The sequence below is a fragment of the Rhinoderma darwinii genome, chromosome 9, assembly GCF_050947455.1.
Source record: "Rhinoderma darwinii isolate aRhiDar2 chromosome 9, aRhiDar2.hap1, whole genome shotgun sequence".
Classification (NCBI taxonomy): Eukaryota; Metazoa; Chordata; class Amphibia; order Anura; family Rhinodermatidae; genus Rhinoderma; species Rhinoderma darwinii.
Window position 1 is genome coordinate 83,625,736 of NC_134695.1, and position 144,179 is coordinate 83,769,914.

The following is a 144,179-nucleotide window of genomic DNA, read 5'->3' on the forward strand; positions in this document are numbered from 1 at the left end:
TTTAACAGCCTCTGATTTTCAGTCCTTTTTGTAGCCGAAAATGTTTTTTTGAGGCTTTTTTCGAGCTGTTTTTCCGTTGACAATGAAAAACAGCTCAAGAAACGGCTCAAGAAGTGACTCAACTTTTTACGCGCCGTCTTTTAAAATAGCGGCGTAAAAAAAACACCACGTCTGAAGTAACCGCCGTTTTCCCATTGAATTCATCAATGGGCAGATTTTTGGAGGCGTTTAGCTATCGTTTTTTCCAGGTGTATTTCAAGGTGTTTATGTCCCGAATTACGCCTGAAAACTCTGCGTGTGAACATACCCTTAGCTGTGAGAGGCTTCCACCCCCTGGATGTAAATATGAGAGTATCCCCATTCGCTAAAAGCAAGCACAGATCTTGAAAACGGTGAGGATTGAAACGCAAAAGTTGCAGAACTATCTTTTGGTGACTTTGCAGGACATCGGCCTCCATCCTCATCATACATATACATAATAAGGTGCATTTCCGCCCGTATCATGACCGCAAATCCCTGCAGGTGTAAGGACTTGATCTAACAGCATCGTAGGTCCCTAGGATGACGTAAACTTGGGTTATCAGACCTGCGGCTGGGCTGGGACTCGCGGATGTAATAAGGGCGCAGAAACGTAGAACGCTGGTGTGAAACTGGCAAAGAACTAAACCCCAGGTGTGGAGCGCGCCGGAGAGTAATAAGAGGATAATGTATTTACAGTAAGGAGCCTCTGACTGAACGGTTACTCAGATATACCAGCAAGTACATGAGTCACAGCGACCTCTTATTACATACACTCAGACATTCCACACTTTCCTTCCCTCCCAGACATTAACATAACAAAACGTCCACGACACGCGCGACCAAACAGGATCTACAGACAACCTCCTGCTGCAAAGCCCCGGGGCGGAACAATCGCCATCGGATCATAGACCAGAACATCCTTCTACAGTCCGCTGCGCTATTCTTTCCCATATAAAAAAAAAAAAACACGGAAATCTGACAGACTCCTAAGTCAATGGGATCCGTCAAGTTTACAATGGATCCGTCAGTTGTCGGGGCTCTGTCAATAATGGAAGCCAAAAAAGGGGCAGACACTACAAAAAACAACATTTAGGCCCGTTCTGTGTCTTTTCAGTAGGCAGTGCTCCGGTCTTACAGTCAGTCCCACTTATCGCTCCGGTCTTACAGTCAGTCCCACTTATCGCTCCGGTCTTACAGTCAGTCCCACTTATCGCTCCGGTCTTACAGTCAGTCCCACTTATCGCTCCGGTCTTACAGTCAGTCCCACTTATCGCTCCGGTCTTACAGTCAGTCCCACTTATCGCTCCGGTCTTACAGTCAGTCCCACTTATCGCTCCGGTCTTACAGTCAGTCCCACTTATCGCTCCGGTCTTACAGTCAGTCCCACTTATCGCTCCGGTCTTACAGTCAGTCCCACTTATCGCTGCGGTCTTACAGTCAGTCCCACTTATCGCTGCGGTCTTACAGTCAGTCCCACTTATCGCTGCGGTCTTACAGTCAGTCCCACTTATCGCTGCGGTCTTACAGTCAGTCCCACTTATCGCTCCAGTCTTAGTCAGTCCCACTTATCGCTCCAGTCTTAGTCAGTCCCACTTATCGCTCCAGTCTTAGTCAGTCCCACTTATCGCTCCAGTCTTAGTCAGTCCCACTTATCGCTCCAGTCTTAGTCAGTCCCACTTATCGCTCCAGTCTTAGTCAGTCCCACTTATCGCTCCAGTCTTAGTCAGTCCCACTTATCGCTCCAGTCTTCGTCAGTCCCACTTATCGCTCCAGTCTTCGTCAGTCCCACTTATCGCTCCAGTCTTAGTCAGTCCCACTTATCGCTCCAGTCTTAGTCAGTCCCACTTATCGCTCCAGTCTTAGTCAGTCCCACTTATCGCTCCAGTCTTAGTCAGTCCCACTTATCGCTCCAGTCTTAGTCAGTCCCACTTATCGCTCCAGTCTTAGTCAGTCCCACTTATCGCTCCAGTCTTAGTCAGTCCCACTTATCGCTCCAGTCTTAGTCAGTCCCACTTATCGCTCCAGTCTTAGTCAGTCCCACTTATCGCTCCAGTCTTAGTCAGTCCCACTTATCGCTCCAGTCTTAGTCAGTCCCACTTATCGCTCCAGTCTTAGTCAGTCCCACTTATCGCTCCAGTCTTAGTCAGTCCCACTTATCGCTCCAGTCTTAGTCAGTCCCACTTATCGCTCCAGTCTTAGTCAGTCCCACTTATCGCTCCAGTCTTAGTCAGTCCCACTTATCGCTCCAGTCTTAGTCAGTCCCACTTATCGCTCCAGTCTTCGTCAGTCACGCTTTGGGTTGCCAAGCAATAGATATTTTATAGCCTTAATATTTGTAGGCGTTTATCGATACCACGGTTTTCTATATACTGCATGTTATACGGTCTTGTGCATTTATCTAATCTCTTGCCTGTTCTTCCTTTATGATCATGTTTTTGTGCCATTTATTATTCCTGGTTGGAGCGCGGACAGAACTTTACAGCTACGGGAATGTGCAATATTATTATAGAATAGTTTCCATCTCTGTATATTTATTAGAACATTGCGATACATTTTGATAAACTTTGGGCGATTTATTTATATATTAGACGTTTTGTGCTTTCAGTCTTGTTATAGGTTGTGTTAGGTCAAAAACGCATGCTTTATGCTTCCTATTGACACCAATGGGAAAACACATCGTAGTGCATACGCTTTTTTTTTTACGCGCGCGTTTAAAACATGTGTCGTGCATAGAAAGAAGCACCAGGTCAATTCCTGGTGCGGAAAACGCGCCTAATTCCCAGAGTCAATGGGAGTTCGAATTACGTGCCCATAAAACGCGCCAAAAACACCTGTACTTTAAAAAGCGCTTTGCTAGCGTTTTTGACAAGTTTACAAGTCGGTTTTTTTTTGGAGCGCCGCGTGAACAAGAGTTTTCCCATGAGAGACATTTCTGACATTTCCACAGGATAGGTCATAAATGTCAGATAGATGCGGGTCCCACCTCCGTGACCCGCACCCATCTCTGGAACTCAGCCCCCTAAACCCTGTTCTGCCGCTGTGTGTTGCGAATGAATGAGGTGAATTCCGACCATGAAAAAGGTTATAAGGTCGCGAGTTACGTAAACAGCGTAGCTCGCTGAGCTACGCCATTTCCGTTATTCCCGTAGTAGTGAGTGGCAGTTACGGAAGCAGCGTAGCATGCTCACGACCACGGCGATCAATTCAGTTATCTTTTTCGTGCAAATACACGCATTTCTTGCCATTCCGTAAATGGTTCGGTTTTCTTTCCGCTAAGTTTGCCCCCTTAGGGATTTTTCGGGGGTTTTTACGGTTTTAATAATGTTATAATGAAAACTGCTGCAGCTTTCTAAATACTGTGTGTTGCAATTTCTCAACATTTTTTTTAAATATCGGCTTGCTGTCAGTGAATGGGGACATTCTCGTTTCCATCACGAGGCTGGAGAGACCTAATTCTTCTCACAGTTGAGTGTTTGTTACAGTTGTATCTAGCCTTGCCAATCCTCTGTGAACACATCAGCAGCACAAATCTCTTGCCTGGCTTGTTATAGTTGTTACAATGTATCAGTGCAGGTGAAATGTATCGGTCAGGAGTCCAGGTGGGTTATTTCACAGGGGATTGTCTAGACTGGATAAGATTTTAGCAAATACTGTAAGAAGTATTAGATTGTATTAGTCTCTGGATGTAAACAGGTATGTTTCTAAGCACTGATAGCAAGCAGAGATCTTGAAAATGGTGAAAAATTCAAATGCAAAGTATATTAGAAAGTTGTAGAACTTTTTATTATACGATGATTAAGCTGGACTTACACAAGACCGGACGACCCCTCGGGGGCAAGTTTCAGAAGCTCTGCAGCCATGTGCATGCCGTCATGATGGGTTGTAGAGAACAATGCCAGTCACTAAGGTGCCCGCCACTATACACACACAGGTGTGCAATACAAGGCTGGGGTCTCTACCAGGGTCTGGTCTCTTACGTAGACGAACGCTATTTAGGAGCCAGGAGAAATCAATGGGGTCACGGAGAGAGTATGCTCCACGGAGCCAGCAGACTGCGCCATGCCTGCCAACAGTTACTTCAGCTAAATTTGGGATAGACACATATATGGAAGGCGGGCGTGATCACATTTTCCCAGACACAAGGCTTAACCCTTTCACCTGGCAGGAGCCTGCTCTGCCATGCTGCCCGCATCCTCGGGATTAGCTGTGGAACGGATTAGAGTGAATATTCAAATAGGAGAAAGACGGAGACACAGCACCACAAAAACCAGCAAGACCACGCGGGTCTCAGTGCCAGCACAGAGGGACAGTACCCCACCATGCCCTCAATGTGCCCCCTCTATTTAACCCTGCACAGGACGATGCCTCCAGGGCTGGACAGACAGTCGGCCTGCGGATCACTGTCACAAGAGGCTTTCACGGCCAGCAGAGGATTATTACAGGGATTGAGGTGGGAGGGTCACCGAGGGGCATCGCTGGAAAACATTACAGCCTGAAGAAGTGACTCGTAGAGCCATAAATAACCTGCGGGAGCTGGCAACACAACCAGCGCCGGGCACTGGAAACGATGCCAAGGATTGAGCCATAGGACGTGGGGGGGTATTGAGGTGTCCCCACGATCAGCGCCTCATTGATTTGCAGCCCCCAGTTTAGATCAGATTGTTTGGCAAGGCGACAATTTTTGTGTCACGTCAAACACCATATAAAATAGATGCGGAGATTGCGTCACGTAACACGGACGACAACGCATCCAGAAAATATCGCAGCCGCTGCGAAGCTTCAGAGCAATCTGACGATCGTTCTAGAGAGAGATCAGCGGACGTCGTGTGCGACACCGGTCATGTGACCTCTCCATCCACTTCTGCGGTTGTGAAAAGAAAAGCTTCATATTCAACACACGAAAGTGGCATCACGTGACCCCAAAACCAGCGGCAAAACTGCAGTGACCCACAGAGCTTACACTCACCCTGTCCCCCAATACTGCAGTGACCCACAGAGCTTACACTCACCCTGTCCCCCAATACTGCAGTAACCCACAGAGCTTACTCATCACATCCCCCAATACTGCAGTGACCCACAGAGCTTACACTCATCACATCCCCCAATACTGCAGCGTTACTCTCATCCCCCAATACTGCAGTGACCCACAGAGCTTACTCACCCTGTCCCCCAATACTGCAGTGACCCACAGAGCTTACACTCACCCTGTCCCCCAATACTGCAGTGACCCACAGAGCTTACACTCACCCTGTCCCCCAATACTGCAGTGACCCACAGAGCTTACACTCACCCTGTCCCCCAATACTGCAGTGACCCACAGAGCTTACACTCACCCTGTCCCCCAATACTGCAGTGACCCACAGAGCTTACACTCACCCTGTCCCCCAATACTGCAGTGACCCACACTCATCTCGCCCTCAGCACTGCAGGGACCTTCACATCAGTCCCTCCGGTCACTCCAGTACCTTGAGCGGGGCCTCCAGCAGTTTGTGCAGTGCCGGCAGCTGCTCGATCAGCGGGGCGGTCTCCGGGAAGTTATACACCGGGGGTCTCCGCGGCTCCGGGAAGTTGGTGCAAATAAAAGGATCCATGTCATCCAAGTACTGCACCCGGCACGGGATGAAGGCCATAGCGGCGGCTGCGACCGATCACTGCCCGGGCTCCCCGGTCACTGCTCACACGTACAGCCCGCAGACGAGGTCCGCCGCTCACCGGGAGCCGGGGCGGGGCCGTGACGTCATCCGAGGGCGGGAACTACTGCAGAGTATGAAGAAGCAGAAAATACGACAGAGAGAGACCGAGAGACTGACCGAGGAGAGAGAGAGAGAGAGACTGAGGAGACGGAGAGACTGAGGAGAGACAGATCGGAGAGACTGAGGAGAGAGAGAGAGACTGAGGAGAGAGGGAGAGAGAGAGACTGAGGAGACAGGGAGAGACTGAGGAGAAAGAGAGAGACTGAGGGGAGAGAGAGAGACTGAGGAGACAGGGAGAGACTGAGGAGACAGGGAGAGACTGAGGAGAGACTGAGGAGAAAGAGAGAGACTGAGGAGAAAGAGAGAGAGACTGAGGGGAGAGAGAGAGAGACTGAGGAGAGAGAGAGAGAGAGAGAGACTGAGGAGACAGGGAGAGACTGAGGAGACAGGGAGAGACTGAGGAGAGTGAGGAGAAAGAGAGAGACTGAGGAGAAAGAGAGAGACTGACAGAGGAGAGAGAGAGAGACAGACCGGGGGGGAGACTGAGGAGACGAGGAGAGACAGACCGGAGAGACTGAGGAGAAAGAGAGAGACTGAGGAGAGAGGGAGAGACAGACCGGAGAGACTGAGGAGAGAGAGAGAGAGACTGAGGAGAGAGAGAGAGAGACTGAGGAGAAAGAGAGAGAGACTGAGGAGAGAGAGAGACTGAGGAGAAAGAGAGAGAGACTGAGGAGAAAGAGAGAGAGACTGAGGAGAAAGAGAGAGACTGAGGAGAAAGAGAGAGAGACTGAGGAGAGAGAGAGACTGAGGAGAGAGAGAGAGAGACTGAGAGAGAGACTGAGGAGAAAGAGAGAGAGACTAAGGAGAGAGAGAGACTGAGGAGAGAGAGAGACTGAGGAGAGAGAGACAGAGACAGACCGGGGGGAGACTGAGGAGAGAGAGAGAGACTGAGGAGAAAGAGAGAGAGACTGAGGAGAAAGAGAGAGAGACTGAGGAGAAAGAGAGAGACTGAGGAGAGAGAGAGAGACACAAAAATGGACAAGGAGGCAGCACTTCCAAAAATATAACAGCCTTTAATCACCCAAGCAACGTTTCAGTCCACCAGGAGAAAGGTCCTGGTGGACTGAAACGTTGCTTGGGTGATTAAAGGCTGTTATATTTTTGGAAGTGCTGCCTCCTTGTCCATTTTTGTTTGCCTGATATTGAGGACCGTGAACCAGGTTCTGTGGAGGCGTGCACCCCTCTGGTGGTCCAGTGCTGTGGTAACTCACTACTTGAGGATAGAGGGAGGCGGAGGAGAGAGGGAGGCGGAGGAGAGAGGGAGGCGGAGGAGAGAGGGAGGCGGAGGAGAGAGGGAGGCGGAGGAGAGAGGGAGGCGGAGGAGAGAGGGAGGCGGAGGATAGAGGGAGGCGGAGGAGAGAGGGAGGCTGAGGAGAGAGGGAGGCGGAGGAGAGAGGGAGGCGGAGGAGAGAGGGAGGCGGAGGAGAGCGGGAGGCGGAGGATAGCGGGAGGCGGAGGAGAGCGGGAGGCGGAGGAGAGCGGGAGGCGGAGGAGAGAGGGAGGCGGAGGAGAGAGGGAGACTGTTAGGCCGGGTTCACACGTAGCGTAAATACTGTGGAAAATCTACAGCAGCAGCAAACTGGATGAGATTTGAACAATTCTCATTACAAGCAGCATAAAATATTCGCCGAAAAAACGTTCATTGACCTGCGAAACATTTTTTTTTTAAATCTGCAGCATGTCAGTTTATGCTGCGGCATGTAGGGTTTTCTGTTGTGGGGTTTCCCTATTGAAGTCAATGGGGAGGTAAATCCCTCAACCAAGAAAAGTTGCCATTTTTTCGTCAGAAAAGCTGCGATTTCGCCGCAAAAGTCGCAACTCAGGAAAAAAAAAAGTCTATACTTACCAAGATCTCTCTGCTCCTGCGTCCAGCGATGTTTCATCCTATGTGATTTCTGCAGCCAATCACAGGCTGCAGTGGTCACATGGGATGAAACGCGATCCCAGGAGGTCAGGCTGCAGGACCTCAGAGGAACGCATCGCCATGGCTACTGGTAAGTTTGGACTTTGTTTTTTTAAGTGAGGTTTTCCGCAGTGGACTTTCTGGCCGGAATTCCCTTGTCGGAATTCCCTTTTACACAGCATATCCGCCCTGTGTGAACGTAGCCTAACTTTGACTGTTCTGACTGATGTATTGCACCATTGGGTGCTTCTGTGTTGATGGTATCTGGGCCCACAGTCCACCCAGCGAGATACAAAGGTAACTACACAGTAATGATAAGTCACTGTACACAGGATATAATGCCACAATGTATATACATTCTATACATAGACCGTGATTACGGCCGGCCGCGGACAATCGTCCACATTTGCGGACCGTGTTCCCATTGTAATGTGTGGTAGCACGGTCCGTAAAATGAAAAAATAGGACACGTCCTATTTTTCACGGAAGCTTTCTACGGACCGGACACCGTAATTACGGATGAAATCTACAGTCGTGTGCATGGGGCCTTAGGCTTTCTGTATACGGAGCAGCTGTAACTTGCGCTGAGATCTGAATTTGTCAGGTCAGTGGCACTGACGGGCTTCGAGCTGTTACTGATCACATCTAAGTTCAGAACTTAGATGTGATCGATAACAGGTGGCTCATGCGTGCCCGCTGACACGGAACCCATCAGTCCCGCTGACCTGACCGATACAGGTCTCCGCACAAGATAGCTGCTCTATATAGAGAATACAAAGCAGCTGTATCTCAAAAAGTAAAAATAATTTTTAATAAAAAGTAATTACAAAGTTGAACCAATCACACTGATAGACATTTTTATTTTACAAAAAAAAATGTTTCCAATGGTGTACATAGCCTTTAAGCGGAAATCTACCTTTCGTTTTCTTCTGAAATGTCTTAAAGGGGTTTTCCCACTATTAAAAGTGATGCAATATAGCTAGGATATACCATGTATTGCTGGTCAGTGGGGATCTGACTGCTGGGACCCCCACTTATTACTGTAACACTACTCAAGTTTTGCCACTTCACAGTTTTTCCCATCCCATCCTCCCGCTGTGCATTCATTTCAATAGGGCTGTGTGGCAGTTCCCTGCGCAGCGAGTAGATGGGACCCATGCTGGGCAGAGAAAATGCAGAAGGGGCTTCTACGGGGGTCAGTCCCTAGCATTATGCCATCACGTTAAAGGGGTTTTCCGAGTTAGTTAAAAAATTGGCCAATGCAGGAGGGATGCAAAAAAAATAAAAATCCATCACTTGCCTCAAAGAACATCGTCGTTCCAGCGCCGGCGCTCCGTTCCACCCACCGCTGCTGTGTATTGATATAGCTGCAGCGATGACGTGCCCATAAACCTGCGTGATCGCTGCAGCCAATCACTGGTCTCAGTGGGCATACGGCACAGGATCACTGAGGCCATTACTTGGCTGCAGCGATCAGGTGGGGATACGGGCACTACATAACGGCCGCGCTGGAACAACGAGGATCTGTGAGGTAAGTAATGGCTTTTTTTTTTTTTTTTTTTTTTAATCCCTCCTGCCTTGGCCAATTTTTTAATTAACTTGGAAATCCCCTTTAAGGTGAGAATACCCCTTTAAACATAGTCATTGGCTGAATGATCAGTTGACTTTGGCGCTGCTTATCTCATGGAAAACAAAGGGACCTGATGGGTTGAAACATAACCTGTCCATTCCCATTGGGGGACAATCAGGCTCTCCCCACTGACATTGGAAGGTTGTCAGAATCACGGCTGATTTTCAAAAGTCCCTGGTGTCTGTGTGACATTTTTACCCCTAAAACGTAAAATTGCAGGAAACTCCTAGTAACATTTCCCACAACGGTTCCTTTAAAAGTGAGAGGGTCCATGATCTTATGTTTGCAGCAGAGTCATGGGGCGGTTGTGGCAAAGTATTAATTATACATGACCTTCATATTGAATGTTCCCTTCTTCATAAACTTTTGTTTCCATGCACACCTGTCTTCCAGCCATTCGTATTTGCCTCTATCGCACCCCCATAACTCTCGCTCTAGGAGACGTCACTGCGTATTTTCGGTTTCAATTATCACATGTCTGCTGATGTCAAGCAAATCCACATCTTAACCTTCAGACCCCTGTGCTGCAGTTCAGCGTAACATAATATCCAACAGAGACTGTAGCATGGAGGTGACTCTGTCATGTGTCAAAGATGAAAAAACCTCCCCCCTTCTTCAGGCCTAATGCACACGACTGTAGAGGTTTTGCGCTCCGCAAATGCATGGACCTGTTGATGTAAATTTGACCGCGAAAAACGTTTGTTGTGCATCTGCGTGTCATCAGGATTCACGGATCCACACAAAAAAAAAAAAAAGATTAAACCAGTTTAGTGGAGCTGCAAATCCGGACCGTAAAAAAGAATTGTCCTGACTTTTTGCGGCCCCGTAAAAACCAAGGTCACGTGCATGGCGCCATAGAAATGAATTAGTCCGCAATTCATCCGCAAAAATGCAGGTAAACTGCGGACACAAATGCACGGTCGTGTGCATGAGGCCTTAAAGGGTAACTAGATGTTCAACAAACTTCTGACATGTCATAGTGACATGTCAGGAGTTTTAAATAGTGGGGGTCCGGGCACGGAGACCCCCACCGATCGCTGAAACTAAGCTGCAGAAGCACTTGTGTGAGCGCCGAGCCGCTTCGTTTTTGTTTGGCTTTTTCCAGAGAGTCGATGTAGCGGTGTACGGGCTCATAGACTTTCTATTGAGCCCGTACACCGCTACATCGATTTCCGGAAAAAGCCGTACAGAAACGAAGCGGCTCAGCGCTCACACAAGTGCTTCTGCAGCTTAGTTTCAGCGATCGGTGGGGGTCTCCGTGCTTAAACCCGCACCAATCAAAACTTGACATGTCACTATGACGGATACGCCAGGACGGATACTCTGTCTACTGCCCCGCAGCGTATCCGCCCTGTGTCAACATACCTTTAAAGTTGCAACAACAATTTTCTTCATGGTTTGGGCACAACTTTTTTTTTTCTCCAATAATCCAAAATATCTGATAATCCGGCACCCATGAAGTCCCATATATTAAAGGCATTTTACTCGCTGTATTTGTTCCCAATTTTAAAGCCCGAATCCGGAGAAGATGAATCACTTTCTCTTGTTTTCTGTGTTTTCCTTTCACCTTGTTCTTGCTGATTGACAGGAAAACCTCCCTAATTTTCGACCCTTTAAGTTTCTCTCTCCTGAAATCAGAGCTGGAACCTGAGACGCCAAAAGAATCTGTGATGAAAGAGAAGCGCTCACCACAAAATTTGCGTCTCCACATCCACCTCGATGGTTATACATTCTTCAGGACCCTTTAACTGTGACCCTTGGTCTTGTTACCAATTTTACAATTACTAAATGGCTCCCATCTGTGTGGGGGGGGGGGGGGGGGGGGTGTGTGAAGTAATCAAGGACAGATCAAGGCTGCAAATCATCTTGTTTTAGTGTCTCTACGCAGTAGCTTTTGTCACTTCCTCAGGGCAAAAATCTGCATTTTATAATGTTTTATTATTTCATCAGCTTCTCTCGCATACATGAGGAAAACAGGAAAACAAAACAATCCAAAAGAATGCAGCTCCTGTCACAACAATCTCACCTTGGCGACCAGCAATGTAAGGCTAAGAAAGTGCAATGTCAAGCCTATCATTAGCATGTCCGTGCAGCAAGCCGTAAAGTCAGGTCTCCCCACCCTCCTCGGGAATGTCCCCTGGAGGGGTCAGAAGAAGCGTTTGCCTTATCTCGGGCCCCATGAAGGTATGTTCACACGGCCTATTTACGGACATAATTCGGGCGTTTTTGCCCCGAATTACGTCCGAAAATAGCGCCTCAATAGCGCTGACAAACATCTGCCCATTGAAAGCAATGGGCAGACGTTTGTCTGTTCACACGAGGCGTATATTTACGCGCCGCTGTCAAATGACGGTGCGTAAATAGACGCCCGCGTCAAAGAAGTGACCTGTCACTTCTTTGGCCGTAATTGGAGCCGTTATTCATTGACTCCAATGAATAGCAGCGCCAATTACGCCCGTAATTGACGCGGCGTTCAAGCGCCTGCACATGCCGTTACGGCTGAAATTACGGGGATGTTTTCAGGCTGAAACATCCCCGTAACGGACGCCCTCGTGTGAACATACCCTTACACTGCCAATTATTGCCATAAGTAAAGTCATAAAAGATATCGTCAGCTATCTTGATGGATACGATATCTTATGCCCCCATCTGCTTATATACACCTATCCTGCAGAAATTGAGAACATTTAGATATTTTGAAATGGAAAACGAAGTTCTCCATCTCTTGCGCACACCGCGGCCAATTTTATATGACTCCAATTAAAAGGGTTTTCCTATCTGAGACATTTATGACATATCCACAGGATATGCCATAAATGTCTGCTAGATGCGGGTCCCACCTCTGGGACCGGCACCTATCTCTGGAACGGGGCACCCTAAACTCTGTTCTGCCGCTCCGTGATGCGGCTGAAGGTGAATTCCGACCATGACGACAGAAACAGCGTAGCTCGCATGCTACACTGCTTCAGTAACTGCCATTCACTACTATGGGAGTTTTTGTAACTCCCGACCGTATAGTCAGGAAGCGGTCAGGGGGCAGGGGGAGCAGAAAAAGGTAGAACGGAGTTTAGGGGGCCCCGTTCTAGAGATAGGTGCGGGTCCCAGATGTGGGACACGCATCTATCAGACATTTATGACATATCTTGGATATGTCAAAAATGGCTCTGATGGGAAAACCCCTTTAACCTATCAGTATGTTTTTGGAGTGTGAGAAAAAAACAGGGAACTCGGAGGAAACCCACGCCAACACGGGCAGAACATACAAACTCCATGCAGATGTTGTCCTCGTTCAGAGTCCGATTTGAATCCAGGACCCCAGACCTACAAGGCAATAGTGATAACCACTGAACCACCCTGCTGCCCCTAATGTGTAATATTGACTTACTACCACTCACAGCTCAGGTTTTGCTACAATTGTACAATGTCTAGGCAATCAGGTAAGCAGGAATGGGGGTGCCTGGTCACTCTCTATTATTGTGCACATGAATGGAATGGAGAGTACCGTACCCCCATTCATATAACAGAAAGGGACAGTACATAAGACCACCTACATGCCAGAAACCCAACTCCCCTGTTCTTGGGATGCTTTTGGGTCGCTGTGAACAAAATTCACTGGCCAAACCTTTATATCGATATGCCATAAATGTCTTTGATGGGAGAACCCCTTAAATCCCTTTAGAGCCTTTTTGGGCTTTCAGGACTGATCTATTTTTCTTGTTTTTTTCATCAGTGCATTCCAAGAGCCATAACTTTCTGATTTTTCCATCAATGTAACCGCATGATGGCTTGTTTTTGGCGGACCAAATTGTCGCTTTAATTGGTTCTGTTTTGGGGTACATATATTAATTAACTTTTAGGCCTCATGTACACGAACGTGTTTTTGCGTCCTCAATTCACCCGCAAATCTGCGGGTGAATTGCAGACCCATTCATTGCTATGGCACCATGACACGAGCGTGGTTTTCACGGTTCCTTCCAGGACCGCAAATATGAGCTGCAGAAACTCTGGACATGTCTTATTACGGCCCGCAAATTCGCTACGGACTTGCCCATAGAAGTCAATGGGCCCGTGGAAACTGCGGATACACCTCCGTGTGACATCCGTAATTTGCAGGTTTGCGGAAGTGTTGCTAAGCAACGACAGGACGTTTTCCTTGCACTTAATTATATGATCCGCATTTTGCGTATAATACACGGATTCACTACAGATGACATTTCATCCACAAAATACGGACCACGGTCCGGGAATTTGTGGACCACAAAAACACTACAGTTGTGTGCATGAGGCCTTAGGCCCCATGCACACGAACATGCTTTTGGGGCCGCAATTCCCCCGAAAATCCACGGGAGAATTGCGGCCCCATTCATTTCTATGGGGTCATGCACACGACCAGGAGCTCATAGCAAATAATGTACGATTTGCGGGCAGCTCGCGGGTGACACTCTGTGGCCGGCCGACCCAAAAATCACTGCCATGCACATGGCTACAGTCGTGTGCATGAAGCCTTAGGGTATATTCACACTACTTATTTTCAGCCGTAAACCCCCCGAAAAACGGCTAAAAATACGGAGGCTGAACGCCTCCAAACATCTACCCATTGATTTCAATGGGAAAAACGGCGGTCCGTTCCGACGGGGCGTATTTTACGCGGCCCGTAAAAAGAAGTGTATGTCACGTCTTGGGCTGTTTTTGGGTCAATAAAAAACAGCTACAAAAACTGCCGTAAAAAAACAGCTGAAAATCAGAGGCTGTTTTCCCTTGAAAACCACTCCGTATTTTACATCCGTTTTTTGTATAGCGTGTGAACATAGCCTTATTCTTTTTTTAAATGGGGGGAATGGGAGAAACAGTAATTCCATCATTGTTTTTTTGCGAAGGTCTTGGCATAACAATGCAAATTTATATTTCATTCATTGTCTGTGGACAACCGCTATGGGCACTGCTGTAATGGCGATTACATTAGTCAATAGTGGCAGTCACCCAGCATCTGTTGTACCTGGATGTAGCGTACGGGGGAATGTACAAGTCTGTTTAAGCAGGTGTCTCCAACTTGTGGCTCTCCAATTGTTGCAAAATCACAACTCCCAGCATGTTGGGCGTTGTAGTTTTGCAAAAGCTGGGATCCGCAGGTTGGAGATCACTGATCTAATCGCTTACTCAGTTGCAGCAACACCAGCTTCTTGAGCCTCTTCTGAAAAGCGAGAGGGAGGGAGTTTAAAGAAGGGTAAGGATGAGTCAAGAAGATTATATAAATACATGAATTAATCAGCATTTCCACTGAATGTTACCAGAGTCCTAATTACAAGTGGTTAAAATGTCACTGGATGTCGTGAATGGTAAAATTGTAAAGTTTGATATCACATCTACATGTGATGCTCTAATAAAGTCTAATGAGGAATCAGTAGAGTCATCACTCCTGTATATTTATAGTGGCGTTGATGCAGAGCTAATCATGCGCTCTCAGATTAGGTCATGGGGTCAATGAAATCATAAACGATGAAAATGTCCACAATTAAGTACTAAAGCTTGAACACTTTTGTCATTTTATGTTAACAACACTTGAAGGGATTGTCTAGTTTACATCTATATCAATATCTTCATCCTCCACTACCTAACTAGTTGCAGTCAGAGCCGGCCTTAGGGGTGTGCGATCAGTGCCATTGCACAGGGCGCATCACTCCAGCAGGTGGAAGGGGGCCCTGTGCTGGCTCCCTTCCCCTGCTTGTTTCAGAAGTGCCCGGGCCTGGCGACTCAGCAGCCGCCTTTCCGCATAGGCGCTTCTTCACTCGGTGGCGATGCTACCGCTGTAGCAGCTATAACGGCTGCTAGCAGCGACACCGGGCATGAGGGCGCCCGTGGCCGGCTGCGCTGCTAGCAGCCACTGAGGCTGCTACAGCGGTAGCGACGCCACTATAGCAGAGCAGGGATGCTATCTACTGATGGAGCGGAATCCCCGTGTGGCCGGGGATTCCGCTCCTGGACAAAGCGCTTGATGTCTCTGTGCATGTATGGACAGTGACATTAGCGTTGCCGATGCTGTGACCGGGGATTCCACTCCAGGAGAAGCCCCTGTCGTCTGTGTCCATTTATGGACAGTGATGTCATGGGCTTCTCCTGGAGTGGAATCCCCGGTCACAGAATCGGCAACGCTGTGGTCAGGGATTCCGCTTCAGGAGTTGCCCCTGATGTCACTGTCCATATATGGGCAGAAACATCAAGCGGAGCGCTCCAGAAGCAGAGTCCCCGGCCACAGGGGGATTCTGCTCCTTCAGGGAGCTACAGTGGCGCTATCTACAGGAAACGTGGTGGGTGCTATCTACAACAGGGCTGTGTGGCACTACCTACAAGAGGGCTATGTGGCACTACCTACCAGGGAGCTGTGTGGCACTACGTACAAGGGAGCTGTGTGGCATTACCTATAGGGGGCTGTGTGGCACTATCTACAAGGGGGCTGTGTGACACTACCAACAAGGGGGTCTGTGGGGCACTACCTACAGGAGAAATCTGTGAGTGGCGGGCTGATGGTTATTTTACTGTGAGTGGGGGCTGATAATCTTCAAGTGGTTTCCACCTCTGAGCCCTGATTGAAATTAATAGGAGGCATAAAAAACCTGCGGTGCTCGTTTGGTGTTTTTCTACCTGCGTCTTTTGCACTCGCTTCAACGGATTTAAAAAACGTAAAAAAAAAAAAAGGTCAAACGACCCTGTCAATTCCTGAAGGCAGATTTTTTTTTGCCTTACAAAAAACGCTGTGTGAACAGATCCTACGAGTATAGTGCTTGTTTTTAGCCGTTTTTCTGTCTTTCTCTAAACAATTTTTGGTAGGGGGGCCCTGAGGAAATTTTATTTTTCCAGTGGTGCCTCGAGTCCGAAAAGGTTGGAAAACGCTGTTCTACGCAAGGATCCCGTCGTGTAGAGCAGCTCAGTTTGTCGTGGGAACAGGGCCTAGGTGAGTAAAAAAATTTTTTGTTTAATGTGCAAACACTCGTTCATCGGCTAATTGTATCGTTTTAAATGCAGAAATTATTAGGTTATGTTCACACGCCCTATTTACGGACGTAATTCTGGCGTTTTACGCCTCGAATTACGGCCGAAAAAACGTTTCCAAACCGTCTGCAAACATCTGCCCATTGAATTCAATGGGTCTTACGGTGTTCTGTGCAGACAGGCTTTTTTTTTACGCGCCGCTGTCAAAAGATGGCGTAAAAAGACGGCCGCCTCAAAGAAGTGCATGTCACTTCTTGGGATGTAATTGGAGCCGTTTTTCATTGACTCCAATGAAAACCAGCTCCAATTACGTCCGTAAAAGACGCCGCGAAAAACACGTGCACTTGTCAAAACCTCTGAAATTCAGGAGGTGTTTTCGCCTGAAAACAGCTCCGTAATTTCAGACGTAATTGGCGTTGCCGTGTGAACATACCCTTATCGTTATCGGCAGGAGATGTGCTGCCGACATGCTGAGAATGTATGGGGACAAATGATCGGCGTAACGATCGCTCGTCCTTTTGCTAACTCCTTGCAAACGAGCGCCGATCAACGAGCTGTCTCATTGATTGCCGCTCTTATGTACGGCCCACGTCGGGCCGTGTAAAAGTGCCTTAAAAGGGCATTAAGGCCCCATGCACACGACCGTATTTTAGTCCACCCGTAAATACTGGCGGAAATACGGGTCCTTGGTCACACGTATTCGACCCGTATTCCACCCGTATTTACGGACACGTTTTTGGCTGCAAAATTACACTGCAGTATTCGGCAGCCCCTTCTCTCTATCAGTGCAGGATGGAGAGAAGGGACAGCCCTTTCCGTAATAAAAGTAAAAGAATTTCATACTTACCCGGCCGTTGTCTTGGTGACGCGTCCCTCTCTTGACATCCAGCCCGACCTCCCTGGATGACGCGGCAGTCCATGTGACCGCTGCAGCCTGTGATTGGCCTGTGATTGGCTGCAGCGGTCACATGGGCTGTAACGTCATCCCAGGAGGCCGGACTGGAGGAAGGAGCAGGGAGTTCTCGGTAAGTATGAACGTCTTTTTTTTTTTTTTTTTTTACAGCTTTATCTATATTGTGATCGGAAGTCACTGTCCAGGATGCTGAAACAATTACTGCCGATCGCTTAACTCTTTCAGCACGCTGGACAGTGACTATTTACTGACGTCGCCTAGCAACGCTCCCGTAATTATGGCTGCACACACGTAGTCACCCGTAATTACGGGAGCCCCATAGACTTCTATGGGCTGCCCGTGCCGTAATTACGGCCTGAAATAGGACATGTTCTATCTTTTTCAACGGCACGGGCACCTTCCCGTAAGCATACGGGGAGGTACCCGTGGCCAATAGAAGTCTATGGGCCCGTAATTACGGGAGTTTTTACGGTCGTGTGCATGGGGCCTTACCGTGTACCTATTTTCTCCTCCTTCACTGCTGAGAAGATAGAGTCCTGGACAGATAAGATCAGGTGCTGTCCTGTGCTGCGGCCTGACTCCATACACACAATTGATGTAGATTGTTAGGCTGGGTTCACACGAGCACATTAACGTCCGTAATGGACGGACGTATTTCGGCCGGAAGTCCCGGACCGAACTCAGTGCAGGGAGCCGGGCTCCTAGCATCATAGTTATGTACGATGCTAGGAGTCCCTGCCTCTCTGCAGGACAACTGTCCCGTACTGTAATCATGTTTTAGTTCCACGGAGAGGCAGGGACTCCTAGTGTCGTACATAACTATGATGCTAGGAGCCCGGCTCCCTGCACTGAGTTCGGTCCGGGACTTCCGGCCGAAATACGTCCGTCCATTACGGACGTTAATGTGCTCGTGTGAACCCAGCCTCACAATACAAAAATAACTATTCCTGTTGGCTGTCAATGCTGAATAGGAAGACGGATGATAAAAGCTCCTAATTGTCTTGTCAGCCTCCAATGATGGATGTCAGCTAAACTTTCCAAGCACAATATGAAACACAAACACTACAGATTTTTCACAACCAAACAGGCTGCTTTACACCTTCCTTCTGACAACCCTTGGCGCCTTTTCGTGCCTCAGGCTCAGTATATACAGGTTAAGTGACTCTGAGCTCTTCTAATATTTTCATATTTGCAGTAGGGAGTATATCATTCCTTATAATACACGCTTCAGCTGCTGCAGAACCTCTAAGGTCCACCATTGAATGAAGCCTTGCAGAACTGTACACCCCCCCTTAGTGAGGGAACGTGGGCCAAACAGAGTTGTGGTATACGTTTTCCATGGGCCCCATGTCAGGCCCTGTTCACCTCAAATGTCGACCCTACGTTTAACGTGAATGTCAGCCTCGTATACGTCAATATGCTGTTTTTTTTTTGAAGTTTGGAAAATCGGAGTAGACTTTCCATACAACTGGTTCCCGCAAAAGAACATATATCGCGCATTATACGTCTTATTTTTTAACATTGGAGCCTATGGGTGACATGCCACTGTGGCATATGTTACCGGCATTTGTCTTATTTATACGTCATGAACTTTTAAAAAAATGTTTATGACGTATTCGTTAAACGGATGCCATTATAGCCTATGGGTGATGGATTCCTGTGATGGAGGCCTAACACTGGCATCGTCACCCACACACTATAATGGTATCTATTTAACGGATACATCATGAAAAGGGTCATGAGAGTTTATACATTGAACATATACCATTATAGTCTATGGGTGATGGATGCCACTGTTAGGGCATCCGTCACATCCAACATTTAACGTATATATAGGGAGCGTCTCTTGGAGTTTACGCCAAACATAGGCCAAAATACGTGGTGTGAATATAGCCTTAGATAGCTGTCGGCCAAACATCTATTCCTCCCGACTCCCCCTTACTCAGCTATGTTTTGCGAGACCAGCCGACTAATAATAGTCGGTTGGTCTCACCCAAAAAATCGGTGGGTTCGGCTGACTGTCATCTAATGTGTAAGGGCACCTTAAGTGTCGCTTCCAGCGCTGGGTACAGGTTAAAGGGTAACTAAACATGTCAGAAGTTTTGATTGGTGGCGGTCCGAACACGGAGACACCCACCAATCGCTAAAACGAAGCGGCAGAAGAGCTTGTGTGAGCGCTCAGCTGCTTCATTTCTGTTCGGCTTTTTCCGGATATCAATGTATCCGAGCACGGGCTCAATAGAAAGTCTATGAGTCTGTACTCCGATACATCGGCTTTCCGGAAAAAGCCAAACAGAAATGAAGCGGCTGAGCGATCACACGAGCTCTTCTGCTGCTTCGTTTTAGCGATCGGTGGAGGTTTCCGTGCTCGGACCGCCACCAATCAAAACTTCTGACATGTCACTATGACATGTCAGAAGTTTATTGAACGTTTAGTTACCCTTTCATAAATTGCAACCTTTTTGGTGAGGTGAAAGCAGAGCATTCCCCAGACAAGTTGTAACCTGTTATCATCAATATCTGATAAGAAGAAGCATTTCCCTATTGATGAATTGGAAATGACTGTAATTATTAACAGTCTTAATTAGTACATTGTTTATTGTTCGCTGGGGGGCTCATGTGCTGTGGAGGGACATCTCCCAATTCTGCACTTTGCGTGTGGTCAAATAACCAATGAGGGTCTTACAGACACAGGCCATAATCCAACTAAACTGATTCATTTGTTCCATAAATAACTGTATAGCCCTTTCATCCTGAGCCTCCTGGTTCGTGAAGAGAATGTCGGAACTACAGTGAACACTGACACACAGCCAGAGCAGAAGAGGGAAGGACCAGGGGAGGATGTCGATTTAAATGCCATTCAGGTTTTGTGGAAAGCTGGGTGACGACCCCAGGAAAATGACTTCTCACATACAACAACGGCTATAAAAGTCCATAAAGGCCGTGAGTCAAAAAAGTAAAGTCCATGAGACATGATGAGAATTTATCACAAACCAGGCAGACGTTTCACACTTGGTAACATGACCATGTGACATTTTTTTTTAGATCTCGCCCATATTTTACCAAGTGTCAGGGTGAATGATGATGCCATCTGCCCAGAGCTCACATCTATCCTGGGCTCTTTGCAACCATTCACATACGAGCGTCACTATCACTGTCTACCAATGTGTGTATCATTGTGACAACGGGTTTGGTGGGTGGATAAGGCTACATTCACATGAGCGTGACAGATTTACGCACCTAAATCTGTCCGTGTGCGTTGCGTTTTGCACCAATTGACTTCAATGGGCGGCTAGGTACGTGAAAACGCACCAATATCGGACATGCAGTGAGTTTCACGCAACGGACGCCCGCTGCATGAAAACTAACGCATGTGTGAATGACCCCATTGGAATAAATGGGGCCGTGTGTTGTGCGTTGTTTAAACGCACAGCACACAGACGAGATTGACATTAGTGTGAATGGGCCCTAAGGCCTGATTCACACGAGCATTGAATACGTCCATGTGACGGGAGTTAAAACAACGGCCGTCACACGGACCTATGAAATTCAATGGGGCTATTCAGACATTGTGTTTTTCACGCAGCGTGTGCCTGTTGTGTGAAACTCACTGCAGGTCCTATTTTTGTGCGTTTTTGCGCACTACCCAGCCCATTGAAGTCAATGGGCGCGTGAAAACAACAGACAGCACATGGACGTCATCCGTGTGCTGTCAATGTTTTTCACGCACCAGTTGCTAAAGAAATGAGGAAAAAAAAAACACCTCCAGTTCTTCTCGCTGTCACAAAAAACGCATGAAATATGCGCGTAAAAAAACGCAGACGCGCACAGTACACGGATGCCGCACAGAACTGCAATGCAAGCAAAATGGAAACGCCCATGTGAATCTAGCCTTAGGCTGTGTTCACATTACATTAGAGCCCTATATTCGGCGTATGCACCTGGAAAGCTCTTGGGGCACATGTCGAACATATACCTTGGCCCCCGTTTAACCGGCATAGGCCAAAAGTTTGTCATTTTGGCATACGTCGAGCCGGTATACTTTGTTTTTGGCAGTATGTAATGGCGTAGTCGACCACTCTATTCCATACCACGGTATATAGGATTTATTTTATGATGAGGTCCTATGGGCGACGTATTCCACTATATGCCTATATGGTGTGATTCGTTCCGTTGAAGGGCTCTGACGTAATGTGAGCGGAACTTTAATTTATCGCAAGTGTGTACTTGTATTTGTGAAGCATGTGCAACATTTTCTACAAAAACTTGTTGGCTAACCAATGCCAGATCAAACCAGGCATACATTGTAGAAAAGGTTTTCTAAAGGGGATGAGGAATTTCATTTATTTTGTAATGTTTTGTTGTGTGGTCGTATATAAAAATGAAGCTTAATCATTGTATAATGAAAAGTTCTGCAACTTTCTAATATACTTTGTGTTCCAATTGCTCACCATTTTTAGATCATGGCTTGCTGTCAGTGAATGGTAAAATTCTGGTTTACATCCAAAGTCTGAAAACTTGTACAGACATAATACTTCTCACGGCTGAGAGTTTGCTGCAGTTGTCTCCAGTCCAAGCAAGCCCCAACCAGGTTCTGTATCTCTAATTTGCTGTAATAGAGAGTGAGGTTATCTGAACGGGAGACGACACCACAGTTCTTGGGTAGGGGTCCGTATGGTTGTATCAAACATTTATAGCCTATGAAATGTCTTTGATGGGAAAACCAACAAATCCATTCTCAGCAATCCTCTCTCCTTTACTGAGGGTTTGCTACTATGTTTCAGTACAGGTTACAACTATCATTCTGGTGAGGGATTGAAACACATAGTCTATTAGAAATTTTCTGAATTTTCCAATATACTAAAATTAAGTTTTATTAAGACTAGACAACTTCTGTTGTCCGGGACTGAAAAAAAATATATAAAGCAGGAAAATTGATAACAAAAAAACTAAAACAATACTCACCTATCCAATCCCTTGCTGTTCCAGCACCGCCGCTGCTCCAGTGGTCCCCTCCGGTCTTTGTTGACTTGTCCTGCAATGATCATGTGTCATTATGCACGTGAATGCTGTAGCCAATCCAGGGCCTCAGCGGTTTCATGCAGCATCACTGCTGAGGCCAGTGATTGGCTGCAGCGATCATGTGGGTGAACAGCACGCCATCACTGCAGGGAAGTCAACAAAGACTGATGGGGACCTCCAGGGTGGTGGCGGGGGATTTTTTATTTTTTTTGCATCCACTTTCCTGCTCTTAACACATTAGGACGTCACCTTTAATCTGGATTTACGCACAGCGTATTGCTGCGTTTTTGTGCATTTTTCATGGCGTTTTTAATGGTGTTTTAACTGCGTTTTTTATGCTTTTTTTTTGTAGTTCAGCCAGATGTTACACTAAAGTCTATTGTGAAATAAAAAATTCACTAGACACAGCTGCGTTTTTTTTTATGGTCAGTGGCAATTTTTTTAAAAGCTGCTGACCACTGACTGATCACCACTGAACTCAATTGTGGAAATTCTGCAACTAATGCGCAGCGAATTTGCAGCAAAAATTTACATGCTGTGGATTTAGAATCCGCACCACAGGTCAATTTACACATTTTCAGTATGTGATATTTCCGCAGCACGTGGATAAGATTTTTAAAAAATCTCATCCACTTTGATTATACATTAATAGATACAGGTTTTCCGCCCTGCAAATTGGGATGGAAAATCTGCAGCGTATACACTAAGGGCATGGCCAGACTTGGCGGAATTGTTCTGGAAATCCGCAGCGGACCCGTTTCTCCATTGCCTTCCACAGCTTTTTAGTTGTGTTCGTTTACACGTTGCGGACAATTCCACTGCGTAGCATAGGCTGCGGCGCGGAATTTGGTGTCCGCAGCATACAATGGATGTTGCGGACCAGTGGCGGACTGGTTGCGGACTCATTGCGTAATTTCTCCATTGACTTCATTGGAGAGTCAAAATTCCACAATGAAGTCCGCAGCTGTCATGTACATGTTATGTGTGCTGCGGAGCGTATTGTTTTTTTAACATTACATTTCTTCGTTCTGGCTGGACCTATGTATTTCTAGGTCTACAGCCAGACTGAGGAAGTCAATGGGGCTCCCGTAATTACGGGTGACTACGTGTGTGCACCCATAATTACGGGAGCGTTGCTAGGCGACGTCAGTAAATAGTCAGTGTCCATGGTGCTGAAAGAGTTAAGCGATCGGCAGTAACTGTTTCTGCACCCTGGACAGTGACTTCCGATCACAATATACATCAACCTGTAAAAAAATAGAAGTTCATACTTACCGAGAACTCCCTGCTTCTTCCTCCAGTCCGGCCTCCCGGGATGATGTTACAGCCCATGTGACCGCTGCAGCCAATCACAATCACAGGCTGCAGCGGTCACATGGACTGCCGCGTCATCCAGGGAGGTCGGGCTGGATGCCGAAAGAGGGACGCGTCACCAAGACAACGGCCGGGTAAGTATGAAATTCTTTTACTTTCACTAGGGAAAGGGCTGCCCCTTCTCTCCATCCTGCACTGATAGGGAGAAGGGAAGTACATTCACCTCAATACGCAATGGCTAGTCCGCATCAATTTACTGCACATTTTGGGCAGATCCACCACAGAATCTTTGATCCGGAATCAATCTTAATCATTGATGCGGAAAGTAGCGGAAGAAATCCGCCACGTCTGGGCATGCCCTAAGGGTATGTTCACACGCTTAGCAAAAAAACGTCTGAAAATACGGAGCTGCTTTCAAAGGAAAACAGCTCCTGATTTTCAGCCGTTTTTTAAGCCACTCGCGTTTGCGTTTTTTGCGGCCGTTTTTGGAGCTGTTTTTCTATAGAGTCAATGAAAAACAGCTCCAAAAAAGGCTCAAGAAGTGACATGCACTTCTTTTTCGTGGGCGTTTTTTTTACGTGGCCGTTTTTCAAAACGCCCCGTTGGAACAGAACGCTGTTTTTCCCATTGAAATCAATGGGCAGATGTTTGTAGGCGTTCTGCTTCTGATTTTGCGGCTGTTTACGGCCCGAAAAACGGCCGAACATAAGCCGTGTGAACATACCCTGAGTGTGAACCTTTCCTTAAACGCCAGAAAAACTCTGTGTGAACTAGGCCTTAAGGTGAATTGTTCTTGGTGACTTTTTCCTCTAGACTCAGCGAGTTCCGACTTCTCACAGAATAATCCGCTGTAATCTCGGCTTCTTCCTCTGTCTGATATAAATGCACATCTGTTTTTCTCTAATCTGAAATCCTAAAAGATTTATCTGCATCTCACAAACATGGGTTTAGTAGTAAATATTATATTATATAAATGTTATTAGATAAGAGACCTCTAAGGCCTCATGCACCCGACCATAGCCATGTGCACGGCCGTGATTTTCGGGTCGGCCGGCCGGGGAGAGTCACCCGCGAGCCGCCATTATATGCTATGAGCCTGGACCTCAGAACACGGCTGTAATAAGACATGTCCGTTCTTTCTGCGGTGCGGGCTCCCGGGCCATGCACGGACCGTGGAAACCATGGTCGTGTGCATGGCCCCATAGAAATGAATGGGGCCGCAATTCTCCCGTGGATTTTCGGGGGAATTGCGGCCGCCATGCACACGTTCGTGTGCATGGGGCCTAAGATAATTTTCCACTGCTTCCAAAATATTCAGAGATCAGAAGGTAATTTACATTTCATGCTATCTGCCCTTAAAGGGCTTGTCTGGAAATGACAACTAGATATACCATAAAAGTTGGGATACAACCACTGGGATCAGCTCTAGTCCTAAAAACAGCGCTGGTTCTCAAGATATTTTCGTATCTACCTTATATAGTTTAACTAATGGCATAAAAATCTTTGGTGAATTAAAGGGGTTTGGCCATCAGGGACATTTATGATATATCCACAGGATATGGCATAAATGTCAGATGCGGGTCCCACCTATCTCTAGAATGGGTCCCAACTAAACCCCGTTCTACCTTTCTTGGTTCCCGCTGTCTCCCGGGCCACTTCCTGATTACATGGTCGGAAATTACGAAAAAAGCGTATGCTACGCTACTTCCGTAACTGCCATTCACTTCTAAGGGAGTTACGTAAACAGCATAGCTCAGCGAGCTACGCTGTTTTTCTGATTACATGGTCGGAAATTACGAAGTGGCCCGAGAGGCAGCGAGAACCGAAAAAGGTAGAACGGGGTTTAGGGGGCCCCGTTCTAGACATAGGTGCGGGTCCCAGTGGTCGGACCCCCACCTATCTGCAATTTATGGCATATCCTGTAGATATGTCATAAATGTCCCTGATGCCCAAATCACTTTAATACCCATTTACACAGGCCAATAATCGGTCAGACAAGCAATTTTTTTATTGTATTATTGTCTTTGTATGTTGTTTTAATGTTTTTTTGTATTATGTTTTTTATGTGATTACATAATGCTGTAACCCAATAATTTCCGTGTTGGGGATAAATAAAGTCTTAAATCCATCCATCTATCTATCTCATCTCTATCTATCTCATCTATCTACCTATCTCATATCTATCTATCTATCTATCTATCTATCTATCTATCTCATATCTATCTATCTCTCATCTATCTATCTATCTATCTCATATCTATCTATCTCATATCTATCTATCTCATATCTATCTATCTCATATCTATCTATCTCATATCTATCTCATATCTATCTATCTCATATCTATCTATCTATCTCATATCTATCTATCTATCTCATATCTATCTATCTATCTATCTCATATCTATCTATCTATCTATCTATCTATCTATCTATCTATCTATCTATCTATCTATCTATCTATCTATCTATCTATCTCATATCTATCTCATATCTATCTATCTCATATCTATCTATCTATCTATCTATCTATCTATCTATCTATCTATCTATCTATCTATCTATCTATCTATCTATCTATCTATCTATCTATCTATCTATCTATCTATCTATCTCTCATATCTATCTATCTATCTATCTCATATCTATCTATCTCATATCTATCTATCTCATATCTATCTATCTCATATCTATCTATCTCATATCTATCTATCTCATATCTATCTATCTCATATCTATCTATCTATCTATCTATCTATCTATCTATCTATCTATCTATCTATCTATCTATCTATCTATCTATCTATCTATCTCATATCTATCTATCTATCATCTATCTATCTATCTATCTATCTATCTATCTATCTATCTATCTATCTATCTATCTATCTATCTATCTATCTATCTATCATCTATCATCTATCTATCTATCTATCTATCTATCTATCTATCTATCTATCTATCTATCTATCTATCTATCTATCATCTATCTATCTATCTATCTATCAATCTATCTATCTCATATCTATCTATCTATCTATCTATCTATCTATCTATCTATCTATCTATCTATCTATCTATCTATCTATCTATCTATCATCTATCAATCTATCTATCTATCTATCTATCTATCTATCTATCTATCTATCATCTATCTATCTATCTCATATCTATCTCATATCTATCTATCTCATATCTATCTATCTATCTCATATCTATCTCATATCTATCTCATATCTATCTCATATCTATCTATCTATCTCATATCTATCTATCTATCTATCTATCTCATATCTATCTCATATCTATCTCATATCTATCTCATATCTATCTCATATCTATCTCATATCTATCTCATATCTATCTATCTCATATCTATCTATCTCATATCTATCTATCTCATATCTATCTATCTCATATCTATCTATCTCATATCTATCTATCTCATATCTATCTATCTCATATCTATCTATCTCATATCTATCTATCTCATATCTATCTATCTCATATCTCATATCTATCTATCTCATATCTCATATATATCTATCTATCTATCTATCTCATATCTATCTATCTCTATCTATCTATCTATCTATCTATCTATCTATCTATCTATCTATCTATCTATCTATCTATCTATCTATCTATCTATCTATCTATCTATCTCAGCAATCAGCCGACAAAGGAGCAAAAGTTTGTTCGTTGGCTGATCATTTGTGCAGCCTATAACAGGGGATGTGCTGCTGACAATGATACAAGCTGATCGGGACTGAACGATTGTATTAACGATTCGTCCTCATACAGAAATCATCGGCCCATGTAAAAGCGCCTCTTTCGAGCGCCGATAAATTTGTTATATCTAGTGCTCATTATGTGACGAGATCTGCCGTGTAGACCGGCCTTTAGAGGCCTGATGAACTATTCATGAACCAGGAAGCTCAGGATTAACAGCGCGATAGTTTTTCACAGAAAGGAGAAAGTCTGATATTGTGCTGCGGAGCCCGGTATTATGGGAGTACGAATAAAATATGAAATAGAAATATGAATGAGCACTGCTGTCTCTGTGGGGTTACATCTATGCGGCCTCCGGGTAAAATGCACTTTGCACCACTCCAAACATGTAAGACGCACAGGGTTAATGATCTCTCATGTGCACTCATTCCATCCCTAACTCTGCTTCCTGTCAAGATGATAAACAAAGGAAGGAACAGCTGAAAAGATACTTTAATTTGCAATAATAAAGCCAAGGGCATTCTTCTGAGTGATAATTAACAGGAAATGTTTTCCTCAGCTTTGTGCTCGGAGGTAGAGACATGTCAGGAAGTTATAATTAAACTGTACGTGTCTCTATATGAACGCCAAAGAGCCGGCCATCGACATCAATGATTTGATGGAGAATCCTGACAATTTGGATGGGATCTGCCGACAATCACATGTCTATGGTTTAAGCCTGACTGATCCCCGAAATCTGTTATTAGGGGTAACAGTTTGCGGATAGACTTGGTGTTTACTTTCCCCCATCCTTAGTTTACCCAGAGATAAGCTGTGTCGTATGCATCTGGTAGCCGCTTATTACCCATAGAAATAATATGTTCATTTGAAAGGTATATCTTATGGTTATATTCACACACGGCAAATTTGCTGCAGAAATTTCTGTCACTGAATTTTTTTTCCCTCTGAACAAATATCATCCACATGCTGCAGAAATTGACCTGCGGAGCTATTTTTGCATGTCAATTTCTGCTGCAGAAAGTGCATGGATTTGTTGTGGATTTCTCCTTTGAATTCAATGCAGAAGAAGAAATCCGCAAGCAAATCCCATTGCTGTGGATTTTGCTGCTTTTCTGCAGCAATATTTGCATGGTCCAGATAGTTACATATTCACCTCCACTGGTGCAGCTGTGGCAACGCTTCCCTGGTCTCTGTTCACACGGCCACCAGCGATAACGCGTCAAAACGTGACCGGTGCAAAATTTCTTGTTGCTGTCAGTAAATGGAAACCCGACCTAACCTTACTAATTTCCACAGCTGAGGGTTTGGTACAATTGTAGACAGGGGTCAGCAACCTTCGCCACTCCAGCTATTGTGAAATTACAACTTCCAGCATGCCCTGACAGGCACAGGCTGTATAGGTATACTGGGAGTTGTAGTCTCACAACTGCTGCAGTGTCGAGAGTTGCTGACCCCTGGTCTAGACAATCCTCTGTGAGCTAAACAACTTAGAATCCAGGCCGATACATTTTACTTGCACTGATACATTGTAGCAAAAAAATAACTCAATATACTAAATATTATAGCTGTTAATAGCTGTTTCTTTTTCATGCACAGGACTAACCTCTGGGAGAATGCAGGCGGCAGCGCCACCTACAGTTGGGTAGTATCTACTACTATAATATAAGTAAGGCCACGTTCACACATGGAGGAATAGTTGCATATTTGTGGTGCAGATCCACAAAGAAAGTACATTCCAGATATCATAAAACCGATCAAGTGTCATGTAAAAAACTGTAAGGCCTCATGCACAGGGCCATGCTCGTAATCATGCTCGATGGCCAGCGGGCCGCATTATCGGGCCGTGCTCCCATACATGTTCTATCTTTTGTGGCACAGTTCTACGGCACGGACACCTGTCCGTAGCAATACGGAAAGGTGTCCGCAGCCAATAGATCCGAACGGGTCCGTAATTGCGGACCGTAGTACGATCCGCAATCACAGAGCTTTTTACGGTTGTGTGCATGGGGCCTAAGGCTGGATTAACACATGCAGTTTTGATGAAGTTTTTGATGCAATTTTTTAGCCATCATTATGACACTCCGTTTGGATGTTTGTAAACAGAAAAGCACGTTTGACAGCTGTTGCGCGAATCACGCTCGTCCGACGGAAGTGCTTCTGTGTGGTGCGCGTGATTTTCACGCACCCATTGACTTCAATGGGTGCGTAATGTGCGAAATACGCACAAAGAACGGACATGTCGGGAGTTTTTCGCAGCGGACTCACGCTGCGTAAAAATCACGGACATGTCTGTACGGCCCCATAGACTAACATAGGTCCGTGCGACGCGCGTGAAAATCACGCGCGTTGCACGGACGTATATCCCGTTCGTCTGAATAAGCCCTAATAGTTAAATGTAAGGCGTCAAAATTGTCAGATCCAGTCACCAAAATTGCTAAAATATTATTAGAGGGAGATTATTGGGAAAACGGGGCTTTATCTAATTAGATAGTAAATCTTTCCTCTTGTATTATTGCAAAAATATCTCTGCATGTCACAACAATTAAAGGGGTTAACCGTCAGAAAATACGAACATAGGATAAGTGATAAATGTATTATGGGACCTCCACCAATCACTAGAACCGGATATCCCGTACCCCCCGTTCCCCCTCGCTGTGGTTGGTCATGTATGAGCACTGCCTGTACAATTAATGTCTATGGGGCTGACAGAAACAGCAGAGCAATGTTCTCGGCTCTGTTCGCTGGTCCCACAAACATTGAATGGAGCTGTGGGCCGGACATGTGACAGGAAGTCCCTCAAACTCCTCCTCACTGTGGTCGTGCAGTGAGGAGGATTCTAGTGATCAGGGGGGTCCCAGAGGTGGGGCCTTCAGCAATCATACATTTATCACCTAACCTGTGATGATAAATCCCTTTATATACAGAAGATACCCAGGTTATACCAGCATGCTCCATATCACTATATACAAGAAGATGTATAACTTATACCAGCTGTACATATATAATTATATACAGAAGATACCCAGGTTATACCAGCATGATCCATATCGCTATACACAAGAAGATGTGTAACTTATACCAGCTGTACATATATAATTATACACAGAAGATACACAGGTTATACCAGCTGTACATATATAATTATATACAGAATATACCCAGGTTATACCAGCATGCTCCATATCACTATATACAAGAATATGTATAACTTATACCAGCTGTACATATATAATTATATACAGAAGATACCCAGGTTATACCAGCATGCTCCATATCACTATATACAAGAAGATGTATAACTTATACCAGCTGTATATATATAATTATATACAGAAGATACCCAGGTTATACCAGCATGCTCCATATCACTATATACAAGAAGATGTATAACTTATACCAGCAGTACATATATAATTATATACAGAAGATACCCAGGTTATACCAGCATGCTCCATATCACTATATACAAGAAGATGTATAACTTATACCAGCTGTACATATATAATTATATACAGAAGATACCCAGGTTATACCAGCATGCTCCATATCACTATATACAAGAAGATGTATAACTTATACCAGCTGTACATATATAATTATATACAGAAGATACCCAGGTTATACCAGCATGCTCCATATCACTATATACAAGAAGATGTATAACTTATACCAGCTGTACATATATAATTATATACAGAAGATACCCAGGTTATACCAGCATGCTCCATATCACTATATACAAGAAGATGTATAACTTATACCAGCTGTACATATATAATTATATACAGAAGATACCCAGGTTATACCAGCATGCTCCATATCACTATATACAAGAAGATGTATAACTTATACCAGCTGTACATATATAATTATACACCAGGAGATGCCCAGGTTATACCAGCATGCTCCATATCACTATATACAAGTAGATGTATAACTTATACCAGCTGTACATATATAATTATATACAGAAGATACCCAGGTTATACCAGCATGCTCCATATCACTATATACAAGAAGATGTATAACTTATACCAGCTGTACATATATAATTATATACAGAAAATACCCAGGTTATACCAGCATGCTCCATATCACTATATACAAGAAGATGTATAACTTATACCAGCTGTACATATATAATTATATACAGAAGATACCCAGGCTATACCAGCATGCTCCATATCACTATATACAAGAAGATGTATAACTTATACCAGCTGTACATATATAATTATATACAGAAGATACCCAGGTTATACCAGCAATCTCCATATCACTATATACAAGAAGATGTATAACTTATACCAGCTGTACATATATAATTATATACAGAAGATACCCAGGTTATACCAGCATGCTCCATATCACTATATACAAGAAGATGTATAACTTATACCAGCTGTACATATATAATTATATACAGAAAATACCCAGGTTATACCAGCATGTACCATATCACTATATACAAGAAGATGTATAACTTATACCAGCTGTACATATATAATTATATACAGAAGATACCCAGGTTATACCAGCATGCTCCATATCCCTATATAAAAGAAGATGTATAACTTATACCAGCTGTACATATATAATTATATACAGAAGATACCCAGGTTATACCAGCATGCTCCATATCACTATATACAAGAAGATGTATAACTTATACCAGCTGTACATATATAATTATATACAGAAGATACCCAGGTTATACCAGCATGCTCCATATCACTATATACAAGAAGATGTATAACTTATACCAGCTGTACATATATAATTATATACAGAAGATACCCAGGTTATACCAGCATGGTCTATATCACTATATACAAGAAGATGTATAACTTATACTAGCTGTACATATATAATTATATACAGGAGATGCCCAGGTTATACCAGCATGCTCCATATCACTATATACAAGAAGATGTATAACTTATACCAGCTGAACATATATAATTATATACAGAAAATACCCAGGTTATACCAGCATGCTCCATATATCACTATATACAAGAAGATGTATAACTTATACCAGCTGTACATATATAATTATATACAGGAGATACCCAGGTTATACCAGCATGCTCCATATCACTATATACAAGAAGATGTATAACTTATACCAGCTGTACAGATATAATTATATACAGAAGATACCCAGGTTATACCAGCATGCTCCATATCACTATATACAAGAAGATGTATAACTTATACCAGCTGTACATATATAATTATATACAGAAGATACCCAGGTTATACCAGCATGCTCCATATCACTATATACAAGAAGATGTATAACTTATACCAGCTGTACATATATAATTATATACAGAAGATGCCCAGGTTATACCAGCATGCTCCATATCACTATATACAAGAAGATGTATAACTTATACCAGCTGTACATATATAATTATATACAGAAGATACCCAGGTTATACCAGCATTCTCCATATCACTATATACAAGATGTATAACTTATACCTGTATAATTATATACAGAAGATACCCAGGTTATACCAGAATGCTCCATATCACTATATACAAGAAGATGTATAACTTATACCAGCTGTACATATATAATTATATACAGAAGATACCAAGGTTATACCAGCATGCTCCATATCACTATATACAAGAAGATGTATAACTTATACCAGCTGTACATATATAATTATATACAGAAGATACCCAGGTTATACCAGCATTCTCCATATCACTATATACAAGATGTATAACTTATACCTGTATAATTATATACAGAAGATACCCAGGTTATACCAGCATGCTCCATATCACTATATACAAGAAGATGTATAACTTATACCAGCTGTACATATATAATTATATACAGAAGATACCAAGGTTATACCAGCATGCTCCATATCACTATATACAAGAAGATGTATAACTTATACCAGCTGTACATATATAATTATATACAGAAGATACCCAGGTTACACCAGCATGCTCCATATCATTATATACAAGAAGATATATAACTTATACCAGCTGTACATATATAATTATATACAGAAGATACCCAGGTTATACCAGCATGCTCCATATCACTATATACAAGAAGATGTATAACTTGTACCAGCTGTACATATATAATTATATACAGAAGATACCCGGGTTATACCAGCATGCTCCATATCACTATATACAAGAAGATGTATAACTTATACCAGCTGTACATATATAATTATATACAGAAGTTACCCAGGTTATACCAGCATGCTCCATATCACTATATACAAGAAGATGTATAACTTATACCAGCTGTACATATATAATTATATACAGAAGTTAACCAGGTTATACCAGCATGCTCCATATCACTATATACAAGAAGATGTATAACTTATACCAGCTGTACATATATAATTATATACAGAAGTTACTCAGGTTATACCAGCATGCTCCATATCACTATATACAAGAAGATGTATAACTTATACCAGCTGTACATATATAATTATATACAGAAGATACCCAGGTTATACCAGCATGCTCCATATCACTATATACAAGAAGATGTATAACTTATACCAGCTGTACATATATAATTATATACAGAAGATACCCAGGTTATACCCCCATGCTCCATATCACTATATACAAGAAGATGTATAACTTATACCAGCTGTACATATATAATTATATACAGAAGATACCCAGGTTATACCAGCATGCTCCATATCACTATATACAAGAAGATGTATAACTTACACCAGCTGTACATATATAATTATATACAGGAGATACCCAGGTTATACCAGCATGCTCCATATCACTATATACAAGAAGATGTATAACTTATACCTGCTGTACATATATAATTATATACAGAAGATACCCAGGTTATACCAGCATGCTCCATATCACTATATACAAGAAGATGTATAACTTATACTAGCTGTACATATATAATTATATACAGGAGATGCCCAGGTTATACCAGCATGCTCCATATCACTATATACAAGAAGATGTATAACTTATACCAGCTGTACATATATAATTATATACAGAATATACCCAGGTTATACCAGCATGCTCCATATCACTATATACAAGAAGATGTATAACTTATACCAGCTGTACATATATAATTATATACAGAAGATACCCAGGTTATACCAGCATGCTCCATATCACTATATACAGGAAGATGTATAACTTATACCAGCTGTACATATATAATTATATACAGGAGATACCCAGGTTATACCAGCATGCTCCATATCACTATATACAAGATGTATAACTTATGTTATATATTAATGTATGTACAGTTGATATATAAGTTGCCCATCATGAATGCTACTAATAATAATACTATAAGTTACCACTAGAGGGCGGTAACAACTTATCCGCATCATGTTTTCTCCATTCTATGAATTGTTCCCAAGAGGAATAGTATATTTCCAGACTATACACGGTTCATGACTGAGCTGCTCTCACCTCTTATGGAAAAACAGTGTATTCATATTTTATTACTTCACCCCACAAACATGTTATGTAATTTTGGCAAACAAAGACGTGCAAGTTACTTATTCAGATGTACCAGCCCATTCCAAGCGGACCACCCAAGAGACAAAGGGTCTAAGCTGACCTGGCCTGGGCCTTCACCCAGAGTCTCCTAACATCATTGTTTTGCAGCGATTGATGTTAGCAACAAGGCCATTTCCTTCACAGACTTTTCGTTCATTGCCAGGCACAATGCTTTCAGCTTAAAGGGCTTCTCCAGGACTTTGATGGCCTTTCCTCATTGTTTACACAGGCACAGTGGCTCCTCTGCGTGGACAGCTGGGCCTGGTACTGTAGCCTGTCCTATGTGCTGCAGTATAAGGCACAGAAATATGCTTTGGGCTTCAGTTCCACACTAGTTTTAAGATCTCTGCTTTCTGTCAGTGAATAAAAAAAAACTGTGTCTACATCCAGAAGGTGAAAACCCTGTGCATTTCTAATGCTTCTCAAAGACGAGGCTTTACTCCAATTGTATGCCATCTAGGCAACAGTAACAGCCTGAACATTGCAGAAAAACCCCAGGACAGGAAAGAGAGATGTCAAGGGGCACCGTTGTTTGGGTAAGGGTATGTTCACACGGTTAACAAAATACGGCTGAAAATACGGAGCTGTTTTTAAGGGAAAACAGCCTCTGATCTTCAGCCGTTTTTTTAATCAAACTAGTGTTTTTACAGCCGTTATTGGAGCTGTTTTTCTATTGCGTTAATGAAAAACGGCTCCAAAAACAGCTCAAGAAGTGACATGCACTTACGTTTTTTTACGCGCCGGTTTTTTAAAATGAGGCGTAAAAAGACGCCTCGTTGGAACAGAACACCGTATTTCCAATTGAAATCAATGAGCAGATGTTTGGAGGCGTTCTGCATCCGATCTTTCAGCCGTTTTTCGTGACGTTTACGGTTCGAAAAACGGCTGAAAATAGCCCGTGTGAACATACCCTAACAGAGAATTCCCTTACCTGGATAGAAATTGTAGCAAACGCTCAACTGTGAAAAATATTAAAAGGGTTTTCCCATAATCATTATTTATCATCTATCTACAGATAAATATCTGATCGGTAGGGGTCCGACCGCTGGGACCCACACCGATCACGAGAACGGGCTTACCTTGCCGTTCCTGGGAGCCGCATTGAAATGAATGGAGTGGTGGTCGAGCATGCTCACTACTGCTCCATTCCTATGGGGCTCCCTGGAACGACAAGGTAAGCCCGTTCTCGTGATCGGTGGAGGTCCCAGTGGTTGAACCTCCGTCGATCAGAAATGTATCACCTATCTTGTGGATAGGTGATACATTTTGATACTGGGAAACCCCTAATGTTGGGGCTGACATTGTAAAGCACGGATGTGCTGGTTCATGCGATTTTTGCAGCTTTGTAGACAGATTTTCTTAACCAAACCTTTATGTAAGACCGGGCTCTTCTTTTTGGTTCCTGAATAGAATGTACATGAAAGACCGACACCTACACAGGCAGAGCAGTAGGAGAGATGAGAAGGAGGGGCTGAAACTCAAGGGCAATTTGCTTGATTTTGCTGGGAATTGTCTCTAACAGATAATTATATAGCAGGACTAGTAATAGGAACAGATTCATTTTTTATTTTTTTTAAATCATTACTTCCATCCCTTTAATAAATGCGTTAATGCCTCGCTTCTGGATAATCAGCGCTATTCCTTTATAATCTATTCAAACAGATTGCAATTTTAACACAATCTCCTCAAAACCGCTGCGTTTTGCATTAAAAAAAATGTGCACCAAAAAATGCTATTTGACTGCACCATGTGAATTACCCTTAGGGCATGTTCACACGCCTATTTTCAAACGTAATTCGGACGTTGAAAAAACGCCTCAAATACGCCTACAAACATCTGCCCGTTGCTTTCAATGGGAATTACGATGTTCTGTTCCCACGAGCCTTTATTTTACGCGTCGCTGTCAAAATACGGCGCGTAAAATGACGGTTCGCGCAGGTCACTTCTTGGGACGTTTTTGGAGGCGTTTTTCATTGACTCCATTGAAAAACAGCTCCAAAAACGGCCATAAAAGACGAACTAAAAAACGCGAGTTGATAAAAAAACGTCTGAAAATCAGGAGCTGTTTTCGCCTGAAAACAGCTTCGTATTTTCAGACGTTTCTGGTCACTGCGTGTGAACATAGCCTTACACTCCTGAGGTCTGGGGTAATTTTCACCATGTTATGAGCTGCGGACATGAATAGTTCAGGCCATTGAAATATACAAGGATGCGTTCTAAGTGCACATTCAGTCGTGGCGGAATTGCAGTTGAATTCTGCTGCGGACAGTCCGCACTGATATTCTGCAGCAGCCGTTTTTCTACATTTGTTTCTATAAATTTTTAGGAAACTTAGTTCAGATGTTGCGGAAAATAACTGTGTGCAATTTAGGCTGCGGTGCACAATTTTCCCCCTGTAGCAGCTCATTACATTGCGGAGAATCTGCAGAATTTCACTGCGGATTTCAGCATTTGCATTGTAAAGGCTGAAATCTGCAACAAGTCCGCTGTGATATCCGCAATGTCTGAATTACCTGTTGCTGCAAATTCGCAACGAACCTGCAGCAACATTTTCAGTGGAAAAATTCTGCCACGTCTGAACATGGCCTTAAAGGGAAGGTGCCATGAATTATTATTTTTTAATTTTTATTATATTGCTTTTAATAAACTATAAGGCTGGGTTCACACGTGGCGGAATTTCACTTAAATTCCGCTGTGGACACTCCGCAGCGTTAATCCGCAGCGGAGCCGTTTGTCCATTGCGGAGCTGTTGCGGAGCAGTGGCGGACTCATGGCGGAATTTGGAGATTCTATGGAGATTCTAAGTTCCGCAATGAAGTCCGCAGCTGTCATGCACATGTTATGTGTGCTGCGGATGCGTCTTGCTTTTTTAACTTGACATTTCTTCATTCTGGCTGGACCTATGTATTTCTAGGTCTACAGCCAGACTGAGGAAGTCAATGGGGCTCCCGTAATGACGGGAGCGTTGCTAGGAGACGTCAGTAAATAGTCACTGTCCAGGGTGCTGAAAGAGTTAAGCGATCGGCAGTGAGGGTATGTTCACACGGCGGGTGTCCGTAACGGCTGAAATTACGGGGATGTTTCAGCCTGAAAACATCCCCGTAATTTCAGCCGTACCGGCATGTGCAGGCGCTTGAACGCCGCGTCAATTACGGCCGTAATTAGCGCTGCTATTCATTGGAGTCAATGAATAGCGGCTCCAATTACGGCCAAAGAAGTGACAGGTCACTTCTTCTACGCGGGCGTCTATTTACGCGCCGTCATTTGACAGCGGCGCGTAAATATACGCCTCGTGTGAACAGACAAACGTCTGCCCATTACTTTCAATGGGCAGATGTTTGTCAGCGCTATTGAGGCGCTATTTTCAGACGTAATTCGGGGCAAAAACGCCCGAATTACGTCCGTAAATAGGCCGTGTGAACATACCCTAACTGTTTCTGCACCCAGGACAGTGACTACCGATCCCAATATACAGCAACCTGTAAAAAAATATAAGTTCATACTTACCGAGAACTCCCTGCTTCTGTCTCCAGTCCGGCCTCCCAGGATGACGTTTCAGTCTAAGTGACGGCTGCAGCCAATCACAGGCTAATAACAGGCTGCAGAGGTCACATGGACTGCCGCGTCATCCAGGGAGATCAGGCTGGATGCCGAAGGAGGGACGCGTCACCAAGACAACGGGCGGTAAGTATGAATTTCTTTGACTTTCACAAGGGAAAGTGCTGTCCCTTCTCTCTATCCTGCACTGAATAGGGAGAAGGGAAGTACTTTTACCGCAGTCCGCAGCAGCTAGTCCGCATCAATTTACTGCACATTTTGTGCGGCATTGATGCGGACAGTTGCGGAGGAAATCCGCCACGTGTGGTCATGCCCTAAACAAAAATTTTATTTGTTAGTGTTGTGACTTTAAACTTTTTACTGTGTTCTTACTTTTACTTCTCTATGGGGGCTGCCATTTTTTTTTTTCATCCCTGTATGTGTCGATTAACGACACATACAGAGATGAAATACGGCACACACAACCCCATAGAGAATGCGAACGGGATCCGTTCCATTCACTATAGCGTACGCCGTCTGTGTGGGAACGGTGCATGCGCCGCTCACACACTGACCAAGACGAAGCTCGTTTGTATAGCGAAATACGGCGCCATTTTCATGTGGACCGGAAGCCGCTGCCGGACAGTAAGATGACGACTTCCGGCCGCGGCTTCCGGCCAAATGTTCAACTAAGCGAAGGCGCAAGGAGCGTAGACCAGCGGAGGCGGCGGCGGTGACGTGTGTATTATGTTTGTGTATGTGATGTGTGTATGTGATGTGTGTATTATGTTCATGTATTACTGTCTGCTGAGCCCTGTATCTAATCCTCCTACACTGTGCAGTCACTCAGAAAATGGCGGCACACAGTGTAGGAGGTTTGAAGACCTTCAAACCCCTCCTTCTCCAGGCACTAGCCAGAAGAAGGGAGGGGGATTGTGTGAGGACACTAGAGGAGAGTGTCCACCCCAAATTTACAGCATAAATCAATGAGGTTGCTTTACCACATGCCAATGCTGCAATTTTGGGAACTGCTCCCTCTAGTGACCAGCACAGGGAAATGTTATAAATAAGAATCTAATTTATAATATTTCCTGACTTGTGAAAAAATTAAAAAAATTAAACCAATGTGTAATCATTTATATACTAACTGTTTAACTGAAAAAAAGAATTAATAATTTCTAGCGACACATTCCCTTTAAATCTCCTGTGACGCGGCTGACAATCTGACAGTGCCACATTCTCTGCAATAGTTGCAGCTAGAAGAGGCATCCAGAGCTAATGGTGGGTTGTGCCTCCTGCTGGACAAAAGCCGCAGTGTATCCTCAGCCTTACAGCCGCTGCTTTTAGTGCAGTGCATTTTTTCTGACAGATGTGGTATTCTCCCCTAGAAGAAATGCTCCAGTCCTCATGCTCACCATTGTATTACTGATGTTGTACAGAGCTGTAATACGGTGCCCATACAATTCTACAATACATCCGCGTACTTTCAATTTAATGCCAAGGCAAACAGAGGATTTTCACCAGACAAATAATCGTGACGTGTTCCAGCGGCTGCTATATTACACAGTTACTGTTTCTAGGGGAGAATACATTGTAATATGGACCCCTAGCGACCCTATGCACATGGCTTTGTTGTATTAGAAGTCAGGAGACACTCCCCATGCTGCCTCTGCGAGACACTGTATTCTCGCCTAGAAATCTCAGGCCTCATGAACGCAGGCCATGTTAAAGATCCGTGTTGTACAGCGCCTATAGAATTATGTAAGCCAATACTGTGCCTCTGTGTGCTCCCGATAATGTATAAGTATATAATAAATGTATATTATGTATAGTAGATGTGTGTATAAAAGACGTATATTATATGTAGTAGATGTAAGTATATCAGTGTATAGTAGATGTATATTATGTGTAGTAGATGTGAGTATATCAGTGTATAATAGATGTATATTATGTATAGTAGATGTGAGTATATCAGTGTATAGTAGATGTATATTATGTATAGTAGATGTGAGTATATCAGTGTATAATAGATGTATATTATGTGTAGTAGATGTGAGTATATCAGTGTATAATAGATGTATATTATGTATAGTAGATGTGTGTATATCAGGATATAATAGATGTATATTATGTGTAGTAGATGTGAGTATATCAGTGTATAATAGATGTATATTATGTGTAGTAGATGTGAGTATATCAGTGTATAATAGATGTATATTATGTGTAGTAGATGTGAGTATATCAGTGTATAATAGATGTATATTATGTATAGTAGATGTGAGTATATCAGTGTATAATAGATGTATATTATGTATAGTAGATGTGTGTATATCAGTGTATAATAGATGTATATTATGTATAGTAGATGTGAGTATATCAGTGTGTAATAGATGTATATTATGTGTAGTAGATGTGAGTATATCAGTGTATAATAGATGTATATTATGTGTAGTAGATGTGAGTATATCAGTGTATAATAGATGTATATTATGTATAGTAGATGTGTGTATATCAGGATATAATAGATGTATATTATGTGTAGTAGATGTGAGTATATCAGTGTATAATAGATGTATATTATGTGTAGTAGATGTGAGTATATCAGTGTATAATAGATGTATATTATGTGTAGTAGATGTGTGTATATCAGTGTATAATAGATGTATATTATGTATAGTAGATGTGAGTATATCAGTGTATAATAGATGTATATTATGTATAGTAGATGTGTGTATATCAGTGTATAATAGATGTATATTATGTATAGTAGATGTGTGTATATCAGTGTATAATAGATGTATATTATGTGTAGTAGATGTGTGTATATCAGTGTATAATAGATGTATATTATGTGTAGTAGATGTGAGTATATCAGTGTATAATAGATGTATATTATGTATAGTAGATGTATATATATCAGTGTATAATAGATGTATATTATGTATAGTAGATGTGAGTATATCAGTGTATAATAGATGTATATTATGTATAGTAGATGTGTGTATATCAGTGTATAATAGATGTATATTATGTGTAGTAGATGTGTGTATATCAGTGTATAATAGATGTATATTATGTATAGTAGATGTGTGTATATCAGTGTATAATAGATGTATATTATGTGTAGTAGATGTGAGTATATCAGTGTATAATAGATGTATATTATGTATAGTAGATGTGTGTATATCAGTGTATAATAGATGTATATTATGTATAGTAGATGTGTGTATATCAGTGTATAATAGATGTATATTATGTGTAGTAGATGTGAGTATATCAGTGTATAATAGATGTATATTATGTATAGTAGATGTGAGTATATCAGTGTGTAATAGATGTATATTATGTGTAGTAGATGTGAGTATATCAGTGTATAATAGATGTATATTATGTGTAGTAGATGTGAGTATATCAGTGTATAATAGATGTATATTATGTATAGTAGATGTGTGTATATCAGTGTATAATAGATGTATATTATGTGTAGTAGATGTGAGTATATCAGTGTATAATAGATGTATATTATGTATAGTAGATGTGTGTATATCAGGATATAATAGATGTATATTATGTGTAGTAGATGTGAGTATATCAGTGTATAATAGATGTATATTATGTGTAGTAGATGTGAGTATATCAGTGTATAATAGATGTATATTATGTATAGTAGATGTGTGTATATCAGTGTATAATAGATGTATATTATGTATAGTAGATGTGTGTATATCAGTGTATAATAGATGTATATTATGTGTAGTAGATGTGTGTATATCAGTGTATAATAGATGTATATTATGTATAGTAGATGTGTGTATATCAGTGTATAATAGATGTATATTATGTGTAGTAGATGTGAGTATATCAGTGTATAATAGATGTATATTATGTATAGTAGATGTGTGTATATCAGTGTATAATAGATGTATATTATGTATAGTAGATGTGTGTATATCAGTGTATAATAGATGTATATTATGTGTAGTAGATGTGAGTATATCAGTGTATAATAGATGTATATTATGTGTAGTAGATGTGTGTATATCAGTGTATAATAGATGTATATTATGTATAGTAGATGTGTGTATATCAGTGTATAATAGATGTATATTATGTATAGTAGATGTGTGTATATCAGTGTATAATATATGTATATTATGTGTAGTAGATGTGTGTATATCAGTGTATAATAGATGTATATTATGTGTAGTAGATGTGTGTATATCAGTGTATAATAGATGTATATTATGTATAGTAGATGTGTGTATATCAGTGTATAATAGATGTACATTATGTGTAGTAGATGTGTGTATATCAGTGTATAATAGATGTATATTATGTGTAGTAGATGTGAGTATATCAGTGTATAATAGATGTATATTATGTATAGTAGATGTGTGTATATCAGTGTATAATAGATGTATATTATGTGTAGTAGATGTGAGTATATCAGTGTATAATAGATGTATATTATGTATAGTAGATGTGTGTATATCAGTGTATAATAGATGTATATTATGTGTAGTAGATGTGAGTATATCAGTGTATAATAGATGTATATTATGTATAGTAGATGTGTGTATATCAGTGTATAATAGATGTATATTATGTAAAGTAGATGTGTGTATATCAGTGTATAATAGATGTATATTATGTAAAGTAGATGTGTGTATATCAGTGTATAATAGAGGTGTATTATGTGTAGTAGATGTGTGTATATCAGTGTATAATAGATGTATATTATGTGTAGTAGATGTGTGTATATCAGTGTATAATAGATGTATATTATGTGTAGTAGATTTGTGTATATCAGTGTATAATAGATGTATATTATGTATAGTAGATGTGAGTATATCAGTGTATAATAGATGTATATTATGTATAGTAGATGTGTATATATCAGTGTATAATAGATGTATATTATGTGTAGTAGATGTGAGTATATCAGTGTATAATAGATGTATATTATGTGTAGTAGATGTGTGTATATCAGTGTATAATAGATGTATATTATGTATAGTAGATGTGTGTATATCAGTGTATAATAGATGTATATTATGTGTAGTAGATGTATGTATATCAGTGTATAATAGATGTGTATTATGTGTAGTAGATGTGAGTATATCAGTGTATAATAGATGTATATTATGTGTAGTAGATGTGTGTATATCAGTGTATAATAGATGTATATTATGTATAGTAGATGTGTGTATATCAGTGTATAATAGATGTATATTATGTATAGTAGATGTGTGTATATCAGTGTATAATAGATGTATATTATGTATAGTAGATGTGAGTATATCAGTGTATAATAGATGTATATTATGTATAGTAGATGTGTGTATATCAGTGTATAATAGATGTATATTATGTATAGTAGATGTGTGTATATCAGTGTATAATAGATGTATATTATGTATAGTAGATGTGAGTATATCAGTGTATAATAGATGTATATTATGTGTAGTAGATGTGAGTATATCAGTGTATAATAGATGTATATTATGTGTAGTAGATGTGTGTATATCAGTGTATAATAGATGTGTATTATGTGTAGTAGATGTGAGTATATCAGTGTATAATAGATGTATATTATGTATAGTAGATGTGTGTATATCAGTGTGTAATAGATGTATATTATGTGTAGTAGATGTGTGTATATCAGTGTATAATAGATGTATATTATGTGTAGTAGGTGTGAGTATATCAGTGTATAATAGATGTATATTAAAGATCCAAACATAGGAGCAGCACTGTGTCAATAGCCAGAAACGGTTGGTGCTAGCTTCAAAATATCAAGGAGTGACGAGCTCCTCATGCATATATCCAAGAAAAAGAGACTGGAAGCAGCACTCAGCAAAAAAATGTGAATTTATTCACCCAACACAGCAACGTTTCACTTCCTCCATGGAAAATGCTTCCATGGAGGAAGTGAAACGTTGCTGTGTTGGGTGAATAAATTCAAATTTTTTTGCTGAGTGCTGCTTCCAGTCTCTTTTTCTTGGATAGATGTATATTATGTATAGTAGATGTGTGTATATCAGTGTATAATAGATGTATATTATGTGTAGTAGATGTGTGTATATCAGTGTATAATAGATGTATATTATGTATAGTAGATGTGTGTATATCAGTGTATAATAGATGTATATTATGTGTAGTAGATGTGTGTATATCAGTGTATAATAGATGTATATTATGTATAGTAGATGTGAGTATATCAGTGTATAATAGATGTATATTATGTATAGTAGATGTGTGTATATCAGTGTATAATAGATGTATATAATGTATAGTAGATGTGTGTATAAAAGACGTATATTATATGTAGTAGATGTAAGTATATCAGTGTATAGTAGATGTATATTATGTGTAGTAGATGTGAGTATATCAGTGTATAATAGATGTATATTATGTGTAGTAGATGTAAGTATATCAGTGTATAATAGATGTATATTACGTGTAGTAGATGTGTGTATATCAGTGTATAATAGATGTATATTATGTATAGTAGATGTGAGTATATCAGTGTATAATAGATGTATATTATGTGTAGTAGATGTGTGTATATCAGTGTATAATAGATGTATATTATGTATAGTAGATGTGAGTATATCAGTGTATAATAGATGTATATTACGTGTAGTAGATGTGTGTATATCAGTGTATAATAGATGTATATTATGTGTAGTAGATGTGTGTATATCAGTGTGTAATAGATGTATATTATGTGTAGTAGATGTGTGTATATCAGTGTATAATAGATGTATATTATGTATAGTAGATGTGAGTATATCAGTGTATAATAGATGTATATTACGTGTAGTAGATGTGTGTATATCAGTGTATAATAGATGTATATTATGTGTAGTAGATGTGAGTATATCAGTGTATAATAGATGTATATTATGTGTAGTAGATGTGTGTATATCAGTGTATAATAGATGTATATTATGTATAGTAGATGTGAGTATATCAGTGTATAATAGATGTATATTATGTGTAGTAGATGTGTGTATATCAGTGTATAATAGATGTATATTATGTATAGTAGATGTAAGTATATCAGTGTATAATAGATGTATATTACGTGTAGTAGATGTGTGTATATCAGTGTATAATAGATGTATATTATGTATAGTAGATGTGAGTATATCAGTGTATAATAGATGTATATTATGTGTAGTAGATGTGTGTATATCAGTGTATAATAGATGTATATTATGTATAGTAGATGTGAGTATATCAGTGTATAATAGATGTATATTACGTGTAGTAGATGTGTGTATATCAGTGTATAATAGATGTATATTATGTGTAGTAGATGTGTGTATATCAGTGTGTAATAGATGTATATTATGTGTAGTAGATGTGTGTATATCAGTGTATAATAGATGTATATTATGTATAGTAGATGTGAGTATATCAGTGTATAATAGATGTATATTACGTGTAGTAGATGTGTGTATATCAGTGTATAATAGATGTATATTATGTGTAGTAGATGTGAGTATATCAGTGTATAATAGATGTATATTATGTGTAGTAGATGTGTGTATATCAGTGTATAATAGATGTATATTATGTATAGTAGATGTGAGTATATCAGTGTATAATAGATGTATATTATGTGTAGTAGATGTGAGTATATCAGTGTATAATAGATGTATATTATGTGTAGTAGATGTGAGTATATCAGTGTATAATAGATGTATATTATGTATAGTAGATGTGTGTATATCAGTGTATAGTAGATGTATATTATGTGTAGTAGATGTGAGTATATCAGTGTATAATAGATGTATATTATGTGTAGTAGATGTATGTATATCAGTGTATAATAGATGTATATTATGTGTAGTAGATGTGTGTATATCAGTGTATAGTAGATGTATATTATGTGTAGTAGATGTGAGTATATCAGTGTATAATAGATGTATATTATGTGTAGTAGATGTGAGTATATCAGTGTATAGTAGATGTATATTATGTGTAGTAGATGTGAGTATATCAGTGTATAATAGATGTATATTATGTGTAGTAGATGTATGTATATCAGTGTATAATAGATGTATATTATGTGTAGTAGATGTGTGTATATCAGTGTATAATAGATGTATATTATGTGTAGTAGATGTGTGTATATCAGTGTATAATAGATGTGTATTATGTATAGTAGATGTGTGTATATCAGTGTATAATAGATGTATATTATGTGTAGTAGATGTGTGTATATCAGTGTATAATAGATGTATATTATGTATAGTAGATGTGTGTATATCAGTGTATAATAGATGTATATTATGTGTAGTAGATGTGAGTATATCAGTGTATAATAGATGTATATTACGTGTAGTAGATGTGAGTATATCAGTGTATAATAGATGTATATTATGTGTAGTAGATGTGTGTATATCAGTGTATAATAGATGTGTATTATGTGTAGTAGATGTGTGTATATCAGTGTATAATAGATGTATATTATGTATAGTAGATGTGTGTATATCAGTGTATAATAGATGTATATTATGTGTAGTAGATGTGTGTATATCAGTGTATAATAGATGTGTATTATGTGTAGTAGATGTGTGTATATCAGTGTATAATAGATGTATATTATGTATAGTAGATGTGTGTATATCAGTGTATAATAGATGTATATTATGTGTAGTAGATGTGAGTATATCAGTGTATAATAGATGTATATTATGTGTAGTAGATGTGAGTATATCAGTGTATAATAGATGTATATTACGTGTAGTAGATGTGTGTATATCAGTGTATAATAGATGTATATTACGTGTAGTAGATGTGTGTATATCAGTGTATAATAGATGTATATCAGGATATAATAGATGTATATTAGGTATAGTAGATGTATGTGTGTGTTTCTATATCAGCGCTGTGTTATTATATAGATATTATGATGAGGGTGTATATAATAACAGATGCACCAATCACTACCTAGCGGTGCTCGGGCTGCGGAGCACATGGTGGGTGACGTCACTGGACTTACCTGCCTCTCCTCGCCCCGTGATTGGTGGATGCCGTCACCGGTTCCCGGCTTTCAGCATCTTCTCCGTGGTCCTGCAGGAGAGCGGGGACATGGAGCGGCTGCTGCTGGGGCTCCTGCTCCGGGGGCTCCCGGTCCTCTGCTCACATGATTACCGGGAGGAGGCTGAGAGCCCGGGCGGCTTCCAGGTTGTGCGCTGGGAATGGCACATGGTGCAGACTCCCTATCTGGTGGTCGTGTGGATCCTGGTCGCGAGCCTGGCCAAGATCGGTGAGTACTGGGGTAGAGAGTAAAGAATACCCCCTCCCTGTATCACTAATCATCCTACCAGCTGCTCTACAATCAGCACCTAATGCCTCCTGAGAGACTGGTACCGTGTGCTCCTTATCATACCCTGCCCCCCGCCCCCTTACCTTACCCTGCCCTGTGCCCCCTTATACCCTGCCCCCTTATCATACCCTGCCCTGTGCCCCCTTATACCCTGTCCTGTGCCCCCTTATACCCTGTCCTGTGCCCCCTTATACCCTGTCCTGTGCCCCCTTATACCGTGCCCCCTTGTCATACCCTGCCCTGTGCCCTCTTATCATGCCGTGCCCTCTTATCATACCCTGCCCTGTGCCCTCTTATCATACCGTGCCCCCTTATCATACCCTGCCCCGTGCCCCCTTATCATACCCTGCCCATCTAAGTCAACAAAATCTGTGGAGTCCGGGTGCTGCAGTAAATGACCACAGAGGATGGAACACAAAAAAACCTGATTATATGTCAAGTTCCTAAACAAACTTACAAATAATGGCCATTGTAGTGAATGGGATTTTATCAAATCAAGGATTTTTATTTCCTATTAACTTAATTGTGGAAAGTTGCAGCAGTAGAGCCGTGTGCAGTTCTCATTCTGCAGGTGTGTAACATATATCATATATAAGCAGCACTCTAATTCTCTAATATAATATTTCCTCTTATCGGAAATCAATGGGAGGCGGTTTCTGAAATTTTTTGGTGCTGATGCCAAAAAACTCAGTGTGAACTGGGCCTAAGTGATACCTGTGGATGACGGATGGCAAGTGTGCGGAAATAAATGCAGATGACTGAGCGACCAAGTAATGGAGGACAAAACATGGGGGAGACCAAAATAATCACAAGCCTTTTATGTCCTGATGGAGCGGGCCACAAACCAAGTCTGATGTGGGGCCCCGTGGTTACTTGTTACGCCCCTGGTGGGTGATGTATATCTGCGTATAGTACAGAAGTCGATCCCATATCGTATCATGTCACATCCCTTGGAGACTGTGGTCATTTAATCTGTCCATTCATTGTGTATTTGAAGCTCTTTATCCCTCCCCGGCTGAATTTATCCTTTTCTCTCATTGTGATCCATCTGTAACTTTATTTTCTCCTTCATTTGACCTTCCGCTCCTCTGGCTTCCGTAATCTTTATTTGTAGGTTTCAGGCAAAACAAAGTCACTGATATAAAGCAGCTCTATGGTAAAATAATGTATCTTGCACCTGTTTGGAAAGTAAACCCGGTAAAAGGTAGGACAGGTAATCCTCTTGCTGGCGCTTTCTTGCCGAACGGTCTTCTCCGTTCCGGGCCCCTGTTATGTCATGTGACCCTCACTGTCTGCTATGTGGACCAGAAGTCACTTTCACTAGGCATTCCTACGAGATGCAAAATGTCAGTCTAAGCCCTGATTCACACGAGCGTATTTTACATCCGTGTGACGGCCCTTAAAATAACGGCCGTCACACGGACGCATGTATTTCAATGGGGCCATTCAACAGACCGTGTGAAGAGTCCATTGAAAAGTAGAACATGTCCTGTTCTGTTACATTTTCACGGAATCCTCCATCTATGGGGATCCGTAAAAATTGACCGGCACAGGTGCAACTCGTACGTGAAAAAGTCAAATTTTTCAAGTCCGAGTTTCCCCGCGCTCGTGTGAATCAGGCCTTATAGGAATGCATAGTGAAAGTGACTTCCGGTTCACACAGCCAACGCTGTAGGATTTAGATAGTCACAGTGCGGGTCACGTTACACAACCGTAGCCAGGAACGGCGAATATAGTTTAGCGATAATGCGCCCAAACAGGGGCTAAGATCACAATTTTTTTACCAGTCTTCTTATAAACTGTCCTGTTTGTTTGATTTTTGTGTGAAGGGGATATAGTCGCTGTGTTTAGTTCTGGCCCCTGTGGACGGCTTCTCATTAGATTCCCATTACATGGCACCATACTGGCATTTCATCGTATACACTTGAAAACCTGTCCTGAACTAAAACCCTAAGGGCTCGTCCACACCCTGCGGAATTGCCACATTTTTGCTGGACGGAATCACGGATGGAAAAAACGCAGCAGAATACAGGAGCAGCAAAGTGGGTGAGATTGCTGGGTAAAAATTCTGAGCAGAAATGGACCTGCGGTGCGTAATTTTCAGACTGCAGCGTGTCAATTCCTGCTGCGGAAAGTGGCCAGTATTTGCTGCGTTTTTCAGAGGAGATGTCACCCTCCCCCAACATTGTGAAAAACGCAGCAAAAACAACAGGCAATGGTGAATTTTTGCCGCAGCGGAAAGTCTCTGACTTTCAACGGAATTGCTGCAAAAATTTTCTGCAAAAATTCTGTTGTGTGTGGACAAGCCCTAAAAAGGGTTTGTTACAGTTGTATCCAGTCTAGATAATCCCCTGTGAGCAAAACCTTCAGACCAGACTGATACATTGTAATAAATGATCAGGAAATTAGAGCGTTTTATGCTATTAATGTATTTAGCTCGCCTAGGATTGTCTAGACATATAGGTATTGCCCGGACGTTTTAGGTCTGTATAGGTTCTCGGCCTCTGGATGTAAACGAGAAGTTTCTCATTCACTGACAGCATGCAGAGATCTTGAAAATGGGGAGGAATTGAAACACAAAGTATATGAGGAGCTATTCCATTCCTCATTCCTTCTGTACCAGACTTGTTATTATCTAGATCCAGTATTGGGCATAGCTCTGTTACATTTTGTGCTGTATCTTGGGTTTGTTACTTCTGTCATGGATTTCTGAGTGAAGAATCTGTCCTTGTGCAGCGAGTGTTACCATGGTGCACGTTCAGCAAGCTGCACTACTATTTATTGCATTCCTATTAGGTAAATCAGCTGCGTTTACTAAGTGACTTAGCAGAGATTGTGAAGTTGGAGAGGATTCTGAGCAGGAGCTCGTACCGAGCCGTTGGGGGTTTAAATGGATTTAATTACACTGAATGGCAGAGGATGTAGATGTGGGGCCCCGGGGGAGTCATTTTACATAACTTACTGAAATCACACAATGTAGGAAATGTACTGAGATAACATCAGATCCATGGAATGTAATCCACAGACGTGATCAGCCATTTATTTGTGGTGTGTGTCATCCCAAGTGTCCGTGTCCTTATCCTGCCCCACCAAGTGTCCGTGTCCTTATCCTGCCCCACCAAGTGTCCGTGTCCTTATCCTGCCCCACCAAGTGTCAATGTCCTTATCCTGCCCCACCAAGTGTCAGTGTCCTTATCCTGCCCCTAGTGTCAGTGCATCATTATCCTGCCCCAAGTGTCAGTGCGTCATTATCCTGTCCCCTAAGTGTCAATGTGTCATCATCCTGTACCCCAAGTGTCAGTGCGTCATTATCCTGTCCCCTAAGTTTTAATGTGTCATCATCCTGTACCCCAAGTGTCAGCGTGTCATCATCCTGTACCCCAAGTGTCAGCGTGTCATTGTTCTATTACCCCAAATGTAAAGGAAGGAATAAATTCCTGATTATAATAAGTGTAATCCACCGAGGTTCTTTGAATTTCTTCCACTTCCTTTACCTTGGGTATTTTGCACAGGGCTCCTCCTGTCCCCTGTCGTGATATCTCAGCTGATCCTTCATTTCTTGCTCTCTCTGGTTGTGCTTCTTGCCTGTGAGTCTTGCAAACATCATCAGCCCTGGGGAATCCGGCTCCGTGCTCCGCTACTGGGTCATTACATAAATAACATATTGCTGCTGTTATTTCACACCATACGATGCCCTTCTGGATCTAGTTATTGCATAACTGCACGGTATGACAGGCGGCTGCTGTTATAACCAAGTCTAGGAGTCATGCGTTACCATGGATGTAACTACCAGGGTATCAGATGCTCAGAACCTGAGGGAGCCCCCCAGTACTCTTATAGGAGCTTCAAAGGCGATGGCCATGGGAAGCCGTGGATAGTGAAACGCAAAGCGCTGAGAGGTCAAAGTAAGGGAGAAAAACACACAAGGTGCAGAGTGACAACCAGGTCATTACTGAGTCAGGTATTCGTTTTGCTATGGGCCTTGTGTTACTTGTTAGGCCCAGTTCACACTGAGTTTTTGGCGCTGATTTTAATGCGGAAACTGCGTTGGAATCAGTGCCCAAAAACGCCCCAAATCTAGTTTCAATGTAAAGCAGAGGCTTTTATATATTCTGTTTAAGGCATCTGGGATGGAGCTCATGACCCATGATTGGAACTTTCTAGTTCAACTTTGAGAATATTGTACAGATACTTTATAGGGATCCCAACGTGGAGACCAGAAGTGACTAGAGATTTATCTATTAACGTCACAAGTTTAGTGTTGACTTTCGGATATTTCCCTCTCCTGTGTACTGAGGATGTTGTCAGTTCCTACAATTGACACTTCTTATTATAAGGTGCCTGATCTCCTACTGCGAGGCCGTGTTCACACGCTTAACAAAAAACGGCTGAAAATATACGGAGCTGTTATCAATGGAAAACAGCTCCTGGTTTTCAGCCGTTTTTTAAGGAACTAGCGTTTTTTTGCGCGTTTTTTTTTTACGGACATTTTTGGAGCTGTTTTTCTATTGAGTCAATGAAAAACGGCTCCAAAAACGGCTCAAAAAGTGACATGCACTTTTTACGAGGCGTTTTTTTACGCGGCCGTTTTTAAAAATAGCCGCATAAAAAACGCCCCATGGGAACGGAGCGCCGTTTTTCCCATTCAATGGGCAAAAGTTTGTAGGCGTTGAGCCCCCGCATTTTTAGCCGTTTTTCGGGCCGTTTACAGCCCGAAAAACAGCTGAAAATAGTTCCTGTTCACATCAGCGTTCGGGTTCCTAACAACCTTTTCCTTCAGAGGAAGCGATGAACGGGAAGCCGAACTGAAACTATCGCTTCCGTTTTCATTAACATTGATTTCAATAGTAATTCTTCTGTTTCACTTTCTTTCTGTTCCGTAAAGTTTCGGTTACTTTAAACAGAAAACTATAGTGCTGTCGACTGCGCTGTGGTTTCCGTGAAAAAAGCTGAAACTTTTCAAAACGGAAACGCACTGCCACATAAGGAAACGGAAGCATCGCCATTGAAATCATTGGGAATTCAAACAGAAGCGATAGTTTGCGTTCCGCTTCCCGTTCATCGTTTCCTCTGACGGAAAGGTTGAACGGAACTCGAATGCTTATGTGAACAGGCCCTAAGAAGGGGTTTCTCTTTTATTATAAAAGGATTCTGAGTGTTTTTTGTCCTGGAATTTAAATAGTGTCTTCAGTAACTAAGGAAACCGTGTCTTTTTTAGGAGCGTGTAATTAGCGCACTGGCTGTTTGCAGGGAACATGTCAGCCGGGTGATACCACTCCTTGTAATTAATTTTCACGATGGCAAATTAATTTCAGGGGTTGACCAATGCAAGCTTTTTATTGCTTGAGATGAGATTGCTTTTATAATTCGTCCTTATTTAGAGTCGAGTGCGGTCCTTGTTAGTGGCGTTTTCGAGTTCACTTCTTGGAGGGAGCCGTATTATAGAATGAACCCATAGGGCTTGTCCACACGTAGCGGAATTGTGGACGGAAAATACGCTGAATACAGTAGCAGCAAAGTGGGCGAGATTTAACAAATCTCATCCACACGCTGCGTACATTTTCCAACCAGAAATTGACCTGCGGTGCGTATTTTTCGTATTGCAGCCTGTTCATTCCTGCTGTGGAAGGTGGACTGAACGGCTGCGTTTTTCAGAGGACTTGTCACCATCTCCCAACATTGAGAAAAACGCAGCAAAATCCGCACCATTTTCTGCAACAAAAAACACAGAAAATGGTGCGGTTTTTCCGCAGCAGAATTTCTGCAGAAACTTTCCGTTACGCGATTTGTGTCAGTTTTCTTTGTGCAAATGTGTGTGTTTTTTTTCCGGTTTTACGCCGCTTTTGTCACTTTACTTTAAAGTTGGTGGGGCTTAGCGGGAGAGAGGAGAGTCAACCGCGGTCTGACAAATTTACTATAATTTATGACAGAAATTGGCGTCAATTGTAGCCAAAATCTACCCCATCTCATAGCTGCCATAGATTTCAGTGTGTGGCGCACGGACAGCACAAGTTGCCAAATTTATTAGGCGGCACGTGCTTCTTAATAAAAGTAGCGCATCTTACTTCATAAGGCTCCTGATTAGGACACGTGTATGAAACGTTAGTTTCAGGCCTTATTCACACGAACGTGTTCATTTTGCCTGTGTAAAAAACGCAGCGTTTTTCCTGCTTTGCAGTTCCATGTGGCATCCGTGTGCGTCTGCAGGTTTTTACGCGCGTATATGTCACCCATATGCCGTGCGTTTTTTACGTCAGCGAAAAAAACTGAAGGAGGTGTTTTATTTTTTCCTCATCATTTCTTTAGCTTGATGACGTCCATGTGCTGACTTCAATGGGTGCGTGATGCACAAAAAACGCACAAGAAGGCCAGTTCCGTGTGACATCTGTGTACGGTGTGCGTCCCCTTATGTCCTGCGTTTTTTACGTACACAAAAAAACTGAAGGTGTTTTTCTTTTTCTCATCATTTCTTTAGCAACTGGTGCGTGAATCACGGACAGAACACGGATGTGCTTCCGTGTGCTGTCCGTGATTTTCACGCACCCATTGACTTCAATGGGTGCGTGATGCGCAAACAACGCACAAGTACAGGACATGCAGTGAGTTTCACTCAGCGGACACATGCGTGAAAAACACGGAATGTCCCTATTGAATTGCATAGGTCTGTGTTACGTGCATTAAAACAACGGACGTCACACGGACCTATGCAATTCAATGGGGCCACTCTGACATTGTGTTTTTCATGCAGCGTGTGTCCGCTGTGTGAAAATCACTGCATGTCCTATACTTGTGCGTTTTTTACGCATCACGCACCCATTGAAGTCAATGGGTGCGTGAAAATCACGGACAGCACAGGGACGCACATCCGTGTGCTGTCCGGGATTCACGCAACAATTGCTAAAGAAATGAGGAGTAGAGGAAAAACACCTTAGTTTTTTTTTTGCTGACGCAAGAAACTCAGGACATACGAATGTCATACACGCGTAAAAAACGCAGACGCGTACCGTACACGGATGTCACGCTGAACTGCAACGCAGGAAGAACGCTGCATGTTTTACGAGCGCAAAACGGACACGTTCGTGTGAATAAGGCCTTAGTCTTTTACACCCAGCGTCTTTTAGCAACAATCATTATGAGACTCGCCAAATTGACTGAGCTGGGATGCAGGGGCGGCGCACTTGCAGTGGTGCTGCCGGGCCGGATCGATTGGTGGGTTATAAAATAATATTGTGGAAAAACCCTTTTACATCCGGCCAGTAATGAGTCTCTCCTTCCTATCTCCTAAGCAAAGTGTAATGACGGGGGTAGGAAAACGGACAAGTGAGCCCTAATCTACCCTCCACTTTGTCCCTGCCCACTTGCAACGACCCGCCCTAGGCGACGGGGTACAACTGGGCGGCGGTCCCTACGCTCAGTAAGTGCACGAGACAAACAGACAAGGGAACACAAAGCAAAGGGAAATGGGGCAGTTGCCCACGGCAACACCGTGAGCAACAAGAATGGTGAACGAGCCGAGTCAAACCAGGAGTGCACGAGGTACCAAACGCAGAGCAGGAGAGTAGTCAGTAAAGCCAGGGTCAGTATGGAGCAGGATCAAATAGTTCAGAAGCTGCAGCAGGGCCAGGAAACCACACGAGAAGAATCACAAGCAAAGGAGGAACAGGAAAGGCAGGTATAAATAGACAGAAGGCGGGAGCTAGCTCCGTCTGGCCAGGCTGTGATAGGCTCTCCCACTCCTAAGCCTGCCATCCTGAGTGGTGGAAGATGGAGTCCGTCTCAGAGACATAGACTCAGGTGCAGACTGATTACCTATGGGCGTATACACAGAAGTTGTGCCTGGCAGATCCTTTACACAAAGGCCATCTTTCTATTTGGGTCGTATATCAGCTGCATGAGCTGCCTCTATGGTATTTAACCCCTTTAATTAGATTCCTGTCATATCAGCCCTAATGTGTGTCTATAGTAAGGATATTCGATTGTAAGCTCCCCTGGAGATGAATGCATAGATTCTGTATACAGCTCTGCAGAGTAACGGCCCTTTTACATGGGTCAATTATCGGGCAAACGAGCGTTCATCGGCTGATCTGCTTGTTTATGCAGCGCTAAATATTATCGTTGTTGGCGGCACATCATCCAGTGTAAACAGGGAGATGTCCTGCCGACGGGATGGAGATGTAAGGGGACGAACGATCGCTCATCCCCTTACATGACCAAGCATTGCTCCTTGTGAAAGGAGCAAACGAGCGCCCTTCAATTCTTTGATCGGCCCTCTTTTTCACGGCCCACGTCGGCCATTGTAATAGGACCCTTAGTTGTCTTATAGGGGAATGAATAGAAGTCCAGGTCTGTTGTTCTAGAAGGTTCTCATCGATGTGTTTTCTCTACTTTTGTGTTGCAGTGTTCCACCTGTCCAGGAAGGTGACCACCGTAGTCCCCGAGAGCTGCCTGCTGATCATCCTGGGCCTGGCCCTTGGAGGGATTGTCTTGGCCATAGCCCAGAGGGCTGAGTTCCAGTTGGAGCCCAGTATGTTCTTCCTCTTCCTCCTTCCCCCAATAGTCCTGGACTCCGGCTACTTCATGCCCAGTCGCCTCTTTTTCGACAATATCGGTGCCATTCTAATGTACGCAGTGGTGGGCACAGTTTGGAATTCCTTTGCCACTGGAGTAGCCCTATGGGGGGTGAAGCTGTTGGGGCTTATGGGTAAGCGCAAAGATTCATTATCTTAAAAGGATTGTTAAACCTAAGGTCGGCAGCAAATAAAAGTAAAGTTTATATAATAAAAAGCTGCAAATGTTAGGCTTTGGTTTGTTCTACCGTATGTCAATCACTGTGAATAATAAGGGGGTCCTGGTGCCCCGTATCAATGGAGAAGTAGCAATATGCAATTCATCTCTATTGAAATGAATGAGAGTTAATATATTTGGAACAGTTTCCAGCTTTCTATAATTCCCATTCATTTTACCTCTTCTAGATTTAGAGACAGGTCTCCCAATCTAGAAGTAAAGGTGAAAAAAAGCGCGGCGCCATATAGTTCAGATCACCAGGAATAATTGTGCTGACCTCCTAAGGTTGCGCAGACATAAACACAACTGTGTAGTGGGCCATAAAAACCGCTGCAGCCCGGTTCAAAACCGGTATCTAGAGTTAATTGCCACTAGAATTAAATGTGGTAGAGAAAAAATAGTCAACCGTATACGGCGCTGCAGGTATAAAAGTGGAAGGAAATTGGAGATATTGAGATAGCATAAGCTTTATTGCGAGAGGCTACGCGTTTCGACGCTGAACCAGCGTTCTCATCAGGCCAAGTATCAGCTTGATGACGATTCTGGTTCAGTGTCGAAATGCGTAGCCTCTCGCAATAAAGCTTATGCTATCTCAATATCTCCAATTTCCTTCCCCAGCAGCTCCGTATACGGTTCACTATTTATTTTTTTTAATTTTTTTTTCTTTTCTCTCTTCCGTGTGTCCTTTTTGCCCTAATATGGCTAGTGGAAGTTGCATTTATTTTTTTGCCCTCATAGAGGATTGTAGAAATCACATGCAATTGCAGTTGTTGTGTTCGTTGAGGCCCCCCCCCTGCACACGACCGTAGTTTCATCCGTAATTACGGACCCATTCATTTCTTTGGGCACCTTTCCCTACGGGTGTCTGTTTCGTAGAAATGATCCGTAAAATATAGAGCATGTCCTATTGTCCGTAATTACGACACGGACTCCCCATAGAAGTCTATGGGCGCATGCGACGCCAGGTTTTCACATAATTTGTGGTTTTCTTTTTGCGGATCCGTATATACGGATGTATTACGGATGCACCACAGACCGTATTTGCGGATACCGTTTCGTATATGCGGATAAGTTGCGGATGACTATGGATCCGTATGTACGGGCAGTATTTACGGATGGTTGAAAATACGGTCGTGTGCATGGGGCCGGAGCCGCCTAACGCAAATGGCACTTGCTGGAGTTCCAGGCATAGAAGAGGCTCCCCCTACTGGTCATCTTTTTAGTCACACACGATAGGTATTGCTTTTTTCTCATGGTATTGGCTCAAATGCTGCACGCCAGTGGATTCCTCTCTGCCTCGGACTCTTGCAGACATAATTTGCATTGTCTTCGGGCAAGATTTTGGGGGCCCGATTTCTCCTATAAAGTAAAACAACCCCCAGCATTGTCCTGAGGAGCTGTACACCCCTTGTGATTGTTTCATAGGCTAAACCGTGATGACAGATCTGTGTTCATTTTGTAAATTGAGATCTCTCGGAGGTGAGTTAATAATTTATACAGGGATATTGTTGATCTTCGCTGTGTTGGTGTGAAGTGACTTAGCACATACATCAATAATGCAAAACTGACGTTACCCCGACTGTAAATAGACGTCAATGGGACCCACGACTGATCTTAATATCTATCGAAGAAGATTGACCGCGCCAGTCACGTGACACGTTCGTTTTCATTGAAGCGCTATATTTTGATCGTTCTCCCCCAGCAAGACCATTTTTTTTTTCTAGTTATATCTGTTTCTGGTAAAGCGGGGTGACAACTAATAGGATCACGAGTACCATTTTCTAGTTACACAGTGATACATACATTCTACCCTATGTCTGCTCAGGGCTCTAGGAAAGCTGGATGGTTATCACTCAGCTTTCCAAGAAATAGATAAATAGACGCAAATTTTTTTTTCGAATGCTCTTTAATGTCCAGGACAATTCTACGGATATATAGCGATAAATAACAGCGAACCGTGCAGGTCTGAAGATCATTCCCATGTTGCCTGGAGGGGATGAAGAAAGACTGAGGTCAATATGTATTGATCGTTCTCAATTCATTGTGGTCTTGTAATTAATTGCTGTACGTCGGTGGCAGGAGCGTTGCGGCAGGCTCTTAATGGGTCTGGATGAAAATCGCAACACAAGTTTGCAAAAGATGCCACAAAACCTCAACGCACTTGAAGCGCAAGCTCGATTTTAAGGCTCTGTTCACATCTGCATTGACAGAGCAGAGCAACGAAAAACGGCTACACAGGTGTGAACATAGCCTGACAGTCATTTGCTGCACAAAAAGTTTCGTAGCTTTGCAAATACTTTGCTTTACTGGTTTTGTACCAATTTTTCCAATATTTGATGTTCTTTTCTCTATATTTTGAGCAGATTTCAAAATTCTAATATTATTTAATGTTAAAGATGGATTCCCCTTTTAAATTAATAAATAATTGTTTTGTCTGTAGACCCCCAGGTGGAGGCTGGTTTGATGGATTTCCTGCTCTTCGGCAGCCTCATTTCAGCCGTTGACCCCGTTGCTGTGTTGGCCGTATTTGAGGAGGTTCATGTCAATGAGACCCTGTTTATCATCGTATTTGGAGAATCCTTGCTCAACGATGCCGTCACTGTGGTAGGTGTCTTACTAATATTTCCTGGTACATGTGAACCTAGGCTAAGTAAAGAAGTCATTGAAGTTTTCTTTCATTTTTGAATATCTGTCCTACTACATTTATAGAGTCTTTTAGGAGATCTCCTGACCACAAGATAACGGACTGTTTCCAATATCAACCAGCAGAATAGTGATTGCAGCTCTGGAGTATAATACAGGAGGTGTTAACTCTGGATCAGTACAGCATAAGTAATGTAATGTATGTACACAGTGACTCCACCTGCAGAATAGTGAGGGCAGCTCTGGAGTATAATACAGGATATAACTCAGGATCAGTACAGAATAAGTAATGTAATGTATGTACACCGTGACTCCACCAGCAGAATAGTGAGGGCAGCTCTGGAGTATAATACAGGATGTAACTCATGATCAGTACAGGATAAGTAATGTAATGTATGTACACCGTGACTCCACCAGCAGAATAGTGAGGGCAGCTCTGGAGTATAATACAGGATGTAACTCATGATCAGTACAGGATAAGTAATGTATGTACACAGTGACTTCACCAGCAGAATAGAGAGTGCAGCTCTGGAGTATAATACAGGATGTAACTCAGGATCAGTACAGGATAAGTAATGTCATGTATGTACACAGTGACTCCACCAGCAGAATAGTGAGTACAGCTCTGGAGTATAATACAGGATGTAACTCCGGATCAGTACAGGATAAGTAATGTAATGTATGTACACAGTGACTCCACCAGCAGAATAGTGAGTGCAGCTCTGGAGTATAATACAGGATGTAACTCAGGATCAGTACAGGATAAGTAATGTACTGTATGTACACAGTAACTCCACCATCAGAATAGTGAGTGCAGCTCTGGAGTATAATACAGGATATAACTCAGGATCAGTACAGGATAAGTAATGTGATGTATGTACACAGTGACTCCACCAGGAGAATAGTGAGTGCAGCTCTGGAGTATAATACAGGATGTAACTCAGGATCAGTACAGGATAAGTAATGTAATGTATGTACACAGTGACTCCACCAGGAGAATAGTGAGTGCAGCTCTGGAGTATAATACAGGATATAACTCAGGATCAGTACAGGATAAGTAATGTATGTACACAGTGACTCCACCAGCAGAATAGTGAGTCCAGCTCTGGAGTATAATACAGGATGTAATTCAGGATCAGTACAGGATTAGTAATGTAATGTATGTACACAGTGACTCCACCAGCAGAATAGTGAGTGCAGCTCTGGAGTATAATACAGGATGTAATTCAGGATCAGTACAGGATTAGTAATGTAAAGTATGTACACAGTGACTCCACCAGCAGAATAGTGAGTGCAGCTCTGGAGTATAATACAGGATGTAATTCAGGATCAGTACAGGATTAGTAATGTAAAGTATGTACACAGTGACTCCACCAGCAGAATAGTGAGTGCAGCTCTGGAGTATAATACAGGATGTAACTCAGGATCAGTACAGGATAAGTAATGTAATGTATGTATACAGTGACTCCACCAGCAGAATAGTGAGTGCAGCTCTGGAGTATAATACAGGATGTAACTCAGGATCAGTACAAGATTACAACGTCGCAAAAATACTCAATATTTTATATAGACTAATTCTAGAACTGTCCGGCGGCACGCAGCAGCTCCCTAGTTTGGACTATACAGCCTTCATGTGCGGTTTTACAATGCTCCACCGAGTGCTGTATATACGCAGCTGTTCTCCCCTAAATACAGTTCTACAAAATTCTTCCTGCACACGTACAGCAACAGATGGAGTGTACCACAAGTATTTTTCTGTCAGATTCAGACAGAATCCAATAGATAAAAACTTCTCCGAGCCACTGTATGAAATTGGGCACCGCATTATGTGCATGAGGCCTGAGGTAAAGCGCTGACTTGGATGTCGGTATTTTGCGTTAGTATTTAGGAGAGGTACAAATCTTTCCATTAGAACGCCTCTCATGTGTAGGTTCTATTTCTGGCTTTGACTTCCAATTACTGATGCAAAATACAGACCAAAATACCGCCGTGTGAATGAGGCCCCAGTCATCGCGTAGTTAATTTGTCTTTTGAGGCTCCGCAGCAGACACGGAGAGGCACGGCAGGATTGTGACCTCTAGAAGCTGTGAGCAATGTTCCTGACGCTCCATATACCGATGAGTGATCATCACACAGACGATTCTATGGTAACAGCAAATGCGTTCTTCCATTTAGACACGATAATAGAAATTCATATCTCTGACGATCTTCACATCTTTCGTGCTGCTGAATCAATAGTCCGTCTGTTTTTGAACAGAATTATGTTCTTTCTGGGGAATCGATGGTCATAGAAATGTATGATTGTCCATCTCGGAAAGTAAAAATTCCCAGTAAATATTATTTATTAGCCGTTTAGCCCTTTCTCATTTATATCTCGTTTTGGGAAAGCTGGGTGAACATCATAAGGAAAGCCAATACAGCTCCGACCAGGGATTTTCATCCATCTTTCCTAGAGTCCTGAATGGCAGATATGTCTAGTTATGCAGCCATATAGGTGTAAAAGAAGTATCAGTGTTTGAGCTGTTATTTGGTGCCTTTAGGGTACGTTCACACGCTTAACAAAAAACGGCTGTAAATACGGAGCGGTTTTCAAGGGAAAACCGCTCCTTATTTTCAGCCGTTTTTTAAACAACTCGCGTTTTTTACAGACGTTTTTGGAGCTGTTTTTCTATAGAGTCAATAAAAATGGCTCCAAAAACGGCTCAAGAAGCGACATGCACTTCTTTTTTTTAACAAGGCGATTTTTTCGCGCGGAAGTTTTTAAAAACGGCCGCGTAAAAAACGACCGTGGGAACGGAACGCCGTTTTTCCCATTGAAATCAGTGGGCAGATGTTTGGAGGCGTTCAGCCCCCGCATTTTATGCCGTTTTTTGGGGCGTTTACGGCCGTGTGAACATACCCTGAGTTCCATTGTGCGACATGTTGGGAATCTCAAGCATCATGGTAATTTATCATCAACCATTGGGAGAAGGATCAGCGGCCCGTCTGGCCTCCTCACTTATTTAGCAGCTGCGAGTGACACGCAGACCCCTCTCTCTCTCTCTCTCTCTCGCTGCTATGACATCGTCTTGGCTGCTCGGCGAATGGGATCATTAGTAGGATCAGATGGTACCAAAGCTGAAAACCAACTGCTGCCGTTATCAGCATTAATATTGAATGCAGTTCTAATGCGTAACAGATGTTTAGTTCAGTATGATGATGGCACAGTAACTGAGCTGAAGAGCTTGCAATCTAATCAGTCCTAATCACTTGCACCGCTGCAAAGATTGAATCTAGAGAACATTGAACCAGTCTGGGAAATTATCTGCCGCTTGCTATAAAGTAGATCGGACAGAGTCCGAGTTTAATATATTTGATAAAGCATTCACATCAATATCTACATCCTCTCTGTGCTAAATTGTGGCAGCTTTGTGCGTGTATACATTTGGATATTGATGTGGATGGTGATTTAGATGACCGGAGTCGTGATGTCATCAGAATCTCTCAGTAGTGCAGCCTCAGGCTTTGGCGCCTCAATTATATCTCAGCCTCGATATGAGAAGTTAAAAAACTTTTTCTTGTTGGGACCTGCCATGTCGGCTGTTTTCCATGCAGCTCGTTCCCGTGTGTATTACATGTGACCATCTTTCTACAGCGCCATAGTCTATAATGCTTTCTGGGTATTATATAGGGTCTTGGAAAATGGAGTTTACTCCTAAAATGTACATTGAGACTGGAGTGAACTTCGGGTGACCCGTTAGCGGGCGCTGCGTCTAGCTCTGTGCAGGACATGACCGCACGCTGCTCTGTCTTGGAGCTCACGGGTTTGTGTCCACAGATAATGATGTGCGGCCCCCGTAGCCTCTATGCGGGTAATGTAAAATGAATGAGCAATACAAAAACCTGATCGATAACCACACTAACGAGGCGCGAAGCATCGCAGGCCCCTGAGAAATCTTACATAACCCGCGCCCGATCTGCAAACTGCTTGTATTGTGTTTATATAACCTACTTTTAGATGTAAGATTTTAGGTGTTAGAATTTTATCTGGAACAAAGGCTGACCTAATACTTGTCACAAAAAAACGGTATTCGAGTCTGTTGCCCTCCTTCGGCGGCTCTGACCATTGATCTCCAGATACATTACATCCATTTGCCTATATCATCCATCGGCCTGTATGGGATACATACTTGTTATGCAACGACCTTGCCGCAATTACGGACCCATTCGGTTCTATCGGCCGCGGACCCCTTTTCGTATCGCTACGGATGGTTATCCGTGCCGTATAAATGTTTGGAAAATTATGGAACATGTCCGTTCTTTTGCATTTTTCCGGCCGTACTCCCATACTTTTAAAAACGGCGACCAGGCGTGCCTGCAAATGCGGGCTGTGATTACGGTAACGGCCGTGTGCATGGGGTGTCCGTGCCGTAGAAATGATACAACATTTCCTTTTTTTTGTCTGTAATTACGGCACGGACTCCCCATAGAAGTCTATGGGCGCTTCCGTAATTACGGACGGCTATGTGAGTTCATCCGTAGCCGTCCGTAATTACCGGAAGCGTTGCTATGCGACGCCGGGAGATTAGCCAAGATTCCTCCCTGGTTTTTTTAGTGGATCCGTAAATACGGACCGTATTTACAGACGACTTTCCTTATATGCGGATGATTTACAGATGACTACGGATCCGTATTTATGGATGGATAAAAAAACTACGGTCTCGTGCATCAGGCCTGAGGACCCATGCACACAGCCATGCCCGCATTTTCGGGCCGTGCTCCCATACAAAGTATAGGAGCACGGCCCGTAAAACACGAAAAAACAGACATGCTCCATAATCCCCGACACAGTGCCACGGCACCGACACCCATCCGTAGCGATACGGAAATGTGTCCTCAGCCAATAGAACTGAATGGGGCCGTAATTACAGTGGTGTGCATGGGGCCTTGTTCAGGCAGTCAGATATGCCTCCTAAATGACTGCAAGATCAGACTACACAGTGGATACACATAACTCTGCATAGAAGCTGTAGACGCAAAACGGAAGGAGATTTTTGGATGGAGCAATAAAACAAAAGCTAACACATCGTTCTTGATTGGATAAAATGACATTTTGCACAAAATCTAATTTGTGCATTGTTAATTTATGCAAATCTGTAGCCCATCATGATTATTTCTATTCTGTCGGTTACCTTTAAAACTGGCTAGAAAACTCCTATTTTGTTGAGATTTTTTTTTTTTTTTTACCCGCGGATGTCGCTGTTTTTTCTTTATTTGCAGCAGTTTAATCCGTGACTAAAAGAAAAAAATCCCATAGGCTGCAAAACCGCATCAGACGATGAATGTATTCTTACCCAAACGTTGTGCGGTCCCAAATAATGTCTCCCTCGCTGTCGGCTTTAATAAAAAATAATCCTCCTCGCTGCGATTGTACTTGCGGGTAATGCTGTCATTAGCGCATAATTTGTTTTCTTTTTCTCAAATCCTTCTTTGTAAATTTGTCTGTGAAGACTCATTTCTCAGCGATGGTCGTGAATGATGTAACGTCTGACTTGTTGTTTTTGTTTCGTGTTTTTGCGCCTCGCAGGTCTTGTACAAGGTGTTTAATTCTTTTGTTGAGATGGGACCGCAGAACGTCCAGGCTGCAGATTACGTGAAAGGCGTGGGTGAGTAACTGATATTCGTCAGACACCTGAGCTTGTAATATTTTTCTTCCACCGCACTGTACGCTAATCTTATATGACCCATAAGAGAGTTCTTCATATAGGAGATCCGCTGAGGATCCGGCAATGTGCGAGGTCCATGATTTACAAAACTGCGTTACCTGCCGAACGCCTCATTCTAAAACGATCGATTATGTAGTTGGTTTCCCTTTTGCTACTGTAACGACCACCTCTCCTGTGAATTCCATTAACATTAGCAGCCATAACTCCCTTCCATCAAGCCGCCAGAGCATCATTAAGGTTGGGCACTGATATTGGCTCTGTCAGATGTGATTGAGGTCAGGGCCGTTGTGCATGTTCTTCTCACCAGACCGCATATACTTTAATGAAATACGCAGGTAAAACCCCTTATAAACAGCGTCCCATTGATTTTAAAGGGAGATCGCCCAATTTAAAGATACAATTTGTCCCATACGTTGAAGAAATTAATGCATGTGAAATTGAAAATGGCGTCACGGAGAAAAAAGGAATTGACATGTCACTTCTTAATATGGTTTCCACATTGGGTAACCACACATGGATTAACCCTGTTGAATGGGGCTAATCTTTTTCTCGGATCCGCGGCAGATGAAACTGCAAATCCGCAGCAGAAATAGAAGGGTTAACCTTGGGTTTCTTCCGCGGATTCTTGGCCGAAAAGGATTTTCCCCAAATTGTGGAAACGGTATTGGAGGACCAGGTATGGATTATACTCCAGGGTCAAGAAGCTTCATAATGTAATTGTCACGATCCATGGGCATGTGGACCCACTAGGCCGCACCGCTATAGCGGAGTAGCAGCTGGCCAAACAACCGTGTACAAAGTCCAAGCACAAGGGTACCTGGAATAGTCCAGACAGCAGCAGCGGCTAGGGCACAGGTGGTACTTTGACGACAGGTGGGACAAAACGTGGCAAGAGGTATCAGGCGTGGCAGATGAGACCAGACGTGATGTAAGACAGGCGTAGCAGACGGCACAACACGACTCCAACACTAGAGAGGGCACAGGAACAAATACAGCACGGGATACAGGATACAGGTAGCAGGGCACAGGAACCGGATACGACTAAGGGACCATTCGCAAGACTAACATAGGAATACAAACAATGTTCAGGCAAGGAGTGAAAGGGCAGAGCCCTTCTTATAGTCCAGGGTGATCTGGGCATAATTAGTTAATTCTTTACATGTGCGCACGCTGGCCCCCTTTAAGGCTGGTAACGAGCTCGCGCGCGCACCCTAGTGGTCAGTGCAGTGCAGGATGGCTGCATGTGCTGGTGTCTCCGGGGAGGGAGACGTCGGCCGGATGAGAGGGGTCTGTGGTCGCGGCCGTCAGCAGGTAAGTGGAGGCGGTGGTCCGCGGCCGCGTCCGTTATAGTAACGACCACGAATTCATGATTGTGTGATCATCTGCCAAGGGTTTTGTTCCCATTCTTGTTTTTTCCCCATGCAGGACACGTCTGCTCTGATTTCATCCTGTGTTCTTATTCCCTCGGCAGGCTCCTTCTTTGTGGTGAGTCTTGGAGGAACAGCCATCGGTTTGGTGTTTGCTTTCCTGCTCGCCCTCATCACCCGGTTTACGAAGCGAGTCCGCATCATAGAACCGCTGTTTATCTTCCTGATTGTTTATCTCGCCCACCTTACCGCAGAGATGGTATCGCTGTCTTCTATACTGGCGTGAGTTCACTCTTCCCGCCTCTGACAGGCCTGTTATATACGTCGCATTAGAATTTGAGAAGCACATTATTTAGTAACAATCTTTTTATTTGGGATCTAAAAGTTGCTAGATGATGATCTGGAAAAATCTTCAGGTGATGTGTGTTGGTGCGTAATTCCAAAATATTGGGGTGGGGAGAACATTCCTAAGGCCCCATGCACACGACCGTAATTTTGATCCGCAATTACGGATCCCTAATTGCGGATACATTTATTTCTATGACACACGGACGCTTTCCCGTATATTTAAGAATCCACAAAAAATAGGACGTGCTATTTTTTGGAGTTTACGGACCGTGCTCTTATACTTCGTGATTACGGGCATGGACGTGTGCAGGAGGCCTTAGGCCGGGTTTCCACGGGTCGGATACGACACATAAAAACCATGCAGCGTATCCGACCTGGAACCCGCAGGACTTTCTGTCCAAAAAAAAAATCGCACCATTTTGGTGCGTTTTTTTTATTTTTTTATTATTATTTATTTATTTTTTTAATTAATTTTTTACGGAAATTCTGCTGTGTAATTAAGCGCACATACCTTCCTGGCTGACATTTACCGCTCCGGCCTTCCTGGATGACGTTTCAGGCCATGTGACGCTGCAGCCCGTGATTGGCTGCAGCGGTCACATGGGATACAACGTCATCCCAGGAGGCCGCACTGCACGAAGAAGGAGGGCATTCTGGGTAAGTATTTTTGTTGCTTTGCGGCGTTGCGATTTTTGCGGCATAAACGCTGCGAATACTCTGCAAAAGTCGCAACACATGGCCTTCTGTTTTAGGATTTGCAACCCCATTGAATTCAATGGGGAAAACCTGCAACGGAAAATCAATGAAAACGCAGCATAAATTGACGTGTTGTGAAATTAAATTCCGCACCGCAGGTCACTTTATTAACGTTTCCGCTGCGGTTTTTTTCCGCAGCGTGGGCATGAGATTTACGAAGTCTCATCCACTTTGCTGATACTGTAAACGCTGCAGCATTTCCATACACAATTCCGTTGCAGAAACTCCGCAGCGTTGACGCTACGTGGAACCCCGGCCTCAGGGTTGCTTCTCTCTATAGGCTGCCGATAGAGTTAATGGGGTCCTTACTTGTTCCCCCAGCAGGTGTTTGTAGGCTGAGCCGCTGAGCTAAGATTGGTTTTCCATGTTCATATTTATAGATGTAAATACATTGTCACATTGTGCGGTTCAGTAAGCGGCAGATTTTTCTTATATAAAATATAAATACAATTACAACGGAGATAAATACATGATCCTACACACAACCATGGTAACCAGAATGATCCCCTCCATGTACACCGCTGCCTGCGCTCTGACACCTGGGAAATGTTGCAAAATACAAACAAGTTTATATTACAAAGTGACGACTTTTCTTATTTTATTACTAAACATATTTTTTTTTTTTTTTTTTATTAAAGGGTTCTAGACCCCTTTTCCGTTTTTCTATCTCTGCCCTGTAGTGAGTAATGAGCATTAAATAAATGTGTCATTGAAAGAGGGTTCAGGGAGATGAGATCGCATTGGCGGCTTATTTATTTTACTACGGATGTACACGGGTCTAGGATAGCTGTAGATGACTGGTAGAAACTTGACGGACGTGTTTTTTTCCATCCACATAGGAGGGGGGGGGGGAGGATGTAATTAAAGATGGCATTAGCACCAAGCAGAGTTGGAAAGACGGCAGGACCCGTTGCACTTCGGTTGACCAGCGGCTCTCCTGGGAATTCTGCTGTCAGAAAAATGCAGCACAAGTTAAAGTTTAAGTGCACCGTAAGCCCCTATCTGTAGAGGACAATGGGGAGGATCGCTGCCCTCTCCCCGGATAGACTGCCCGAGCAACTGACGGCTTCCCTCGTTTGTTTGGCTGCTCAGCAGATTGTGATAATGTCATCGTGCAGCAACCACGTGGTGACAGCATCGGTCCTAGATGCTTCACCCGCACCAACACCTACAGACACACCCAGCATGGCAGCAGAACTTGGGAGACACCGTTGGATACTGCCAGTATGTAAACTATAAGGTGGAGCACTATGGCTGACATTGCTGGTGGGCACTATGGCTAACATTGCTAGTGGGCACTATGGCTGGCATTGCTGGTGGGCACTATGGCTGGCATTGTTGGTGGGCACTATGGCTGACATTGCTGGTGGGCACTATGGCTGACATTGCTGGTGGGCACTATGGCTGACATTGCTGGTGGGCACTATGGCTGACTGCTGGTGGGCACTATGGCTGACATTGCTGGTGGGCACTATGGCTAACATTGCTAGTGGGCACTATGGCTGGCATTGCTGGTGGGCACTATGGCTGACATTGCTGGTGGGCACTATGGCTGACATTGCTGGTGGGCACTATGGCTGACATTGCTGGTGGGCACTATGGCTGACATTGCTGGTGGGCACTATGGCTGATATTGCTGGTGGGCAAAATGGCTGACATTGCTGGTGGGCACTATGGCTGACATTGCTGGTGGGCACTATGGCTGACATTGCTAGTGGGCACTATGGCTGGCATTGCTGGTGGGCACTATGGCTGGCATTGTTGGTGGGCACTATGGCTGACATTGCTGGTGGGCACTATGGCTGACATTGCTGGTGGGCACTATGGCTGACATTGCTGGTGGGCACTATGGCTGACATTGCTGGTGGGCACTATGGCTGACATTGCTGGTGGGCACTATGGCTGACATTGCTGGTGGGCACTATGGCTGACATTGCTGGTGGGCACTATGGCTAACATTGCTAGTGGGCACTATGGCTGGCATTGCTGGTGGGCACTATGGCTGGCATTGTTGGTGGGCACTATGGCTGACATTGCTGGTGGGCACTATGGCTGACATTGCTGGTGGGCACTATGGCTGACATTGCTTGTGGGCACTATGGCTGACATTGCTGGTGGGCACTATGGCTGACATTGCTGGTGGGCACTATGGCTGACATTGCTGGTGGGCACTATGGCTGACATTGCTGGTGGGCACTATGGCTAACATTGCTAGTGGGCACTATGGCTGGCATTGCTGGTGGGCACTATGGCTGGCATTGTTGGTGGGCACTATGGCTGACATTGCTGGTGGGCACTATGGCTGACATTGCTGGTGGGCACTATGGCTGACATTGCTGGTGGGCACTATGGCTGACATTGCTGGTGGGCACTATGGCTGACATTGCTGGTGGGCACTATGGCTGACATTGCTGGTGGGCACTATGGCTGACATTGCTGGTGGGCAAAATGGCTGACATTGCTGGTGGGCACTATGGCTGACATTGCTGGTGGGCACTATGGCTGACATTGCTGGTGGGCACTATGGCTGACATTGCTGGTGGGCACTGGCTGACGTTGGTGGGCACTGGCTGACCTTGTTGGTGGGCACTATGGCTGACCTTGTTGGTGGGCACTATGGCTGACCTTGTTGGTGGGCACTATGGCTGACCTTGTTGGTGGGCACTATGGCTGGCATTGTTAGTGGTGTGGCTATTAGTAGAAGAGGTGGGTCAGTGAGTGTTTCTGTGGGTGAAGTAGATCGAGTGCCCGCTGTGTCTCGGTGTTACACAATGGCTCATATAAACCTGGCCTTGTGTGTAATACAAATAAAAGCTCAACTTCTTGTAAAATATTGTAACATAATCCTAGCTGCCTGGACTGGTATGTTCCAGTGTCTTGTATAGAATGGGCCGCTATTTTTTCCTTTATCACACGGCATTGTTGAAAATGTTGCATTTATAAAAAATAAGGCCTTGTTCACGCGGCGCTCAAAAAAATGACGCGTAAACGTGTCAAACGCTAGCGTTTTCGTAAAGCATTTTTTATTATACAGGCGTTTTTGACACGTTTTTGGCGCATTTTTGTGGAACGTAATTAGGATTCCCATTGACTATGGGAATTAGACGCTTCTTTACACGGCGCGTTTTTTATACACGTGGACAATAAAAAAAACGCATTGTATGCAGTTTGCACTACAATGCGCTTTCCCATTGATGTCAATGGGAAGCTTAAAGCATGCGTTCTTCGGCGTGTAAAACAAGTAAAAAAATGCATCGAATAGACGCTGTGTGAACAAGGCCTAAAGTTTATCCACAGCAAAGAAATAAACCTGAGTCACAAAAGCGATGTGAAAAGAACGAGGTGAATGAGCGCTTCTCAGTGACTCATCTGTGTGACCTGCTTCTCTATAGCGACTACAGTATAATATAAGCCCCGGCCCACACAATCTGCCCGGGATTCAATACAACATGTGCTGCAATGACACTTCCATACTTGTCCAAATAAGAATGATGGCATCACCGGCGTCGCCGTCCAGTTTTATGTAAACATTCTGAAACTTTCTACTTTTCCAAATCTTTGTTTGCTGCCAGTGTATAATAACTCTTGTTTGCATCCGGAGGCTCAAAACTATGAGGTTCATTATTAGAGACATTGTTAGGAACACTGCAGCTGTTGACCGAGCTAGATCATGACACGCTTTCAGCCTCTGAATGTCAAGAACGCTTTCATTCACTGACCGCATGCAGAGATCTAAAAACGATGAAGAATTGAACCACAGTGTTTAGACGATTGCAGAACTTTTCAAAATACAAAGATTACAATTTAATAGAAATTAGACCTGCAGATTCCTTTATAGATCATCAGTTTTAGGGGTTTATAGATTCTTTCGTATTCGATGATGGGGTTCATAACACGTTGAATTTTCCATATGCTGCGGATTTCATGGAAAAAAATTATAAAAATTGGTGCCTGGGGAAATTGCAAAGTTGGAGCTCCATCTAGTGGTGGTTTTGGAAAGAACAGGTTATATTCACCCGACTTGTACATTGTATAGTATTGCCGGTTAGTGTTTTTACACCTGGATAAATATTACAGGTGACAGCCACATGTGACACTCCTGGGATGTGTAGTTCCACTGCAGTTTTGGAGCCACCTGCTCTGTGGGGGTCTAGGGTGTAGTTCTGTTATTACGGTTATAATGGTAGAAATTTTTATATTTCCTGCACAGGGTGACATTCTGTGGCTTATGCTGCAAAAAGTATGTAGAAGCAAACATCTCCAACAAATCTAGGACCACCGTCAAATACACGATGAAGACGTTAGCCAGCAGCTCTGAGACCATCATCTTCATCTTCCTTGGAATATCCGCAGTGGACACATCTAAGTGGACATGGGACACAGCACTGGTCCTGTCCACCCTCATCTTCATCCTTGTGTTCAGGGCTATTGGTGAGTCTTTTGCATTTTTCCCTTCAGCAAAAATAAATGTAGGAATACCTTGTTAGTCATTGGCAAGCGCAACTCATGTCTGTCTGCTGCAGAGAAGGATAACCTACGATATGTTTGTCATTATGTTTAAAGTGTATGTTGACCTTTTTTATGGTTCTGTATACAAATAATCTACATAACAAAAAGTTATTAATTTGTATATACATTATTTATCATGAGTTACATCCTGTATTATACTCCAGAGCTGCACTCGCTATTCTGCTGGTGGAGTCACTGTGTACATACATTACATTACTTATCCTGTACTGATCCTGAGTTACATCCTGTATTATACTCCAGAGCTGCACTCACTATTCTGCTGGTGGAGTCACTGTGTACATACATTACACTACTTATCCTGTACTGATCCTGAGTTACATCCTGTATTATACTCCAGAGCTGCACTCACTATTCTGCTGGTGGAGTCACTGTGTACATACATTACATTACTTATCCTGTACTGATCCTGAGTTACATCCTGTATTATACTCCAGAGCTGCACTCACTATTCTGCTGGTGGAGTCACTGTGTACATACATTACACTACTTATCCTGTACTGATCCTGAGTTACATCCTGTATTATACTCCAGAGCTGCACTCACTATTCTGCTGGTGGAGTCACTGTGTACATACATTACATTACTTATCCTGTACTGATCCTGAGTTACATCCTGTATTATACTCCAGAGCTGCACTCACTATTCTGCTGGTGGAGTCACTGTGTACATACATTACACTACTTATCCTGTACTGATCCTGAGTTACATCCTGTATTATACTCCAGAGCTGCACTCACTATTCTGCTGGTGGAGTCACTGTGTACATACATTACATTACTTATCCTGTACTGATCCTGAGTTACATCCTATATTATACTCCAGAGCTGCACTCACTATTCTGTTGGTGGAGTCACTGTGTACATACATTACATTACTTATCCTGTACTGATCCTGAGTCACATCCTGTATTATACTCCAGAGCTGCACTCCCTATTCTGCTGGTGGAGTCACTGTGTACATACATTACATTACTTATCCTGTACTGATCCTGAGTTACATCCTGTATTATACTCCAGAGCTGCACTCACTATTCTGTTGGTGGAGTCACTGTGTACATACATTACATTACTTATCCTGTACTGATCCTGAGTCACATCCTGTATTATACTCCAGAGCTGCACTCACTATTCTGCTGGTGGAGTCACTGTGTACATACATTACTTATCCTGTACTGATTCTGAGTTACATCCTGTATTATACTCCAGAGCTGCACTCACTATTCTGCTGGTGGAGTCACTGTGTACATTTGACTAACAGAAAATAGTTGTTTAACGTGAACACCCCCCTTAAATTCTCCAAGAGATAATGGTGACTGAAGTTCAATATTACAGAAATTGAGTCGTGAAATAAACAGTTTTTTCTTTTTTGTGTTTTTTTAATACTTTAGGTGTTGTGCTACAGACTTGCGTTTTGAACCACTTTAGACTCCTCCCACTGGACAGAATAGACCAAGTTGTGATGTCATATGGTGGACTTCGGGGCGCAGTCGCATTTGCTTTGGTCATTTTGCTGGATGGGAAAAAAGTAAAAGCTAAAGACTATTTTGTGGCAACTACAATCGTTGTGGTGTTTTTCACGGTGATGTTCCAGGTAGGTGGATCTGGTATTATGAGGTTGGGGTTAATGATTCTTTCTTCTTTGTACATAATCACAAGATAAAATTTGAAGCTGTGTCTGTGGCAACCAAGGATCTTTATGGGAATGTCAAACACTGAACACAATTTTACAGTTTACATAAAGGACTAATCTACATAACAAGTGTACATACATGACATTACTTATTTTGTACTGATGCTAAGCTACAGCCTGTATTATATACTTCAGAGTTGCAATCACAATTCTGTAGGCTTCAGAGCGGAAATCCCCCAGCATTTCCTGCTTTTTTACTGTACATACCTTGCTCTAGGAGTGGTAGTCTTTACACCAGGCACTGTACACAGTCATTTGTATTATAGGGGTTTAGCTAAGCTGTTGGGTTTGTCTGATGACAAGCTTGCTGACTATTTCCAATGATGACCAGCAGAACAGTAATTGCAGCTGTGGAGTATAATACAGGATGTAACTCAGGATCAGTACAGGATAAGTAATGTAATGTATGTACACAGTGACTCCACCAGCAGAATAGTGAGTGCAGCTCTGGAGTATAATACAGGATGTAACTCAGGATCAGTACAGGATAAGTAATGTATGTACACAGTGACTCCACCAGCAGAATAGTCAGTGCAGCTCTGGAGTATAATACAGGATGTAACTCAGGATCAGTACAGGATAAGTAATGTAATGTATGTACACAGTGACTCCACCAGCAGAATAGTGAGTGCAGCTCTGGAGTATAATGCAGGATATAACTCCGGATCAGTACAGGATAAGTAATGTAATGTATGTACACAGTGACTCCACCAGCAGAATAGTGAGTGCAGCTGTGGAGTATAATACAGGATATAACTCAGGATCAGTACAGGATAAGTAATGTATGCACACAGTGACTCCACCAGTAGAATAGTGAGTGCAGCTCTGGAGTATAATACAGGATATAACTCGGGATCAGTACAGGATAAGTAATGTAATGTATGTACACAGTGACTCCACCCGCAGAATAGTGAATGCAGCTCTGGAGTATAATACAGGATATAACTCAGGATCAGTACAGGATAAGTAATGTAATGTATGTACACAGTGACTCCACCAGCAGAATAGTGAGTGCAGCTCTGGAGTATAATACAGGATATAACTCAGGATCAGTACAGGATAAGTAGTGTAATGTATGTACACAGTGAATCTACCAGCAGAATAGTGAGTGCAGCTCTGGAGTATAATACAGGATGTAACTCAGGATCAGTACAGGATAAGTAATGTAATGTATGTACACAGATACTCCACCAGCAGAATAGTGAGTGCAGCTCTGGAATATAATACAGGATATAACTCAGGATCAGTACAGGATAAGTAATGTAATGTATGTACACAGTGACTCCACCAGCAGAATAGTGAGTGCAGCTCTGGAGTATAATACAGGATCTAACTCAGGATCAGTACAGGATAAGTAATGTAATGTATGTGCACAGTGACTCCACCAGCAGAATAGTGAGTGCAGCTCTGGAGTATAATACATGATGTAACTCAGGATCAGTACAGGATAAGTAATGTAATGTATGTACACAGTGACTCCACCAGCAGAATAGTGAGTGCAGCTCTGGAGTATAATACATGATGTAACTCAGGATCAGTACAGGATAAGTAGTGTAATGTATTTTCAAAGTGACATAACTTTACAGAATATAAACAGTAATAGCGCCTATCCGATTAAATGTGAGCCTTTTGTGCCTCAGGATCAGTACAGGATAAGTAATGTATGTACACAGTGACTCCACCAGCAGTATAGTGAGAACAGCTCTGGAGTATAATACAGGATAAGTAATGTAATGTATGTACACAGTGACTCCACCAGCAGTATAGTGAGTGCAGCTCTGGAGTATAATACAGGATGTAACTCAGGATCGGTACAGGATAAGTAATGTATGTACACAGTGACTCCACCAGCAGAATAGTGAGTGCAGCTCTGGAGTATAATACAGGATATAACTCAGGATCAGTACAGGATAAGTAGTGTAATGTATGTACACAGTGAATCTACCAGCAGAATAGTGAGTGCAGCTCTGGAGTATAATACAGGATGTAACTCAGGATCAGTACAGGATAAGTAATGTAATGTATGTACACAGATACTCCACCAGCAGAATAGTGAGTGCAGCTCTGGAGTATAATACAGGATATAACTCAGGATCAGTACAGGATAAGTAATGTAATGTATGTACACAGTGACTCCACCAGCAGAATAGTGAGTGCAGCTCTGGAGTATAATACAGGATCTAACTCAGGATCAGTACAGGATAAGTAATGTAATGTATGTGCACAGTGACTCCACCAGCAGAATAGTGAGTGCAGCTCTGGAGTATAATACATGATGTAACTCAGGATCAGTACAGGATAAGTAATGTAATGTATGTACACAGTGACTCCACCAGCAGAATAGTGAGTGCAGCTCTGGAGTATAATACAGGATGTAACTCAGGATCAGTACAGGATAAGTAATGTAATGTATGTACACAGTGACTCCACCAGCAGAATAGTGAGTGCAGCTCTGGAGTATAATACATGATGTAACTCAGGATCAGTACAGGATAAGTAATGTAATGTATGTACACAGTGACTCCACCAGCAGAATAGTGAGTGCAGCTCTGGAGTATAATACATGATGTAACTCAGGATCAGTACAGGATAAGTAGTGTAATGTATTTTCAAAGTGACATAACTTTACAGAATATAAACAGTAATAGCGCCTATCCGATTAAATGTGAGCCTTTTGTGCCTAAATATCTGGAACAAAAGTTCCCCATAATGTTGTGCAGGACCCTCCAGAGAAGCCATCAGGTCTGCACATGAATAACAATGTGGATGGTTAATTTTGAACATTTTCTACTTCCTGCTGAAGAGACCCTCCGAATAATAACAAGCAGTGAACGTTACAATCCTATGTATTAGAAAGTCTGACTGAAAACCTGTAATTAGTTCCTGGAGATAATTAGACGGAGCGTTTTATCGGCTGCTTTCAAATCTTGCAGAACATAAAGTCTTTACTCTGCTGTTCTCAATCTTGGACTGATCGGTGAAACTGAAACAATGTAATTGAGTAGAACTTGTGTCCATTTAGGCTCGGGCTCCCTGGCCGCTTTTTGTTGTCCGTGAGTCTCAGCAAAATTTTAGCAATTTCAATATTTGCCTATGGGAATCCCTGCGATTGTCAAATTTGACATCCATATGGAACCGTTAAGGTTGGTCACATGTATTGTTCTGTACGTTATTGCGGATTTTCGGTGCAGTGACTCCAATTCTGCTAAGTCTGAACGTGGCCTATAAGAGTTCCTCACTCTGTCATATATCTCCGAGGTCATGTTCACATCACTACAATAGAAGTAATCTTTGGTGGTCTTAGGGCCCCACCTGCTATCACCTATTATGTTTCTATGACAGGTCATCTAAGCAGAGTATGATTAAGCCCTATAGAAAATGTGAGGTGCGCTGTTCCCGTATTACAATATGAAACAGGCCAGGCAAACTTTAATATACAAGTCAGTACTGAACATGTTTTTTCTTTATTTACTTTTTCTTCTTTGTTTAGTCCAGCAGTTAAACAATTTCTCCACTGGGTGGCAGAATCTGCATTATTTTGCAGGTTTGCAAGTTCCTAGTTTTAGATGGGTGCGATTATAGTCCTGCAGTTCAGTAACTTCTCCACTGGGTGGCAGAATCTGCAAGGTTGCAAGTTCCCAGTTTTAGATGGGTGCGATAATAGTCCTGCAGTTCAGTAACATCTCCACTGGGTGGCAGAATCTGCAAGGTTGCAAGATCCCAGTTTTAGATCGGTGCGATAATAGTCCTGCAGTTCAGTAACTTCTCCACTGGGTGGCAGAATCTGCAAGGTTGCAAGTTCCCAGTTTTAGATGGGTGCGATTATAGTCCTGCAGTTCAGCAACATCTCCACTGGGTGGCAGAATCTGCAAGGTTGCAAGATCCCAGTTTTAGATCGGTGCGATAATAGTCCTGCAGTTCAGTAACTTCTCCACTGGGTGGCAGAATCTGCAAGGTTGCAAGTTCCCAGTTTTAGATGGGTGCGATTATAGTCCTGCAGTTCAGCAACATCTCCACTGGGTGGCAGAATCTGCAAGGTTGCAAGTTCCCAGTTTTAGATGGGTGCGATTATAGTCCTGCAGTTCAGCAACATCTCCACTGGGTGGCAGAATCTGCAAGGTTGCAAGTTCCCAGTTTTAGATGGGTGCGATTATAGTCCTGCAGTTCAGCAACATCTCCACTGGGTGGCAGAATCTGCAAGGTTGCAAGTTCCCAGTTTTAGATGGGTGCGATTATAGTCCTGCAGTTCAGTAACATCTCCACTGGGTGGCAGAATCTGCAAGGTTGCAAGTTCCCAGTTTTAGATGGGTGTGTACAGTAAAATTCCTGCATCAAAGGGACCTGATAGGTGCCAGATTATCAATTATTCTGGATTATTGGATAGTAATAAAAAAATATTTCAAGATTACTTGTAAGGGAGAGAGAACCGTCATGGAAACAGGAGCCCAAAATAAAACCTTAACATTAAATCCGTTTATTTTAAATACCTAGAAAAATGTTGTTGGCGGGATCTATAAGGGGCTCTTTTTTTGCTTTGAAATGTCTGTAGTCTTATTCTTTATAACGGTTTTGTTGTTCATTTCTTAAAATATAGTTTAAAAAAAATCTTAGATCATTGAGGTCTGACCCATTCAGAGGCTATAGGGGTGCTGCAATAGTGTCTCATATATGCCCCTAACCATGGCCACCAATGTTGTATAAGGCCCTGTTGACACAGAAACCGCGGCAAAAAAAAAAAAGCAGAAATTGCCTCCTATTGACTTCAATGGGAGTTGTGGGCGTGGTTTTTTCTCACGAGCATAAAATAAAACCGCTTGTGGGGAAAAAGAAGCGACATGCTCTATCTTGAGGCGTTTTCTGCCTCAAAAACCCCATTGAATTAAAAATCAATAGGAGACGGAAATAAACACGTATCTTGGCAAAAAAACGCTCGCGGTTATTCCCTCGGTCTGTTGAAGAAATAGCAAAAAAAAAACGCCTAAAAAAACACAGCAAAAATCGCGGAAAAAAACGTTTAAAAAAAAACGGAGCTGATTTTTCCAAAGAAACTCTGTGAACATATCCTAAGAGAACAGCCGCTGTCTATGTGAAGGCGCAGTGATGGAATCATTCTATATAGAGAGTTCTCACTATGTAAATTCAAATTGGGCTTTTATATTGTATATAGATCCTGCACACCATTGACCTCCAGCCTATGGCTCTGCAATACAGCGTTGTCTCATGATATAGGGAGGATGGTGCTGACGCCGGAGTGGAAGCTCCACTTCTAGCATATCCACCCTTGACTACCACGTGCTGGATCAGAGCCCTAAGCTGGCATGGGGACTTAGCCATAGTCTAGCGTGCACCACACCTGTATATAAAATCTAGCGAGCAGATAGAGGAGGAAGCACCTGTGAAGCAAGCAAACTACAGATACTTCCTTCCTCAGCCTCCCTCACTCATACACAGCCCTACCCCAGCCATGTGCGCATCTTAGCAGTCACATAATGAAACAATGCCCGGATTCCAATATTTCTTGTGTTACAGCGATGCAGACATATGATGTCACTCCAGGGACAACGAAATGATGTCACTCCAGCACAGAACTGCAATGTAATGTGATCAAGACCAGAAGCAGCAGTCAGAACCAAGAAAACGAAGCAAACTTTCTCTGTCAGTGAATCAAAATCTTCTCATTTATACCCAGAGGCTAAAAACCTGTCCAGACCTGAAAATTCTCACAGCTGAGAGTTTGCTACAATTGTATCCAGTCTGAACTCCAGACTGATACATTTTACTTGCACAGATTCTTTGTTGCAGAGATTTGTGCTGCTGTGTGTGTAGATTGACTAGTCTGGATAAAATTGTGACAAACCCTCATCTGTGAGAAGTATTAGTGCCCTATGGGTTTTCAGCCTCTGAATGTCCCCCGTTCACTGACAGCAAGCAGAATTTAAACACACAGTATAATAGTTACAGGACTTTTCATTAGACAATGATTACGCTTTATTTAGATATGGAGGAGCCCTTTAAGAAAGTGACAGGGAGGATTAGGTTAACATGATAATGTGACATGTCCATTAGTTTGTCTTCAGGGTGTAATTCACTTACACATTGTCCTGTCTCTGTATATTGTGCTTCATTACTCAGTAAGCCTCGGATACATCAGCTGCACCGCAGCCCCGTCCAGCAGACGCGTCGCTCATAACATCATTGTAGCTGGTAATCTGTCTCTAATTGTCCTGTTATTTACATCTGAACATTCTGACGTGATTCAATTATTATTAAGCTGAATCCGCAGTTTACCCCTTCACTGCTGTGATTAAGTCCATGCAGGGAGGATTACAAGATACAGAGCAGGTAACTGAGGGTAACCCTCAAAAGGGTTAATGACAGCTGGCAGTGATAGCGCCTGGCACTCGCGTGTTTGAGCCCGGTAGGGTGAGAACAAATTTCCTACAGGGCGTGAGATGTCACTCAAAGGTAAAGGTTATAGCCGGATAATACAATATATTAATGTGAGCACAGCTTGTGGCGGCCATGCTTAATGTACGGTAACTCATTGTGCACTAGAGAGACATCAAGAACCATTATGCATGTTTATCATGTATCCTCTTATGTATTATATATCAGGAGATACCCAGGTTATACCAGCATGCTCCATATCACTATATACAAGAAGATGTATAACTTATACCAGCTGTACATATATAATTATATACAGAAGATACCCAGGTTATACCAGCATGCTCCATATCACTATATACAAGAAGATGTATAACTTATACCAGCTGCACATATATAATTATATACAGAAGATACCCAGGTTATACCAGCATGCTCCATATCACTATATACAAGAAGATGTATAACTTATACCAGCTGCACATATATAATTATATACAGAAGATACCCAGGTTATACCAGCATGCTCCATATCACTATATACAGTAAGATGTATAACTTATACCAGCTGTACATGTATCATTATATACAGAATATACCCAGGTTGTACCAGCATGCTCCATATCACTATATACAGGAAGATGTATAACTTATACCAGCTGTACATATATAATTATATACATTAGATACCCAGGTTATACCAGCATGCTCCATATCACTATATACAAGAAGATGTATAACTTATACCGGCTGTACATATATAATTATATACAGAAGATACCCAGGTTATACCAGCATGCTCCATATCACTATATACAAGAAGATGTATAACTTATACCGGCTGTGCATATATAATTATATACAGAAGATACCCAGGTTATACCAGCATGCTCCATATCACTATATACAAGAAGATGTATAACTTATACCAGCTGTACATATATAATTATATACAGAAGATACCCAGGTTATACCAGCATGCTCCATATCACTATATACAAGAAGATGTATAACTTATACCAGCCGTACATATATAATTATATACAGAAGATACCCAGGTTATACCAGCATGCTCCATATCACTATATACAGGAAGATGTATAACTTATACCAGCTGTACATATATAATTATATACAGAAGATGCCCAGGTTATACCAGCATGCTCCATATCACTATATACAAGAAGATGTATAACTTATACCAGCTGTACATATATAATTATATACAGAAGATACCCAGGTTATACCAGCATGCTCCATATCACTATATACAAGAAGATGTATAACTTATACCAGCTGTACATATATAATTATATACAGAAGATACCCAGGTTATACCAGCATGCTCCATATCACTATATACAGGAAGATGTATAACTTATACCACCTGTACATATATAATTATATACAGAAGATACCCAGGTTATACCAGCACGCTCCATATCACCATATACAAGAAGATGTATAACTTATACCAGCTGTACATATATAATTATATACAGAAGATACCCAGGTTATACCAGCATGCTCCATATCACTATATACAAGAAGATGTATAACTTATACCAGGTGTACATATATAATTATATACAGAAGATACCCAGGTTATACCAGCATGCTCCATATCACTATATACAAGAAGATATATAACTTATACCAGCTGTACATATATAATTATATACAGAAGATGCCCAGGTTATACCAGCATGCTCCATATCACTATATACAAGAAGATGTATAACTTATACCAGCTGTGCATATATAATTAAATACAGAAGATGCCCAGGTTATACCAGCATGCTCCATATCACTGTATACAAGAAGATGTATAACTTACACCAGCTGTACATATATAATTATATACAGAAGATACCCAGGTTATACTAGCATGCTCCATATCACTATATACAAGAAGATGTATAACTTATACCAGCTGTACATATATAATTATATACAGAAGATACCCAGGTTATACCAGCATGCTCCATATCACTATATACAAGAAGATGTATAACTTATACCAGCTGTACATATATAATTATATACAGAAGATACCCAGGTTATACCAGCATGCTCCATATCACTATATACAAGAAGATGTATAACTTATACCAGCTGTACATATATAATTATATACAGAAGATACCCAGGTTATACCAGCATGCTCCATATCACTATATACAAGAAGATGTATAACTTACACCAGCTGTACATATATGATTATATACAGAAGATACCCAGGTTACACCAGCATGCTCCATATCACTGTATACAAGAAGATGTATAACTTACACCAGCTGTACATATATAATTATATACAGAAGATACCCAGGTTACACCAGCATGCTCCATATCACTATATACAAGAAGATGTATAACTTATACCAGCCGTACATATATAATTATACACAGAAGATACCCAGGTTATACCAGCATGCTCCATATCACTATATACAAGAAGATGTATAACTTATACCAGCTATACATATATAATTATATACAGAAGATGCCGAGGTTATACCAGCATGCTCCATATCACTGTATACAAGAAGATGTATAACTTATACCAGCTGTACATATATAATTATATACAGGAGATACCCAGGTTATACCAGCTGTACATATATAATTATATACAGAAGATACCCAGGTTATACCAGCATGCTCCATATCACTATATACAGGAAGATATATAACTTATACCTGCTGTACATATATAATTATATACAGAAGATACCCAGGTTATACCAGCATGCTCCATATCACTATATACAAGAAGATGTATAACTTATACCAGCTGTACATGTATAATTATATACAGAAGATACCCAGGTTAAACCAGCACGCTCCATATCACTATATACAAGAAGATGTATAACTTATACCAGCTGTACATATATAATTCTATACAGAAGATACCCAGGTTACACCAGCATGCCCCATATCACTATATACAAGAAGATGTATAACTTATACCAGCTGTACATATATAATTATATACAGGAGATGCCCAGGTTATACCAGCATGCTCCATATCACTATATACAAGAAGATGTATAACTTATACCAGCTGTACATATATAATTATATACAGAAGATACCCAGGTTATACCAGCATGCTCCATATCACTATATACAAGAAGATGTATAACTTATACCAGCTGTACATATATAATTATATACAGACCATACTCTGGTTGTACCAGCATGCTCCATATCACTATATACAAGGAGATGTATAACTTATACCAGCTGTACATATATAATTATATACAGATGATACCCAGGTTATACCAGCATGCTCCATATCCCTATATACAAGAAGATGTATAACTTATACCAGCTGTACATATATAATTATATACAGAAGATACCCAGGTTATACCAGCATGCTCCATATCACTATATACAAGAAGATGTATAACTTATACCAGCTGTATATATATATAATTATATACAGAAGATACACAGGTTATACCAGCATGCTCCATATCACTATATACAAGAAGATGTATAACTTATACCAGCTGTACATATATAATTATATACAGAAGATACCCAGGTTATACCAGCATGCTCCATATCACTATATACAGGAAGATGTATAACTTATACCAGCTGTACATATATAATTATATACAGAAGATACCCAGGTTATACCAGCATGCTCCATATCACTATATACAAGAAGATGCATAACTTATACCAGCTTTACATATATAATTATATACAGAAGATACACAGGTTATACCAGCATGCTCCATATCACTATATACAAGAAGATGTATAACTTCTACCAGCTGTACATATATAATTATATACAGAAGATACCCAGGTTATACCAGCATGCTCCATATCACTATATACAAGAAGATGTATAACTTATACCAGCTATACATATATAATTATATACAGGAGATACCCAGGTTATACCAGCATGCTCCATATCACTGTATACAAGAAGATGTATAACTTATACCAGCTGTACATATATAATTATATACAGGAGATACCCAGGTTATACCAGCATGTTCCATATCACTATATACAAGAAGATGTATAACTTATACCAGCTGTACATGTATAATTATATACAGAAGATACCCAGGTTGTACCAGCATGCCCCATATCACTATATACAAGAAGATGTATAACTTATACCAGCTGTACATATATAATTATATACAGGAGATGCCCAGGTTATACCAGCATGCTCCATATCACTATATACAAGAAGATGTATAACTTATACCAGCTGTGCATATATAATTATATACAGAAGATACCCAGGTTATACCAGCATAATTCCATATCACTATATACAGGAAGATGTATAACTTATACCAGCTGTACATATATAATTATATACAGAAGATACCCAGGTTATACCAGCATGCTGCATATCACTATATACTAGAAGATGTATAACGTATACCAGCTATACATATATAATTATATACAGAAGATACCCAGGTTATACCAGCATGCCCCATATCACTATATACAAGAAGATGTATAACTTCTACCAGCTGTACATATATAATTATATACAGAAGATACCCAGGTTATACCAGCATGCTCCATATCACTATATACAAGAAGATGTATAACTTATACCAGCTATACATATATAATTATATACAGGAGATACCCAGGTTATACCAGCATGCTCCATATCACTGTATACAAGAAGATGTATAACTTATACCAGCTGTACATATATAATTATATACAGGAGATACCCAGGTTATACCAGCATGTTCCATATCACTATATACAAGAAGATGTATAACTTATACCAGCTGTACATGTATAATTATATACAGAAGATACCCAGGTTATACCAGCATGCCCCATATCACTATATACAAGAAGATGTATAACTTATACCAGCTGTACATATATAATTATATACAGGAGATGCCCAGGTTATACCAGCATGCTCCATATCACTATATACAAGAAGATGTATAACTTATACCAGCTGTGCATATATAATTATATACAGAAGATACCCAGGTTATACCAGCATAATTCCATATCACTATATACTAGAAGATGTATAACTTATACCAGCTGTACATATATAATTATATACAGAAGATACCCAGGTTATACCAGCATGCTGCATATCACTATATACTAGAAGATGTATAACGTATACCAGCTATACATATATAATTATGTACAGAAGATACCCAGGTTATACCAGCATGCCCCATATCACTATATACAAGAAGATGTATAACTTATACCAGCTGTACATATATAATTATATACAGGAGATGCCCAGGTTATACCAGCATGCTCCATATCACTATATACAAGAAGATGTATAACTTATACCAGCTGTGCATATATAATTATATACAGAAGATACCCAGGTTATACCAGCATAATTCCATATCACTATATACAGGAAGATGTATAACTTATACCAGCTGTACATATATAATTATATACAAAAGATACCCAGGTTATACCAGCTGTACAATATATAATTATATATAGAAGATACCCAGGTTACACCAGCATGCTCCATATCACTATATACAAGCAGATGTATAACTTATACCAGCTGTACATATATAATTATATACAGAGGATACCCAGGTTATACCAGCATGCTCCATATCACTATATACAAGAAGATGTATAACTTCTACCGGCTGTACATATATAATTATATACAGAAGATACCCAGGTTATACCAGCATGCTCCATATCACTATATACAGGAATATGTATAACTTATACCAGCAGTACATATATAATTATATACAGAAGATACCCAGGTTATACCAGCATGCCCCATATCACTATATACAAGAAGATGTATAACTTATACCAGCTGTACATATATAATTATATACAGGAGATACCCAGGTTATAACAGCATGCTCCATATCACTATATACAGGAATATGTATAACTTATACCAGCAGTACATATATAATTATATACAGAAGATACCCAGGTTACACCAGCATGCTCCATATCACTATATACAAGCAGATGTATAACTTATACCAGCTGTACATATATAATTATATACAGAGGATACCCAGGTTATACCAGCATGCTCCATATCACTATATACAAGAAGATGTATAACTTCTACCGGCTGTACATATATAATTATATACAGAAGATACCCAGGTTATACCAGCATGCTCCATATCACTATATACAGGAATATGTATAACTTATACCAGCTGTACATATATAATTATATACAGAGGATACCCAGGTTATACCAGCATGCCCCATATCACTATATACAAGAAGATGTATAACTTATACCAGCTGTACATATATAATTATATACAGGAGATACCCAGGTTATACCAGCATGCTCCATATCACTATATACAAGAAGATGTATAACTTATACCAGCAGTACATATATAATTATATACAGAAGATACCCAGGTTATACCAGCATGCTCCATATCACTATATACAAGAAGATGTATAACTTATACCAGCTGTACATATATAATTATATACAGAAGATACCCAGGTTATACCAGCATGCTCCATATCACTATATACAAGATGTATAACTTATACCAGCTGTACATATATAATTATATACAGTAGATGCCCAGGTTATACCAGCATGATCCATATCACTATATACAAGAAGATGTATAACTTATACCAGCTGTACGTATATAATTATATACAGAAGATACCCAGGTTATACCAGCTGTACAATATATAATTATATACAGAAGATGTATAACTTATACCAGCTGTACATATATAATTATATACAGAGGATACCCAGGTTATACCAGCATGCTCCATATCACTATATACAAGAAGATGTATAACTTCTACCGGCTGTACATATATAATTATATACAGAAGATACCCAGGTTATACCAGCATGCTCCATATCACTATATACAAGATGTATAACTTATACCAGCTGTACATATATAATTATATACAGAAGATCCCCAGGTTATACCAGCATGCTCCATATCACTATATACAAGAAGATGTATAACTTATACCAGCTGTACATATATAATTATATACAGAAGATACCCAGGTTATACCAGCATGCTCCATATCACTATATACAGGAATATGTATAACTTATACCAGCTGTACATATATAATTATATACAGAGGATACCCAGGTTATACCAGCATGCCCCATATCACTATATACAAGAAGATGTATAACTTATACCAGCTGTACATATATAATTATATACAGGAGATACCCAGGTTATACCAGCATGCTCCATATCACTATATACAGGAATATGTATAACTTATACCAGCAGTACATATATAATTATATACAGAAGATACCCAGGTTATACCAGCATGCTCCATATCACTATATACAAGAAGATGTATAACTTATACCAGCTGTACATATATAATTATATACAGAAGATACCCAGGTTATACCAGCATGCTCCATATCACTATATACAAGAAGATGTATAACTTATACCAGCTGCACATATATAATTATGTACAGGAGATACCCAGGTTATACCAGCATGCTCCATATCACTATATACAAGAAGATGTATAACTTATACCAGCTGTACATATAAAATTATACACAGAAGATCCCCAGGTTATACCAGCATGCTCCATATCACTATATACAAGAAGATGTATAACTTATACCAGCTGTACATATATAATTATATACAGGAGATGCCCAGGTTATACCAGCATGCTCCATATCACTATATACAAGAAGATGTATAACTTATACCAGCAGTACATATATAATTATATACAGAAGATACCCAGGTTATACCAGCATGCTCCATATCACTATATACAAGAAGATGTATAACTTATACAACCTGTACATATATAATTATATACAGAAGATACCCAGGTTATACCAGCATGCTCCATATCACTATATACAAGAAGATGTATAACTTATACCAGCTGTACATATATAATTATATACAGAAGATACCCAGGTTATACCAGCATGCTCCATATCACTATATACAAGAAGATGTATAACTTATACCAGCTGTACATATATAATTATATACAGGAGATACCCAGGTTATACCAGCATGCTCCATATCACTATATACAAGAAGATGTATAACTTATACCAGCTGTACATATAAAATTATACACAGAAGATCCCCAGGTTATACCAGCATGCTCCATATCACTATATACAAGAAGATGTATCACTTATACCAGCTGTACATATATAATTATATACAGAAGATACCCAGGTTATATCAGCATGCTCCATATCACTATATACAAGAAGATGTATAACTTATACCAGCTGTACATATATAATTATATACAGAAGATACCCAGGTTATACCAGCATGCTCCATATCACTATATACAGGAATATGTATAACTTATACCAGCTGTACATATATAATTATATACAGAAGATACCCAGGTTATACCAGCATGCTCCATATTACTATATACAAGAAGATGTATAACTTATACCAGCTGTACATATAAAATTATACACAGAAGATCCCCAGGTTATACCAGCATGCTCCATATCACTATATACAAGAAGATGTATAACTTATACCAGGTGTACATATATAATTATATACAGAAGATACCCAGGTTATACCAGCATGCTCCATATCACTATATACAAGATGATGTATAACGTATACCAGCTGTACATATATAATTATATACAGGAGATGCCCAGGTTATACCAGCATGCTCCATATCACTATATACAAGAAGATGTATAACTTATACCAGCCGTACATATATAATTATATACAGAAGATACCCAGGTTATACCAGCATGCTCCATATCATTATATACAAGAAGATGTACAACTTATACCAGCTGTACATATATAATTATATACAGAAGATACCCGGGTTATACCAGCATGCTCCATATCACTATATACAAGAAGATGTATAACTTATACCAGCTGTACATATATAATTATATACAGGAGATGCCCAGGTTATACCAGCATGCTCCATATCACTATATACAAGAAGATGTATAACTTATACCAGCTGTACATATATAATTATATACAGAAGATACCCAGGTTATACCAGCATGCTCCATATCACTATATACAGGAAGATGTATAACTTATACCAGATGTACATATATAATTATATACAGAAGATACCCAGGTTACACCAGCATGCTCCATATCACTATATACAAGAAGATGTATAACTTATACCAGCTGTACATATATAATTATATACAGAAGATCCCCAGGTTATACCAGCATGCTCCATATCACTATATACAAGAAGATGTATAACTTATACCAGCTGTACATATATAATTATATACAGAAGATACCCAGGTTATACCAGCATGCTCCATATCACTATATACAAGAAGATGTATAACTTATACCAGTTGTACATATATAATTATATACAGAAGATCCCCAGGTTATACCAGCTGTATATATATAATTATGTAGAGAAACTCTTTCCCAACATGTCAAAAGATTACCATAAACGCAGTGAGAATAGGCTGTGATTTGTTTTGTGGGATAGTTGTGTGACAATTGACATGTTCGCCATTACAGCTTCCTCACCGGTTGTTACCCAGCTTTCCAAGAGCTCTGAAAAGTCAATCTGCCTACATAATCAGAGGAATGTATCGCTACATAACTAGGCAGATGTGCCGTTCTGGAGCATGGGAAAGCTGGGTGACAAACCCTATGAGAAACCTGGTTTGTTCGATGCAATCATTGTTCCGGCCAGCTTGGAATCTTTTGAGGATACGACACAATGGAGCACATAATATTCTTTTGTTTGGCTTTGGATCGCAGCATAAAGCTTCCTTATATTGGATTCTGTTTGACATAAGGTATTATTATTATTATTTTATTTTTAATTTTGTTCTCTCCCTTTGTGGTTCCAGCGGCCGCCGTCTATAATTTCAGCTTTCAACCTTTGCTAACCAGTTTGCTAATCAGAGACATCTCCTGTCTGGGGAGCAACAATGGGTGTCACATATCTATTTATCATCCCGGTTATTTAGTGCGGATACAATAAGTAATGGGAATCTATTTATCAGTCCGTGGCCCCCGAGTAAAGCAGGTCCCAGGAGGAGAAATGTTTTGCAGATGGTCAGAATTGAAGCAAATCCCATGTGTCTGAATTATTTGATTATAATATTTTTCATTTAAAACATGATTGACCTTGCTTAGGCTGCGTTCACACCTGCGTCAGTGTTCTGTTCTGGCGTTCCGTCGTTGCTTTCCATTAGAACGGAGCCCTGACTGAAACGAACGGAAACCACATGACCTCAATGTACAATCGGTAGTGGTCCGACCGCTGTAATCTTCGCCAATCACTAGAGCGAAGTAACAGCGCCACTACGGAAATGCAAAGCCATCACGTCTCCTCGCAGTGCTATTCCGTATTTTACCAGGGCTGTATGTTTGGCCTATCATGATCAATGGCCAACCGTGCAGCCAACTGGGAGTTGTAGTTTTGCAATTGCCGAAGATACCCGGAAATTACGTTCCTAGAAACCTATTTACACATTTAGGGTAACGACTCGCACCGCTAATTTTCCGCAACAATTTTGTTTTTTTACAGCCGTTTTTGGAGCTGTTTTCTATTGAGGCAATGAATGTTTTTACGGGGCGTTTTTTTACGCACAGTTTTTTGAAAATCGGGCATAAAAAAACAAAACGCCCCTTCGAAACAGATTGCCGTATTTCCCATTTAAATCAATGGGCAGATGTTTGTAGGCGTTCTGCCTACAAACGGCTGAAAATAGCCCGTGTGAACATACCTCATAAGGAGCACCGATCACAGTCGACGTTGTAGAGCACTCAACTAAGCGATGGTGGGGGTCTCTGCACACAGACCTCCACCAATAAAATCTTCTGATATGTCTCTATGACATATTCAAAGTTTTGAGAAAGTACAGTCCTCTTTAATATCAGATCATACAATGCTGGTACATTCCAGTGGTCCTCAACAAAGATCATCTTAGCCTTTACAGCAGCTGCCTGGCATTAGGTGTCATCACTCCGCTTACTGTTCTCTCGTATTTATAAGTCTCATTCCATATCTGATTTCTCCACTCATATTATGAGAAGCATTTATCATGGCTTTTCGTATGTCACTGGACTCCGAAGTTCTGGTGAGCACATGTTCTCCTCAAATGAACTGGAACAACCCAAGGTTTTCAGTGAGCTTAGTAGTAGGTGAAGTTTTATTACTAAATAGATGGAGTCTGTCATAAATAAATACTTGATCAAAAATTAAAATGCTTCCATCTTCTATTTCAGGGTCTGACCATCAAACCTCTTGTCAAGTGGCTAAAAGTGAAGAGACGAGACCACCACAAGCCAACGCTAAGTGAAGAATTACACGAGCACGTAAGATCTTCAACCATAACAGCTGTTCATCCTCCAGCCCCAGCAAATCATCCATGCCATCTAATTAAGTGTCCTCCGCAAACCGCAGAGCCAGGGTCAGCTTTTCTGAGGTTTGGAGGAGGAGGAGGAGGAGAGATCTAGATAGAGATATGAGAGCGAAGAAGAGAATATCACATCATAATGGCTTGGAGAATGCTCAGAGTTATTTTTGGATATGGCCATGAAAGGGCCAGTGGTGCTGCGGGTTTTGCTGCATATGTCCCAAGAACTAGTGAGAAGGAATCGCGGGATAAATTGACATGCCGCGGTTTAGAAAATACGCACCGCGGGTCAATTTACGTCCAGAAAATGACCGCAGCGTGGACATGGGATTGCCTGGAATCTCATTGCCTATGCTGGTACTGTATTACGCTGCGGTTTTGCCGCATGCAATTACACACGGCAAAACCGCACGTAATACGCATCGTGTCCATTGCCTGTAAGGCCTTGTTCATAAAGTGCAGATTTGCTGCCTATTTTGCCTGCATTTATTAAGCCCAAACCAGAATTGGATCCAGGAGAACAAACCTAATAAGGCCTTTCTTTATATATTTCTTCTGTTTAAGTTCCGTTCCTGGTTTTGACTTAAAAAATACATGCAAAATCTGCACCGTGTGAACAAGGTCTTTTTGCCTGTGTCCTGGACTTGTCTAGAATTATTTAAGGCAATGTGTGGATTCCAATTACACCAACATCGATCATAATGCTTTAGATTCAACATCTCCTCTGCCCCTGTGTCCTCATGACACCACCTCCTCTGCCCCTGTGTCCTCATGAGAACACCTCCTCTGCCCCTGTGTTCTCATGACCACACCTCCTCTGCCAGTGTCCTCATGACCACACCTCCTCTGCCCGTGTCCTCATGACAACACCCCCCCTGCCCCTGTGTCCTCATGACACCCCCCCTGCCCCTGTGTCCTCATGACACCCCCCCTGCCCCTGTGTCCTCATGACACCACCTCTGCCCCTGTGTCCTCATGACCACACCCCCCCTGCCCGTGTCCTCATGACCACACACCCCCTGCCCCTGTGTCCTCATGACACCACCTCTGCCCCTGTGTCCTCATGACCACACCTCCTCTGCCCCTGTGTCCTCATGACACCACCTCCTCTGCCCCTGTGTCCTCATGAGAACACCTCCTCTGCCCCTGTGTTCTCATGACCACACCTCCTCTGCCAGTGTCCTCATGACCACACCTCCTCTGCCCGTGTCCTCATGACAACACCCCCCCTGCCCCTGTGTCCTCATGACACCACCTCTGCCCCTGTGTCCTCATGACACCACCTCTGCCCCTGTGTCCTCATGACAACACCCCCCCTGCCCCTGTGTCCTCATGACACCACCTCTGCCCCTGTGTCCTCATGACACCACCTCTGCCCCTGTGTCCTCATGACCACACCCCCCCTGCCCGTGTCCTCATGACCACACACCCCCTGCCCCTGTGTCCTCATGACACCACCTCTGCCCCTGTGTCCTCATGACCACACCTCCTCTGCCCCTGTGTCCTCATGACACCACCTCCTCTGCCCCTGTGTCCTCATGAGAACACCTCCTCTGCCCCTGTGTTCTCATGACCACACCTCCTCTGCCCGTGTCCTCATGACAACACCCCCCCTGCCCCTGTGTCCTCATGACACCCCCCCTGCCCCTGTGTCCTCATGACACCACCTCTGCCCCTGTGTCCTCATGACCACACCCCCCCTGCCCGTGTCCTCATGACCACACACCCCCTGCCCCTGTGTCCTCATGACACCACCTCTGCCCCTGTGTCCTCATGACCACACCTCCTCTGCCCCTGTGTCCTCATGACACCACCTCCTCTGCCCCTGTGTCCTCATGAGAACACCTCCTCTGCCCCTGTGTTCTCATGACCACACCTCCTCTGCCAGTGTCCTCATGACCACACCTCCTCTGCCCGTGTCCTCATGACAACACCCCCCCTGCCCCTGTGTCCTCATGACACCACCTCTGCCCCTGTGTCCTCATGACACCACCTCTGCCCCTGTGTCCTCATGACACCACCTCTGCCCCTGTGTCCTCATGACCACACCCCCCCTGCCCGTGTCCTCATGACCACACACCCCCTGCCCCTGTGTCCTCATGACCACACCTCCTCTGCCCCTGTGTCCTCATGACAACACCTCCATGAGGACACGGGCAGAGGTGTTGTCATGAGGACACAGGGGCAGAGGAGGTGTGGTCATGAGGACACAGGGGCAGAGGTGGTGTCATGAGGACACAGGGGCAGAGGAGGTGTCATGAGGACACGGGCAGAGGAGGTGTCATGAGGACACGGGCAGAGGAGGTGTCATGAGGACACGGGCAGAGGAGGTGTCATGAGGACACGGGCAGAGGAGGTGTCATGAGGACACGGGCAGAGGAGGTGTCATGAGGACACAGGGGCAGAGGAGGTGTGGTCATGAGGACACGGGCAGAGGAGGTGTGGTCATGAGGACACAGGGGCAGAGGTGGTGTGGTCATGAGGACACGGGCAGAGGAGGTGTGGTCATGAGGACACCGGGGCAGAGGAGGTGTGGTCATGAGGACACCGGGGCAGAGGAGGTGTGGTCATGAGGACACAGGGGCAGAGGAGGTGTGGTCATGAGGACACAGGGGCAGAGGTGGTGTTGTCATGAGGACACCGGGGCAGAGGAGGTGTGGTCATGAGGACACAGGGGCAGAGGTGGTGTCATGAGGACACAGGGGCAGAGGTGGTGTCATGAGGACACAGGGGCAGGGGGGGTGTTGTCATGAGGACACGGGCAGAGGAGGTGTGGTCATGAGGACACGGGCAGAGGAGGTGTGGTCATGAGGACACGGGCAGAGGAGGTGTGGTCATGAGGACACAGGGGCAGGGGAGGTGTGGTCATGAGGACACAGGGGCAGAGGAGGTGTGGTCATGAGGACACAGGGGCAGAGGTGGTGTTGTCATGAGGACACCGGGGCAGAGGATGTGTGGTCATGAGGACACAGGGACAGAGATGGTGTCATGAGTACACAGGGGCAGAGGTGGTGTCATGAGGACACAGGGGCAGGGGGGGTGTTGTCAAGAGGACACGGGCAGAGGAGGTGTGGTCATGAGGACACGGGCAGAGGAGGTGTGGTCATGAGGACACGGGCAGAGGAGGTGTGGTCATGAGGACACGGGCAGAGGAGGTGTGGTCATGAGGACACGGGCAGAGGAGGTGTGGTCATGAGGACACGGGCAGAGGAGGTGTGGTCATGAGGACACGGGCAGAGGAGGTGTGGTCATGAGGACACGGGCAGAGGAGGTGTGGTCATGAGGACACGGGCAGAGGAGGTGTGGTCATGAGGACACGGGCAGAGGAGGTGTGGTCATGAGGACACGGGCAGAGGAGGTGTGGTCATGAGGACACTGGCAGAGGAGGTGTGGTCATGAGGACACAGGGGCAGAGGAGGTGTGGTCATGAGGACACAGGGGCAGAGGAGGTGTGGTCATGAGGACACAGGGGCAGAGGCGCTCCAGGGTTTTGGCTGTACTGATAACTCCGGAAAGGAGTAAGATATTAGAAAATTGCTTCCACGTTCTCACATACACTAAAAGGAATCACATTAACTACGTCTGATAGTTCTACTTTAAGAAAAAATACTTTTATATAGTATTATTTGTAGTCATGTAAAAGTGTTGACGTTTTCTCTCTTCAGGCCTTTGACCACATTATGGCTGCCGTTGAGGACATAATTGGTCACCATGGCTACCATCATTGGAGAGACAAGTAAGTGAACCCTCAAATAATGCATGATGCACAATTACATAGCTCATATGCAGCGCTAATGTCTGACGGAAACGTTGCTAATGGTTTCCGCTTGTCACCGTTGTGACAGGGTTCCGTTGTCCTTGACGGAACCAATAGCACAGTCGACTGCGCTCTTGATTCCGTCAAAACAACGGAACCCTGTCACAACAGGGATGAACGTAGACCTTTAGCAACGTTTCCGTCACCATTGAGCTCAATGGCGAGGGAAACGGAAGCTGAGGTTTCAGTTTGCCTTTCCGTTGAGGGGTTAACCTGACAGAAGCCTCCGACGGAACCCCTCAACGGAAGGGCAACGGTGATGTGAACACAGCCTAAAACATCTCTTATTGTGTTCATAGTGTGCCTGACCTGACAAGGGGGACATCATATGTAAAGCAATGACCATAATGTAACACAATGTCAGCGCTGTGATATCACATCTTGTTGCAGCGTATCTCATTAGCATTGTTTTGCACCTGTCGGGCAGTTCCGAGCAACAGTCATGGTGCGCCTCAACTACGACAGCGCTGCGTACTTTCAGGGCCATGTTAGTCAAACATTACATGGGGTTTTTCATTTTGAAGTAAATCAAGCTCAACTATTGTAAAATAAAATGTTCTGCAACTTTCTAATACACTGTGTTTCAATTCCTCACCATCTCTGCTAGCTGTCAATGGATGGAACGTTTTTGCCTACATCCAGTGGTTAAAGACCCATAATGGCCTAAGGCCCCATGCACACGAACGTGTTTCCATCCATCCGTAAATACGGATCTGTAGTCATCCACAACTTATCCGCATATACGGAACGGTATCCACAAATACGGTCCATAATGCATCCGTATATACGGAGCCGCAAAAATAAAACTACAAATGTGCAACATCGGCAAATCTGTCCTTGCTTAGCAACGCTTCCGGAATTGCGGGCGGCTACTGGTGCACAACTGTAGCCGCCGTAATTCCGGAAGAGCCCATAGACTTCTATGGGGAGTCCGTGCCGTAATTACCGTCAAGAATAGGACATGTTCTATATTTTACGGATCATTTCTATGGAACGGACACCCAGCCATAAAAATACAGAAAGATGTCCGTAGCCCATAGAAATGAATGGGTCCGTAATTCCTTATGACAAATACGGTCGTGTACATGGGCCCTTATACTTTTCACAACTGATGGCTTTATCACAATTGCATCAGGTCTAGACAATCCTCTGTGCAAAACAGTCTAAGGCTGTGTTCACACGGGGTCTTTTGCCGAGTTTTTTGACGCGGAAACCGCGTCGCAAAACTCGGCAGAAACGGCCCGAGAACGCCTCCCATTGATTTCAATGGGAGGCGTCGGCGTCTTTTTCCCGCGAGCAGTAAAACTGCCTCGCGGGAAAAAGAAGCGACATGCCCTATCTTCGGGCGCTTCCGCGTCCGACCTCCCATTGACTTCAATGGGAGGCAGGAGAAAGCGTGTTTTATGCCCGCGGCGCTCAATGGCCGCGGGCGAAAAACGGCGCGATAATTGCTATTCACACGGAGTATTTTGGGGGAGGAATATCTGCCTCAAAATTCCGTTTGGAGCTTTGAGGCAGATATTCCTCCCCCAAAATACTCCGTGTGAACTTAGCCTAAGGGTGAGTTCACACAGAGTTTTTTGACGCGGAAACCGCGCCGCAAAACGCGCCAAAGAACGTCCGAAAATGCCTCCCATTGATTTCAATCAGAGGCGGAGGCGGTTTTTTGCCGCCAGCGGTAAAACCGGCTTGCGGGACAAAGAAGGGACATGCCCCATCTTCAGGCGTTTACGCCCGTGACATCAATGGGAGGCAGAGAAAGCGTATTTCGCAGCGTTTTATGCCCACGGTGCTCAATGGCTGCGGGCGAAAAACGCAGCGAAAATCGGCGTGCAGGCAGAGCAAAATCTGCCTCAAAATTCCAAATGGAATTTTGAGGCAGAATTTCCTCCTGCAAAAAACTCTGTGTGAACCCGGCCTTAAAATGGTGAGAAATTGAAACAAAGTTTATTAAAAAGTTATAGACAAGTTACAATGATTCATTTGTGCGTTTTATTAATAGACCGGATTATACATCATATATTTTCTTTTTTCCGATGTCATTTAATTTTCCTTGGATGTCATAGGTGGGAGCATTTTGATAAGAAGTACCTGAGTCAACTTCTGATGAGAAAATCTGCGTATCGGATCAAGGATGAGATATGGGAGGTTTGCTACAAGCTGAATATTCGGGATGCATTGAGTCTGGCAGATCAGGTATACACCAAGCACTCCACCCCAAGAGTCAGTTCACACGCTGCATAAATACTGCGGTTTTTCCGTAAAGTTGTGGAAAATCCGCAGCAGAATACAAACGCTGCTTATTTGTTGAAGGGTTTTCCCCATTGAATTCAATGGGAGGTATATCCCGCAACAAATAGCAGTTTATGCGTTTTTTGCGGCGGGTTCGTAGCGATTCCACCGCAAGAAACGCAATTCAGAAACAACAACAAAAAAAAAACGTGTTCCTCCCTCCAGCGCAGCCTCCTGGGATGACGTTTCATCCCATGTGACTGCCGCAGCCAATCACAGACTGAAAAACTGCACCACAGTTTGCTGCGCTTTTTCGACCGGAACTCCCTGCGGCGCACAGGGCGGCTATGCTGCATGCTTTTGCGCAGCATATCCGCCCCGTGTGAACACAGCCTAAAGTGTCCCTCCAATGTTACTCTCTCCTGCCGAATCTGACATGTTGGGGCAACCGTACGATTCCGCGAGTATCTCGTATGGGTCCTGTTACTTAGAATCCCCTCCCTCCTAATGTATATTAGATGAAGTGCAGGCAGAAATGTTGTGCGTAACCCAATTTGGGTCTTTTTGTAAATGTCGATTTTTTTGTAATTTATTTTTTATTTTATTTTTTTGGTGTGTGTGTAACCAGTCACATTTGCTAGAATAACATACAAACTGCCCCGACTTCATGTTATACTTGCTATAATTACAGTATTTCCCTGGTTTTATGTAAATAAATGATATATAACATATGATGAAAAATTTCACAACTTTGCTTTATACTTTTGTGTTTGAATTCCTCATTATTTTCAAGATCCCCATTGTTTACAATAATATGGCCCGACCTAGTCCCGCTCACCCAGCTGTGGGGCTTGTTACAATGTAACTGTGTAGGTAAGGGTATGTGCACACACACTAATTACGTCCGTAATTGACGGACGTATTTCGGCCGCAAGTACCGGACCGAACACAGTGCAGGGAGCCGGGCTCCTAGCATCATACTTATGTACGACGCTAGGAGTCCCTGCCTTGCTGCAGGACAACTGTCCCGTACTGTAATCATGTTTTCAGTACGGGACAGTTGTCCTGCAGCGAGGCAGGGACTCCTAGCATCGTACATAACTATGATGCTAGGAGCCCGGCTCCCTGCACTGAGTTCGGTCCGGTACTTGCGGCCGAAATACGTCCGTCAATTACGGACGTAATTAGTGTGTGTGCACATACCCTAAAAGCTATAAGCCTTGTCAGGACAAGAAAAATAAATCACAACGCCATCACCTGTTGGAACAGGACTAGGTGAAGGCGGATTTTCATACCCTGTTTTTTTCAAGAATGTTTCCATTCACAGACCACAAACACATTTTGAATGGCTGGAAAATTGAAAAACAAAGAATAGTTACAAAAGTTTTTATTATACAACGAATGAGCTTTATGAACATAAAACTGGCAAATTATTTTATTGGGCGCAAAATAGAAAATTAGGCCCAAAAGTTTGAACAAAAATGTTGTCAAATTTGTGGAAATTAAAGCACCTAGAGATGAAGTATTCAGCAGAGCCCGATGAGCGTGCAATAATCCTGCATCTGCTTACCCGGAACAGCACGGGTCCCATCCCCAATTATACCAACTCAAAAATAGATTTCCTGCCCAGATGGACAATGAGTCAGGACTGGGAAACATTTATACCTTACTAGTGAAGACCGAGGGCTCATGTGTGAATTGTTCCTAGTATTTCCAGAACTATATACTGGAAGGATTTAAATGTATATTGTGTATTTAGATTTACGAGCATCTCCCCCAAAAAAAGAAAAAAAAAATCACGTCTCCTTGGACAGGCAGTCTAAGGGCACAGCCAAACGACCGGGTGTCAATTTAGCCGTAAATAACGGCCGATTTGCACCCGTGCGGGATCCGTTTTCTCCCGGATCCCTCATAAACTTGAGTCTATTGAGTGATCCGGGAAAACGGGCAAAAATAGGACATGTTAAAAAGAAACGGCCGTGTGAATAGCCCCATAGACTTGCATTGATTTTAATGCTGCCGTGTGACGGCCGTTAAAAAAGAAAAAAAAACAACGTCCGTCGCACGGCTGATTATCCCTGTTGTCTGAAAAGGGCCTTACCCGGCTTACCTAGAGTTCGGAATAGCAAATCTGTTTAGGCTTATTTCACATTTGCGTCACGACTGGGTTACGTCTGAGTCTTCCGTCAGGGGAAGCCATGAACTGAGCCCTGACTGAAACAAACGGAAACCGTAAGTTCCGTCGTTTTGACGGAATCAATACCGTAGTCGACTCCGCTATTGATTCCGTCGGAAAACCGGAAACCAGCCGGAATGGTGACGAACGGAAACCATTGGCGATGTTTCCGTCACCATTGAGATCGGAAGCTGTGGTTTCACTTTCACTTTCCGTTGCGGGGGTTCACCCGACGGAACCCTCTGACGGAACCCCGGAACGGAAATGAACGGTGATGTGAACCGGCCCGAAGTCTTCGCTTTCCTTTTTTTTGTTATTGTGTTCGGAAATCAATTTAAATATTTTTTCTTCTGTGCAAATAAATTCCTCAGGACATACATTTTGTGTATTTTTTCCAACCAACCATCTTTTTGAGACCACCTGATCAGTTTCTATGGACATCACCTGTATTATTCTGTGTTCATTTTTAAAAATCTTCCTCTGCATCCGCTAAAGGTCCATTTACACGAGCAGATATCCGTATTAGCGACCTGCGATCGAAAAGAGATTCCGGACAAGAATTTGCACACTGTTATCTCAACAATTGTTAAAAATAAATTGTTTGGTCGCCTATTTGACAACGTCACATGTCGCCCGTCCATCAAAACGATTCATATTTACATACCGCAAAGTCAGATCGGCCAGCGATTATTTATGTTTGCATAAGCGATTATTTGCACCTTCAACAAGCGTTTTATCGCTAGTCCACGTCAACTATTTACATTACGTGATTATTCTGCACGCTTGCTCGTTGGCATTGGAATCTGAATACGCTCGTCTAAATGGGCCTTTAGGGTATGTGCGCACGGCTTATTTGCGGACGTATCATTTCTGCCCTATGATTTCAATGGGAAATATGGCTTTCTGTTCCAACGGGCTGTTTTTTTTTACGCGCCCGTTTTTAAAAAGTGCATGTCACTTGAGCCGTTTTTGGAGCCGTTTCTCATTGACGCTATAGAAAAAACAGATTAAAAACAGCTCAGGGTATGTTCACACGCTTACTAAAAAACATCTGAAAATACGGAGCTGTTTTCAAGGGACAACCGCTCCTGATTTTCAGCCGTTTTTTAAGCAAACTAGCGTTTTTCACTGACGTTTTTGGAGCTGTTTTTCTATAGAGTTAATCAAAAACGGCTCAAGAAGTGACATGTACTTCTTTTTCACTGGCGTTTTTTTACGCGTCCGTTTCTAAAAACGGCCCATCGGAACAGGACGCCGTTTTTCTCATTGAAATCCATGGGCAGATGTTTGGAGGCGTTCTGCTTCCGATTTTTCGGTCGTTTACGAAAATAAGCCATGTGCACATAAACTTACTGTTCACCTCCTTCCTACTAATCGTGTTAATAACACTGTCTTATAGGGAGGTCATATAGTGTCACCAGATAGACTGTCGTTACCGTCCATGCCGAGCCGAGCATCCATGTCCGAGACTTCAGTGACCAACCTTCTGTAAGGAGCCATATTACATCTTGTTTGTATTGCTTCACTCATCCGTACTTGCAATAGTTAACACAGTTTGTATTTCATCTTTACCTACTATTAGTCTGCAGAGGGGGAACCCCTAGTGACATCACCACATGACATCACTCAATCAGTCAGTCAAAAAGTTTGTTCATCTGTTAATCTCACTTTTTCTTTGTTTTATTTTTTTCATCCTAGGAGGGAAAACGGGAGCAAAGCGTGTCTGGATCTTCAGGCCATTGACACCGTGCGCAGTGGGAGGGATAGAGAAGACGCGGTCATGCATCATGTTCTCAGGGGCAGCCTCTACAAGCCACGCAGGATGGTGCGAATTGTTACCTATTTTATAAAGTGTTTCTGTCGTTGAATTGACCTTCACAAGGACTTGTCTTTATAGTGCAAAGCCAGCTACAGTCGCCATTTTATGACCCAGGACGAGCAGGAACGGCAGGAAAAAGAGGTTTTCCAGCAGAACATGAAACGAAGGTTGGAGTCTTTTAAATCCACCAAGCACAACATCTGCTCGTCCAAGTCGCGTGTGAAGAAAGACGGACGCAAGAAGGTAAGGATCGGGAGATCGTCACTTCCTGTCGTTTCTCGTTTCTTGCCAATATGCGCGCTCAGAAGATTGTTACATGATGCTACTATCCGTCCCTTGTTATTGCCCTGGTCCCGACGCACCTTCCTCCTTCTTTTCCCTGTTTTGGTCCCATTTGGTAATCTATTTGGGGTGTTTATTAGGGTATTTATAGCTTACTCTGGCAGCGAGATATAAAATATTGAGTGTATTTTTGTTCCCAAGACGACCTTCTCGGCGAGCGGAAACATCCAGATCGCAGGTATTTACAAACGGATCCTATTGACGTAATTGTGCCGTGTCCGTAGTCTCACCATCCAGGGTAATTTTATCTTCAGATGGTTATCAAATAAAATTCATTTCAAGATTTTTCCTCTGAGTAATAAGAAGAAAACCTCAGGAGAGGAATCGAAGCCAATTGAATGGAACCTTTGTGGATAAGCCAGGTCCTGAGTATAAGCGGCAAATATTCACTTTAACCTCATCGCTGCTTTCCCTTGTGATCCTGTCATCTAGATACATAATTGCTCCATAGTGTTTAGATTTCCCTTGTGATCCTGTGATCTAGATACATAATTGCTCCATAGTGTTTAGATTTCCTTTGTGATCCTGTCATCTAGATACATAATTGCTCCATAGTGTTTGTACTTCACGGATATGGATAGACGTTTATTCAGCTCACATGTGGTTAAAGGGCAGTAGCACTTTGGGGAAATAGATTTATTTTATGGCTCAGAAATGATATAATTTTTGTCTTTTAATTGTTGCCCGTCCTAGATAAATAAGAAATGGGGTGTTGCACCGGTTTCTAAAGGACCTTTTAAAAGCGGACGGTGCAGCGAGCGCCGATAAATGAGACATCGTTGATCGGCACTCGTTTGCTCCGATCACACGGAGCTATGGATTCCGATCACTCGTCCTCATACATTATTATCATGTCGGCAGCGCGTCTCCCTGCTTACACACAAGATGTGCCGACAATGATAATATTTCACTTTCTTTAAACGATACGATCAGCAGATGAATAAGCGTTTGCTCGTTCATCTGCTGATCGTTCCACTGTTTGCACAGCGCAATTATCAGCAACGCGCTTTATATGAAGCCTCGTCTGCCCGATAATCGCCCAGTGTAAACCATCAGTGGTGAAGAGGGGTACTGCAAGTGGTAGAAGTCACTAAGTTAAAATTAAAGGCCATATCTAGTCTTATGTAAATAGAGCGTAATCATTTTATAGTGAGAAGTTCTATAACTTTCTATCATACTTTCTTTCAGTTGGTCACCCCTTTCAAGGTTGCTTGCAGTCAGTGAATGGGAGCACTCTTGTTTACATTCAGAGCCTGATATCCTGTCCTTATCTATTCTTGAGTAGGTCTGGAGTCCAGGACTGGGATATGTTCTTCTGTTTCTATTAGCGATGGGTCCTTTTACACGTTCCGATTTTGGCTGTGATTTTGTGATTTTGTGTGCGATTTTGGCACACCTTATTCAGACGGCCGTGTTCGGCCCATGATATACGGATGTATAGTTATCTATGGTGCTAGGGGTCCCTGTCTTCCCGTGGGAATACTTTCCCATACTGTAGGCATGTTTTCAGTATGGGACAGTTATTCCCGGGGGGAGGCAGGGACATAGATGTCCATAATGCTAGGAGCCCGACTTCCTGAACTGTGTCCGGTCTGGGAAATACTTCCGACATACAGTCGTATATTACGGACCGAACACGGCTGTCCGATTTGAGGCCTAAGACTAACACATTGTAACAACCCCAGCAACTGCGTGAACAGGACTAGGCTTAGTGGGTTGATTTATTTTTTTTTAGCTTTTCAATGGTTCCAGTCCTTTTAATGGGCATTAAATCACAAAGTATATTTTAAAGTTGCAGAACTTTTTATTATTCAATCTTCCAATATACTATGTATTTAATGCAGCAAATCCGTTACATTTTCTGCTGAATGCAATAATAAAGAGAATCACACATCAGACTAAGGCCTCATGCACAATTCCGTGGGCCGTTGAACGGACGCTAATGACAGTTCCGTGAATCACGGACCGCACGCGAATGGCTTCCGTGTGCAGCTCGTTGTCGCTGCTCGGAGTAGGACCTGCACTGATTTTGATGGAACGGCCGCACGGTTCCGTTGAAACAACGGAAGTGTGCATGGCCCCATTGAAATGAATGTGTAGGGTGCTATCTGTTTAAAAAACGGATAGCACCCTGACGAAAAAAACTGAAGTGGGCACGAGGCCTAACTGCTCATGCCCACGGGCCCAATTCACCCGTCAAAGTGGGTCCGTAAAGACTATTGGTTGCTACTCGGATGCCGTCAAAAACAGCTCGAGTGGCACATCGGTCGTGTGCGAGGGGCCTAACAAGGAAATGAACTGTGTAAGTCCTAGAATTGCAGAGAAATGTGGAAAACTTCACATAAAAGAAATGTAAGGCCGTTCCAAGTGTCACCAACGTTTCCGTGCAACTTCCATGAATCACCACTTGTACCGGTGAGTCACCCTTTGAGTGGACTTTTTGGGCAACCCCGGCCACAACTGATCAGGGTCAAATACGTTCCCTAAAGAAATATCAAAGAAAACAGATGACTGCATAGTTACCAGTCAATCTAAATGCAGGATGATGTTACTCCCGATGGTCGAGACGTCACTGGATGTTTTCACCGGTCATTTCCAGTCCCCACCGCACACCAGCTTTTAAGTCTTTGACTACTTCGGGTGCATTATAGACAAGCCTCTGAATATTCCTATTCACTGACAGCAAACAAAGGTCTTGAAAGTGGTGAGGGATCGGAATACAAAGTTTATTAGAACTTTAAGCAGAAGCCGATATGACTGTACCTTCCAGTAGTCTGGGGACTGAACAGGCAGAGCACTTCTTTGTGTATTGAGGGATCGTACCCACGTTGCATAAAATGTATGGCACATCTGGGTGCAGGTCGTGCATGGCAGATATTATAGAATAGATATAAATCCAAATAATTAAGACCCACCACCTTGTGTCTTAATAGAAAAACACCAAGTCAGCATTCTGCTAGCACACACTTTTATTATTAATCCAAATTCCCCATTACTCCGAGTCTGCCAGCACCGCAAGAAAACAGACCGAAAGAATCTGATCTGGAGAGGGAGACGTGTCCTGCGTGTCTCGTGCCAGCGCTCCTTCCCAGGCCAGGTTTTTCTAATCATTCTTGGGGTTGCACACTCCAATTTCCTATGGGTTCTGAGAATTTACAAGCTAGAAAATAGGCCTGTGAACGGCAGAGGCTGCTGCTTAAATAATCCATAGCTCTCTGCTCTGACTTATATTTTCCAGTGAGCGCTGCGGTATGGTGAGAGCATGATGGATTTTGCAGTCTGGTTTTTATATAACCCTCTGTTTTCTTTTTCGTCTAGAGCAGACATTGTGTTGTACAGCCCTGCGTTATTGACAGGCTGATAATCGGGTTTGGGGCTCCTGTTTAACGTCCACAGGGGAGTTTATCAAGTCCTAGTGTGGTGAATGGAAAACATAACGCATGTAAACATGTACATTAATGTTGCACATAGGATTTGTACTGCCGGTATATGTTGATGCAGCCCTTGAAAAGACTACAAATCACTGGCGTGTAATAAGGGGGTAATCTAAGATTAAAAGTGCTCTACATCCCCACCTGCTGGTTACTGCTTTAATTGCATCATTTGCTTTGCGGTCATTGTATCCAAGTCCTGTTATATTTCATGTCATTGAAAGCCATTTAGTGATCCAGAATACTACTTTGTAATACAAAGTTATGTTTTGTAAGTCCAAAATTAATTTTAAAGCATAATATACCATTTTTTGACACTTTTTTTTTTTTACAAAAATACTATTCTCTGATGCAGAATACCAATTTTCTAGCTAATTAAATTTTCGCCGTATGAGATCGTGTGACGCAAAATTTAATTTCGTGAAAGCCGAGTTGAATTTGGCTATCTACACTCTGAAAGCATCTGAAAACCACTACAAACCTAAAACCTGAGTTTGCCATCGTTTTATCCGCACTGCTCCTGGACTCTATACTGATACATTGTAGCAAACTATCCAGAAATGTTGTACTGCTGATGTGTTAAGGTCACAGAGGATTGTTAAGACTGGATCCAACTGTGGGGATGGCTTTTCAGCCTCTGGATGTGAATAAAAAAAATGTTCTCATTCACTGACAGCAAGCAGAGATCTTAAACCGAACCGGAAATTAAACGCAAACATTGCAAAAAGTATTGTAGAAGGTAGTATCGCATAAATCCCCTTTAAATACGACCTTCTACCCCTTACACTTATCGCAGCACAGTCTCAGATCCTGCCGTGAAGTAGATGCAGATCTAACTTTATTTCTGACAGATGCAACTTGGCTGAACCTCTCCTTCTCTTCGATCCTTGAATACATTGGCGCGCGTCCCCCGGATTGAATGAAGCCGCCTCTGTTTCCAATAAAGACAGAAAAAAAACCCAGAAAACCGTTCAATTAACCTTAAAAGCGTCTGGATGGCGCACGAGCGTCTGCCATGATCAGTGCTTTAGGCCGCATCAAATTCCTCTGCCCGTTCTCCATTGAGATTGTAATCCTCGGATTGTTTGTTGTGTTTGACACTCACTCAGCGGCTTTATTCGGTCTTCCTACAATGAGTGTTGACAAAATGCTCAGTAGTTTATAGGGGTTCCTGCTTCGCTCTTTAGGAAGACGGACATTGACCCTTTTTTCTTTCATCTCATTGAATAAACTGAATCGCCAACTCTGGATCTATTAGTGCGAAATGGAGCGTGACCTTCTGCCGGCAGCTTCAATCAGGCTTATTGGCTTTGGGAGATGAGTAGGTTTTGGGAAAAAAGAGACTGCGCGCCGTCCGCGGTGTTCACCGGAGCAAGGACCGTGCTGGTCTTCATGTCAATATGAAAGGAATGGGTGTTGTTTTTGAGGTTGCAGACCTGCCCGCCTCAACCTTTACCCCAATGAAATAATCTGATTGGTGTATAGAAGGGGCAGCGTACCCATGGGCAATGTGGAGGAACCGTCCCAAGGCTCACACTGCTCTTCTTTCCTCCGGGACATAGGGTGGTGGGTTCATCAGGAGGGTCAATGTTTTTATAATCTCTGTGTACAATGCTGCTGCATGCAAAAGTTTTAATGCTTCTTCACCAAAGTGTTCACGTTTATAAAAGAAAACCTATAATCCTGCCATCATTCTGCTAATATTTGCACCCCCTGCCTACAGCTGGCACTGCATCTAATGACCGGCTATAGGGAATCTGTATATGCCATGTCCTATATTTATTGCTCCATTCAGCGTGATTGTTACAGACGTTTTCTTAGCAACTCGCGTTTTTCGCGGCTTTTTTTACCGCCGTTTTTGGAGCTGTTTTTCTATAGTCAATGAAAAATGGCTCAAGAACTGACGTGCACTTCTTTTTCGCGGGCGTTTTTTTACGTAAAAAAATGCCCCGTCGGAACAGAATGCCCTTTTTCCCATTGAAATCAATAGGCAGATGTTTAGAGGCGACCGGCTTCCAATTTTTCGTCCGTTTACGGCTCGAAAATATGCCGTGTGATCATACACTCACAGTCAGGGTCAGACTGGCCCGCCAGAGGATCCACCGGGGGGCCTAGGCTCTAACGCAATGATTGCCTTCTGCTGTATCTCTAAGGGCCACCCCCATTTGGAGGTCTTTGGAGCCAATCACTTTCCACTAGGATCTGTTTCTTATTGGATGATTCACAAATGATCTATTAGACCTTTTTGATGATCTGTCCTATGTACAATGATAACAATAAGGACTATGATGAAATTAAAAGTGGAGTGGTACATGTTCTATATAGTTGAGTGGGCCCTTAGGCCGTGTTCACACGCAAGACTAAAAACGGCTGTAACATACGGAGTGTTTTCAAGGGACAACAGCCTCTGATTTTCAGACGTTTTTTTAAACATGATGCGTTTTTTTAGCTGTTTTTCTATTGACCCAATGAAAAATGGCTCAAGAAGTGACATGCACTTCTTTTTACGGGGTGTTTTTTTTACGCGCCATTTTTTCAAATGGCCGCGTAAAAAACCGCCCCGTCTAAACGAAACGCAGTTTTTCCTATTGAAATCAATGGGCAGATGTTAGGAGGCGTTCAGCTTACGTTTTTTTCAGCCGTTTTTCGGCTGACAATAAGCCGTGTAGTCCTCTCCTCTGGTGGGTCCACGGTTTACAGCTATATCCATATGGGGGTTATAACTTCATGTGCTGCAGTTATGGGAAGCTGTGGAGGTTTTTTTTACTTTTATCCTAAAAAAAAACAAAACCTGGAATCCGAAGTGTTGATGTTTCCCAAAGACAATACAACACCAGGGTGACGATTCTTACAGGTTCAGGAAAATGTTGATCTTTCTCTTGAAAGATTTGACTTTTCTATTGAAGTTTCTTATGGTCTTGTCATCCACCTGTCATTCTTTTCATTGGCGATATATTAATCTATCGACGCTTATTCTGGACGCAGGACTCCAGGTCAGTTCCATTGTCTGCAGGACCCGCGGGTCAAGGCTTGCAGGAATTAGACCCATGATCGCTGCTTAGGGAATTTTGGGTGCTGTCGGTATTTGAGTTGATTCATACAGGCTGCTCTTTCTGTTTAACCCCTTAAGGACGCAGCCTAGTTTTGGCCTTAAGGCTCAGAGCCCATTTTTCAAATCTGACATATTTCACTTTATGTGGTAATAACGTCGGAATGCTTAAACCTATCCAAGCGATTCCGAGATTGTTTTCTCGTGACACTTTGGGCTTCATGTTCGTGGTAAAATTTGGTCGATATATTCAGTCTTTATTTGAGAAAAATTGCAAAATTTAGAGAAAATTTAGAAAAAATAGCATTTTTCAGAATTTAAATGCATCTGCTTGAAAAACAGACGGATATACCACCCAAAATAGTTACTAGTTCACATTTCCCATATGTCTACTTTAGATTGGCATCGTTTTTTGAACATTATTTTATTTTTCTTGGACGTTACAAGGCTTAGAACATAAACAGCAATTTCTCATATTTTTAAGAAAATTCAAAAGCCATTTTTTTAAGGTACCAGTTCAGTTCTGAAGTGGATTTGTGGGGCCTATGTATTAGAAACCCCCATAAAGCACCACATTTTAAAAACTAGACCCCTCAAAGTATTCAAAACAGCATTTAGAAAGTTTTTTAACCCTTCAGGCATTTCACAGGAATTAAAGCACAGTGGAGGTGAAATTTGCAAATTTCGTTTTTCTTTCTGAATTTCAATTTTATTCTATTTTTTTTCTGTAACAAAGAAGGTTTTACCAGAGAAACACTACTAAATATGTATTGTCCAGATTCTTCAGTTTTTAGAAATGTCCCACATGTGGCTCTAGTGCGCTCGTGGACTAAAACACAAGCCCGAGAAGCAAAGAAGCACCTAGTGCATTTTGGTGGTGCTTTTTTATTAGCATATATTTTAGGCAGCATGCCAGGTTTGGAGAGGTGTTGAGGTGCCAAAACAGTAGGAATCCCCCAAAACTGACCCCATTTTGGAAACTGCACCCCTCAAGGAATTAATTTATGGTTATTGTTACAATTTTGACCCCGTAGTTTTTTCACAGCGCGTATTTGAATTGGGCTGTGAAATTAAAAGAATGACAATTTTTCCAATAAGATGTCATTTTTGATCAGAATTTCTTATTTTCACAGGGAACAAAATGCCCCATTTTGTTGCCCAATTTGTCCTGAGTGCGGCAATACCCCATTTGTGGTGATAAACTGCTGTTTGGGCCCATGGGAGGCCTCAGAAGGAAAGGAGCGCTATGTGTTCTTAGGAGTCCAGATTTTGCTGGATTGGTTTTCGGGTGCCATGTCGCATTTGCAGAGCCTCAGAGGTATCAAAGCAATGGAAACCCACCAGAAGTGACCCCATTTTGGAAACAAAACCCCTCAAGGAATTTATTTATGGGTGTTGTGACCATTTAGACCCCACAGTTTTTTCACAGAACTTATTTGAATTGGGCTGTGAATTTAAAAAAAAAACTTTTTTCCAATAAGATGTAGTTTTGGCTCAAAATGTCTTATTTTCACAACGAATAAAATACCCCATTTTGTTGCCAAATTTGTCCTGAGTGCGGCAATACCCTATTTGTGGCCATAAACTGCCGTTTGGGCCCATGGGAGGTATTAGAAGGAAAGGAGCGCTATGTGTTCTTTGGAGCCCAGATTTTGCTGGATTGGTTTTCGGGTGCCATGTCGCATTTGCAGAGCCCCAAAGGTATCAAAGCAATGGAAACCCACCAGAAGTGACCCCATTTTGGAAACTACACCCCTCAAGGAATTCATTTATGGGTGTTGTGACCATTTAGACTCCACAGTTTTTTCACAGAATTTATTTGAATTGGGCTGTGAATTCAAAAAAATGTAATTTTTTCCAATAAGAGGTAGTTTTGGCTCAAAATTTCTTATTTTCACAAGGAATAAAATACCCCAATTTGTTGCCCAATTTGTCCTGAGTGCGGCAATAGCCCATTTGTGGTGATAAACTGCCGTTTGGGCCCATGGGAGGCCTCAGAAGGAAAGGAGCGCTATGTGTTCTTTGGAGCCCAGATTTTGCTGGATTGGTTTTCGGGTGCCATGTCGCATTTGCAGAGCCCCAAAGGTATCAAAGCAATGGAAACCCACCAGAAGTCACCCCATTTTGGAAACTACACCCCTCAAAGAATTTATTTATGGGTGTTGTGACCATTTAGACCCCACAGTTTTTTCACAGAATTTATTTGAATTGGGCTGTGAATTAAAAAAAAATATATTTTTTCCAATAAGAGGTAGTTTTGGCTCAAAATTTCTTATTTTCACAAGGAATAAAATACCGCATTTTGTTGCCCAATTTGTCCTGAGTGCGGCAATACCCTATTTGTGGTGATAAACTGCCGTTTGGGCCCATGGGAGGGCTCAGAAGGAAAGGACCACCATGTGGCCTACTGGAAATTTTCTGGTGCTAAGTCGAGTGTGCAGAAGCCCCTGAGGTATCAGTACAGTTGAAACCCCCGAGAAGTGACCCCATTTTAAAAACGACACCCCTTAAGGAATTCATCTAGAGGTGTAGTGAGCATTTTGACCCCACAGGTATTGTGTAAAAGATAATGCGCAGCAGATGGTGCAGAGTGAGATTTGCAATTTTCTATATATATGCCATGTCAGTGTCCGATATATTGTGCCCAGCATGTGCCACCGGAGACATACACCCCATAAACTGTAATGTGGGCTCTCCCGGGTACGGCAATACCCTACATGTGGCTGTTATTAGCTGCCTGGGCACACGGCAGGGCTCAGAAGGAAAGGACCACCATTTGGCCTACTGGAGCTTTTCTGGTGCTAAGTCTTGTACGCAGAAGCCCCTAAGGTATCAGTACAGTTGAAACCCCCAAGAAGTGACCCTGTTTTAAAATCTACACCCTTTAAGGCATTCATCTAGAGGTGTAGTGAGCATTTTGACCCCACAGGTATTGTGTAAAAGATAATGTGCAGCAGTTGGTGCAGAGTGAAATTTGCAATTTTCTATACATATATGCCAATTCAGTGTCCGATATATTGTGCCCAGCATGCGCCACCGGAGATATACACCTCATAAACTGTAATGTTGGCTCTCCCGGGTACGGCAATACCCTACATGTGGCTGTTATCAGCTGCCTGGGCACACAGCAGGGCTCAGAGGGGAAAGATGAGGAGGGGTAAGCTGTGCAAAGTGGATCAGAGCGAGTAAAACTGGGGTAAATTAAAAATAAAGGGATGGATGATAAATTTTAAAACACTCTTTCATACAGAGCTCTGGTTTTTCGGGACACGTGTCACATTGATATATTGTGTCATCCCTTATCGCCCTCTTATAGCAGACTCGGCACCTCTTTTGACTTTTTCCCTTCTTGCCAGTTTGGGGAACTTCTCCTAAAAATTGTTGCCCTGGTACGATGCGTGTGGGCCCGCTCCCAGAAGTACTGTAAGGCTTCAGGACTTGATCTGACAAGTCCACCCCTCCCATGTACCTATTGTAGTCCAGGATGCAGTCTGGTTTGGGGGTCTCTGTACTGGTACCTCGTACTGGTACATGGGTACTGGTGTGGCATCTCTCTTGTCCTTGTACTTGACACACAATATGTTGCTGCTAGAATGTGCCCTGCTCTCACCCCTTCTGAGTGTTTGCCCAAGCAGAGTCTTAGGGAGGCCTCTCAGGTTTCTTCTAGCAGTGCCGCATGCCGCAGGACTTCTGGAAGCGAGGCAGTTGAAGAGTGGGACGCCGGTATAAAAATTATCCAGGTAGAGGTGGTAACCCTGGTCCAGCAGTGGGTGCACCAAATCCCACACAATTTTTGTATTAACTCCCAGTAAGGGGGGGCATTCTGGGGGCTGAATACTGGTGTCCTTCCCTTCATATATCCTAAATTTGTAGGTATACCCTGATGCACTCTCGCACAGCTTATACATCTTCACGCCATACCTTGCCCTCTTACCCGGCAGGTACTCGCGGAATTGAAGCCTCCCTTTCAAATGTACCAGGGATTCATCTATAGAAATACACTTCTCGGGGGTGAATGCTGGGAAAACCGGGCACTGAAATGGTCTAATAGGGGTCTCCGTTTATACAAACGGTCAAAACTGGGGTCATCTCGGGGTGGGCACAGCTCATTATCAATATAATGTAAGAAGCGAAGTATTGCCTCATTTTTATTTTATTTTTTAGTTTCCAGCTCAGTTCTGAAGTTGCTTTGAGGGGCCCATATATTAGACACCCTTATCAAACACCCCATTTCAGAAACTAGACCCCTCAAAGTATTCACAACAGCATTTAAAAAGTTTATTAACCCTTTAGGTGTTTCACAGGAATTTAGAGCAAAGTAGAGGTGACATTTAATTAATTTAATTAAATTTATTAGGCACCATGTCCGGTTTGAAGAGGTCTTGTGGTGCTAAAACAGTGGAAACCCCCCAAAAGTGACCCCTTTTTGGAAACTAGAGACCTTGAGGAATCCATTGTAGTTTTCTTGGGGTGCATGCGACTTTTTGATCAGTTTTTATTCTAATTTTAGGTGGCGTGGGGACTAAAAAAACAGCAATTTTACTATTGTTTTTTATTCAATTTTTTTTACAGCGTTCACCGTGCGCTATAAATGACATATTCACTTTATTCTGCGGGGCGATACGATTACGGCGATACCAGATGTTTATAGTTTTTTTTTATGTCTTATGGCGTTTGCACAATAAAATACGTTTTGTAAACAATCATTCACTTTTTGTGTTACCTTATTCTAAGAGCCATAACGTTTTTATTTTTCAATCAATAAAGCCGTGCGAGGACTTATATTTTGCGTGACGAACTGTAGTTTCCATCAGTACCATTTTTAGGGACATGCGACTTTTTGATCTCTTTTTATTCCATTTTTTGGGAGGTGAAGTGACCAAACAATTGTGATTGTGGTACGGTTTATTATTATTTTCTCTTACGGCGTTCACCGCGCGGGATAAATAACGACATCGTTTTGTAGTTCAGGTCGTTACGGACGCGGCGATACCAATTATGTATAGTTTATTTGTTTATTTATATATTTTTATTAATAATAAAGAACTGATAAGGGAAAAAGGGGGACTTTTACTTTTATTACTTTTAAATCTTTTATTTTCTTATTTTTACACAACTTTTTTTTACTTTTTTACACTTTTTTTACTTTGTCCCACTAGGGGACATGAGGGCAGGAGGCTCTAATCGCTATTCTAATACACTGCACTACATACGTAGTGCAGTGTATTAGAGCTGTCAGCTGTTCGCTGACAGCAAGCATAGTGGGTCCTGACTTTGTCGGGACCCACTAGGCTTCCGTCGATGGCGTAGCCAGAGTCCATTGTTAGGATTCTGGTTGCCATAGTAGCCATCACGGCCCGCTATCGTGTAGCAGGCCGGCGATGGCAGCTTAACCCCTAAGAAGCCGCGATCGCTATTGAACGCGGCTTCTAAGGGGTTAATCGGCGGGGACCACCGCGATCGGTCCCTGCACACTAAGCTGTGATAGCCTGCTGTCGGAAACAGCAGGTATCACAGCTCAAGCACGCGCCGGGATTAAATGGCGCCGTGTTTACTCAGGTCAGTAATAGTACTGACCTGAGCGCGAACGTTCTACTTAGCAGGACGTACTATTACTGACCTGAGCGCGAAGGGGTTAAAGGGGTTTCCCCATATTCAATATTTATCATCTATTCACAGCTTATGGACCGCTGGGACCCCCACCGTTCACAAAAACGGGCTTACCTTGCCGTTTCTGGGAGCCCCATAGAGCTAGTGCGCATTCTCAGCCACCGCTCCATTCATTTCTATGGGACTGCTGATAGCGCTCGGCAGCCCCATAGAAATGAATGGAGAGGTGGTCGAGCATGCGCATTATCAATATGAGGCTCCCAGGATAGGCAAGGTAAGCGCGTTCTCATGATCGGTGGGGCTCCAAACGGTCGGACCCCCATCTATCAGATATTTATCACTTATCCTGTGGATAGGAGATAAATAATAATTAGGGGAAAACCCCATATATTTAATGTTTAGGTTTTTATCAAGGATGTGTATACAATAGAGGCTGCTTCTGTTGCTTCTATGGAGTGTCTAGGGTGGGGGCCCCAGTCATGGATGGCTCCAAAGTCTGAACCTTTTCAAATCCCCCCCTCCCCACTAGTGCTGCTGTGGTACTAAACATGGGAGGGGGAGTTCTCTAAACAAGCTACAAGTCCTTATGTCTTATGATGTGGCACCAAAAGTGGTCCTTGAATTTTATGTATGTCCATGGGTCCTCTGCGATGTTCCCATTAGGTTGAAACTATATGTACAGGTTTCTTGTTTGTTTTTTTTCTATACATCTAGAGAAGAAGTAGCATGGAATTTGAGTCACGGAATGGAAGACACAGCAAAGTGGTGAGCTGGGAAAATACTGGTAAGACTTGATGCTCCTCATCATCATCACCATCATCATCACCATCATCATCATCATCACCATCATCATCATCATATGCTTGCAGGTCACTATAAGTGGAGTCCTCAGGCTTCTATAGGATTCGTGGGGTTTGAAGATCAGATTCATTGAGTTTCTGCCTTCTCAAATCCCAAATGTTCCTAAAATTGGTGTCCGTTCTCCAAAAGCTTCTTATTTTATGAAATAATAATATTTTTTATTTTCTCTCCTCCTAATCTCCTTACTGTTGCAGTCATGTAAAAATGTTGCTTTCTTTATGGTTGTCAAGGTAGAATAATCAGAACCATTAGATTGTCGGCCGGTCCTGGCGAAATTGTCGGGTTTGGACAATGTTCATCTAATGTGTACGGGCACCTTTAGACCATGGACATCTATGACGCTTCATTGCAAATACATTTAGGATTTTTTTTCTCCTATCAGCATCGATCGTGGTCACCCCAGACTCCGAAGAAGAATGTTCAGATGTTGAGATTGAAGAGGATGAAGGTATAACTTTCATTGCTCGAGCGACAGATGAGATCCTCCACAATGTTAAAATCTCAGGTAAGACATTGCACTTTAGTTAGACCAGTGAAAGACATGAGATTCTTGGCAGATCCTGACAATTTTAACAGGATTCATAGAGAGTCTCATGTTTATGCAAATAGTCTCCGTAGATGTTGAGGGTTTAGACGACTGGGTACTTTGTTTTTCTAGGTATATGGTCCCAGGGGTATCTGGCTGCCTCCAGGGGTGTAGCTAAAGGCTCATGGGCCCTGATGCAAGAATTCAGCTTGGGTACCCCTCCCCAATACCACCAGACCCCTGCGCACGCCTATGCCCAGCCTCCTTGCCCCCCATGGATGCCTCCACAGTATAATGCTCCCCATAGCTGCATCCCACACAGTATAATGCCCCTTATAGCTGCCCCCACAAAGTATAATGCCCCCCCATAGCTACCCCATACAGTATAATGCCCCTATACAGTATAATGCTCTTCATAGCTGCCCCATACAGTATAATGCCCCTCATACGGTATAATGCCCCATAGCTGCCCCATACAGTATAAGGCTCCCTCAGCAGCTACCATATCAGCCCCCCTCCCATACCCAGTATAATGCCCCCATATGTATGTGCCTAATAGAAAAATAATATAATTACCTCTCCGCGTTCCCACAACGGGTGGAGGATCCTTCTCCTCAGCTGCTCTGTGTTGCGAGTCGTGCAGACAGGCGCGGTGACGTCACTACATCGTGCTTGCCTGCACCGTGCCGCTCACGGCACTGAATGCTGGCGCAAGGCTGTATCCCGAGGACGCAGATACCGTTGGAAGCAGGACCAGTGTGGTCAGCGCTGTGTTGCAAAGGGGGCCCTGTGGGCCCCCCAGGCTTAGGGGCCTGGTCACCACTGGCTGCCTCATACCGCTCCTCAATAGAAATAACATGCTCACTTGGCCGAGTACATTTCAATGGGGGAGTAGAAGAACATAGCTTTCCTCTGATCAGTCCGCGTTCTTAGGTCTATGGCCAGTTATAGGCAAACGCCTTTCATTGAAGATTTTCAGTAATCTCCAAACAAACAGATCGGCAGAGCAGAGAAGCATTGGCATATGTCAAAACCCTACACAAGCCAATGCACTAAACATAGACTCCTGGTGATTGTGAAGAAACCTTCTTTACTGAGGTTCACGTTTGCCCCACGTCCATGTGAGTCACATCAATTTCCATCTGTTCTTCATATGTTTTCGATTTTTGGAAACTCTCCAAATAAATGATACTGTTGTAAACTCTACAAAACTTTCTTATATCCACAGGAATGTTGGGAGTTTGTCAAAGTCCTCGAATTGTCCCACCATCACCAACTATGGCTGAGAAGGTTCTTCCATGGAAAGGAGAACCAGATGAAAACACGGTCTGTATCTCTTCAGAGACTACAAAAATAGTCCCGGTAGATCTACAAAAGTCCTGGAAGCAAAGCATCTCCTCTCTAGAGAGTATTGGTTCTCCACCGGCTCCTGACGCCATCTTGGATGGGGCGAAGTGTTTGAGGCAGGAGATCTGCAGTCCACCGGTTCTTCAGACTCTACCGGAGACCTGTAGCTGTTTTCCTTTTACTAGTTCTCCTTCGCAGGGTACAAAAAGTCATATATGTTCTGCAAACATCCAGCAACAAGAACTTCAGCCTTTAATGCCTCCAGAAGAGGTTTTTGGGTTGAGTCCAGTGTCCACCAGGCACAGCCATAACAAAAGACGTTATCAGCTTCATCGAACTTCTAAAATCTGAAACTGGTTACGGTTGGTGGCCGACACGTAAACAAGACCCCAGGCAAGATGAGAATTGTTTCCTGGTTATCGAAGGCTTTGTGGAGACCTCTGTAGACACCCTAGAAGGAGCCAGCTGGCAATGGCGGCTTCAACAGTAGAAGCCATGTTTCTTGACACTTCCTTGTGACCATAGGTGTGCACAGTACATTACATTCGAGTGTGCACCAAGAAAATCTTCGTTATTATGTAGAAGGTGAAGATTCATGATTCAGGGCTCAGAAATAGCAGAAATTCTTGGATGATGATTGTTTCCTCCTTTTATATTAGGGGGTTGTTTTTTCTTTGAATTGATCTCAACTTTGTATTTCGAGTTTTGACTACATTTGCATTTTTTTGAGAAGTTCGTTGATGAGCAACATATATATATTGCTCAGCTTCTTTGATTCTGGAAAAGTTTGCTGACCACCAACATGGCCGCCTTTCTCCCTCCGTTATGAAAGCGTCCTAAGCCTGTTATTGAAGAGTGGGCACTGGAGAACCTATAGCTCATGCAAATGTGGGGAGAATCTACAAACTCCGCACAGATGACGTCCTGTTTATTTTTAGTGGCAGGATTCAAGTGCTGCGAGGCAATAGTGCTGCCCACCAAGCCGCCATGCTTACCACTTAGCCATCGGGCTGTCACCCAGTCACCGTGTTGTATTACATTCTGCCTTTACTTGCTTTTCTTTGTATACTTGTTCCCAACTTGATGTTTGTGGACAAATATATATATGTCCATTCATGGAGATGACTTCATTTCACTATCTTCCTGCCTTCTAGTTAGTAGATGAGGTTATCAGGAGAAATGAGGGCGTACGGTCTTTCAGGGACTGATTTTTTTATTTTATTTTTTAATACTTTGCAATATTGTATAGTTAGTATTTTTATTGCTACAATTATACTCATTCTATGTTATTTGTATATTTATGTGCCGCGTGTTTGGAGAGCTGCTGATTTATATTTATTTTTTCTTTTTGTAGACATCTTATATTCTTATTATTTTGTTTTGTACGAAATTTGTTTGTGTTCTTTTAAGAAATGTTTTTTTATTAAATGCTACACTTGATTTGCTATTCCAAGCATTAAAGAGACCCGTGACCTTCGTTACAAGTCATCTTTTTGGTTGACCAGGCTATTATAATACTGTTATATAAAAATACACTCATTGATGACTCCAAAGCAAGATCCTTGTGATAATTGTGCAGCAAACTTTTATTTCTACTCAAACTCTTTAATAATAAATGCTCTGGAATTGTTCAAGGAGCAAATCCAGTCATAAGAAGTTTTCCTACTTGCTATTCTTGTATAGAGGGTGCAGTATTATAGTAGTTATATTCCTGTATATAGGGGCAGTATTATAGTAGTTATATTCTTGTATATAGGAGCAGTATTATAGTAGTTATATTCCTGTATATAGGGTGCAGTATTATAGTAGTTATATTCCTGTATATAGGGGCAGTATTATAGTAGTTATATTCTTGTATATAGGAGCAGTATTATAGTAGTTATATTCTTGTATATAGGAGCAGTATTATAGTAGTTATATTCTTATATATAGGGAGCAGTATTATAGTAGTTATATTCTTGTATATAGGGGGCAGTATTATAGTAGTTATATTCTTGTATATAGGAGCAGTATTATAGTAGTTATATTCTTGTATATAGGGGGCAGTATTATAGTAGATATATTCTTGTATATAGGGGCAGTATTATAGTAGTTATATTCTTGTATATAGGGAGCAGTATTATAGTAGTTATATTCTTGTATATGGGGAGCAGTATTATAGTAGTTATATTCTTGTATATAGGGGCAGTATTATAGTAGTTATATTCTTGTATATAGGAGGCAGTATTATAGTAGTTATATTCTTGTATATAGGGGCAGTATTATAGTAGTTATATTCTTGTATATAGGGAGCAGTGTTATAGTAGTTATATTCTTGTATATAGGAGGCAGAATTATAGTAGTTATATTCTTGTATATAGGGGCAGTATTATAGTAGTTCTATTCTTGTATATAGGGCGCAGTATTATAGTAGTTATATTCTTGTATATAGGAAGCAGTATTATAGTAGTTATATTGTATATAGGAGGCAGTATTATAGTAGTTATATTCTTGTATATAGGGGGCAGTATTATAGTAGATATATTCTTGTATATAGGGGCAGTATTATAGTAGTTATATTCTTGTATATAGGGAGCAGTATTATAGTAGTTATATTCTTGTATATAGGGGGCAGTATTATAGTAGTTATATTCTTGTATATAGGAGCAGTATTATAGTAGTTATATTCTTGTATATAGGGGGCAGTATTATAGTAGATATATTCTTGTATATAGGGGCAGTATTATAGTAGTTATATTCTTGTATATAGGGAGCAGTATTATAGTAGTTATATTCTTGTATATGGGGAGCAGTATTATAGTAGTTATATTCTTGTATATAGGGGCAGTATTATAGTAGTTATATTCTTGTATATAGGAGGCAGTATTATAGTAGTTATATTCTTGTATATAGGGGCAGTATTATAGTAGTTATATTCTTGTATATAGGGAGCAGTGTTATAGTAGTTATATTCTTGTATATAGGAGGCAGAATTATAGTAGTTATATTCTTGTATATAGGGGCAGTATTATAGTAGTTCTATTCTTGTATATAGGGCGCAGTATTATAGTAGTTATATTCTTGTATATAGGAAGCAGTATTATAGTAGTTATATTGTATATAGGAGGCAGTATTATAGTAGTTATATTCTTGTATATAGGAGCAGTATTACAGTAGTTATAGTCTTGTATATAGGGGGCAGTATTATAGTAGTTATTCTTGTACATAGTGGTAGTATTATAGTAGTTATATTCTTGTATATAGGGGCAGTATTATAGTAGTTATATTCTTGTATATAGGAGCAGTATTATAGTAGTTATATTCTTGTATATAGGGGGCAGTATTATAGTAGTTATTGTAAAGGATCTGCCAGGTACTATGTCGGTGTATACTCCCGGGATTAATCAGTCGACACCTGAGGCCAGACCTCTTAGACTGACACCGGCTCCCACCAACCAGGGTGGCAGGCTCAGGAGTGGGAGAGCCTATCGCGGCCTGGTCAGTCGGAGTTAGCTCCGCCCCCTGTCCATTTATACCTGCCGTGTTCTCTTCCTCAGTGCTTGTTATTCTTCTTGGATTCCTGGCCCACTGCTGCCTTGCTCCAGCCTGCTTCTGCCGTGCTTCTGCCTTGCTTCAGTTCCGCTTATCCTGCTTCGCTTTGCCCCTGGCTTGCTTCCTGCTCCGTGCTCTCGTTGGTATACTCCACTACATCCTGATCCTGACTGACTCATTCACCGCTCCGTTTCCTCGCGGCGTTCCGTGGGCTACTGCCCCTTCCCTTGCGTGTTCCCTGTTTGTACTCCCTTGCACTTAGACAGCGTAGGGACCGCCGCCAAGTTGTACCCCGTCGCCTAGGGCGGGTCGTTGCAAGTAGGCAGGGACAGGGCGGTGGGTAGATTAGGGCTCACTTGTTCCCTTCACCTCCTTCCTGCCATTACATAATAACAAGCCCATACCTAGTCTACCATTTCTCCTACGCTGACGCTATCATGGACCCCCTTGAGACCCTGACCCAGCAGATGCAGGGCCTCTCCCTACAGGTCCAGGCCCTGGCTCAGAGGGTCAACCAGGGTGACGCTGCCTTAGTAGTACCCCTCACCTCACCTCTAGAACCCGACCTCAAGTTACCTGACCGGTTCTCAGGGGACCGTAAGACTTTTCTCTCCTTCCGGGAGAGTTGCAGACTTTATTTCCGCCTAAAACCCCACTCCTCAGGTTCCGAGAACCAGCGGGTGGGTATCATTATATACCGACTCCAGGAAGGGCCCCAAGAGTGGGCCTTCTCCTTGGCTCCTGACGCCCCTGAACTTTCCTCCGTTGATCGTTTTTTCTCTGCCCTCGGACTCATTTACGACGAGACTGACAGGACTGCCTTAGCCGAGAGTCAGCTGGTGACCTTACGTCAGGGTAGGAGACCTGTTGAGGAATACTGTTCTGATTTTAGAAAGTGGTGCGTAGCTTCTCGGTGGAACGACCCGGCCCTAAGGTGCCAGTTTAGGTTAGGATTATCTGATGCCCTGAAGGATCTGCTGGTTAGCTACCCCTCTTCTGACTCCCTAGACCAGGTTATGGCCCTAGCAGTACGACTTGACCGACGTCTCAGGGAACGTCAGCTTGAACGTTTCAATGAGTTCCCCTCTGACTTCCCTGCGATTCCCCCCGAGGTCCCGTCTCCTCGCTCTTCCACGGAGGACTCGGAGGTACCTATGCAACTCGGGGCCTCCATGTCCCCTCGACAACGTAGAGAGTTTCGCAGGAAGAATGGTCTCTGCTTCTATTGTGGGGACGACAATCATATACTGAACACCTGTCCCAGGCGCAAGAATAAACAGCCGGAAAACTTCCGCGCCTAAGTGATCATCGGGGAGGTCACTTGGGCGCACAGGTATTTCCCGTTAATATGAAACGCAATAAAATTTTGCTTCCCTTTCAGGTCTCGTTTGCTGGCCGGTCTGCCACTGGCAGTGCCTTCGTGGATTCTGGCTCATCTGCTAATATCATGTCTGTGGAATTTGCTATGTCTCTAAAAATGCCTTTTATTGATTTGCCTTATCCTATCCCGGTAGTGGGTATCGACTCCACTCCTCTTTCTAATGGTTATTTTACTCAGCATACTCCTGTTTTTGAACTCCTGGTTGGCTCCATGCATTTGGAGCAGTGCTCTTTACTGGTAATGCAGGGATTATCGTCCGATTTGGTATTAGGTCTTCCCTGGTTGCAGCTGCATAATCCCACGTTTGATTGGAATACTGGGGATCTTACCAAATGGGGTAGTGAATGCCTGATGTCATGTCTTTCGGTTAACTCTATTTCTCCCCGGGAGGAGGTAAACACGCTTCCTGAGTTTGTTCAGGACTTCGCTGATGTGTTTTCTAAGGAGGCCTCCGAGGTGTTGCCCCCTCATAGAGATTACGATTGCGCCATCGATTTGGTGCCCGGTGCCAAGCTTCCTAAGGGTAGGATATTTAATCTTTCATGTCCTGAACGTGAAGCTATGAGGGAGTATATCCAAGAATGCTTGGCCAAGGGTTTCATTCGCCCCTCGACTTCTCCTGTAGGTGCTGGCTTCTTCTTCGTGGGGAAGAAGGATGGTGGTCTTAGGCCGTGCATTGATTATCGGAACCTGAATAAGGTCACCGTAAGGAACCAGTATCCCCTTTAATTCCGGATCTTTTTAATCAGGTTCAGGGGGCCCAATGGTTTTCTAAGTTCGATCTACGGGGGGCATATAACCTTATCCGCATCAAAGAGGGGGATGAGTGGAAAACTGCGTTCAACACACCCGAAGGTCATTTCGAATACCTGGTCATGCCCTTTGGGTTGTGTAATGCCCCTGCCGTCTTCCAGAATTTTATTAATGAAATTCTGAGAGATTACCTGGGTAATTTTCTTGTAGTGTACCTTGATGACATACTGGTGTTTTCCAAGGACTGGTCCTCCCACGTGGAGCATGTCAGGAAGGTCCTCCAGGTCCTCCGGGAAAATAATCTGTTTGCGAAGACCGAAAAATGTGTGTTTGGGGTACAGGAGATACCATTTTTAGGTCAAATCCTCACTCCTCATGAATTTCGCATGGACCCTGCCAAGGTTCAGGCTGTGGCGGAATGGGTCCAACCTGCCTCCCTGAAGGCGCTACAGTGTTTTTTGGGGTTCGCTAACTATTACAGGAGATTTATTGCCAACTTCTCGGTCGTCGCTAAGCCTCTTACGGACCTTACTCGCAAGGGTGCTGATGTCCTCCATTGGCCCCCTGAGGCCGTCCAGGCTTTTGAGACCCTCAAGAAGTGCTTTATCTCGGCCCCCGTGCTGGTTCAGCCCAACCAAAGGGAGCCATTTATTGTGGAGGTTGACGCATCCGAGGTGGGAGTGGGGGCCGTCTTGTCCCAGGGTACCAGCTCCCTCACCCATCTCCGCCCCTGTGCTTACTTCTCTAGGAAGTTTTCGCCCACGGAGAGTAACTATGATATTGGCAACCGCGAACTTTTAGCCATTAAATGGGCTTTTGAAGAGTGGCATCACTTCCTGGAGGGGGCCAGACACCAGGTAACGGTCCTTACTGACCACAAGAATCTGGTTTTCCTAGAATCTGCCCGGAGGCTTAATCCTAGACAAGCTCGTTGGGCACTATTCTTTACCAGATTTAATTTCTTGGTTACCTATAGGGCTGGGTCCAAAAATATTAAGGCTGATGCACTGTCACGTAGTTTCATGGCCAATCCTTCCGAGAAGGATCCTGCTTGTATTTTACCCCCTGGTATAATCGTTTCTGCCACTGATTCTGATTTAGCTTCTGACATCGCGGCTGATCAAGGTTCAGCTCCCGGGAACCTCCCTGGGGACAAACTGTTTGTCCCCCTGCAATACCGGCTAAGGGTACTCAGGGAAAACCATGACTCTGCACTATCTGGTCATCCTGGCATCTTGGGTACCAAACACCAGAAACTATTGGTGGCCTGGGTTGCCTAAAGACGTTAGGGCTTACGTCGCCGCGTGTGAGGTTTGTGCTAGGTCCAAGACCCCTAGGTCCCGACCTGCGGGCTTACTACGTTCCTTGCCCATTCCCCAGAGACCTTGGACCCATATCTCCATGGATTTTATCACCGATTTGCCTCCATCTCAGGGCAAGTCGGTGGTGTGGGTGGTAGTAGACCGCTTCAGCAAGATGTGCCACTTTGTGCCCCTTAAGAAACTACCTAACGCCAAGACGTTAGCTTCTTTGTTTGTTAAACACATTCTGCGTCTCCATGGGGCCCCAGTCAATATCGTTTCTGACAGAGGGGTACAATTTGTTTCCCTATTTTGGAGAGCTTTTTGTAAAAAGTTGGAGATTGATCTGTCCTTCTCCTCTGCCTTCCATCCCGAAACTAATGGCCAAACGGAAAGGACTAACCAATCCCTGGAACAATATTTAAGGTGTTTCATCTCTGACTGTCAATTTGATTGGGTCTCATTCCTTCCCCTCGCCGAATTTTCCCTGAATAACCGGGTCAGTAACTCGTCAGGGGTCTCCCCGTTTTTCTGTAATTTCGGGTTTAACCCAAGGTTCTCCTCCGTTTCTCCTGGTTGTTCCAATAATCCCGAGGTAGAGGACGTTCATCGGGAACTGTACACAGTGGGCCCAGGTTCAGAAGAACCTAGAGGCGTCCCAGAGCGTACAAAAGATTCAGGCTGATAGTAGACGTTCTGCTAACCCCTGGTTTGTTGTCGGGGATCTGGTCTGGTTGTCGTCCAGGAACTTGCGCCTTAAGGTCCCGTCCAGGAAGTTTGCTCCCCGATTTATTGGACCTTATAAGATCATTGAAGTCCTCAACCCTGTATCCTTCCGTCTGGAGCTGCCCCCATCCTTTCGCATACATGACGTCTTCCATGCCTCCCTCCTTAAACGCTGCTCCCCGTCCTGGTCCCCCTCGAGGAAACCTCCTGTTCCCGTTCTCACCCCTGAGGGGGTGGAATTCGAGGTGGCCAAGATTATGGACAGTAGGATGATCCAGGGCTCCCTCCAGTACCTGGTCCATTGGAGAGGATACGGGCCGGAGGAGAGGACTTGGGTACCTGCTCGTGATGTTCACGCTGGGGTATTGATCAGGAGGTTCCACCTTCTCTTCCCCACTAAACCGGGTCCTCTTAGTAAGGGTCTGGTGGCCCCTCATAAAAGGGGGAGTACTGTAAAGGATCTGCCAGGTACTACGTCTGTGTATACTCCCGGGATTAATTAGTCGACACCTGAGGCCAGACCTCTTAGACTGACACAGGCTCCCACCAACCAGGGTGGCAGGCTCAGGAGTGGGAGAGCCTATCGCGGCCTGGTCAGTCGGAGTTAGCTCCGCCCCCTGTCCATTTATACCTGCCGTGTTCTCTTCCTCAGTGCTTGTTATTCTTCTTGGATTCCTGGCCCACTGCTGCCTTGCTCCAGCCTGCTTCTGCCGTGCTTCTGCCTTGCTTCAGTTCCGCTTATCCTGCTTCGCTTTGCCCCTGGCTTGCTTCCTGCTCCGTGCTCTCGTTGGTATACTCCACTACATCCTGATCCTGACTGACTCATTCACCGCTCCGTTTCCTCGCGGCTTTCTGTGGGCTACTGCCCCTTCCCTTGCGTGTTCCCTGTTTGTACTCCCTTGCACTTAGCGTAGGGACCGCCGCCAAGTTGTACCCCGTCGCCTAGGGCGGGTCGTTGCAAATAGGCAGGGACAGGGCGGTGGGTAGATTAGGGCTCACTTGTTCCCTTCACCTCCTTCCTGCCATTACAGTTATATTCTTGTATATAGGAGCAGTATTATAGTGGTAATATTCTTGTATATAGGAGCAGTATTATAGTAGTTATATTCTTGTATATAGGAGCAGTATTATAGTAGTTATATTCTTGTATATAGGAGCAGTATTATAATAGATATATTCTTGTATATAGGGGGCAGTATTATAGTAGTTATATTCTTGTATATAGGAGCAGTATTATAGTAGTTATATTCTTGTATATAGGGTGCTGTATTATAGTAGTTATATTCTTGTATATAGGGAGCTGTATTATAGTAGTTATATTCTTGTATATAGGGAGCTGTATTATAGTAGTTATATTCTTGCATATAGGGTGCTGTATTATAGTAGTTATATTCTTGTATATAGGGAGCTGTATTATAGTAGTTATATTCCTGTATATAGGGGCAGTATTATAGTAGTTATATTCTTGTATATAGGGGGCAGTATTATAGTAGTTATATTCTTGTATATTGGGGCAGTATTATAGTAGTTATATTCTTGTATATAGGAGCAGTATTATAGTAGTTATATTCTTGTATATAGGGGCAGTATTATAGTAGATATATTCTTGTATACAGGGAGCAGTATTATAGTAGTTATATTCTTGTATATAGAGAGCTGTATTATAGTAGTTATATTCTTGTATATAGGGAGCTGTATTATAGTAGTTATATTCTTGTATATAGGGGCAGTATTATAGTAGTTATATTCTTGTATATAGGAGCAGTATTATAGTAGTTATATTCTTGTATATAGGGGCAGTATTATAGTAGTTATATTCTTGTATATAGGGGCAGTATTGTAGTAGTTATATTCTTGTGTACAGGAGGCAGTATTATAGTAGTTATATTCTTGTATATAGGGGGCAGTATTATAGTAGTTATATTCTTGTATATAGGAGGCAGTATTATAGTAGTTATATTCTTGTATATAGGGAGCAGTATTATAGTAGTTATATTCTTGTATATATGGGGCAGTATTATAGTAGTTATATTCTTGTATATAGGAGCAGTATTATAGTAGTTGTATTCTTGTATATAGGAGCAGTATTATAGTGGTTATATTCTTGTATATAGGGGCAGTATTATAGTGGTTATATTCTTGTATATAGGGGCAGTATTATAGTAGTTATATTCTTGTATATAGGGGGCAGTATTATAGTAGTTATATTCTTGTATATAGGGGCAGTATTATAGTAGTTATATTCTTGTGTATAGAGGGCAGTATTATAGTAGTTATATTCTTGTATATAGGGGCAGTATTATAGTAGTTATATTCTTGTATATAGGGGGCAGCATTATAGTAGTTATATTCTTGTATATAGGGGCAGTATTATAGTAGTTATATTCTTGTATATAAGAGCAGTATTATAGTAGTTATATTCTTGTATATAGGGGCAGTATTATAGTAGTTATATTCTTGTATATAGGGGCAGTATTATAGTAAGTATATTCTTGTATATAGGAGCAGTATTATAGTAGTTATATTCTTGTATATAAGAGCAGTATTATAGTAGTTATATTCTTGTATATAGGGGCAGTATTATAGTAGTTATATTCTTGTATATAGGGGGCAGTATTATAGTAGTTATATTCTTGTATATAAGGGCAGTATTATAGTAGTTATATTCTTGTATATAAGAGCAGTATTATAGTAGTTATATTCTTGTATATAGGGGCAGTATTATAGTAGTTATATTCTTGTATATAGGGGGCAGTATTATAGTAGTTATATTCTTGTATATAAGGGCTGTATTATAGTAGTTATATTCTTGTATATAGGAGCAGTATTATAGTAGTTATATTCTTGTATATAGGGGGCAGTATTATAGTAGTTATAGTCTTGTATATAGGAGCAGTATTATAGTAGTTATATTCTTGTATATAGGGGGCAGTATTATAGTAGTTATAGTCTTGTATATAGGGGCAGTATTATAGTAGTTATATTCTTGTATATAGGGGCAGTATTATAGTAGTTATATTCTTGTATATAGGGGGCAGTATTATAGTAGTTATATTCTTGTATATAGGAGGCAGTATTATAGTAGTTATATTCTTGTATATAGGGGGCAGTATTATAGTAGTTATAGTCTTGTATATAGGGGCAGTATTATAGTAGTTATATTCTTGTATATAGGGGCAGTATTATAGTAGTTATATTCTTGTATATAGGGGGCAGTATTATAGTAGTTATATTTTACTGTTTTGAGTATACAGTTCCTTTTTGGAATTATGCGCCTCCATGGTTGCAGACTAAAAACAAACCCTGTGTGCAGTCTGATGCTGCTGTCGTGAGCGATCTTACTGGGTCCTAATGAACTTTTACTATGAATTCTGCTTCTGTACGCTTATTCTATAACACACAGAGGACATCACTTACTGTAGCAGGACCTAGGGCTTATTCACGACGGGGATAATTGGCCGTGTGACGGTGGTTTTCTAAACGGCTGTCATGCGGCTTTATTAAAATCAATTCACATTTATGGGGCTATTCACATGATCGTTTTTTTTTTTTATTAAGGGACCGTGTGAACAGTTTATGAAAAAATAGGACGTCCTATTTTTGCCCGTTTTTTCCCGGATCCCTCAAAAGACTCAATTCTATGACGTATCCGTAAAAACAGGTCCCGCACTGATACAAATCAGCCGTGAAAAATTACAGTTTTTCATGGCCGACTGACCCCCGTTCCTGTGAATACGACCATACTCTCCTATATGTCCATCACTGATCCACCATCAGATGTGGTGCCTCCATACAACAAACACGGGGCCTACCGGGCCTATGAAAATGTAGGATCCCTTTAAGAATCATTGAACCATCCTGAAATGGTTGTGTCTGCTGCGTGCGTTTAGCAGAGTGGGGACATATATCAAAATGGCACAGAATAAAAATGACGCAAATTCATCTTTTAATGGCTTTGTAATGTTTATTACTTGCAGAAATATTCCATACACACATGGTAGACCTGACCGGAGGGCGGATGTGCCATTTTTACACCGTGTCTTGCGACATTTTCATCCATATGTTGCACAGTGCAGCGACTTTCTATAGGATCATGCGTAAAAACCTTTGTGTGAATGGAAGATTTAACTCCTTCTCGGCCAGCGCCACTTCAATTGTCCAGGTAGGCTTCGTCGTCATTGCCCTTCAGTTCAGCCAGAGGTTGCAGCCGGTCTCGGTAACCTGAATATTGTTTTTCTTACCTCCCTCTGACTCGGTTTGTGTGTGGATATAAATCCTAAGCTTTTCTAGAGGACTTGTTAAATACCTTGTCACCACCTGCACAAAGGCGGCAGTGTTGACTTGGGCAGCCTGACCAATCCTCCCCCTCCCTGTTCTAGGCACCGGAGTTATACAGTAGCTGGAAATGCATTGAGAACTTAGCAGCAAGACCTTTACATAGTCAGGATCCTCTCGATCTACCGAATAGTGGGATGAAGTACGGCTACGCTGGAGAATTGTGAGGGCCGGGTATCACCTGTTATCCGTGGAGGTAGGATTGACTTATCTTTATACAATATAACTTTATATTAGAAAGTTACAGAAATTTTCATTATACAATACTTTTGTGTTTCAACTCCTCAGAATTTTCAAGAGCTCTGGTTGCTGTCAATGAATGGGAATATTCATGGTTTACATCCGGAGACGGAAAACCTATATAGAGTTGAGGGTTTGCTATAATTGTATACAGCCTAGCCCTAGACCATCAACAGAACAAATCTCTCTCCTGTTCTGATAGGTTGTTACAATGTATCAGTGTGGAGTCCAAGATGTTTAGCTTTATAGAGGATGGTCTAGATTGCATAAAATTGTTACAAACCCTCAGCCTCTCGAATAAACAAAATTGTGTTCATTCACTGACATGTCATCATTTGTCCACTCTGTTGATTAGGATGAATTCACACTTTTTTACTTTGTTTTATCTGTTTGTATTTTTTATTATTATTATTATTATTATTATTATTATTATTATTATTATTATTATAATATTCAAATTGCTGCCAAAATGTTGCATCCAATGTTTTAGGATTTTTTTTTTTTTTTTTTGAAAGTTCCAAAAAGTGCTCCCACCAGGGTAAAATAAGTTTTGCTTGTCTTGTCTTAGGGAATTTTCACACGGCTTATTTTCGGCATAAAGTGCATGTCACTTCTTGAGCCGTTTTTCATTGACTCTATAGAAAAACCGCTCCAAAACCGCTAGTTAATTAAAAAATGGCTGAAAATCAGGAACTGTTTTCCCTTGAAAACTGCTCCGTATTTTTAGAAGTTTTTTGCTAGGCGTGTGAACAGAGCCTCAGATCTTCCTCGTGTATTTAGCGTTGATTACATTTACAGCTGGGAATGTAGTGAACGTCCTGAGTTCACTTGCAGACGTGGGATTGATGTGGTGCATGGACTTCTGCTTGTACTTGGCTTTGAGCGGTGGATTACACTGGTCCAGGTCTCCGGATTATGTCTTTTGGGGGAGGGAAGTTCTAGGTTTTACCAAGAAAAGTGTAATCCGTGGGAAAAGCTTTGATCTTATTTTGTGTTACAGTTTACATATATAATCTATAGGGCAGTGACAATCCTCTGGAATAGCGATAATTACTTTTTCTTATACCATCACCTTTGTAAGGTAGGGGGGGGACTGCGTTGCAGTTTTCATAGGTAGCATTCACTTTGAACCTCCTCTATTCAGCATTCTCTGACCTCATTGATGAGTTGATCGCAGTGGGGTCTTTCTGATGGACCCCGGCAAAAAGCTGTTGTGGTGGAAAGCTTCCCTTATGCATTTAAGTTCCCCTTGTAGGGGAACTAAAATTTTTCATGTCCGAGGTGCGTCCGCGTTGCACCCCTGTGGGATGCATGAAGCTCAAAAAAATAGGACTATTTTTTTTCACGGATCCTTCACACGCTCCGTTGAAACAACGGCCTTGTGAACGGCCCTATTGAATTACATAGGTCCGTGTGACGGCCGTTTTCAACGCACGTGTGAATAAGGCCTTAATGGGATATGGATGCTGCAGGTTAACCATATGGAGAATGAATTTTGATAGCCGCTCTCCACTCTGGCCCCCTCCTCTCCCTGTTACCTATTGTCTAAGTTTACTTCCCTTTTATAGAACTTCAATCTAGAACTTCACTGGAGTGTGGGATAAATCAAACTGGATCTTTTTATGACAACAAAGCAGATCATTTTACTAGAAGTCAATGGCAAGATGTGAAACAAGTTCTTGTTACCCCCATCGTTTCCGTGCGCCCGACCCTCTGCTACAGGTTTAATGGCAAACACATCTGTCCTGTCTGCAAGCTCCGCTCATAAAACGGCCAGTCACCTTGTACAACAGCAGACTAGAAAGTGATTATGTGACGGGCCGTATATTCCCAGCATGGGCTTCCCTGGAATTAGAAGCCGGCCGTTGTGCAGCTGTGGGACGAGAACTGTGTATTTCTATCCCGGACCTCCTATCGCACAGACGAGATGCGGTTACATTGTGTACAGATCATTTAGCGCCCGAAACATCGCCAAACTGTGATACAAAAACCAACGATCCCTATAGGGCATAGCACCACATATACACTGGCATCCAAAACTGAAGATGTGGACCCAGAAGACGCCGTTCAATGAATTTCAGTTATTGCACCTCTAATGCCCCATGCACACGACCGTAGATTTCATCCGTAATTGTGGATTGTAATTACGGTCCGCTATTACAGACCCATTCATTTCTATTGACCACAGACACCGTCCCGTATATTTGCGGGAAGGTGTCCGGGCCGTAGAAAGCCTCCGCAAAAGATAGGGCATGTCCTATATTTTGCATTATACGGACCGTGCTTTCGTACTTGATATGGGAGCGCGGACCGAAAATGCGGGTGGCTGTCCGCGGCCAGCCGTGCCCGTAATCTGGGTATGTTCACACGGCTTAACAAAATACGTCTGAAATTACGGAGCTGTTTTCAGGCGAAAACAGCTCCTGATTTTCGAAGTTTTTATAACTACTCGCATTTTTCGCGGCGTATTTTACAGACGTTATTGGAGCTGTTTTTCAATGGAGTCAATGAAAAATGGCTCCAAAAACGGCCCAAGAAGTGACATGCACTTCTTTGACGCGAGCGTCTTTTGACAGCGATGCGTAAAATGACACGTCGTGGGAACAGAACATCGTAAAACACATTGAAAGCAACGGGCAGGTGTTTGCAGACGTATTGGAGCCGTTTTTTTCAGGCGTAATTCGAGGCATGAAACGCCCGAATTACGTCTGAAAACACTGCGTGTGAACATACCCTAATTCTATATATAGCCTCTCATAGCCCTCTCTAATGTATAAGACCTTGCCATGTAGAAACTCCCCTAAGGCCCCATTTACATTGCGTTTGTGCTATCCGCCGAGCGTATACGTTTTTTTTTAAAATAACGTGGACCATTGAAAAACGTATACAAACCTCTACCATTTCCTGTTTACAGCTTTGTTTTTTATAGCGTGTACGTTTAGCGTATGCTCATACGTCGGTCTACGTTTCTGTCCGTTTTTCCCCTAAAAAAAACATACTTTTTTTTTAAAGTGAACAGTGATAGAAAACAACAACAAAAAAACAACAGACAGATTTACTGTATGTAAACGGATACAAACATATAGCATTACGTTTACATACGTCGTCCATTGAGATAAATGCTAAAAGAAAAAACATTCCCTCGCATATTCCTTTTTTTAAGTACAGAATAGCGCAGCAGACTACACTTTTCAGTACTTTTAAAAAACCGTATCCAAACGTAAACCACGACAAACATAGACCAAACGGGCGCTATTTTGTCTACGTTTGAAAATGGCGTCTGAGCGATCATGTGACATCTTTTCCAGCCCCACTTTTTTACGGGTCCGTAAATACGGGTGAAATACGGATGACAACGGACCCGTATTTACGACCAGTATTTACGAGTCGTGTGCATGGGGCCAACAAATTTCAGCTGGGTCAGAACAGGTTTTCATCTTCCGAATATAGACAATAATGTTCCCATTCACTGACAGCAAGCGGACATTTTAACAACGGTGAGACATTGAAACACAAAATATATTAGGAAGTTGCAGAGCTTCTATTTTACAATAATAATGGATACATATTGGACTACGCCTTGAGCCTGTGTACTGTCCTTGCACACTAACTGGAAATATTTGGTGTAACGATTACTCTTATAACATGTTCCTGTAATCCTCCAATGTACTCGGCCAAAGCAGAAGCCGGGAGATCAGGCTGCGCATAGATGAAAGAAGGGAGGGGGGGGGGAGAGGCTGACTCTGTGATTCATGTCAGAGCCACAATTATTCCCGAGGAGGTTTCCTCTCCAGTTACTCAGTCGCTGAGTTAATATCGGGATCCAGAGTTTTCCCAAAGTCTTGGCTGCGCTGGAACGTCGGGAGTTGGAGTCTTCCTGAATGAAGCCGGGAGGATCCGCCGAGCTGTCACTGTGAGTGGTGCAAAATGTAAGAGAAATGCTGGTGACTACCCTAGAAACGATGTGCCCCCCACCACGACTCCTTAAATATGACTCCTTTATGTGTAGAAGGACATAACACTAACGTATAGAATCATTTGTTTCATTGTTGCAATTACTAGAACGTGTATAGATCAGTGGATACTTTACTGGGCAACTTTTACTTTTAGCTTATTTTTTTGTTTGCTTTGTTTTTAGACCCATGTTGGGCGCATTGATGACTCCTATTCATACCTTTGGGATTTAGGCTGCTGACAGTTTTTTTGTATCCCGTCCATTAGGATCCATTTTCCTACAGGAACCCAAAAACACACCCTCCGGCATTACAATGACTTTTTTTTTTTTTTCTTTAAATCCATTTTGCCATCTTTTCTACTAGTGTAAACAATGGGATCGTAATGACCACAGAGTCCGGACCCGTCCTCCATTGTTTTAAAGGGAAACACCAGTCACGCTTTAGTTTCCCATTGTAATGACGTATTATTAAATCTTTCAGATTCGGTAATTCATAATTACTGAGCAGCGCTGTTTAGCTTTGCAATGGTAGAAAAAAATATTCCGGCTGCTGTTTAGTAAGAGATTCAGCCCACGGGTGACTACACCTGATCTTGTGCATTGTCACTCACTTAGAGATGAATGGCTGGAGGAATGTATTCATTAGCACCTCTAGGACCCTGCGCTGGATCCTCCAGGACTTCTACATACTGGCTTTTTTTTGGCAGAGAGCAAAGAGGTGCTTAAGGGGTATTTAAGGGTATTATTCCGAGTAATACTGTGTTACACTTAGTGCAGAGCCCGATGGGGAGGAGCATGACACAGGAATTCAAAGAACACCAAAGGCAGAGTCCCTGTGTCATGCTCCGCCCCTTCCAGCCCTGCACCCGATATAACACTGTGTATGTTTTCTCCGGAGTGTTCCTTTAAGGGACAGGTTGTTGTTGTTGGTCTTTTTGGTCTTTAAATTTAAAAGACTGATGTCATTTTGTCTTCCAATCTACTTCATATGAAAATAAATAAAAATTAAAAAAGGGGGAGGGTGACCCCATAAATGTTTTTCTACTTCGTTTCTGGACACGCAGTTGCATTTTGCAGGATTTCTCTGCTCACCTACTTGTTGGCTGGAAAATCTATTTGTTAGATGTTTTGAAGGCTGGAAGTGTTTGATGATCTGAGCAGCTGTTTCTGGGGGTGGGGGGCTCTTTATGAATGTTGTCATTGTAAATACGGGCTTCACAGGCCGGGAGAGGCTGAGATCACAGCGTGCACCTGGTAACTCACTCCCATCATACTAATGTATAGGCCATTAGGCTGCAAGAAAATGAAAGACTATGCAAGCGCTGCCTGCCTTTAGATGTTGGGGCTGTCACACGGGACCACACATTACTTGGGTTCCCTTCCTTAGACCAGGGGGGGGATATAACGTGGTCGAATAATAATTCTCCTGAAATAAAAAAAATCTGTAAATTATACTGCAAGTCTTTGTGTCTTCCTCTTCTGTCACAGACCTATCGGACAACATATATAGAATGTTTCATGTATGGCCAACTTTATCTTAAAGGGGTCTTCCAGTTTTATAGAAATACAGCTTAATTAAAAAATAATGAAAAGTTTTGCAATTTTGTGTTTCATTTCCTTACTATTTTCAAGATCTCTGCTTGCTGTTAACGATGGGAAAATGTAACTGTTTACATACAGAGGCTGAAAACCCTTGCTGACCGAGGCCTATTCATGCTGAGGTTACGTTACCATGTAACAGAGTAGGTAAGAGCTAACAGCCAGGCATCCAGGGCTCAAAGAAGTTAAACTACACAGACATTGCAACAAACTGCAGTTGTATAAGCAGGACAGGTTTTCAACCACTGAATGCAAACAATGAATGTTTCCATTCACCGATGGCAAGCAGAGTCCTTAACATGGGGAGAAAATAAAACACTAACAATATTAGAAAATTGCTGAACATTTCATTATACAATGAGGAACACCCAAAAAAATACTAAACACTGTTATGCCTAGGGCAGGACATGGCACAGAAAATCAAAGCGAGATCCCTGTGTCATGCTCCGCCCCCTCAGGCTCTGCACTAGATGTAACACAGTGTATTAGTTTTGCCCCTGGTGGATAGGCCATAAATGTCTGAAATGGGAATATTCCTTTAAGTTTCTTTAAAATAAAACTAGACACCCCCTTTATTTTTTCAAATCAGTTCGTGCAAAAGACAAACCCTCGAAATTCAAATTTTCTTTGTGATCTCAGACTCTTCCCGGGAGTTAGTCCCTTAGATCTTGTCCACATTGAAGACATTTTCCTGGCAATTTCCCCTGAGCCGCAAACTCTGAATCCAGGAGACGAGAACAAACTGCGGAGTAGCTGCTGATTCACTGAGCCATAATTGCCTGGTTCCCAGCTATAATTGAGCTGGTAACTCGCCTGGTGTCAGGTTGCATCACAGGCGGCTGGTTGAAGCTTCAGCTGAAGTCATGGAAATATGATGTAATGAGGGAATTAATACACGGTTATTATTTGTCGTTTTATTGTAGCTGATTATATAGCCGGCGCTGAATTGTTGATGTTCATTATGTGTCCAGGATGGTAAATACCAGGTTTACTAGCGGAGGACATGGGAAGGAGAGAAGAACTATCATTATATACTGATTACACTACGGGGAGAGAACGTTTATAAAGAACTGCAAAACGAAGCCGAGAACCAGAAAATAGGCTGAAAATAAGCCAGAGTTTCTGTTAACGTTCCTACATTGTGGGGTGCTGGGTGACAACCACACAGGACTGCTATTATAGCACCAATAGGAGCTGTTACCCAGCTTTCCTCAGACCCTGAATGGCATACAAAGGTGCATTGTTATGTAGTTTTACACCCCATTTCCCTTTCCGGTACTACTGCTGAAACACTAGTTCTGCTAATATACTCCAATTCTACTCCTGAACGCGGGACCTCAGGATGAACAATACAATATGAAAGACTTACCATTGGTGCAGCCTGTGCAGCTGCACAGGGGCCCAGAAGGTAAAAGGGCCCGCTGTCACCTTAAGGGCATGCCCACACGTGGCGGATTTCCTCCGCAACTGTCCGCATAAATGCCGCACAGAATCTGCGTTGCAGATTCTGCGGCGGATGTGCCCAAAATGTGCAGTAAATTGATGTGCACTAGCTGCTGCGGACTGCGGGAAAAGTACTTCCCTTCTCCCTATCAGTGCAGGATAGAGAGAAGGGACAGCACTTTCCCTAGTGAAAGTAAACGAATTTCATACTTACTGGCCGTTGTCTTGGTGACGCGTCCCTCTTTCGGCATCCAGCCCGACCTCCCTGGATGACGCGGCAGTCCATGTGACCGCTGCAGCCTGTGATTGGCTGCAGCCGTCACTTAGACTGAAACGTCATCCTGGGAGGCCGGACTGGAGACAGACGCAGGGAGTTCTCGGTAAGTATGAACTTCATTTTTTTTTACAGATACATGTATATTGGGATCGGTAGTCACTGTCCCGGGTGCAGAAACAGTTACTGCCGATCGCTTAACTCTTTCAGCACCCTGGACAGTGACTATTTACTGACGTCTCCTAGCAACGCTCCTGTAATTACGGGAGCCCCATTGACTTCCTCAGTCTGGCTGTAGACCTAGAAATACATAGGTCCAGCCAGAATGAAGAAATGTCATGTCAAAAAAGCAAGACGCATCCGCCGCACACATAACATGTGCATGACAGCTGCGGACTTCATTGCGGAATTTAGAATCTCCATTGAAGTCAATGGAGAAATTCCGCCATGAGTCCGCAACGAGTCCACCACAACTCCGCAACATCCAGTGCATGCTGCGGACACCAAATTCCGCACCGCAGCCTATGCTCCGCAGCGGAATTTTCCGCTTCGTCTAAACGAACACTGCTAAAAAGAAGTGGAAGGCAATGGAGAAACGGCTCCGCTGCGGATTAACGCTGCGGAGTGTCCGCAGCGGAATTCAAGAGCAATTTCGCCACGTGTGGCTTTGCCCTAAAGAAGCTTTTTTCTGTCTATTAGATTTCATGTAAATGCCGGGGCCAAATATTTGTATGGATAAATAACAATTACTATATGGATTGTTAGAGAGACATAAGGGGGATTTATAACGAGATATTGGAGAGCAAGGGGCCGTTCTTGCACTGGGGCCCTTGGCTTCTGTGTCCGCCCCTGATGTGATTGCTCCATCTGCTAATTCTAATTCTAGTGTGAATGCAGCCTTGGATGTGAATGGAGTATAAGACTTAATGTCACTGATCTTAGCATTTCATGCAAATTGACCTGGTAAAATATTGATAAAACCTACAGGTAATATTACATTTATACTTAGATTGCTGATGTTATACTGAGTAGTTTAGCTTTTAGAATCCGACATAGTGACATGACGGAAAAGGAAGTCTGTTTCGGAGCGATAAACGTTGAGGCCTCTCGACTCTTGTGTGGAAAGAAAAGGAAATTCTCTTATGCTGAGAGATGTTGATTTGAGGATTAATCCACAATAGAAGCTAAAAATGAGAAAAACATGTGAGCCGTCCAATACTGCACCAGGGATCACGGTGACAGCGAGCGCATCAGGCGGGTTGGTCGGCAGGTATATGATTACATTTATTGGGATTTCTTGCAGAATTCTGTACCTGGGGCCCAGGCATTTCAAGTGTCCCTACTAGGAAAACTACAAGAGTGAAGGAGAGCTACAAAGGAAAGACTTCTACTTCTTTGGGATGATGTCCCAGTTTCCCTAATGAGCATAAATACCCTTTTTCAAGTACCCCATTAGGGAATTCTTTCCTGTTCAAGACCATCCTCTATTTACCAGAGTGAAGTGCCGATACAAAGAGGGTCTCTCTCTGGAGGATCTGGCATATCCGTGCATTACGCGGACAGCCCATTGATTTCAATTCATACCATGTAATACTTCATTTGTCCTGTGGTAGCGCTGCAGGGAAATTGAACAATTGTTGCAATATTTCGCTATAGTTTACATCTGTTTACTAAGGTCCCAGCAGCAGGAGACCCTGTGATCAGCTTATTATGAGAAATCCCTTCTAACAAAAAGCATTGTCCATAGCAAGTAATCCCTTTCAATTAAAAAAAACAACAACCACAATACTGGAGTAAGAGTCCCTTTAATACTTGTCCCCATAAAGCTCCATGCTCGAACCTTCTCTGAACACCTAAACGGTTATATAACCTTTAGCCATATGTAATTGGAGGTGGGAGGGACGCCAGATATTAGTGCAGGCTCTCTGCTGATTTTTAATCCTCTTTCTGCCTCAGTGCCGCCCCATGTCACAGCGATCACATCACTAACTGGTACCTGCTATGTCAAGTCTGCTGGGGAATTAACCCCTTCTTGACTCTTCTAGCAGGCCCATCCTAAGTGTTCAGGATCAGTACAGGATAAGTAATGTATGTACACAGTGGCTCCACCAGCAGAATAGTGCGTGCAGCTCTGGAGTATAATACAGGATGTAACTCAGGATAAGTAATGTAATGTATGTACACAGTGACTCCACCAGCAGAATAGTGAGTGCAGCTCTGGAGTATAATACAGGATATAACTCAGGATCACTACAGGATAAGTAATGTATGTACACAGTGACTCCACCAGCAGAATAGTGAGTGCAGCTCTGGAGTATAATACAGGATGTAACGCAGGATCAGTACAGGATAAGTAATGTAATGTATGTACACAGTGACTCCACCAGCAGAATAGTGAGTGCAGCTCTGGAGTATAATACAGGATGTAACTCAGGATCACTACAGGATAAGTAATGTATGTACACAGTGACTCCACCAGCAGAATAGTGAGTGCAGCTCTGGAGTATAATACAGGATGTAACTCAGGATCAGTACAGGATAAGTAATGTAATGTATGTACACAGTGACTCCACCAGCAGAATAGTGAGTGCAGCTCTGGAGTATAATACAGGATGTAACTCAGGATCAGTACAGGATAAGTAATGTAATGTATGTACACAGTGACTCCACCAGCAGAATAGTGAGTGCAGCTCTGGAGTATAATACAGGATGTAACTCAGGATCACTACAGGATAAGTAATGTATGTACACAGTGACTCCACCAGCAGAATAGTGAGTGCAGCTCTGGAGTAAAATACAGGATATAACGCAGGATCAGTACAGGATAAGTAATATAATGTATGTACACAGTGACTCCACCAGCAGAATAGTGAGTGCAGCTCTGGAGTATAATACTGGATATAACTCAGGATCAGTACAGGATAAGTAATGTAATGTATGTACACAGTGACTCGACTTTGTATGTAGACTATACCTGTATATAATTGGTAAAATGGTTGTTCACAGATACAGTATATATAACCTTTTTTGAGACTTGTCCATTAAATGTTTTGGGTATTGAGGTTGAGGAATCTTCACACATCCCTGGATTTGTTTTTGTACAGTAAACCGCGCAGGCAGTGTGTAAGCAGTATCTATGCAGTGTGATTTTGCAGTAAAGCGTCAGTATACGCATCATTGCCTCACACCGCAGTATAGAAAACACCACATATTACTAGTGCAGTCTGTATCACAATAATGAGCAGTAAAGTCACCTAACCCTAGTGCTAGGATTGTCATACTAAACCACCCATTCTACAATGTCCTATATGTACAGATTTAGCAGTGCTGAGTTCATCATCGGCATAAATCATGTTAATATCATAAGAGGGAAAAAAATATCTTATTCTTTTCTATCCTGGGCACCATCATGGTCCTCCTGGCGTTTCCTGGCCATTTTCTATGTGACGTCTTTGTTACAGTGTGTCATTGCAACATCAGTACAGGAACATCACCTGGAGGTATTATTCTTCCCTTCCCAATGGTTCCCATAAGCACTGCTTCTATAGGGACCGCACTATTCCATAGGCAAACCATTGCTTGCAGTTTTCATTGCAGTTTTTTTCCGCATTCAAGTCAATAGTGTAGAAACGCAACTTTCGCAAATGCGCTACAAGCGCGCCTCATCCGACCTTGGCCACGGAGGCGTGTTTATGCAAATATTGTATTTCTGTTGTCTTGTCTTTTGGCCTGGGGACTCATTTTTATCCAAGCACCCATCACCTCCTTTACCATCAGACGTGATCCCAGAGGTGACAATATCCCTGACAATCCAAATCCAATGTCGTAGTGGGACGGGTAATGATCGCGAGCATCTTATCGCTGTAACATATTTGCTATCAGTGTTGTCAGACAGCCATTATCCCACAAGTATCTGGCTGTTGTGATGCTTGCTGTCAGTGACAGGCAGCAGAGGACACACAAGGTCACCCCTTTGTTTTGTACTTGTCCCTGACAGTCAGTACTTATAGATATACAACCCAGTCCATGGGCTAAAATTATCACATGGGCAACCGCAGTGTCGCCTAACACTCGTAGACAGGATCCTTATCAGGGGTTCTTCATATTCAGACTTGTTTTCGATGGCTTATTAAATAGACTGTTGTATCAAGGACTTGTCATGTTCAAACCCAACCTGGAATATTCCCTTCTGTCTCCGCTTTATTTATCCTGATCTGCCTGGTTCATGAATAGACCATCCATAACTACAGTGAAGATTGATGCTTGCGCAGGAAGAGGCGGCTTTATTCATCCTGATCTTCCTGGTTCTTGAATATAAATATTGTCACCGAAGATTGATGCTCGCGCTGGAAGAGGAGGCAGGAGATGACCATGCAGAATTGTATGCCAGGTATATAGTGCAGCTTTTTAAAAACGGTCACGTAAATAGACGCGCATGTCACTTCTTGAGACTTGTCATTGACTCAATAGAAAATCGGCTCCAAAAACGTCCGTAAAAAATGCAGCAAAAGAGGCAAGTTTCTTAAAAAACGGCTGGAAATCAGGAGCGGTTTTCCCTTGAATACAGCAGTGTATTTTCAGCTGTGTTTTGTTAAGCGTGTGAACAGAGCCTAAGAGTTGATGGTTTAAACAGGCCCGTGTTTCGATGAAGGTGCTTTTGTGCACTGTACTTGCCCTCTTAGGCCTAATTCAGACCACCTTGTTGGGTCTGTTATATACGGTCCGCATGTCGGCCACATTTCCTGGACCCAATACAGTGCATGGAGCCGGGCTCCTAGCATCATAGTCATGTATGACGCCAGGTGTCCCTGCCTCCCCGCGTAAATACTGTCCCGTGCTGAAAGCATGATACACTACAGGACAGTTTTCCCGCAGCGAGGCAGCGACTCCTGGCATCATAGATAACTACTATTCTAGTAGCGTTCCTCCCTGCACTGTGGTCAGTCCGGGAAAACTGCCGACATGCGGACCGTATATCACAGACCGAACACGCTGGTGTGAATTAGGCCTTACATTATGTTGTGCAGGGAAAACAATTGTAGGCTTATGATAAAGCAAGACTGGAAATTCTCATGTGTAAACTTTTGAGCCTGTTGTGTTCCAGTATTGCCACTAGAGGCAGTGTTGAGCCGTGCATCAATCATGATTCTCACTTATACCGTAGTAGTCACTGATTTGTTTCCTGGGATTGACATAGACCATAACATAATGCGGACGAGGCAGAGCTAGAGTAAAATATTATTGTAGTAGTGGCACTGAAGCCATGCGTCTAAATCTGTCTATTCTGAACAGTAGTTCTGCTTTAAAATGTTTACTAAGTGTTCGTCATTTTAATTTGCAGTCCATACATTAGAATGTGTTTGTCTTTGTCATAATGTGTCAACAAAATGCTGGTTAATGTCATGCAGGAGGAGTGTAAGTAGCACACGGTCAAAGGTATGGGAACCCACCCTTCAATTTGTAGGAGTGGATGTTTTAGCTGCACCCCTTTGCTTACAGGTACATAAAATAAAACGTACGGCCGTGCTATGCAGGAGGAGTATATATAATACATGGCCAAAAGGATTTGAACAGCCGTCCAATTTCTGGGTGTGGATGTTTCAGCTGCACCCCGCTGCTTACAGGTGCATAAAATAAAACATACAGCCATGTAATCTTTATTGACCATAATTAATAGTACTATTGCTTGTCCTGAAGAGCTCTCCCTGGCACTGGGATTCTTCCTCAATATAAGAAAGTAAGTTTTTTTTTTTTAAGGTCCTTCCTACTAGAGCTGCTGTGGTCACCTGTAAGGCCTCATGCACACGACAGAAGCCGTGTGCACGGCATGGACTCCCGCGGACTGTCATCCGTGGCCCACCCGCAAATCACATATCATGTACACGTTGATTTCAATGAGCCCGGACCGCAAACCCAGACCTGTCCTATCTTTTTGCGGTCCGGGTTTCTGGCCAGTGCAGGGACCGTGGAAACCACGGTCGTGTGCATGGGTCCATAGAAATGAATGGGTCCACAATTCACCCGCAGATGCGGGTGAATTGCGTCCGCAAAAACACATTCGTGTGCATGGGGCCCAAGAGCTTGTATTGGGACGTGGAAACGTCTAGAAGCATCAAGAGCTCAACAGTGAAGTGTTGACCACTCCAGCATGAGACCACCAGGATGTGTAGGATGGACAAATCATATATCTTCAGGTGTACCACTTACTGCTAGGTGCAAGCGGCATCTGGAAACGTCGGCACAGGAACAGTTCATCAGACTTGTCATGGATTGGTCTTTTTCCATGGTCAAAGAACAGCACACGAGTCTTAGGGTATGTGCACACACACTAATTACGTCCGTATTTGACGGACGTATTTCAGCCGGAAGTACCGGACCGAACACAGTGCAGGGAGCCGGGCTCCTAGCATCATACTTATGTACGATGCTAGGAGTCCCTGCCTCTCTGCAGGACAACTGTCCCGTAGTGTAATCATGTTTTCAGTACGGGACAGTTGTCCTGCAGCGAGGCAGGGACTCCTAGCGTCGTACATAACTATGATGCTAGGAGCCCGGCTCCCTGCACTGTGTTCGGTCCGGGACTTCCGGCCGAAATACGTCCGTCAAATACGGACGTAATTAGTGTGTGTGCACATACCCTTAGGCTGGGTTCACACACACTATTTACGGACGTAATTCGGGCGTTTTAGCCCCGAATTACGTCCGAAAATACGTCTCCAAAGCGGCAGCAAACATCTGCCCGTTCATTTGAATGGGCTTTACGATGTATTGTGCCGACGGTCAAAGAAGTGCCTGTGACTTCTTGAGACGTAATTGGTGCCGTTTACCATTGACACCATGGAAAAACAGCTCCAATTACGTCCGTAATGGACGCAGCGAAAAGCGCCTGCACTTGCCATTACGTCTGAAATGCCGGGGCTGTTTTCTCCTGAAAACAGCTCCGTGATTTCAGCCGTAACGGACGCTGCCGTGTGAACATACCCTTAGGGTCACCATGCACATTGCCAAGCATGGGCTGAGGGGTTCAAAGCCGCCACCAGCACTGGACTCAGGGATGTATCACACTTCGTTGTGTGGATTAATTTTGGTTTGGCAGATGCAGGAGAACACGTCCGGCTGGTGGAGGAAGAATAATGGCTGTGGTGTTGGTTTTCATGGTTCAGGCCCCTTGGTTTCAGTGAAGGGAAATCTTAAAGCTTCAGCTACAATGACACTCTAGAGAATTGGGAGCTTCCAACTTTATGGCAACGGTCTAGGAAAGCTGTTTCCTGTTTGGGTATAACAATGCCCCCGGGCACTAAGTGAGGTATGTAAAAAAAATAGTTTGCAGAGTTTGGTGTGAAGAACCTGACCCCCGTCCTGACCTCGGGCCTATCAGCCGCCTTTGGGATGAATCAGGACCCGGACTGCAAGCCAGGACTTATCACCCCACATTAGTGCCCGACCTCACTAGTGATGCTATGGACAAGTAGCCGTGAATCTCCGCAGTCATGTTCCAAAGTCTGGTGGAGAACCTTGCCGGGATAGTGGAGACTTTCAGGCCTCGTGCACACAAGCGTTTCTACTGTCCGCAAATACGGATGCACATCCGTAGCCGTCTTCAATTGCGGATCAGAATAGGACTTGTTCTATATTTTGCAGATCATTTCTACGGCCCGGACACACATCCATATATATATATATATATATACATACATACATACATGGCCCATGGAAACGAATGGGTCTGCAACCGTAACTACCTGATCCACAATTACGGATGAAAACTACGTTTGTGTGCATGAGGCCTAAGGCCCTGTTCACACAGAGTCTTTTGACGAGTTTTTTGGCGCGGAAACCGCGCCGCAAAACTCGTCAAAAACCGCCCGAAAATGCCTCTCATTGATTTCAATGGGAGGCGGACGAGTTTTTTACCGCGAGCGGAAAAACCGCGTCGCGGTAAAAACAAGTGACATGACCTATCTTGAGGCGGTTTCCGCCTCCAAAACCCCAACGGGAAAAAAACGCCTCGACGAGTGTTTTGACAAGTTTTTGTCAAACCACTGTGCAAAAAACGTCTGGAGCAGTTATTGCAGGAGG

The 144,179-nt window shown here is 42.7% G+C and overlaps 2 protein-coding genes across 4 annotated transcripts in view; one reads left to right on the forward strand and one right to left on the reverse strand.

The window, feature by feature from the left end:
* Positions 1–5,775, reverse strand: part of FHOD1 (formin homology 2 domain containing 1) — a 97,029-nt gene extending 91,254 nt beyond the window's left edge. The window contains exon 1 of one of the 3 annotated variants that reach the window (XM_075838364.1): positions 5,487–5,775. In XM_075838364.1, coding sequence (XP_075694479.1) covers positions 5,487–5,651 — 165 coding nt within the window. In that variant the 5' untranslated portion in view covers positions 5,652–5,775. The remainder of the gene's footprint in view (positions 1–5,486) is intronic. The other 2 variants (XM_075838368.1, XM_075838367.1) reach the window with 2 other exon arrangements.
* Positions 5,776–47,400: 41,625 nt separating this feature from the next.
* SLC9A5 (solute carrier family 9 member A5) lies at positions 47,401–118,112 on the forward strand. Its single transcript, XM_075838369.1, has 16 exons — positions 47,401–47,661; positions 56,120–56,422; positions 58,946–59,109; positions 64,715–64,793; positions 66,325–66,502; positions 71,535–71,755; positions 73,242–73,444; positions 91,222–91,311; positions 95,018–95,088; positions 97,236–97,365; positions 100,977–101,065; positions 101,276–101,402; positions 101,475–101,639; positions 114,543–114,612; positions 115,072–115,194; positions 116,444–118,112. Exons 1-16 carry the CDS (start codon positions 47,484–47,486, stop codon positions 116,911–116,913), a joined length of 2,661 nt encoding a protein of 886 aa, XP_075694484.1. The 5' UTR covers positions 47,401–47,483; the 3' UTR covers positions 116,914–118,112.
* The last annotated feature ends 26,067 nt before the right edge of the window (positions 118,113–144,179 follow it).

Bases quoted from the DNA above. Each gene is read 5' to 3' on its own strand.
- SLC9A5 (XM_075838369.1), top strand. From the start codon at position 47,484: ATGGAGCGGCTGCTGCTGGGGCTCCTGCTCCGGGGGCTCCCGGTCCTC. The intron at 101,640-114,542 runs GTAAGGATCGGG...CTATACATCTAG, and splicing joins AGAAAGACGGACGCAAGAAG to AGAAGAAGTAGCATGGAATT. The intron at 114,613-115,071 runs GTAAGACTTGAT...TTCTCCTATCAG, and splicing joins GGTGAGCTGGGAAAATACTG to CATCGATCGTGGTCACCCCA.